Source organism: Mesoplodon mirus, assembly GCF_964341445.2.
Source record: "Mesoplodon mirus genome assembly, chromosome: 18".
Taxonomy (NCBI): Eukaryota; Metazoa; Chordata; class Mammalia; order Artiodactyla; family Ziphiidae; genus Mesoplodon; species Mesoplodon mirus.
Genome location: NC_138994.1, coordinates 7,322,784 through 7,466,962, shown reverse-complemented (window position 1 = coordinate 7,466,962; position 144,179 = coordinate 7,322,784). Strand labels below are relative to the sequence as shown.

General features: G+C 41.2%; 5 protein-coding genes and 1 pseudogene across 11 annotated transcripts in view; 3 read left to right on the top strand and 3 right to left on the bottom strand.

The window, feature by feature from the left end:
* Window positions 1-1,545, bottom strand: part of FZD2 (frizzled class receptor 2) — a 1,971-nt gene extending 426 nt beyond the window's left edge. Inside the window, exon 1 of the mRNA XM_082604149.1 lies at window positions 1-1,545. This exon is cut by the window's left edge and continues 426 nt beyond it. Coding sequence (XP_082460275.1) covers window positions 1-1,505 — 1,505 coding nt within the window. The 5' untranslated portion in view covers window positions 1,506-1,545.
* A 33,220-nt stretch (window positions 1,546-34,765) lies between these two features.
* Window positions 34,766-139,184, top strand: GPATCH8 (G-patch domain containing 8). 6 transcript variants are annotated; one of them, XM_082605076.1, is made up of 10 exons: window positions 34,766-35,047; window positions 59,842-59,916; window positions 60,891-60,925; window positions 68,393-68,465; window positions 88,659-88,703; window positions 90,974-91,041; window positions 91,676-91,762; window positions 115,622-115,765; window positions 128,847-128,977; window positions 133,129-139,184. In XM_082605076.1, exons 6-10 carry the CDS (start codon window positions 91,015-91,017, stop codon window positions 137,024-137,026), a joined length of 4,287 nt encoding a protein of 1,428 aa, XP_082461202.1. In that variant the 5' UTR covers window positions 34,766-35,047; window positions 59,842-59,916; window positions 60,891-60,925; window positions 68,393-68,465; window positions 88,659-88,703; window positions 90,974-91,014; the 3' UTR covers window positions 137,027-139,184. The 6 variants fall into 6 exon arrangements, with proteins under 6 accessions (XP_082461202.1, XP_082461201.1, XP_082461199.1 ...); XM_082605075.1 differs by lacking the exon at window positions 60,891-60,925; XM_082605073.1 differs by lacking the exons at window positions 60,891-60,925; window positions 88,659-88,703 and adding an exon at window positions 66,058-66,075 and having other exon boundaries at window positions 34,767-35,047.
* On the top strand, window positions 51,240-51,618 carry LOC309794208 (protein BEX3-like; annotated as a pseudogene). The gene has a single exon. The product of its transcript is annotated as a protein BEX3-like (transcript).
* On the bottom strand, window positions 97,442-100,193 carry LOC309794207 (small ribosomal subunit protein eS6-like; the record flags this gene model as incomplete). Its single annotated transcript, XM_082605419.1, has 3 exons — window positions 97,442-97,865; window positions 98,326-98,824; window positions 100,179-100,193. The coding sequence occupies 3 exons, from the start codon at window positions 100,191-100,193 to the stop codon at window positions 97,669-97,671; spliced, it is 711 nt and encodes a 236-aa protein (XP_082461545.1). The 3' UTR covers window positions 97,442-97,668.
* Window positions 102,244-104,152, bottom strand: LOC309793603 (UPF0690 protein C1orf52-like). The gene is given in 2 exon segments (XM_082604229.1): window positions 102,244-103,452; window positions 103,455-104,152. Coding segments are annotated over 2 exon segments (549 nt in total). The 5' UTR covers window positions 103,680-104,152; the 3' UTR covers window positions 102,244-103,128.
* A 4,803-nt stretch (window positions 139,185-143,987) lies between the features above and the next one.
* Window positions 143,988-144,179, top strand: part of ITGA2B (integrin subunit alpha 2b) — a 13,321-nt gene continuing 13,129 nt past the window's right edge. Inside the window, exon 1 of the mRNA XM_082603587.1 lies at window positions 143,988-144,179. This exon is cut by the window's right edge and continues 11 nt beyond it. Coding sequence (XP_082459713.1) covers window positions 144,003-144,179 — 177 coding nt within the window. The 5' untranslated portion in view covers window positions 143,988-144,002.

Sequence of the window (144,179 nt, the reverse complement as noted above, 5' to 3'; positions counted from 1 at the left end):
AGGCTCTTGCAGTGCTGGCTCACCCACGAGCGCTCCCAGTGCTCTCGGAAGGCCTGCTCGTAGAAATAGCAGGCGATGACGATGGTGGCGGGCACCGTGTACAGCACCGAGAAGACGCCGATGCGCACCATGAGCCGCTCCAGCTTCTCCGTCTTGGTGCCGTCGTGCTTCATGATGGTACGGATGCGGAAGAGTGACACGAAACCGGCCAGGAGGAAGGACGTGCCTATGAACAGGTACACGAAGAGCGGCGCCAGCACGAAGCCCCGCAGCGGGTCCAGGCTGTTGAGGCCCACGAAGCACACGCCGCTCAGCAGGTCGCCGTCAATCTGGCCCATGGCCAGGATTGTGATGGTCTTGACGGCGGGCACGGCCCATGCGGCCAGGTGGAAGTACTGCGAGTTGGCCTCGATGGCCTCGTGGCCCCACTTCATGCCCGCCGCCAGGAACCAGGTGAGCGACAGGATGACCCACCAGATGGAACTGGCCATGCTGAAGAAGTAGAGCATCATGAAGAGGATGGTGCAGCCCTCCTTCTTGGTGCCCTGCACCACCGTACGGTAGCCGTCCTCGGAGAAGCGCTCGTTACACACCACGCGCTCCTGGAGCACGAAGCCCGCGATGTAGGCCACCGACACCATAGTGTAGCAGCCTGACAGAAAGATGATGGGCCGCTCCGGGTAGCGGAAGCGCTGCATGTCCACCAGGTACGTGGTGACGGTGAAAAAGGTGGAGGCGCAGCACAACACGGACCAGGTGAGGATCCAGAGTCGCGCAAAGCGCGTCTCTTCCTGGGAGAAGAACATGGAGCCGTCGGGCCGCGCCGGCTCGCACGGAGCCGCGCAGTCGCGCTCGCCCAGAAACTTGTAGCTGAGATAGGACGGCACCTTGAGGACGCGCGGACAGTGGAACGGGTGCTCCAGCGTGGCATAGCGCGGGGGCGAGCCGCCGCCACCCGGGCCGCCCGGGGTGCCCCCCGCACCCGGCTGCAGGCCCGGCGGCGGCGCGGTGGTGAGCAACGCGGGCGCGCCATCCTCCGAGTGGTTCTGGCCCACGCAGATCTGCTCCGCGCCGTGGCGGGGGAAGTGCTCGCAGCGAAGGCGCTCCGGCCACTGGAAACCGAACTTGTTCATGAGCGCCTCGCAGCCCTGGCGCGCGCGCTCACAGATCGAGCGGCACGGCGGGATGGCCTGCTCCAGCACAGTGCACACGGGTGCATACATGGAGCAGAGGAAGAAGCGCAGTTCGGGCGAGCACTGCACCTTCACCAGTGGGTAGAACTGGTGCACCTCCAGTCCTGCGTCCTCCTGGTTCGTATGGCCCAGAAGGTTGGGCATGATGGTCTGGTTGTAGGCGATGTCCGTGCACAACGGGATGGAGATGGGCTGGCAGAAGCCGTGGTCCGGGATGGAGATGCCCTTCTCCCCGTGGAACTGGGCTGGCCCCGCAGCGGGCAGCAGCAGCAGCGGAAGCAGCAGGCGGGGCAGGGCGCTGCGGGGCCGCATGCTGGCCGCCGCCCCCCACCCGGCTCCCGGACACCCCCCCGCCCCCGCCCCCAGCCCCGAGACCGCGCGCCTTCCCCGCCGCCGCCTCGCCGCGGCCGCCGCCTCCCGCGTCTCTTTGCAAACTTTGCTCGCGGCTGCCGAGTTGGGGAGGCCGGGCGGGGGAGGGGGGCGGCGCACCCGCCCGCTGGCTCGCCGAGGTCGGACTGAGCCGCCGGAGACACCGCGCGCTGCTTGCCCTCTCTCTTCCTCGTCCTCCTCCTCTCGCCTCTCCCCTCCCTTCTCCGCCCAGCGACTCCTTTGTGCCTTCCTCCAGCCCTCACCTCGGCCTCTCCGATCCCAATTAGTCGGTTTCAAGGGGGCCCCCGCCGGCGGCCCCGCCCTCTCCTCAGCCCCCCAAAAAAGGGATCCTTGAAACCGCCCCGTCGAGCTCTAAGTACCGTCCCAAAATGTTCTCTCGGCCAATGAGATTTAAACCCGAGGATCAGCCCCGAGGGCTGGATTGGTCAACCACAACATAATGAGATCAGAAACCAGATGCCAACAAAACTTTCGCCCCCCCTCCTTTTGCTTTTTAAAGAGACAAGCTATTATTATATTAAGGGCTTTTTGCCCAGCACGGGATTTCTCTGGAGTCGCGGCGGCGAGATCCGGAGACACACGTTCCCCGAACTGCGGCGGACCCGAGTCACTCAACCCTGGATCACTCTTCTTCCGGGGGGCCACGGCGCTCTCCGGGGTAGGGTCTCTTTAAATCCTTGCCTCCTCCCCTGCTCCTCGAACCCCACCTATTCCAGTCCAATTTTTCAGATCAAGTAAAAAAAATATATAAGTTTGAGAAAAAATTGTTTAAGGGAGAGATTTTTTAAAAACTATCAGTTTACAAAGACTTTTCTCTCAGCTCCTTCCCATGGAATCTAGACAAAATTTCCTGTCGCCCTATATGTAGACCCCTAGGAGTTTGCCTCGCTCCTCCCCCTCATACACCCTTAAATAACCCTCTGGAAAACGAGAGCCTGTCTCTTTAAGAGGCTCTTAAAGGGGCCTGGACTCCGGGGCGTAATTGCCCCGTAGCGAGCACAAAGGAGCCCATTATGGTTCTTTGTGTTCGGTGGCACCTCAAAGTGAGAAAACTCAGGAACTCAGAGGCCCTGAGCTGGAGGGTTGGGGCGGGGGTGGGAGGGGGTGAGGTGAAGGAGAATGGACTAGAGCTGCGGCTTCTCCCTCCCCTTTCTTCCGAGGCAAATCTTAATTATGCAAAGTAAAGTTTAGTTGCCATAACGAGGAGGTCTTAATCGGAGGTTAATGGTGGGGAGTGGGGGATGACGAGGAGTTTTGAGCTGAAGAGATGACTCTTTTAGGACGTTTGGGGGAATTTTCCTCCTCTCTCTCCACCTCTGCCCCCACCCCCTAAAAGCTTCCAGATTTGGTCTCCTAGGAGAGAGGGGAGTTTTACCCAAATCTTAAGTGATTCCACACCAGAAACGGGTGGTGTGTGTGGCGAGGGAGGAGGCTGGGGGGTTGTGTGGATTAACCCCCCACACACACACACCCACACTTACCTGGCTGGGGGTGGATGGCGGTGGCCAGCAGGGTTCCGGCTAGCTTAGAAAGGTTTTCTTCTGTTTTCTCCCTCCTTGGATTTTAAGTTTGAGAGGGGGTTCTGGGGAGGAGAGGGGGAATTTGCATGTAAATCTCCTGGGCCTGGTACTGGATGATGGATCAATTATTTTTATTGTCTCTCAGAGGGAAGGGGGGACACGTAAAAAGAAGAAAGAAAATTGAGTTTAGAAAACCCCTTTGCTTCTCTGTCTGGGCCAAATCCTCCCAGCCTGGCGAGCTGTTTCCTGATCCAATCTAGAAAAGGACTGCTTTAAAAACAAAACAAAAAAACAAACAACAACAAAAAGAGAAACCTAAGAGAAAAAAAGAAGAAGAGAATAGGAAGAAGGAAAGAAAATTCTAAGTCATAGATAAAAACAATGGATCCAGGTTTGATAGGATTCAATTTTTTTTTTTCTTGATTGAATGAAATACAGATTTTCAGGTTCTTTACAACAGGAAAATTCTCCTTATCACTTCCTGGAGAGGTCGACTTTTCACTACTTTAGGCAGAAAGATTCCCTTCAAAATCAGGGGGCTATGCCTTAGCTCTCCATTTTATTTCCATTCCACCCACAAGTCCACCTTCACCCCAGAGCAGTCTAGGGATGGGAAAATTGTGCTGTCCTGCTCTGTGGGACCCAAACTAAGCCCAAGGTGCTGCTTCTTCAAATCTCCCCTCCTACTGTACCTCCAGGTCATCTCTAGAGCTGGTACCACCAAGCCTCTGAGCTGAGCGGTGAAAACAAAAAATGAGTAAGACAGGTTCCTCCACTCTACTCAGGAAGCTCTCACAGTCCGATAGGAAATTGAGAGTAAATCTCCAATAGAAATGCAGCATCTTCAATTTCCTTCCATGACAAACCTGTTTTCCTACCCTTGGGCCAGGCTTGAGTGACAAGTGACAGCTATCCCTTCCCCAGCCACCCCCAAGGCAAAGGGGGAGCTGAAGCTGGAAAAAAGAAATAAAAGACATCCTTTCATTCACTCAGTCAACCTTTCATTCTGCAACACATTTTTATTGAGTCTTCTGATTTTAGACCACTGTGGTAGGTGCTGTGGACAAAACAGAGAAAAATGGCAGCATCCCTGCCCCTTACAACTTTACGGTAATCCCAGAAGAAAAGTGATTCTATGAAGATCGTACATTTACCTAGCATTTTTACCTGAAATGGATACCTAGTGATTGTAATTACTAAGGTTTATCGAACACTTACTAAGCACTGTGCATACATTATGTGTATGCCTACAAAGTAGGTATTGCATTGTGTTTATGGATGAAGAATCTGACCTTGATGAGATTTGGCAACTTTCTCAAGGTCACGTAGTAAATGGCAGAGCTGAGATTTAAACCCAGGCCTGCTTGAATCTTAAAGCTGTGTTCTGTCTCCTACACCACACAGCCCCTAATGTCTATAAAAACTGTGTGCTTTTACACACTTAACAAATATATATTGACCATCAGACCCGACCCCTATTCCTGTGGAGCTTATATTATAGTGGGAGAGATTCACAGTCATCACGTAGTCACTTTTTTTTTTTTTTTTTTTGCGGTACGCGGACCTCTCACTGTTGTGGCCTCTCCCGTTGTGGAGCACAGGCTCCGGACGCACAGGCTCAGCGGCCATGGCTCACAGGCCCAGCCGCTCCGCGGCATGTGGGATCCTCCCAGACCGGGGCACGAACCCGTGTCCCCTGCATCGGCAGGCGGACTCTCAACTACTGCGCCACCAGGGAAGCCCACATAGTCACTTTAATGGATGTAAAATTGCCACAGGGTTGAGTGCTACGAAGGGAAAGTCCATGGTGCTATGAAAGCATAACTGGGGAGAGGATTTGATTGAGTTGGAGAGGGCAGAGGAGGCCTCTGAGGTTGGACTGAGGAGTAAAATAGGATGAGGTAAAGAGAGGCCAGCAGGTGTGACACCTGCAGGGCCTTGCAGACCATGTGTAAGGTGCTAGGTATACAAATGTGAACTTAGGGGCTTTCCCTGGTGGTGCAGTGGTTAAGAATCCACCTGCCAATGCAGGGGAAACAGGTTCGAGCCCTGGTCCGGGAAGATCCCACATGCCACGGAGCAACTAAGCCCACAAGCCACAACTACTGAAGCCTGCGCGCCTAGAGCCCGTGCTCCGCAACAAGAGAAGCCACCGCAATGAGAAGCTTGCGCACCACAACGAAGAGGAGGCCCCACTCGCCGCAACTAGAGAAAGACCGTGCACCGCAATGAATACCCAATGCAGCTATAAATAAATAAATAAATTTAAAAAAATATATGAACTTACAATCTCAAGGCAGGGATAGGTTTTCCAGACAGAGAGAACACCATGTGCAAGGGTGTAGTGCAGTGAAATGGATGGAAGGAGCAGGGGGCACAAGTATACAAGCACTTAGAGCCCCGTGAACATCTAGGAGAGTGATGGCAGAGGAGGTTTTATTTTTATTATTATTATTATTTTAATTAATTGATTGATTATTTATTTATTTGGCTGCGTCGGGTCTTAGTTGCGACACGCGGGATCGTTGTTGCAGTGTGAGGGCTCTTCGCTGCGGCGCACAGGCTTCTCTATAGCTGTGGCACGCGGGCTGCAGAGCCTGTGGGCTCAGTAGTTGTGGTGCTTGGGCTTAGTAGCCCCGCAGCATGTGGGATCTTAGTTCCCCGACCAGGGATCGAACCCTCGTCCCCCGCATTGGAAGGCGGATTCTTAACCACTGGACCACCAGGGAAGTCCCGGCAGAGGAGGTTTTAAATAAGTAGGGACCTGAGATACTGTGCACATAATCTGGACTCCTGGAGGTGGAGATGCACTGGACTGTTTAGGGAAGTGAAATGGTCACACTTAACTTTTATATATTTTTTTATTTTTCATTATTAAATTTTTGGTCGCGCCATGAGGCATGTGGGACGGCATGTGGGATCTTAGCTCCCCGACCAGAGATCGAACCCGTGCCCCCTGCATTGGAAAGGCAGAGTCTTAACCACTGGACTGCCAGGGAAGTCTCCACACGTAAGTTTTAGATGGTGCATTTGGACAGTTAGGAGGAGCATGACTTGAGTCAGCTGAGTCAGAGATACCAGTTAGGAATAGATTGCAGGAGACCAGGCAAGAGATGCTGAGGGCGTGAACTGAGCCAAGGCAGTGTAGAGAAGAGAGAGTAAGGGAGGAGGCCAACCAAGTTTTCTGATCTAGATGCCCTGATGTCATTAACCAGGCTAGGAAATGCAGGGACAGGCGGATAATGAGCACAGTCAAGCCAGGTCAAGCCTATAGTATGTCCAAGAGAAGATGTCCAGAAAACAGTTAGCTATTCTAACACAGGGCCAGGAAGGAACTCTGGGTAGATTTAGATCTGGTACCTTTAGCCTGTGGTTGAAGCCATGAGATTGGCTAAGATCACCTAGGGAAAGGGGATGGCTAAGATCACCGAGTGAAAGGGGATTGGGTGAGAAGACTAAGGTTTCGGGGATGTCAATATTTCAGGACCATGAACTGTGGAGGAGGAACACTGAGAAGGAGCGGTAAGGCCAGGAAAGATTCTAGGAGAATGTCTCAGACTTGTTTTTCCTGGATCTTGAGAGTCTCAAGTCAGAATTTTTATTTACCTTGTCTCAGTTGTGAGAATTAAATGAGATAGATTATGGCACTCACTTGACCTGATGCTAGGCTAAAAGCTTGGTAAATAATAGCTATTGTTTTAATCCAACAAATTATTGAACATCTACTATATGCAAAGCCGACAAAGTCTGCAGAGACCTAGGCTGCAGCTTCAGGGAGCTTACAGTCTAGCGGGTGATGGTCTGCGGTCCTGGTAATTGCATGTGTCCCTGTCTCCTTGCTCCTTTCGCATTAAAACCCCCTTCTTCCAGAGGAATCATCCTCCCTAGCAGTTACAGGTCCCCTCTTTGTTTCCTCAATCCTGGGTCAGTATTCTTTCCCTCCAGAAACACTGAGTTCCTCCACCCTAAAGGGCAGGGGTGTGTGTATCCGTTCAGGAAGGGGAGGACTGAGGATGAGAACGTGATTTCAGAAACTTTGAATCCTCAAAGGTTTGATTGAGCAAAAGTACTCGACTATCAATGGGGTAGGTTCTGGACACTAGGTGGAAAACAGGTTTGAGTCTTCAGAGACTCTAGTTGGTTACCCCCATTCCCAACCCACAAGGTATCCCTCTGCTGTTCGAGAAGCTTCCTTTTCCTCCTCTCTTCCTGAGCCTGGAATCCACCTTCAGGTGAGATACCAAATTCCCTCTCCCTGAACTCCATCCTCCATTTAGTTCTAAGGAAACCAGCCCTTCAGGCACAGAATAATCAGGAAGTCGAGGACTCCTGGAGCCCCAACTTGTAAGTCCCATTCACTGCACTTCACCCTCCTCCGCCTCAAGTTCCAGGGACAAGCTCTGGGGACAGAGGGAGTAGGGAATTGGCAGAGTACAGACGTTATCCCCTTGATCCCTCCAGCACCCTTTCCCAAGGTCTCTGGATGGCAAAATGGGCCACAAAAGGATTAAACATATATAACAGATGATCTATTAATTAAGCATTTTCATTAGCCCAGGCCTAGGCCGAGCAAAAGCAAGGTGTGGGCTTCTCAGAGCAGACTGGGGAAAACAAAGCTGAAAAAATCAGTGCTGAGTTTGGTTAGTGAGGTTCTTGGGGGTGATTGCCTTCTTGGCCCAGGAAATCAGCATCCCTGGGAATGAATGAGTCAGATAGTTTGTCTCTTGGAAACTTCTAGAACCTAATGCCAAGAGGAGAGGAATGGGGGAGCCTGAACCGTAGACTTGTAGATGTGGAGGGGTCCTGGGGGAGATAGGGATGGGGGTGCTCACTAGGGAAGGAGAGCCAAGACAAGTTTGCATCTGGGTTGGGGCTCCCCACCTGCTCCAGCAGAACACACACTTCCTTTCCTGGGGCTGCACCCCATCTCCTAACTTGCCCTTTTTTCCCCCCCTCTTTCTTTCTTCCTTTTTTCTTTCCACTCTCCCTTGTCCCCTTCCCTCCTCCCAGAACTTCTCTCCTTTTCCTCCAGGCTGGGCCACCTCACCCCCTCCCCTTTCTCTTTCCTGTAACTTAAGCTGTTGTTGGGAGTTGGAGGAGCTGGGCTGGTTTGAAAGGAGGCCCCACTGCTTTTCAGGGAGGAATTGAAACCCTGGAGCCGGGGGTGAGAGGAGGTAGAGGGGGAGGGGGGCAACTCGAGAAATCAAAGCGGCTGCAGCTCCATCTGGGAAACCAGCTTTGATTTACTAGCAAGGACCTGGCTCTCCAACCTGCACCCCCCAACCCAGCCCTGCCCACTCCCCCTCCTTCCCTGGACTTTGCTTTGTGGTGATAACTGGGGGGTGAGGGGGCCTGACTCCCTCCCCGAGCCTGAAAGCCTGTTCTTGTCCTGGCAGAAGAAGCCCAGAGGAGCAAGGCCCCGGGGACCCTGGCTAAGTGAGGCTGCAGATGCTTCTAAGGGAGCTGGGTATGGGAGGGGAACCCTGGGAAGGAGGAAAGCCCCTCCGTCCAGGCAGCCTGGCCCTCTAGACCCGGTCCTCTCTGGCTTGACTGGACCCCCTCCCCAGAGATGTGGGGCTGGGCTGGGGGTGCCGACAGGAGGAGGCCAGGGCTGCTTCATCTGTCTGTGGCCTTTCCCTCAGAAGTGGGAGGTTGGGGACGGGGTGGGGGGGTGGCGGTGGAGAGTAAGAACCAGAAAAAGAAAATGACTGAGAAAGAAAAGGAAAATCGGGGCTTCCCTGGTGGCGCAGTGGTTGAGAGTCTGCCTGCCAATGCAGGGGACACGGGTTCGAGCCCTGGTCTGGGAGGATCCCACATGCCGCGGAGCAACTGGGCCTGTGAGCCACAATTACTGAGCCTGCGCGTCTGGAGCCTGTGCTCCGCAACAAGAGAGGCGGCGATAGTGAGAGGCCCGCGCACCGCGATGAAGAGTGGCCCCCGCTTGCCACAATGAGAGAAAGCCCTCGCACAGAATCGAAGACCCAACACAGCCATAAATAAATAAAGCAAACTGTCAACAAGTAAAAAGTAAAACACTATTTAAAAAAAAAAAAAAGAAAAAAAAGAAAAGGAAAATCTATCTGAGCGGATTATTTTGTGTTGAAATTCAGTGTGGGCCGTGGACACCACTGGGCTCCAGTGGAGACTCAAGGCCATTCTGGAGGGCAGTGCCACCTGCCTGCTCCCTTCCTCTCCCATCCCGTTTTGTTTCTGTTTCACCTTGCCTCTCCTCTGTCAGATCCTTAAACTCCTTGAGGTGTAAGGTGCTCTCTAACGGAGCCTCTGCAACAGAAATAGGGTCCCAAGAGTCCTGGACCCCAGGGCCAAGGTGGGAATACAGAACAAAGTGAGTCACAATCCCAGGAGATGCTTGTGCAGCTCTTTGACTGACCACCTAGTCCTCCTCGGTGGGGTGGGGGAGTGTGGGTTTTTTTTGTTTTGTTTTTTTTTTGGCTGTGCCACATGGCTTGTGGGATCTTAGCTCCCCGACCAGGGGTCAAACCCAGGCCCCGGCAGTGGAAGCGCGGAGTCCTAACCACTGGACCGCCAGGGAATCCCCAAGGGGTGGGGGTTAGATAGACCCCTGGACTCCTGGGTTTTCGGCAGAGCCCCCTTCCCCTGCACCCTCACATCACTGGTATTTTTCAGGGTTCAAGCATCCAACCTTCAGGACTAACTCTCAGGAAGGAGAAGAAGAGGCTAATTCAGCATGTGCCTCCCACAATCAAACCTTTTCAGAGCTCACAACACTATGTGGGGCTGACCCATCCGAGCTCCTGCCCCAGGACAATGTTTCTGAAAGCCTAGAGTCCACATGTCTCAGAATCATGGGAGAAGGGGTACCAGGGCAGGATCTGCCTATTAGAAATACAGATTCCTGGGTCCTCCAAATGACAGGAATTTATAAACCCCAAGTGATGGTGGGATTTTAGTTCCCCGACCAGGGATTGAACCCGGGCCCTCGGCAGTGAGAGTGCTGAGTTCTGACCACTGGACCGCCGGCCGGGGAATTCCCCCCAAGTGATTCTTAAGCCCATGCCCCAGCTCTCTGCTTTCCAGACCACTCGATTAGCTTTCAGAGCCCTGGTTAATCTTGGCAGCCGCCCAGGCTTGCTCTGTCCCCCACTCCAAACCCATCCAACCGCCTTTCCAAATCTAACCCCGATGTGTCTTTCCAGCATTAATTTCTACCGCACTTGCCCTATTGTGGTGGACAAGATGGACTGGCCCTCAGCATCCATTCTCACCTCCTTCTAGGTACCTTCCTGCACTGCAGAGTTTGAAAAGCCAAAAACCTCACCTCTCAGCCTCCCTGGCGGCTAGAGTTCTGGATGCAAAATGCATTCATTCGAGACTTGGAAGGTGGAAGGGAGATGAGGCCATGTTCTTGCTGCTCTGGCTATTTCTGCTTGCAGGCAAGGTCCTGGAGATGGGGCTTTTCTGGAAGCAGCACCCAGTTCAGTCTCTGTGACAACAGTACCAGCCTGGCACTGATGCCTATGGGGCCAGGAGGCTATGGGGTTGCATCTGTGACCTAAGTTCCAGTGGCAGCCTCGCGGTTCTCCCTGCCTGATTTTGCAGAAGTGACAGCTCCTATCGGAGGCTCATTTCTATGGCTACATCAGGAGGTCTGCTCCTCCAGTCCATCTAACAATTTTGCAAGCTCTAATTCCTTGTTGTCTTAGTCTGCTTTGGCTGCCATAAGAAAGTACCATAGAGCAAGTGGTTTAAACAACAGGAATTTATTGTCTCGATGCTGAAGGCTGGAAGTCCAAGATCAGGGTGCCAGCACAGTTGGGTTTTGGTGGGGACTCTCCTCCTGGCTTGCAGATGACTGTCTTGCTGGGTGCTCACATGGCCTTTCCTTGGTGTGTACTTGCAGAAGAGAGAAAAATCTCTTTCCCTCTTCTTATAAAGCCACCAATCCTATTGGATTAGGACTCCACCTTTATGATCTCATTTAACCTTAATTACCTCCTAAAAGCCCTCTCTCCAAATATATTCACATTGGAGATTAGGGCTTAGCCATGTGAATTTCACAGGGACACAATTCAGTCCATATCACCTGTATTAAATACCCTTCTGCATAAAGCATCTAGAATGGTGCGTTTCTTGCACCGGATCCTCACTTTACCCATGAACTAGACAGAGCAGAACACTTGGTACTTTCACGATACACATCCTTGCTCCAATGGGCCTTTTCTAAAATGTCCTTCCACCACTGTAAATCTTTTAAGGCCTCTTCTCTGTTGCTTCCCTGATACTATTCCCACACTCCTTTCTCTGGGTTTGTGCATATCTTATGGCATTTAGCATTTGGTATGTGTTATTTATGTATGTGTAACTACCCTCCACTCTCAACAAGATCATCTCTTGAGGGCAGAGGCCGTGTCTTAGTTTTTGTACATGCCCTAGTGCTTATAATGGGTGGTATATTGTAGGTGCTCAGTAAATATTTGTTAAGTGAATCAATGCCCACTATAAGTAGGACAGAGCCTGAAGAACTCCCTGGGTTTAGTAATCTAGAGATTCAAGCATCTTGCCCTGGACGCCCAGCCCAACTCCCTTACCCTGACCACTTTGCCCCTTTCTGGAACCCACACTTCAGGAAGGGAGAAGCTAAGCTCTGAGGAAGAGAAATGAGCAAGCCATTTCTGGGTCTGGAGGCCATTTCAGTCTCCAGTTTTGACAAGATTATCCAGTTCCTTGAAGCCATATTTAATTGCAAATATGTTCTGGTGTCTCATCTTAGAAGAAGTAAAGGAAACAACAAATTTGACATAATAATGAGAACCCATGAAGTGGACCCAGGAGATCTAAGTGCTCAGGTCATGGCCTTGATAGGCCACTGCTGACCTACTTACTAGCTCTCTGACTTTCCGTGAATCACTTTGCTTCTGAGTATCAGTTTCTCTATCTGCAGAATGGGTACAATAAAATCTGTCTTATTCCCTTTGAACTGAGGATTGAATGAGAAAATGGATTTGGGGAATTCCCTGGAGGTCCAGTGGTTGGGATTCTGTGCTTCCATTGCAGGGGAAATGGGTTTGATCCCTGGTTGGGGAACTAAGATCCTGCAAACCACAGGGCGCAGACCAAAAAAAAGAAAAAAGAAAATGGATTTGTAGGGACAGTTGCTTTGGGAAGGGACACTGGGGCCGAGCACTGACCTGCACAGCGGAAGAAGTTTGAATCTCCGCTCCACTTCCTTGCTACATTCCCCAGGACAGGTCACTCATGCTCTCGGAAGCTCAGTCTCTTCATCTATAAGATGAGATATTAACCTTCTCTCTCTGAGGGTTGGGAGGCTCAGATGAAGGGGTAAGTGAGCAGCAACTTCACTTAGTGGACACTCAGTACAAGTCGTTAGGATTTATATTTCCTCCTCTCTCTAGGTCAGGTAGAGGCAGCTGGAGAGGAGGTTTTCCAGGGAAACTGGAACAGGTGTTAGACTTCTAAGACCGGAGGAGTTCAGGAGGCTTTGCTCCATGGCTGCGTCACTCCGATTAACCTTTGAGGAATTCTATGGCGTGAGAGCTGGCAGCATAGACCGACGAATACGTTAATGTTGAGTTAAAGTCAAAATCTACAAGGGAGGACTTCCCTGGTGGGGCAGTGGTTAAGAATCCGCCTGCAAATGCAGGGGACACAGGTTAGATCCCTGGTCCGGGAAGATCCCACATGTCGCGGAGCAACAAAGCCCATGCACCACAACTACTGAAGCCCTCGTGCCTAGAGCCCGCGCTCCACGACAAAAGAAGCCACCGCAGTGAGAAGCCCGCGTGCAGCAACGAAGACCCAATGCAGCCATCAATCAATCAATCAATCAATAATCTACAAGAGACTTCAGTTTGGGGGACAGGGTGACAAGGCTTCTTTGAAGCTGGGGCTGACCCAGTCACTCTCCAGGCGTCTTGACACCCTCCTCCACTCCTTCCAACATTCTAAGCATCCCAGAAGGAGAGAAGCTGACTCATTAGGAAGCAAAGAAAGAGATCAGGGACTTCAGCTGAGGCCTCTGCATATATCTCCGTTTTCTGGGAAGGGCCTTAAGGTTGAGGCGGCTACTGGGGAGGTGGGCAGCAAGGATAGAACTGGGAGAGGCAGGTCCTACCTAGAGGATGGGGGTCACTGGGAGGAGAAAACACACTTCCCTCCTCTCTCCGGGAAGCCTTCCTTCCCTGCAGCTGGTGCCCCAAGGATCCACCCCCCCATCCCAGGCGCTTCCCTTAGAGAGAGCCTGCTGAGCCTGGAATGAAAAGAATCTGAACTACAAACAGACCTCCCAGAGGCACCCCCAACTCTCCTCTAACCGCTCCAAGCCAGCTAAAGGCTGGCTTCCTGGAGCTGGAGACTGGCTGAGAGGCAGGGATGGGGTTTGGGCTACAGCTCCGGAGAAGGGGCCTCAGTGGGGGGACTTTTTCCCTGGAGAGGGAGGGGAGGAAAGGATTGAGGGCAGGGTAGGGACTAGGCCATACAAGAACCATATTTTCCAGACCCCAAATCAGAACTGGTAAGAGTATACTCGCAGGGACCATGAGATTGGGGTTTTGAAATCAAGCCTGTCCTCAGCTGTAAGGTCTCCACCCCAGGAGTACAAGCAGTCACCCAAATATAATCCAGGAGGAGAGGAAGAATCCAGTCTATCCCCCTCCCCCCCACCCCCAGCCTTCTCTCCCCCTCCGCTTGGCCCCTCTCTCTCTCTATGTATCTGAACACTTAGTCGTGGTGGGCCAGGGAGCATCTTGTTTTGTAACCTCTCCAGGAGCCAGGCGCTCCTGGATCTCAGTCTGGGCTGTACAACTGAGTCTGAGAAGGCTGTAAATGAGCTCTGAGGAGTTGGGGGCAGGGGCTGGAATCAGAGGAAAAATGGAGAGAACAGCCAAAAGGACCAAAGGCACAGTGCCAGAGAGGCCCCCTCCCGCCTGCCACACTTCCCCAGCCCCTGGCCTCCTGCCCGCTGTCCCCTTGGAATCCCTCTCCCCCTTCCCCCACCTGGATCCAGCCTGGGGCTTTGATGTGAGTTAGCCAGGGCTGTCAGTGTCCACGGATGCCCAGGCAGGGCATTAGAGGGGGAAACCCTGGGGAGGTGACCAGAGAGGACAGGCTGCTGGAGCTGGAAGCTGCCTTAGGCACGATGACCTCTTTGCAGGGGCCGCTCTCTCCAGCTTGTAGAACACAGCTCCTGCCAAGGGTGGTATAGAAAGGCACAGAGCCCACAGCGGGCTGGGGAAGGCCGCTGAAAAGGCAGCTTAAGGGCTTCCTGCTGGGTGAGATGGATTAGGGCCCTGTGGGGAGGGAGCCAGGCAGTGAGAAAGGCCCTGGCCCAAAGCCAGAGCCCCTTGGCCGAAGGCCCTCTGGGATCAGGAGCCCCTGGGTGTCTGGCAGGCGGGGGTTAGCACGCTCCACCTGGACAAGAGGCTGGGAGGATGCGGGCCCAGCCAGGGTTGAGGAGATACCATGGTGTCCCTAAAATAGAGGGGGCAAGGAAGGAAGGAGACACCCCTGGGTGAACTAGCCAACTTCTCGCGGGTAAAGGGAGAAGAGGAAGAGCTGAATGACCCCCTTATTTCTCCCTGTGTCTCCCCTCTACCTCCCAGAGGGAAGGTGTCCTCTCAGAGGCTCCCAGGGTGGGAGGGGAGCAGACAACCCTTCCTACCCATAACCCTCTGCTTCTCAGGGACCCTAATATGGAACAGAAGGGGACCCACATGGTCCTAAAGTTTCCACACAAGCACCGATTTAGGGGAAGAGCCCAGGTGACCACCAAGAAAAGTCGTATAACTGAGAAACCTGGCTGGTGCCTGGACTGTGCCATCAGCGCTGGTTTCACACTGGCCCTCAGCTCTGTTTTCTAATCTGTGAGATGACATCTCTGAGGCCACACTGTGGAGTGGGATGAGCAGTGGCGGAGGAGTCAGGAGATCTGACTGTCCCTCTGAATTTGGTTTCATCACCAATCAAATAAGGAGAAAAAAATTTGTTCCACTTAGTGTACTTCAAGAGCTGACACATGCATTCTGGAAAATTCAAATATGAGGTACCAAGACATCATTATCCCTGGAGTGTGTACACGTGTGTGTGTGTGTGTGTGTGTGTGTGTGTGTGTGTAAAAGGATGGATGTTCCCAGGAAGGGAAGGGAACACATCAAGAACCGAGGACTGCCACATGGATGCCTTGCATCTCTTTATATCTTCACGAGGACTTTAAGAGCATGGTATTATTGCCCCCATTTTATAGATGAGAAAACTGAGGCTCAATTAAGTTACGTAATTTCTTGTCCAAGCTTATAGAAGCTCATAAAATGGGGCATCAGAATTAGAAGGCAAGACTCTTGGGTCTTTAGAGGTTATATGGCCCCAGGGTCTGGAAGCATTATGCCTATGTTCCTGTTTAGAGGATTTCTCTAGAGGTTTGATTCCTTCTCCTTCCCAGTTGGGCTCAGGCAGGAAGCATGCTTGGATCCTCAAGACCCATTCCCCATAGTGCAAAAGGGTTGGAGGGTTGGCAAAGTGAATGACGAAGTCAGATAAGGTACCCGTGGCCACTGGGGCCATTCTCTGGGGGAGAAGGGGCTCCAGCGATGGGTATTTCAAGCTCAGGGCATCCCTGGATCAGAGCTGCCCTGTCTCTGGACTCAGCTGGGCCAGCCCCCTTCTTTGTGCTCAGATTTTTCCCACAGCCCTGCAAGGGGGGTGCTGGAATCCCAGGCCCACCCCCTCCCACTAGGCAGCACCCCATTAAGCCCCACCGTAAAAGTCTTGAGAGTGGAGGAGGAGGGGGGTGTCCTCATTCCAAGGAAGCCTCGGCACCCTTCTCCCTTTCTGGGGAACAAGAAGCTTGCTAACGGCTTGGGCCCCTTCCCCAGCCCCTGGCCCCAGCCCTGGCTCCCCCGGACAAAAAGCTGCTTTACATGAGAAGAGCAGGCTGGCCTGTCCTTACCCGGGCACTCAAAGAGGCGGTAGCCCCTGACAGCCGGGACACTGCCCCTTCCCCCAAACCGAGGCCTCATTTAGTTGCAATTAGCAATTCTTTGCAACCCACGGGGCTGAGAGGGACGAGCCCCCTTACCTCCCAAACCCAGCCTCCCAGCCAGGGTTCCCCTTCCCCCTCCTCTCTCCTCCCTCCCCACCCCTCCCCTCCTCCCTGCCCAACCCCCAGCTCTCCCCGCTAATCGGTTGACTTCCTCGGAGTTCTCCAAAGAAGGAAGCACCCAGAGGTGCCAAACCAGGGGCGGCTTGGGTGGGGGTGGGGTGGGGATGTGAATCTGGGGCTGCCCAGGCGGGGATGGAGGGGACTCCCTCCTCAACTCACGCTGCACCGCCCCTTCCCTCCTCTCTTCCCACTTGTCACCCCGTCTCCAAATCAGGCTTAGCTTTTGGATCAGTAGGACGGGAGAGATGGAAGGAAGTTTTTAGAAAGAGATCTGGGGAAGGGAAAGAAGGTGAGCGGGAGGGTGGCACCGGGTGATGAGGGAGGGGAGGTTCTGTCTCGGAAACCGGACGCTCGTTTCTTCTCCCCTGGTTGGCCTGCCCCCTAAATGCTGCAATTTGGGTTCCTCCTTCATTCAGCGGGCCTCAGTGTCGGGCTGGGGGCCAAGAGCCCTAATTCAGGCAGTGGTAGGGTGCTGACACTTGGAAAATGAAAAAGACGAGATAGAATCCCAGAGCCCCTTTTAGGCTCACACAAACCCACTCCTTGGCGTCTGGTCCCCACGGAGAGTGGATTGGGGGTACGAGTGAGGGAAGGGGAGTGGGAGAGTACTCCTTTGCTCCTTTATTTAACTTTTTTAGTTTTTTGGCCGCGCTGTGCGGCATGCGAGATCTTACTTCCCCGACCAGGGATCGAACCTGCGCTTCCTGCAGTGGGAGCGCGGAGTCTTAACCCCTGGACCGCCAGGGAAGTCCCCCCTTTACTCCTTTAGTAGTTTCCTCCACGGTCCTCTCCTCCCTTGCGTCCAAGTCTCTGGTAGGTTTTTTCTGTCGCCACCAGGGGGCGTCCTCGGTAGAGTGGGGGCTCCGGAGCCGGCAGGGAGTCTGCACACTACGGCTAGTCTCTCCCAGCACCCACCCGGCCTTCCCTTCCGCATGGACCGAGACTGAACATCCCTGAAAGAGAAGATCCCATCCTCTAAGGGAATTCGGCCCTGGCTTTAAAGGGTATGTGGGCGGTGGAACGAGATGTCCAGCACCATGGTTCGGCTGGCCCTCGAGGGACGTGACAAGATAAAGGGACTAAAGGCTCCCCTGGGGTCATCTCAGCCCGCCCACCTCACAGCTTTTTTGGAAGAGTTGGGGATTGCGGGTTGCTATTGGGGGGCACCCCCTTGGGGTCGTCAGGATTTACGAAGGGAATAGGACAGGGGTGACTTGGAAGCAGAGCAGGGGGTTCATGGTTGAGCTGAGCTGAGCTCGGCTGTTTTAGGTGTTCCTCTCCCTGTTTGTTAAGTATTGACATTATACTACCCATGCCAATGTCGGGGCAGGGCATGGTTTAGGCTTGGGAAGTAGGAAGGAAAGGTCTGGCCTCTTTATCAACCTTCAGTGGGCTCTCAGAACTCGCATCCTTGGAGCCTCACATCAGAACCAGGGAGGAAACTGCGAATCGAGGCCCCAGGTAGTTCTAGGGAAGGAATCACTTAGCACTATTTCCTGTGGAATTTGCATATACCCCTCCTTTCCCTTTACAAACCCTGATCCTCTGTTTGGGAAGAAAAAGTGCCCCATAAATGAAGAAGGGATGTGAGTTCCCACCCAGAGCTGAGGGGCCCAAAGGGGGCCAAAAGGAAGCAAAGTGAGATCTTCACCCCAGGGGAGAGAGGCAGGCTCGGCTCCTCCAAAAGCTGTCCTCGGGGAGTTTCAGTGCGAGGCCTGGATTCCAGGTCCTCGGAAGGGCCTGGGGAGGTTGGGCCTCTGGACACTTGGGATCCTACCTCCTTCAGCTGCTGAAGTGCTGGGGTCTCTGGACCTGCTGAAACCCATGAGGCCCTCATGGCCACCCACCTCCCCTGGGAGGAAGGGATTTAATGGGGGTCAAGTGTTTGGAGCTCTGAGCAGGAAGCAGTTGTGAGCCAAAGGCAGGGAATGCTCCTCAAGAGCCATCCTCCCACAGTGAAGCTCCTCCAAGGAGCTTGTTCACCGCAATCCCCTCCAGGAGCAGGAGGTGGGAGGATCTGGGCAGGGGAGAGAAAGTTGGGCCGGAGGAAGGAGGAGGCGAGGCCTGCCACTCACTGCCCCACCCTCTCTCCCTTTCTCCCACCCCTGCTGGAGCCTTGCGCTGACAATTTCCCCAGCCCCCCCACGCCTTCCCCAAATTTCAGTGTCTGGAGCTCTGTCCTGTCAAGAGCCTTTGGCCTCACAGTCAAAGCCCCCCGCAGTCTGAGGTCTTCTGGCCTTGGCACCCACTGTTTATCCCGGGAGCCCTAGATGCCTCAGCCTGCCTGCCTGACCTGCTGTTCCCTCTGCTTTGCTGTTTTGGCCTTATCTGTCCCCACCGCTCTTCTCTCCAGGACCTTTGGAAGTCTGACGCGAAGCTGCCTCCATGCTGAAAGCGTCCCTGCTTCCTTTCACACCACCTTGTTCTCACTTGTCAGAACACAAACCACATTTTCCCTTGTTTTAGAACTGAGAGCCTGTCTGTCTTTCCACCAGGGTGAGAGCTCCTGGAACTCTTTTGTTTCCCACAGAAATAAAAGGTGAGCCACCTATGCCATTTTTTTTTTTTTTTTTTTTTTTGCGGTATGCGGGCCTCTCACTGTTGTGGCCTCTCCCGTTCCGGAGCACAGGCTCCGGATGCGCAGGCTCAGCGGCCATGGCTCACGGGCCCAGCCGCTCCGCGGCATATGGGATCCTCCCGGACCGGGGCACGAACCCGTATCCCCTGCATCGGCAGGCGGACTCTCAACCACTGCGCCACCAGGGAGGCCCACCTATGCCATTTTAAAAGTTCTAGTAGCCACGTTGAAAAAAAGTAAAAAGAAACAGGTGAAATTAATTTTGATAATAGATTTTATTTAAGTCAAGAGATCCAAATTATGATCATTTCCACATGTAATCAATATTAAAATTATTAATACTGTATATTATATACATATGTATTTCAAACTAAGTCTTTGGAATTCAGTATGTATTTTACACTCACAGCACCTCTCAGTTTGGATTAGTTTTGTGCTCAGTAGTCACATGGCTTGTGGTTACCATATTGGATAGCGCAGTTCTAGAAGTCAGGGATGGATCCCCAGGTCTGTGCTAAAAGTTCAGATAGCATCTTGTTTAAGAAGCCCAGTTTTTGGAACAGATTGCCTAGCTTTGAATACTAGCTCAGCTATTAGCTGTATGATCTTAGACATGTCCCTGACTTAACTGTCTCATCTGTAAAATGGGTCTAATAAACCTCATAGGATCTTTGTGAGGATTATGTGAAGTGCGTAGAACAACATCTGGCACACAGTAGTAGGTGTTCTATAAAGATTGGAGTCTTCATCTCTGAAAGAGACTAACCTTGGCCCCGAACAATTGTAAGCTGAAAGACGGAATTAAAAAAAAAAAAAGTCTTTGCGCTGTAGCAGGCTGAGGCAGAAGCAAGCTGGGTGGGGTGAGTGAGTTTTTTCTGGAGGAGTTGGAATAGGATGAAGAGGAGAAGGCTGTGGGTGGCTGGCAGAAGGCTCCTTCGAGGGCCAGACCAAGGTTTACAGCTGTGCTGCCATGGAATTTGGAAACAGTAACCGGGATGCGATGATTCACTGCTGAAATGAAGCTTCTGGGATTCAGAGAATAGCGGTCTGCAGCGCTGGAGCGTTGAGAAAACGCTTCAAGGAGCAAAGCGAAGTTTGGAAAACCAGCTGGCAGTGGGTGACAGGACGTTTGCCGAGTTCGCGGTGAAAGGGACTAGTTAGGACAAAGGGTCTGACTGGGGTCAGGCCCACCCCCTTGCAGGTACCCTCCCTTCCTAGCTGCAGGCTTCCTGGGAGATGGAAGCGGATGCCGGCTGCATTTTGAGGCCGTAGCGCCCTCTGCTGGACCTGGGGCGGCAGCGGGCGAGGGAGGTGCTGGAGATTAGGGGAGGGGGTGACAAAATTCTGTGCAGGGAAAGTTCTGTGCCAAATGCAGTCCCTCCTGATCCCCCAGACACTCCTGAGGAGATGGCACAATCGGAATCCTTTGACAAGCATATAGGAAGCTTAAGTAAAACGAGCAACCCCTAAAGTGTAATTGTCTATTGGATCATCTTTATTTGCTCAATTGGTATAGATTCATGGGAACTATACTAATTTCACCTCATAATCCTTTGGAGTTGGAGGGCTATGCGTTAGAGGCAAATAGTAATAATAGCCACTAATGCTTATATAGCCCTAATTTGTGCCAGGTGCTATTCTTTTATTATTTTACAGACGAGGCACAGAAAGTTTTGTCACCTGCCTAATGTGACCCAGCTGACAGATTTCAGGACCAGGCTGACCTGGGCAGTCTGGCTCCAGAGTGTGTGCGCTAAACCCTCTCGCTACCTACTGAGTCTCTGAAATGATCAGAACCACTTTCCCCCTTATGTGAGATATGATAAGTCCAGGTGCTTCATGAATCTGGACCTTTCTAGTTCTCTCTGAGTCTCTGACCACTGCACATTGATTTTGAAAAAAATCAGGGCTAACGTTTATTGGTTTGTTGTGCACTAAATACATGCCAGACCCCATGCCAAGCACACTGTTGGATTATCTCATTGAAGCGCCATAATGGCCCAATGACTACTACCATCTCCCCCCTTTTACAGATGGGGAAGTGTATTAGTTTTCTTTTTCTTTACTTTAAAAAAAATAATAAATGTATTTATTTATTTTTGGCTGTGTTGGGTCTTCGTTGCTGCGTGCAGGCTTTCTCTAGTTGCGGCGAACGGGGGCTACTCTTCGTTGCGGTGCGCAGGCTTCTCATTGCAGTGGCTTCTCTTGTTGCAGAGCACAGGCCCTAGGCACGCGGCCTTCAGTAGTGTGGCACACAGGCTCAGTAGTTGTGCCTTGCAGGCTCTACAACGCAGGCTCAGTAGTTGTGGCATACGGGCTTAGTTGCTCCGCGGCATGTGGGATCTTCCCAGACCAGGGCTCGAACCTGTGTCCCCTGCATTGGCAGGTGGATTCTTAACCACTGCACCACCAGGGAGTTCCCCATGTATTAGTTTTCTATTGCTACATAACAAATTGCCACAAACCTCGTGGCTTCGAACAATACGTATTAGAAGTCCAGGCGTGGCTTAGCGGGCGGGCCCTCTGCTCAAGGTCTCACAAGGCTGCAATCAAGGTATCAGCTGGACAGTGTTCTCATCTGGAGGTTTGATTGGAGAAGACTCTGTTTCCAGATTCCATCAGGTTGTTGGCAAAATTCATTTCCTCTAGGGTATACTGACCATCCCAGCTTCCTGCTGGCTGTTGGTTGAGGACAGTTCCTTTCCCAATGTATCAGTCAGTGTCCTCCAGAGAAAGAGCACCAATAGGGTGTGTGTGTGTGTGTGTGTGTGTGTGTGTGTGTGTGTGTGTGTGTGTGTAAAAATATTTATTCCAAGGAATTGGCTTACATCCTCGTGGGGGCTGGCAAGCGTGAAGTCCTTAGGGCAGATCAGCGGCTGGAAAGAGTCAGGCGGGAGCTTATGCTGCAGTCTTAAGGCAGAATTTCTTCTTTCTTCCTCAGGGAAACTTCAGGTTTGTTCTTCTTTTTTTGGCCACACTGCACAGCTTGCAGGTTCCCCGACCAGGGATGGAACCCGCGCCCCCTGCATTGGAAGCTCCGAGTCTTAACCACTGGACCCCAGGGAAGTCCCCAGTTTTGTTCTTAAGGCCTTTCGACTGATTGGATGAGGCCCACCCACATTACCAGGAATAATCTCCTATACTTAGAATCTACTGACTGTAGATATTAACCACATCTACAAATTCCCTCCACAGCAGCACCTAGATAAGTGTGTGATTGAATAACTGGGTACTAGAGCCTGGCCAAGCTGACACAAAACACTTGCCATCGTGCCTCACGGGGCCACTTGCTTCCCCACGCCAGCAAGGAGCATCTCTAGAGTGAGCTGGCTAGCAAGAAGGAGCCATATAATCCATATAGAATCACGGGACATCCCATCCCCCTTGCCAGATTCTACAAAGTCAGAAGCAACTCGAGGGTTCCTCCCACAAGCAAGGGAGGGGAATCACAAAAGAACATAAACACCAGGAGGTGGGGACATCTTAGAGTCTGTCCACCACAGAAGCTAAGGCTCAGAGAGGTTAGGGAGAGGCCCGGGATCACACAGTGGTAAAGCTGGGGGTCTGCTAACAGCTCTGCTGGAAGCCCCCTGCTGGTTCCACATCCATGGGCTAGCCTAGCTGTGTGCCAAGCTTCCCATCTTTCCCTCATCCTCTTTCCCTGGAGAACTTGGCCTCTTGTAGGTTCAACCATCACACACAGGCTGAGGATGCCAAATCCAGGCTTCCTGGCTCCAGATTGTCTGGTTCTCATGGGCCTGTATTTCCACGTGGGTGTCAGCATGTCTCTGACGCAGTGTGGTGAAGAGACCCTGGTTCAGTCTCAGCCTTGGGTCAGCCACTAGCTCTCTGAGGAGCCTGGCAAGTCCCTGGACCTCTGCCTCCCAGTTTCCTGGACTCCTCTTCTCACCACCCTGCCCCCATCCGGTCCTCTCCCTTTACTCTCTCACATCCGCCCACCACGCTGCATCCCGAGCCATTCTGCACTCCAGCTGGAATGATCACGTCATCCACTCCTGAAAACTTCTCAGTGACTTTCTACTGCCCTTGGCATCAATGGTGAGCTCCTTGGTCTGAACTACCAGTCTCTGTGTGGCTGAGCTCTGGTTTGCAACCCCAGCTTCCTCTCCTGGACCTACAGTTCCACAAAAGATGAGCCCAGGGACCACTGCGGCCCCAGCACCTAGCACCATGCCTGGAACCTAGGATGAGTCACCACATACCTGATAAGTGACAGAAATGGTCATGTGAAGAGAGTGGGCTGAACCAGGCAACCCTTCAGGTGCTGCTTGTGATTCCCGTAATCTCTGTCTGCTCCATCCAGTAACGCTAGGCTCAGGCAGCCAGGTGTTATTGTGAATAGATGGATCCCCAATGGGCCACACCAGGCCTGATTGCCACTTCCATGCCTTTGTTTCTATTCTTTTTGTGATTATTGTATAAATTATATCCTATAATTATACACAGGGCATATTGTTTTGGCCTGTACCCTAAAAACTACAGTGTGCATCAAAGTCTAAAGTGAATTTATTCCTTTACTTACTTTCCTCCTGGACCAAAGAACATTTTAACTTCATTTATCATTTATGTTGTACATTTTATTTCTCTTCTTTAACTTTACAGGACATTATTATTATTTTTTATGAAGTCAATGCTTATTTAGATTTATGTACATATCTTAGTCTTCACTTCCTTAAAATATTTTTTTAATTGAGATATACTTCCTCATTTTAAGTGTACAATTCAGTGGCTTTTAATATATTCACAAGGTTGTACAACCATCACCACTATATAATTTTATAATATTTTCATCACCCCAAAAAGAAATCCTGTACTCATTAGCAGTCACCCCCCCATTCCTTCTTCCCTCTACCCCCTGGCAACCACTGATCTACCTTCTGTCTCTATGGATTTACCTATTCTAGACATTTCATATAAACAGAATCACACAGTATGTGGCCTTTTGTGTCTGGCTTCTTTCATTTAACATAATGTTTTAAAGATTCATCCATATCATAACATGTGTCGGCACTTCATTCCTTTTAATGAGTGAGTAATATTCCATTGATAGAGGTACCACTTCTGTTTATCCATTCATCTGTTTGGGTTGTTTCCACTTTCAGGCTATTATGAATAATGCTGCAGTGAACATTTGTGTACAAGTCTTCATTCCTTCTTGCATCTTAGACTTTCCATCTGGCATCACTCTCCTCTGCTTGAATTGCATCCTTTACAATTTCCTTCAGTGAGGTTCTGCTGGTAGCAAGCTTTCTTAATTTTACTAGTTTTGTTTGAAAATTCACTCTTGAACTCTAGGGCAGAAGTTATTTTCTTTTAGCTTGTTCAAGATATCATCCCACTGGCTTCCGGATTTCATTATTGTGTTGAGAAGGCTGCTCTTAAGATCCTCATTCCCGCTGCTTGTATATATTCTCCCTTCCCTGCTGACTCAAATTGGAGTCATTCTCCAAGGCCTGCCTCCACTTCCACCTCTTCCATCAGCCCTTCCTCTTCCTGTCCCCTTTGAGCTTTCCTACCCCAGACCTAGAACTGACTGTCCCCATTCAGTGGCAGTACCTTGGGACTTCTCTTGCATGATTTACTTATCAAATAATTTACGGATTGATTTATTACCTCCCCCACTAGATGATCAGCTTAGAGAAGGCAGGAATAGCCACGACCAGTGGCTCCAAATCCTGACGATCAGGAGGTGTGGTGGGGATGGGGGAGAGTCAGGTTCAGTAGGTTTGAAGCAGTTTCTGGGTCTGACCAGGTATCTGGGAGTGGAGGTTAAGAACTTACACACACACACACACACACACACACACACACACACACACACACACACCCGCTGCATTAAATCCCTACTGGCCCCAGCGAACCTCTTCCGCAGAGATGGAGGCTTCTGGGAGAGGTTGCTTCGGGTCTGGACCCCCCTGGTCTAATCTGAGATCTCCCTGAGTTGGGCGAGGAGGCTCGAAGGCGACTGCACTGCGTCTAGTCGACGGTAGGTGGCAGCACACACATTCTCATTGCAGCCCTGGCAGCTGCTCGCGGACTTCCGGGTGGGGCTGGGACCGAACAGGGCATGACGGAATGCGACTGCCCCAAGTCGGACCTCCTTTTAGTCCACAGTGCCCAAAACAGAATATGGTCAACAACTTCTCCTCCAACCCTCTCCCTGTCTCCTCTCCTCTTAGGCCCCGTGCTACGGCGATCCCCACCAAATTCCAGCTTCCTGTCCAGTGTTGTTTCTTGCCTACTTAAACTTTGCCCTTGCTGACCACCTTCACTCTGTCATACAGAGTGAAGTAAGTCAGAAAGAGAAAAACAAATATCGTATATTAACGCATATATGTGGAACCTAGAAAAATGGTACAGATGAACTGGTTTGCAGGGCAGAAATAGAGACACAGATGTACAGAACAAACGTATGGACACCAAGGGGGGAAAGCAGTGGGGGGTGAGGGTGGTGGTGGTGTGATGAATTGGGAGATTGGGATTGACACGTATACACTGATGTGTATAAAATGGATGACTAATAAGAACCTGCTGTATAAAAAAATAAACAAAATTCAAAAAAAAAGAAAAAGAAAAGCAAGATGCAGAAAAGTGTGAATAATATGACCCTGTTTTTGTAAAGTAACAACAATAAAAATATTTCATGTACATATATATATGTGTGCATATACAGTTATATGAGCAATTTTTAAAAATGACTGAATACATGGAATTCCCTGGCAGTCCAGTGGGTAGGACTGTGAGCTTTCATTGTCGCTGTGGGCCCAGGTTTGATCCCTGGTCAGGGAACTAATCTCCCACAAGCCACGTGGCGCGGCCAAAAAAAAAAAAAAAAAAAAAAGTGAGTGAATACAAACTGCATTGCAGATTTGGATTACCTGGTTGGGGAAGAAGGAGAGGGAAAATCAATTTATTTTTTGTTTAAAGACTGCTTTTAAAAATTTTTTGGAAGATTACACATATATTTAGGTTAAATTATTTATGCTGATATGTGGAAAAAACAAACATATTTGATGAGTATAAAATAGGAAAAAATGGGAATTCCCTGGTGGTCCAGTGGTTAGGACTCTGCACTTTCACTGCTGAGGGGGAGGGTTCAATCCCTGGTCAGGGAATTAAGATCCGGTAATCTACACAATGAAAAAAAAAAAAGGAAAAAAATCTATTTCAGACATTTATCATGTTCTATTATGTCTTTTGTCTTCCCCTATCAAAAAGAGTTGACCTCTTCTGACTCATACCTCTGAACCCACACCATGCCCCTTACAGACTCCTTCCTATCCCTACGCCTGACCCAGGGGCTTTAAGAATCGTACCTAAATCATGTCCATCTCCCCCAAAGTCTGGGTGCTCCTGGGGGTCATGGGCCATTATTAGTACACAGGTCAGCCATAGGATAAATATTCAGTAAATCTCCCTAGGTGACTGGTTCATTACTCAGCCTGAAGAATCTGCAGAAGGGAGGTGGAAGCTATGGCCCCTGGCCCTGTAGAATCTCTTTGAGAGATTCTCTAAGAGCCAACACTCTTAGAGCAGTTGGCCTCACATTTTCATGGTCATCAGAATCATGTTTTGGGGGTGGGGACGGTATTAAGATTCAACAGAACTGGGCAGAGGGAGCACCATAATCTACATTTTGTTAATTTAAAAAAGTATTTATTTATTTGGTTGCACTGGGTCTTAGCTGTGGCAGGCAGGCTCCTTAGTTGTGGCATATGAACTCTTAGTTGCGGCATGCACGTGGTATCTAGTTCCCCGACCAGGGATCATACCCGGGCCCCCCTGCGTTGGGAACGCAGAGTCTTAACTATTGTGCCACCAGGGAAGTCCCATAATCTGCATTTTAAACAGCACTCCCCTGTTATTCTGACCACATTTTGAGAATCTCCTCCAAACTCAAGATCCACATAGACAACATCTTTTCATCTCCACTTAAACTCTCAGAGATGTCTCAGGCTTAGTACATCCAAAATGCAGCTCTTGATACCCTCGAAACTTGTCCGCCACCCACCCAACCCTCCTAATCTCAGCAAATAACTCCCCATTCCACTTGGCTACTCACACTGGGAACCTGGAAGCCATTCTTGATTCCATCCTTTTCTTATCCCCAACATCTAATCCATTATCTTGCCAATCCTTCTTCAAAATGTACCTTAAATTGCTTTCTCTCCACCTCTACTGCCACCATCTTAGTCCAGGCCATAACGTCTATCACCTCTCATGGAATTTACTGCAGTAGCAGCATATCTTCTCCCCACTTCCATTCTTGCCCCCTTAAAATCCATACTCCATACAGTCAATGATGGATCTCTTGGAAACGTAAGTAGGGTCACATTACTCCTCTTCTCTAAGTCTGTCAAAGACCCCCCTCCTGTGTGGAATAAGCTCCAGCTCCTTGCCATGACTTCAAGGTCCTCCTAGGTAAGACGGTCCCTGCCTCCCTTTCTGTTAGGGAACTGTTGACCAAAACAACCAGCCTTGGCCAGGCATGATGATAACCACTTGCATGAGTTGCCTCACAACAGGAGGTTTCGACAAGGAACGTGGTGCTTCCACCAAAAACTAACCAGGAGAATTTGGGAGGGGCCAAAAGGAGGGAGGAGACGCCAGTCCATAATACTGTCCTACCAACCTCCCAGACTCCTTCACGCTGGCATCCATCTTGGCTGGGAGATGCGCATGCCACCGGGTCTGACCCTGAGTCAGACCAAATATGGGCCAAACAAGATGATTGGCCAGAGACAACCTGGAAACTAACCCCATTACCATAAAACCTGAGGCTGTGAGCCACATGGCAGAGCAGTTCTCCCAGGTTCCCTTACCCTATTGCTCTCTGCCCAGGCATGCCTTCCCTGTAAAGTCTTTTGCTTTGTCAGCATGTGTGTCTCCTCAGATAATTCATTTCTTTGTATATATATATATACACAAAGAAATGATAAATGAAATGATAATTCATTTCTATATATATATATTTTTTTTATTGGGGTATAGTTGTTTTACAACGTTGTGTTAGTGGAGTTCCCTGTGCTGTACAGCAGGTTCTCATTAGTTATCTATTTTATACATGTTAGTGTATATATGTGACAATTCATTTCGGAGCATTGGACAAGAGCCCACTCTCGGGCCCTGGGTCCCCCTTCCTGCAACATTTTCACTTCTTGCAATACCTCTAACCAGGACTGGCTATATAACATGCAGGGCCCAGTGAAAAATGAAAATATGGGGCCCTTGTTAAAAAATTATTAAGAATTTCAAGATGTCACAGCAGAGCATTAAACCAAGCCTAGAGCCCTTCTGATTACAGACCCTTGTGTGACTGGCCCTGCCTCTGTCTGGAACAGTCTGCCCCAGTTTATAACAGCCATCTCTCAGCTCGAATGTCACTTCACCAGAGGTGTCACCTGATTATCACTGAATTTAAAGTAGCCTCACCCAATTCCTCTCTATCACATCACTGGGTGCTATTTTCTTCCCAGCACCTGGCCATATCTGAAACGATCTCATTTTTTACTTGTGTATTGTCTGTCTCTCCCCACCTTCTCCCCTCGGCCAGAATATAAACACCATGAAGGATCTTTCCTGCTGTGCTCAGCTGGGTATCTCCAGCAGCTAGAGCAGGGTTGCTTCAGACTAGGTATAGGATAAATATTTGATGAATAAAGGAACGAGTATGCCTAAACCAGTGAAGGAAGCTGGTCTAGCATTGGCCACCTACCACAGGGGAATCCAATGGCCAGCAGCGTTTTCTTTTTTTTCTTTGGGCATTGTGAATACCATAGGCTCCTTTTCTCCCACTGCCTTAGTTCTATCCCAAGTCTCACACTTAAGTCCCTGTCTTTCCTCTGAGTGAGAAAGGATGAACAGACCATGTTTGAATCTGATTAGCTGTGTGACCAAGGGTAAATGATTTGACCTTTCGGAGCCCTACGTCTTCATCTACCCCATGAGGATAATCGTGTTATCAGCTCTTTAGATGATTTTGAAATTAAATGTGTGAAAATTAATAAAGGGAAACCTCACTAAAATGGAGTCGGGAGGACAGAAGGGGGAGCTCTCACTCACATATCACTCCATATTGTCGACGGAAAAAAATGCACAACCTAAAGTTGAGAATTATGTTTTATCTGGTGGACTTTCTGAGGACTTCAAGCCTGAGAGGCAGCCTCTCAGATAGCTCTGAGGGACTGCTTTGAAGAGGTAAGGGAGGAGCCAGGATATATAGGAGTTTTGCAACAAAGACCAGGTAGTCAGAACAGCAGAAGATTACTGTTAATTAAAGAAAACCCAGACATCTCAAGTTAATTAATTTAGCGCTTTTCTATGTATGGAAGATGCAAGAGTCTGGGCTCACTGAAATCGTTCCTTTGATGTGCACCTTAGCTATCTAGGGCCAGTATCCTGTTCTTTCCCATCCTGACTTCCCTCAGGGCTCATCACAGGGGGTGGCTGTAGTGGCTTGATGGCTGCAACATCCTTTGTTTACTGATATGGCAGAGAACATTTTTCATTCATGATATGAAAACAGATCCCAACAGGGAGAAATGTACCGTTCTTCTCTGGCAGGAAGTGACACTGCTTTGCTAGCACCAGCAGAAAGAAGGAAGATTTTCTCCTTGCCTGGCAACAGCACAGCCAATGAGAGACTGTCACAACTCAACCAGTGAAAAGCCATTATATTTTGAACTCCTATTTTCCTCCAGTGAACTTTTTGTTTATAACAGTCCCTCCCAACTTCCTCTTCTCCTCTATAAAAGGATTTACTTTGCTTTATGGGACTTGCATGGGGTTTGCTGTAGTTGCTTGACTTACAATTCTTTGCTGCTCCGAATAAACTCATTTCGCTAGTAAAAAAACAGAAACAAAAACAAAAAACGGACTGTTTTTCGATAACAGGAAGATTTAAATCTCTCAGGCTATCTTCCTTCTCCTTTCCCACATCCTCACAGTATACTTTTTTTACTTTTGACTTCATATATTTATTTTTTTAAACATCTTTATTGGAGTATACAATATACTTTTATAAGACATTTTTGTTAGATAGATCAATATTCAGTTTTTGTATTAGTGTGATTGTAAATATTTTCACAGTTAAACCATGTTGTATAGTAGGATTACTATGATTATATTTTTCCCTACAATTTTCCCCTAAAGTTAATTCCCTTTTTTTTCCATTTGCTTAGTTTTCTATATTCCTATCCTGATGATTCCCATCAAACACTTTAAAGAAGTGTAAATCTCTCTTTCAAACCAACTGTATACTCCATCAGATTTCTTTTTGCCAACAACATTCCTGGGGGCCTCTGTCCTCCTGTGTCCCACTGTTCTCATCTATAATGGGTGTTTTTAGGTCTGCTGCACAGGTGTCATCCTGGAATGTCTCTACACAGTCACGCTGGGAACTCTCTTTGCTTCTTTCTCAGGTTAGAGCTCTGCTTTCTGGATTTCAAGTCTCCCTCTTTCTTGTTTTACTCCTTTTTTTTTTTTTTTTTTTTGCTGTAGAACATCTTTAGTGGCTTCCAGAGAAAGAATACATGGGAAATAATTTTTTTTGGTAGCTTGCACGTCAAAAATGTCATTTTTCTCCCTCATAGTTGATTAATGATTTGACTGGATATAGATTTCTGGGTTGGAAACCATCCTCTCTTAGAATCTTCAGGGCATTGGTCCTCAGTCTCCTCCCCTCTGGTGTTTTGCAGAAGACCAAGATCATTCCAATTCTTGGTCCTTCATATACAACCTACTTTTCTTCTTTGGAAGCCTTAAGGAGCTTCTCTTTGTCTCATGTGTCCTGAAATTTCACAGTGCTGTACATGGCAGCAAGTTATTTTTCATCCATTGTGCTAAGCCCTCTCAATTTGGAAACTCAGGCCATTAAGAGCAGAAAGTGTTTACATGTTATTTCTTTAATATGCTCTTCCTTCCATGTTTTTCCCTGTTCTTCCTAGAAATCCTCCTATTCAGATGTTGGATTGATCCTCACACTTTCGCGTCTGTTCTTTCCTGTTTTCCATCTCATCCATTCAACAAATCTTTATTTAATGCTTACTATGTACCATTCATTATTCTAGATGCTGGGCATATAGAAGGGAACAAAACTGAGAAAAATTCCTGCTCACATGGAGTTTACATTACATATTAGAAAGTGATAAGCACAATAGAGAAAAGTAAAATTAGGGAAAGAGGCTAGGAAGTTCAGAATACAGGGCTCTGTAAATAGGGTGATCAGGGATCTTACTGAGAAACTAACATTTGAATAAAGATGAGGGGGCAAGCCATGTCAGTGGATATCTGGGAAAAAATAATAGGCAGAAAGAATAGTATATACATTAGTCCCTAAATGGGGGCAGAATAGTATATACATTAGCCCCTAAATGGGGCAGGCTGAGGCAGGAGCAAGCCCATGGGATCAAGGCTTAGCCAGGAGGCCAGTTGTTTCAGAGAGAAGGGAAGCAGAGGGCAGAGAGGAAACTGAGGTCTGAGAGGTGAAGTGGTGGTCAGTGGATTTTACTGTGAATGACAGGGAAAGCCACTGGAGGGTTGGACCAGGGGACTGATGTAACTGATTGCCTTTTTTAGCAGGATCACCATAGCTTGAACAGTGTAGGGCAGGGGTCCCCAACCCCGGGGCTGCAGACCAGTATCGGTCCGGGGCCTGTTAGGAACAGGGCCGCACAGCAAGATGTGAGTGGTGGGTGAGCCAGCAAAGCTTCATCTGCTGCTCCCATCACTTCCCATCGCTCGCATTACCGCCTGGACCATATCCGCCGCCCCCCACCCCCACCCCCCGGTCACGGAAAAATTGTCTTCCACGAAACCAGTCCCTGGTGCCAAAAAGGTTGGGGGCTGCTGGTGTAGGGGGTCAGGGTGGAAGCAGAATGTTTAGTAGCTATTGCAATAATTAAGGAGAAAGTGAAGGTGGCTTGGACCTGGGTGTCTTTTTATTCTGTTTTCTGGGAAATTTCCACAAGTTTATTTTCTAGCTCTTCTATTGGATTTTTAATTTCTGCTTAAGAAATTTTAACTTCCAACTTCTTTCTTTTTTTTTTTTTTTTTTTTTTTTTGCGGTACGCGGGCCTCTTCCTTTGTGGAGCACAGGCTCCGGACGCGCAGGCTCAGCGGCCATGGCTCATGGGCCTAGCTGCTCCATGGCATGTGGGATCTTCCTGGACCGGGGTACGAACACGTGTCCCCTGCATCGGCAGGTGGACTCTCAACCACTGCGCCACCAGGGAAGCCCCCAACTTATTTCTTAATTTCTGAACATTCTTTTTTCTTTTTTGGCATCCTATGCTCCCTGATGTGGACCCTTGTTCCCTGATGTGATCTTATGTCTCTGTAGATAGTGATTATAATTCTTTTTAGGTTTCTTTTGCTACCTCCATTATCTCTGACTCCTCTGAATCCCCTTTTTCTGTTGTTTTGTCTTGTTTTGGTTTTGGATGGGGTTGTCTCTGTCTCTCCTGTTACAAGTTTCCTTCAATGTCTGGTAATCCTTGGCTATCCATTCATACATCAGAGTTGAGTGGAAGTTCTGTGTGATGGGGCTACCTGAATGATGGACTTCTCTGTGGGCTATTTGGGCAGGAAGAAGACCTTTATGTTGAGGAGAACCCACCCCTCACTCCCATTTTTGGTTAAGTGTTGGGGTTTTTTCCACTAAGCCAGTCAATTTCCCGGAGCGGGATCTGTGAATGAAAAATATCACCTGCCATGTCAGTAAACAAAGGATGTTGCAGCCATCAAGCCATAACATTACAGCCTCCCTGACGGTGAGCCCTGAAGGAACTCTGGTTGGAAACAGAATGCCCATGCTGCAGCCGCCCCAATAGGGCACTCTGAGGAATCTCAGGATGAGAAAACACAGGATACTGGCCCCAGATAGCTGAGGTGCACATCAAAGGAGTGATTTCAGCGACCCCAGACTCTTGCATCTTCCCATATATAGATAAGTGCTAAATTCCTTAAATTGAGATATCTGGTTTTCTTTAATTAATAGTAATATTTGATGTTCTGACTACCTGGTCTTTGTGGCAAAAATTCCTATAGATCCTGGCTCCCCCCTTGCCTCTTCAGAGCAGTCCCTCAGAGGGATCTGAGAGTCCTATCTCCTGGGCTTGAAGTCCTCAGAATGTTTGCCGAACAAAACGTAACTCTCAACTTTTAGGTTGTGCATTTTTTTTCAGTCAATAGATCCTATAGTCTCTCACTGGGAGAAGCCTGACTCTCTGACCAGAATGTTGCCTTTTACCAAATCTTCCCATTTTCAGCATGATATCTCCCTCTTCAGTTGTCACAGATATGAAGTCTCTCTGGTTCAGCCTTTTCAGGGGAGAACCCTCCAGTTCGTTACCTGGGTGGGAAAGGGATTTAGAGTCTAACTGCTCCCTTAACTGCCTTGTAACCAGTCCTCTTGTTTTTAGCGCCATTTACACCTTCACCTTCAGTGGTACCTGGTGGTTCCAATTCTTGAGCCTTTCTATTACACCTTAGCATCAGTCAACTTGTTTCCTGGCTTCCCTACTCCAGGACTTCACTTTCTCCATTCTACTAAAGCCATTTCCATTTAGCTATGCTCTCCAGCTTCCGAATGATGTTGACATCTCTTGTCTGCTATTGTCCTCTCTTCAGGTCTTTTTGTCCATGTGAATTTATGCCCTTCTCATCTTTTTACTGTCATTTCAGTGGGGTTGGGAGAGGGAGAAGAGGTAAATGTGTCATGTGTATTCACGGGATTCAACCTGCCACCTTTACCCTCAAGTCTCTTCACCGTGTTTCAATTCTGTGCGTTCTGCCTCTACTTAAATAGGGAGCTCTATTCACTGCTTAGAACTGTATTCCGCTCGGACTGGGGGTTAGGTGCGGCAGAAGGTAACAAAGGAATAGAAGAGACACACACTTTCTCCAAAAAATTACATTCCATTTGACTCTCTCAGGGTAGGGTAAGAGCCCTTTTTCCATCATGCGATTTCTGTCAGCTACTCTTTTCAAAAGCAGGGAAGTCCTGCTCCCTCTCCTATGTATTTTATGTATTTTGGCTAAGGGAGCTGTAGGGCTAGGTGGGGTGCTCAGGAAGGTCAAAGGATGGAAAAATCTGATTCATAACCCACACAAAGACAGTGAGGGGAGGGAGACGCAAGAGGGAAGAGATATGGGAACATATGTATATGTATAACTGATTCACTTTGTTGTAAAGCAGAAACTAACACACCATTGTGAAGCAATTATACTCCAATAAAGATGTTTTTTAAAAAAGACAGTGAGGATCAGGGGCAGTATAAATGATCAATTTCCTTATTTTTAAAAAGGAAACTGAAGCCCAGAGAGCTGTAGTCGATTTGGATCAACTTTGGTCTCTTGGGAAATACTTCTCTCAAATGATCGCTTGAAAATGCCACATTATTAGCAGTCTTTGGCCCTTTGGGTCTAAGGTCCTCTGTCCCAAGGCTGCAGGCCCCTTGCTGTTCCTTGGGTCAAAGGTCGCTTCAGAAGTCGTTCCTTTCACCACCGCCCCTCAGTTTTGTTCTCTGTAGCACTGGTTAATTTTTAAAATTATGTTATTATATTATCTGATTATCCTCACTGGAATGTAAGCCCTATCAGAGACGGGATCTTTCCTGTCTCGTTCGCCGTTTAATCCTCAGGGTGAACCTGGGATTCGAAACTAAGTCTGACTCCAAAATCCGCGCTTTCAGCCACTACATCATGCTGCTATTTGGTAAAGAAAGCAGAGGATGGGCTTCTGCGTTTTCAGGCAAGCAAGAGGGCAAAAACAGGTACCCTACTGGGAGAAATGAGCAGGTGGAAAACATCCGGCTCTACGAGCGCAGCGCCCTCCCGCGACCTTTCTCTCCGGAAGCGTTTGCAGCCCTCTGGCGCGAGTGCGCACGCGCGACCGCCAGGGTCTCTCTCCGGGTCGCGCGCGAAGCGGGGACGTGAGGGAAGGTTCCGCCTCCAGGGTAGAAAGGCGCCTGCGCCGGTGGTGCTCCGGTCGGGACGCGCATATCTCGCTTCCTCCCTCCCTAACCTGTACGCGGGTGGGCGTGGGAGGAGGCGGGGAACACTGGAGGGGAGCGAGGGGGCGGGTGTCGCGGGAGGGAAGGAGCGAACCGGAGAGCGTCGTCCTGAGAGGAGTGAAGGCGGCAAAATGGCGGACCGCTTCTCCCGCTTCAACGAGGACCGAGACTTTCAGGTAAACACGGGCGTCGCCGAGGTCCGCGGAAGGCGCCGGCCGAGCCGGAACCTCCTCATCCCCCGCTCCCAGCTCGCTTTCTCTCCGGGGTCTGCTCCGGCTTCCGAACCGGCTCCCTTTTCTCCCTCCTCCGATTCCTCAAGGGGCCTCCCGGTTTGAGGCGAGGCCGCATCTCCTCTCACCCCGTATCCTCTTACCTCTTTACCTCAGGCCGCCGGGTTTACGGCCTCGGCCTGTTCGGGCTGCGGGTTTGGGAGCCCCAGCCTGGCTGCTGGGGGTGGGAGGAGGGCTGTGCTGCCCTCGGGTGTGCCCAGCGTGTTGCGGGCGCTGGGCTGTCTCCCAGGGGACACGGCGGTTGGGTTGGGGTGGGAGGGCTTGGGGCGAGTGTTGCTGAGACCGGGACTCCCGAACCCCTGGATTTTGCTCACACGGCTCGTCTTGGACTCCTTCCCCCTCTTTCCTCATTGTAACAGATAAATCCCTTTCATTGTCTATTTTTCCATATCCTCACCCGGAGAAAGAGGGCTTTAGTTATCAGACGCTTTCTTGGTTAGTCAGACATTGAGATTTCTCCGGGCGTAAATGTTGCTGTTGTCATTAGACCATTAAATGGGCTTGGAAAACAGTAAGTTACAGGATGATGGTCGATGTAAGCTTAGCCCCAAATCCTACCCCGAGAGATTTGTAAGAAGCGTCCAGATAATGGACTTTACAAGCAGGTGATGACTAGTACCAAAAGCTTGATTTTTCTTTCTTCAGTTGCAGACGTTGTATGGGAAAATGTCCTTGCCATGGCAAGCATTATTGAGGAAAAAATTAAGGCCAAATTAGAACAACACGTCTTTCGGCTGTTTCGAATACCTTCCATTTAAGCATTGTTACCGCAGCAGTCTCGGGTACTAAAAGGGATTTAGTAGAGGTGGACTATTTCTAGGGTAAAATACATCCTCAATCTCAAAGAAACCACTGCATTACTACCGCATATCCTGGCAACAGCAGTTTGGGTCGGGGGATGCCGAACTCAAATTATTAGCCCGCTACAGATCTTTCTCAGAGAAACACGGGAATACACGGGATAGGTTTCGGAAGGCAGTTTGAAGGCTTTGAATTCCCCGAGATGTTTGGGTTGGTAAATAAACAGGTAAAACAGTTAAGGCAACACTGTTACCAATCTAGTGCCTAGAACGCTTATGAGAAGTTTTGCAGCAGTGAGGGATCTGGGGCTGTTGAAAAGCCTTGTGATCATGCGCCTGCTGAGAGCTGCAGCACAATACAGGATCTCAGGGTGTTTAAGGCTATAATGCAGGTCCTGGGAAGTTGGAAGCAGTCAGTTCATGTTAGCCATTTGAACCCTGGGAAGGGTGGTTTTTTGTTTGTTTGTTTTAGGGAGCACCGTAAGACATGAGTAGGCTGCAAGATGTGTGGGATTTATTGGTAGTTTTTTAAGGAGACATGTTGGTAACTAAAATCCTCAAGAGGAGAGAATTTGAGGATCACTTAATAAAATTGAAAATAAATAATATGGACAACTAAGTTTTGAGGGGAAATGTTTGTCAACCACAGGATTTCAGCAGTCAAACAAACAGGATTTGCAGGGACTTGAAAGATTTTGAAAACTGGAGAGCAGAGTGTGAATGCCGTCACCTGAAAAACCCGAGAAAGCCTCTACTTTTTCAAGTAAGATGACTTTCTCTTCTGATGCTGTAGTTGAGTGTATATAAGATCTGCTTTTGGTGGCTTGGTAGTCCTTTGAAGATACTACATATATTTTATGTACTCCTTTTATATTGGAATACCCAATTCCTGCTGTATTGGGTCAGCCAGGTAAATATTGGGATTTAAAATTCAGATGTCCCAGCATTATGGATAAATAGGGCATTGGTAATGAAAAACTTTTAGACAATTACAGGATAATAAAACTTCTGTAAATTATTGTGCTAACATTAAAAAAATCATTCATTTAAAAATACTTAAAAGTACTGTTTTCTGGATGTTTTAATAAAAGGGAAAATACAGATTGATTTTCATTAATGATGTCATTTGATTTAGTTATTGGACAGAAGACATAATAGGATGCTCCTGCATATAGTATGTCTGAAACATTGTTCAAGGTCAGGTTATTCAAAATTAACTGTGGCCTTCTTTTAAGGCTTTAAGTGATAAATGAGGTGAAGCTAGTAAGTACACTTGAAAACAGATCCAAAGTAGGTTTCCAGACACAGTGCATAGATCCTGTTGCTTTAAACAGATCCTTTTCTAGCACTGGAAATTTTTCTGTGCCCCTTCTCTGGTAAGTTCTAGATGATTATCATTTTCTTTGCCTTTAATTTGGCAAGATAATTTAGAATTTCACTCTTTGCCAGTTTACCATCAAGTGCAAATTTTGGGGAGTTAGAATACTGTCTCTTGAATTTAGTATGGAGTCAGAGGTGGCTTCACTATTAGATTTTGTGAACACTTGAAGTTTCAAAGGTGTCTTGTATAATATAGTGAGGAGCTTAACTGGTATGCCACTTGAAGCACTTATGAATATAAAGAGTAATTATTATCAGGGACATATGTTTGAAAACATTTGATAACTTCATTTTAATAAACAGGTACTATTCTATGAGCTTTATGTGTGTTATCTCTTAATCTTCACAATAACTCTAGGAGGTAGGCACTCTTACTCTCATTTTCAAATGAGGCAGCTCAGGCACAGATAATTAAATAACTTGGCCAAGTATACGCAGCTGGTAAATGGCAGAACCTGGATTCAGACTCTGGCTTTTTGACTTTTGAACCTGTGCTCATGACCATTATCTCTACTGGCAATTATGTATTTTATATAACTGTAATCGAGTCATCAAATGTGTAGGATAAACTTACAGGTCAAAGAATAAATGAGCTTTTAGAGAGGTGATACAATTACAGTTTTTACTCTGTTCCGTTTTGTGCAGATCTGTTTCTCGTTGGTCTCCCAAGGCTTCTAGGGAGGCTCGTGACAGTGATAAGTTACACCTTGTCGTACAGGGTATATTGTTAACTTGTTTTAGTTCAGACATTCTTTTGTGTACCCCTTTTAAGTGGTATTTTATCTTTGGAAGTCTTTGTGGTATTTTATCTTTGGAAGTCTTTGTGATTTAGGCTGATGTATTTATTTTTTTAATGTTTTAAGAGTTTTAACTACTCCTTTAAGAATCTGACCTCAATTTCTGAATGAGACATGACTTCTGTCTACGTTTACCAGATTAAGGCATACTTGTTCACAGATTGAAATGTTACACAAACTAATGGAAAATAACATAGTATAATTTACAATATAGATGTGTTCAACACTTTGAACTACAAGTTCACTAAAGAAAGTATTATTTGTACAGTGATGTACAGCTATGAGGTGTACACACTGCTTAGCATTTAGTGGTTGCGCAGCTATTAATGATGATGCAGCTGAATGTTAGGAAATGTTCTTCAGCTTGTGTACCTGCAGAGGACTGGTGATTTAGAGTAGTCTCTCATTTCTTCTTGTTCTGAATGTACTCTGCATTTGATTTCTAATGAAAAGGAGCTACAATAATAGATCAGTGAGTGATAATGAGAGAAACAACTATCTTAAAGGTGATAATAAAAATGTAAAAATTACCCAAGAACTTCCTATAACCTATATAGTAATCATAATGGTACACAGCAATAAGCAAGTCATGTATTAGTTTTATGTGGTATGTTTGTAGGATTCCTTTTTGTGTTTCATATATGATACCAGGATGTGACCTTCAGATAATTCTTAATTGAGACCATTAAGTCGGGAGGTTTACAGTTTTAAAATATTTAGGTCATAAAATATATTAATATATTTTCTGTGTGGGTCTTTGTAATAGAGTTGGCATTCTAATGCAGGCATGCCAGAGATCACACATGGGCAAGTGTTCTAATCTCTGTTTCCTGTGTTTCCTATCATCTGAAAGATGCCACTAGCTATGAAAATCATTGTCACCTTTGCTTGGGAGACTGAAACTTATGCAAAATCATTACTGTTTCGTTTCCCATATACATTATGATAGGTGGAAAGGATTGGAACCAAGGCTGTACAAATTTCAAAATACTGATGATGAATTGGCATGATTATTATTAGCAAATGCAAAATTATTGGTTAGTATATTCTCAAGGGATCAAGAGTGACCAAAGAAAGGTCGGCATAGAGGAAAGCTCCCTGGTGGTGATTTGAAGGGTAGAGGGTATATATTTAAGGCAAAAGGCACTTAAAAACGTGGGGACATATTAAGGAATAACATCATAGAGACACTTATAATTTGCATTGAAGGGAGGATGGGGTTGGCGAGAAGTGTGATCATAGCGTTCCATGTGATGGTACCCTTATTTATTTGTTTTCAAAGTAGGCATGGAAGACCAAGAAGAAACAGATCTAGACAAGTATATCATTAGGCTGAGTGCCGTCAAAATTATAGAAAAATAGGTGTTCCTGTTGTATTCCTTCCTTTTAGTCTGTATGCGTCACAGAATTCTCATTAAAGTACTGCGAAGGATTCTTTTATCGCATTTTCTCAGGTCTTTAAGTTATATAACCACAACAAAAGTTTGTGACTTAATTTTTTTTTTAAACGTATATAATTAGCTCTCCTGATTGTGCTGCTTCATTGCTGAGATAATTTCCATATAAATTCAATCTATTTGGGTACATGATAAAATGAATAAAGGACAGTCTGTTTTCTTGATGTGGTCAAGATTACCATTTTTGGAAAAGTTGTAGCAGAAGTTCATGAAATCTTGAATTATGGATTTGAAACCCATGTAGAGGTTTCATTTTTGTTCTTGTGATTTAATAAGTTTCTAATATTTTATTAATGAAAATGGATTCCAGCTTGAGGTAGACATCCAGTTCTTGAATTCTATTCAAATTCCTTCCTGAAACAACTTGGTACTTTTGCTTGTATGCCTGGCATTCTCTTTTCATATTAGCATTGCCATTTAGTATTAAGTGAAAGCTGACTCATGGCAATTACCAAAGGAATTACAAATGACCACCACAAATCCTGAAAGAAGGCATTGATTTGATATTGCAGTGAATACCAGAAGATGTTGTAATGATTTTCCAGTTATAAAAAATGAATTGTCCATTTAACTTGGAAGTCTAACCAAATGTGCTTAATGCATACTGTATTAATCAGTGCAAAAAATTAAATACGCTCAGGCTGAATATACTGTGTTGTCATTCTTACACAAAATGATATCTTTGGGATTTAACATACACTTAGTATTTTATACTAATTTAGGAATGTATGGGGAAAAAAGTATAGCTAAAGTTGGTTTGGCATTGTACATAGGTTAATAGCACATAATTTTTAGTAAGTGCTATAGAAAGTAAGAAATTAAAGTTAGGACCCAAAACCACGAGTTTCCTGTTTCTTGCCTTAATTCTTCTTTTTACTGACAGTGTTAGGGTAAGATAAATCTTGTGTTTTGTGTCAGTCAAGCAACCAGAAAGTTATCTTTGTAATATTACATTTACTCTCATCTCATGAGGTTCCAATTTTTTGTCATCCTTGCCACTCCTTGGCAATTACATTGATTTCGAGAGGGAATTTCAATTTATTGCTGTGTTTTATAGAACTGAAATACAAAATAGCTCTCCAGGTTTAAAGTTGTAATAGAGAAAAGTCATTGATCATGGTGTTTTAAAAAATAAATAAATAAATTTATTTATATATTTTTGGCTGTGTTGGGTTTTTGTTGCTGCGCGGGGGCTTTCTCTAGCTTCGGCAAGCTGGGGCTACTCTTCGTTGCGGTGCGCGGGCTTCTCATTGTGGTGGCTTCTGTTGTGGTGGAGCACGGGCTCTAGGCGCGTGGGCTTCAGTAGTTGTGATGCTTGGGCTCAGTAGTTGTGGCGCGCAGGCTCAGCAGTTGTGGTGCACGGGCTTAGTTGCTCCGTGGCATGTGGGATCTTCCCATACTAGGGCTTGAACCCGTGTCCCCTGCATTGGCAGGTGGATTCTTAACCACTGCGCTGCCAGGGAAGTCCAATCATGTTTTGTATCTGACGTTTTAAATAATGATTTTTGGAAAAGTTGGTGTTCGTATCTCATGGTTCATGTAATAGTATTTTTCCAGAGTTGATGAGAGAAGAACAGCTTAATTTTTCACCCTCTTTATAGGCAGTACTGCTAAAAAATCAAGAAATTAATTTGATACTTTAGGTCTTGACTATAGAAGAAACTAAAGCTGATGCTTGTGGATTATACGCTGTAGTGTCAATAACTTCTCTTGTTGCTATGAGTAAAATTATGGAGTATTTTAAAAGGAGGGGCAAAAGTGGTTGAAAATTTAATTGGTTTAATACTACTTTAGGGTATCACCTGCACAAAAGATGCAAAGGAGTTTATTTACTTCAAGAATATTTTTTAGAATATAAGCTAATTTAAAAAATTGTTAAAACAGTATTTGAATAGGGGTTGTACTGAGAATAGTATGTATGATTATGTGGTGGAGTTGGTTAAGAAGTGGTGTTTTTCAAGGAGCTATTGTTTTAGCTGGAAAGATAACAAAAGTAATAATATTAAGTTTATTACACACAAGACTAGCATGATTATCAGATGAATAGTATTATAGTCAGTAAATGCAAAACCCTAAGGAAAAGAGAGAGCCCTTAAAATGGAATAACTAGGTGTGCCTTTATGAAGAAATTAGCATTTAAACTGGGTCTTGAAAGGTGGGTTTGCATCCTTGCAAAGGAAAAGACTGGGAGGCATTCAGTTGGAGAAAATAGGGTAAAAGTATAGAAGTGGAACTAGCAGAATTGGTTTTTTTAGGACAACGAATAAAAAAACATTGGGAGTAGGGGAAAAGTGAAAGCTGGGGATACAAAAGTAAGTTTATTTCAATGCTGTAGGCAGGCATGTACTGGCTATTTAAGGCGTTGTTTAAGCAAAGGGAGTAGACATAGGAAGATTGATTTAGACACAGTTGTGTTAGACGTGCTATACATGACAGTTAAAGCTGTGATAACCAGCCTCCGTTAACCAAAATTAATGTGAGTGGGGGCAAGGGAGTAGAGGGCGTATACAAGGGAGTGATTATAACAATGGGCGGTGTGGTTTTAAGCGTGGCAGAGAGATAAGTGAGGACTTTTGGGGTGGAGGGTAGAGGAAAAAAGTTGGATCAATGGATTGTAGGTTCTGATGGGGTTTAAGGCTTGTTGGAGTGGAGGTACTAGAGGGAATGAGCTGGAAGGACAGAAGGTTGTGGTGTTTGAAGTAGAGATTACGGAAGGGTTGAAATTGTTAGTAATGACCATGAGAGTGAAATGGCTAAGGTAGAATGGAGGTCAAGATCATTATAGGAAAGGAAGTTAGGGAACTGAGGCACCAGGGTGTTGCAAAATCATCTAACCTGGATATTAGAATGGTAATATTGTGTAGTTGCATACTGTCATGGTTTAATACGTGCCCTTGTATACATTCTTGTCTAATTCTCCCAGTAACTCAGCAAGATAAGTAGGATAGGTAGTAAGTCTTTCATAGATGAAGAAACTGAGGATAAATTAAGTATTTGCCTAGTACAGAGCTGAGTTTTGAACTTTAATCTTCTGATTTCTTTTGTACCATTCTTTCTGCTGTGGTACATAGTTTGGCCTCTTTTTGAGGAGATGAGTGTTGGTATTGTCTACATTATGCAAAGCATTGTTTCTTTTAATACATAGCAACATTTTCTACCAGTTAACTAACTGGTAGGAAATAGTTGGTATGCTTATCATTAAATATTTTTTTTCCCATAACATCTCAGCGTTACAAGCTTAATTGGTTCTTCATGACTTCTTGCTTGCCTTTCTTCTGTTTATAGGCCTACCAGAAATTCCATTCCATTTCCCGAACATTTATTGAGTGCCTGTTTGTTAGCACAGCATCATAAAAGGATAAGAAAAGAAGATTTTTAAAAAATTAGCCCATTTTGTTAATTTGTTCCAGTAAAAGAGTAGATGGCAGAGAAGAGTGGTACTTCTACTGGGTACTGTCAAATTAGGGTACCAAAAACTTATCCATGACCATTATGGCATGAAAAGTTGACTGCTGTGGAATCTAATGATGCTACTATCAGCTACTATTTTTTGAGTAGTTTTACATGCCAGGCCTTGTGCCAAGGCATTTTGGAGATATTTATCTAATCTAAGTAACCATCCAAACCAGGTGGTGGTATCCTTCATTTTACGGAAGAGAAAACTGAGAAATTGAGGCCACACGGTAAACTCAGTTTTGAACCTTGTTTTCTCCTAAAATATAACTTTTCCTGTCTTTCCTGATTGTTTCAAGTATAAGATACAAACGCACTAACTTGGTTTCTAAGACTCTTAAGCATCTGGTGCCATTGTAACAGGTGTATTTCTTTTCTTCCCCCTCATTGTCCTGTCCTGCCATCTTGTAGTTTATGTTATTATCTGGACATGCTAGGCTCTTTCATTGTTTTTTGTTTTTGCATATGCTCTTACCTGTCTGGAATTCCTACTACTTATTCTTTTTTAAAAAATATTTATTTATTTGGTTGCATCAGGTCTTAGTTTCGGCAGGCAGGCTCCTTAGTTGCGGCATGCGTGTGGGATCTAGTTCCCTGACCAGGGATTGAACCCAGGCCCCCTGCATTGGGAGCAGGGAGTCTTATCCACCGGCCCACCGGAGAAGTCCCCTTACCACTCATTCTTCAAGACTCAATTTGCTGTTGTCTCTGACGTCTTCCCTAGGCAGAGTTAGTTGCTTCATTTTCTGTGCTCCCGCAGCACTTTGGTCATATTTCAGTAACAACACTTTTGTTAGTAATAGTAGTAGCTAACAGTACAGAGTGCTCTCTGTTAGGAACTGTGGTATGCATTATTATCTCATGTAATCCCCTGGTAAGGTGGGTTTTATTTTTATCCCCATTTTACAAAAGAAAAACTTACCCACTTCATACAGCTAGTGAGTCGAAGAAGTAGGTTTCAAGTAGTTTGGACCAGTCTCAGCCTTTAACCACTGTGTTGTTTTATTTCTCCTATGGTATACTTTGTAATACTTATTATAATACTTATAATTTATCTCATCTCCCTGGACGTGGAACTCCTTGAATGCAGTCTTTCTTGTTTTATTCATTTTTCTAGTATTGAGTCAGGGTCTGGCACCTACAGGTTGCTCAGGTATTTGAATTAATGGTTAAGTAGAGGCATGTATGTAGGAAGGAAAGACTTCATAGAGTCTAAGAAGAATGTCCAGACTTGGTGGCTCAACTTCCTGCTGTGCTGTGGATTATCTAGGTTGAACTATTAGTTCTGTAACATCCTAAAGCCAGTTGAAGGATATTTCAAGTGTGGTGGTTGTCTTACGGAGAGTTATAAGCTCACTTTATTTTATATTGTATATAATTTCAGCAGTCTTTTAGTTGTGAGTTTCCTTTTGTGTAACACATTGTGCATACACATTGTTTTTCCTTGGACTAGTGCAGAATTTTTGTCAAACGTCTAAATAGATAGACATTTATCATACCAGCCAGTGGTGAAAAATAATAAGCATTGCTATGGGTCTCAGAGGACTTCTTTTTTTTTAATTAATTAATTTATTTTTTCTATCTATTTATCTGTCTATCTTTGGCTGCGTTGGGTGGGTCTTCGTTGCTGCTCATGGGCTTCAGTAGTTGTGCCACGCAGGCTCAGAAGTTGTGGCGCATGGGCTTAGTTGCTCCGAGGCACGTGGGATTTTCCTGGACCAGGGCTCGAACCCCTGTCCCCTGCATTGGCAGGTGGATTCTTAACCACTGTGCCACCAGGGAAGCCCCTCAGAGGACTTTTTAACTATTGTCTCCATATCTTTTTGAATGCCTCAAAAATTTACTGACTTTGCCTGCATTTCTGAAAAAGGTTGACTTCTCCTATGGGGTTTTAAAAAGTTCCTAATTTTTCAGTGTAATGAGTTTTTGGAAATGAGTCCTTTCTTGTTCTAGTAAAATTATCCAGAAAATTTGATATGTCAAACAGATGTACGTGTATTTTTATTTATTTATTTATTTACTTACTTTTTATTTATTTATTTTTTTTGCGTTACGTGGGCCTCTCACTGCTGTGGCCTCTCCCGTTGCGGAGCATAGGCTCTGGACGCGCAGGCTAAGCGGCCATGGCTCACGGGCCCAGCCGCTCCGCGGCACGTGGGATCTTCCCGGACCAGGGCACGAACCCGTGTCCCCTGCATCGGCAGGCGGACTCTCAACCACTGCGCCACCAGGGAAGCCCTGTACGTGTATTTTTAGACGAGTGTGTGATATGCTTATACCCTTGACTCAGTGTAATGTGTTTTCAAGTTCTTAGATATTTACTGAGATGGCTTAGCCAGTTATGTTTCCTACCAGATTACATAGAGTTAAGTTTAATAAGTGAATTTATTCTTCTGGGTTACTGACTGGCCTCAACAGTGCCTTAAAATAATAATTCATTATTTTGTAACTCTTTAAGTCTCAAAACCTATGCAGTAATACTGTAGTGTGATCATCTGGAATTTACAGCTGGGGAAACAGACCTAAGCCCAGAGAGTGGTTTGGTAATCTGCCCAAGGTTATACAGCTAGCAGATAGTAATGATTTGATTTCTGGTGTCTCTGACTTCAGAGATCTTTGGCTTTACAATAATGTACTGGAAGTCATTGGAAATCAGACTATATCATTAAGAAAACAGTAGTGAAGAACTGGGGTTTTTGAGGAATTGACCACAATGGTGTTTCTGTCTACTTTCTAAATAGAAATAAATTTTAAATATACTAATAAAATAACATCAATAATCCCCCAGAATGTCCTTTTCTTTTCTTTTTTCTTTTTTTTTTTTTTCTGGCCAAGTGGCTTGTGGGATCTTAGCTCCCCAACCAGTGATAGAACCTGGGCCCTTAGCAGTGAAAGCGTGGAGTCCTAACCACTGGACTGCCAGAGAAGTCCCAGAATGTCCATTTCTTTTTGGATAGGTTTTTCATCCTGAGACATTTTCTTTCTGAATTAAGGTAATACTAGAATTAGTTTATTTGGAATGAGTAGGGCAGAGGGAGACAGAGATGAATTCTCATATTGTTGACAGGAGGACTGTTTTTGTTCATAGATGAAATATGAAGCTGTTCTGTATGGCTCTGTCTGCTAAACAAAACTATTTTAGGTCCATGGCAGGTGGAATCAGCATCATTTATATGTTTTGTATTTAGAAAGTCCAGATTATAAACAAGTATGTTATTTGAGTTGTGATGTAGGGCTATGATTAATATATACACTTGGAGACATTAGACAATCTCTAAGGGGATAATGGTAAATACAGTACAAAAGATAAATTTTGGTTGGGGAGATTTGGAGCAGAGAGAGACAGGAACATCTACAGTATGCAGCTAAATAGCCAAAGCCAGGTGCTGAGATAGGGTTAGCATGAGTGGTACAATAAACTGCCAAAGGTAAAACTTTTAAACTTGGCTCATACCTAGTCTAGATGGGAAAAGCCAGACAGGATTTAAAATCTCAGTCTGTATAATCCTTGTGTTAATAATTGATTTGACTATTCAGATCAGAACTTTGGATCTGCTGACTTTGACTGTGAGTAATGTTTTTCATTATTTTTTTTTTTAAGAAATGGTATTAAATTTTAATAGTCATAGGAGGATGGAAGAGACTCACCTCTTTAGGGTCTTAAATATTGTGTTTTCCTATTTGAAATTATGGGCTGTTTTTTGTGATCCTTAAAGAATTGTCCCACACTTTTCTTTAGCTCTAATTTTCCCTATTAATTACCATATAGTTAATCACTGGAAAAGGTATAGCTGTGGGATTATGTGGATTCCGAAATTAGCACTGGTTAGCAAAAAACAAGATTATTTATATGGATAAATTTAGGGCAACTCCTGTCTCTATTTATATTTAAATGATCACTACAGCTAAATTTGTAATGAGAAGTTTCCACATTTGTCCTGTGCTTGGAAGCAGAATCCTTGACCTGTAAGGAACTAGAGCTACCGTGTACTTTAATGACATGCAGGTCAGTCAGGTTCTATTCATTTGTAGTTAGACCTACCACAAGTTGATACTTTTTTGAGAGAAGAAGCAGTTGAAGGAAAGTCAGCTGGGTGTATGTATACATGTATGTGCATTTAAAAATCTTTGACACATTTTTTGGTGTGTGCGTGTCTAATCTTTTTGAACTTACATTTCTGATCAGCATAAATGAAAAACTATATTTGAATTCTGAAAGCAGGTAATATTTAGAAAGGAAGAGTTGATTTAGACAATGGAATAAGTGTTCAAAGCAGTCATCATTGAAACCAAATTTTAAGAATGCTCTAACACAGGATCTGTGAATTTTCACTAGGATGACCCAGTGTTTGGTTTATGCTTCTTGTCCTGGCTAATTAATTACGATTAGCACTCCCTTTTACTCTCAGAGTGCCCTGGTTTGTATGATATGATCATTCTAGCTCTAACGGGATTTGAGAGATCTAAATGTGGTTTTGAAAGCAGGGTAAAGCAGAAAAAATTACTTCTCTTCAAATCCCTGTTGCTGTCTTCAGATAATCAGATGCCATACTGACTATTTTTGGAAAGAAGGATCTTACTAAGTTCATCTGAATGACTTGAAAAAACTTGTTGTGGGGGAGAGAGGCAAGAAATAAAATATCATCATCATCATCATCATCATCACTGCTACTACTATCATAGTTTGTGCCCTGGGAGTTTGAAATCACTTTTTATATCCCTTCCTTTCTTCTTCGTTTTGCTTTTCTAGTACGACATTCAGAAGGGACAAAAGGATTCAGAATGAAAAGTTAAACCACTTAACCTCAAAGACAACCACTATTTCCAATTATATGTGGGTTCTTTCAGAGTTACTTAATGTATACAAGCATTCTCCATTCTACCTTTCCAACGGTAGCATGCAAGCACATTTTTCAGCATTTTGATTGTTTTCTCATAATAATATGCTTTCAATAATAATAATAACTAAAAGATTTTTGTTTTTATTTTAAACTAATTTATTTTAAACTTACTTTAGACATATGGAATGGTCCCAAAAATAGTATGAAGGGTTTTGGTATATCACTCACCCAACTTCTCCTGCTACAGTATTTGTACAATAACCATAATATAATTATCAAAACTAGGAAATTAACGTTGGTAAAATAGTATTAACTAAACCATAGAGCTTATTTGAATTTTACCACTTTTTCTACTGATGTCCTTTTTCTGTTCCAGAATCCCATCCAGGATTCCACATTGATTACATTTAGCTATTCTTTGTCTCCTCTAATGTATAACACATCCTCAGTCTTTCCGTGTCTCTTGTGATAACTGGGTTTTTTGTTTTTAATTTTTATTTGGAGTATAGTTGATTTACAGTGTTGTGTTAGTTTCAGGTGTACAGCTATACATATACATATATCCACTTTTTTTTAAAAAAGATTCTTTTCCCATATAGGCCCTTACAGAGTATTAAGTAGAGTTCTCTGTGCTATACAGCAGGTTCTTATTAGTTATCTCTTTTATATATTGATAACTAGGTTTTGACTAACTCTGCTTTCTATAGGGAATATTATTTCAGAATTATGGAGGCAAGGTTATTTTTTTTTAATCTTTGGGCTTTGTATGGGAATACAGTGGAAGAATATGGGACTAAGAATCAGAAGCCTTTTTGAATTTGTGACAATCTCTGTATCCGTTTATGTATCAGTTCTCTTGTTTGTAAAATAGGGATGATAAAAAAAAAAATCCCCTAAATTCAGCTGATTCCCAAATCCTGTATTGAGTATCTCCTGAGCTTATCCTAATAACCTTAGGGTAAGGTTTCTAAAGGTATTTTATAAAGCTCAGAGAAGCTGTACATGTCTGTATGTATGGAGTTGTGTTGACCCTTCCCAAAACTTTTTTATTTTAAATAAACGTTTTATTTTAGTACAGTTTTAGATTTACAGAAAGATTGCTAAGATGGTACAGAGTTCATATATATACACATAACACCTCATATACTTTGTGCCCATTTTCCCCTGCTGTTAACATTTTACATTAGCGTGGCATATTTGTACCAATGAGCCAATGTTGATGTAGTCGTCGTCGTAGTCGTCGTCGTCGTCGTAGTCGTAGTAGTTAGTAGTTAGTAGTAGTGGTAGTGGTAGTAGTAATAGTAGTGGTAGTAGTACTAGTGGTAGTAGTACTAGTGGTAGTAGTACTAGTGGTAGTAGTGGTGGTGGTGGTGGTGGTAGTAGTAGTAGTAGTACTAGTGGTAGTAGTGGTGGTGGTGGTGGTGGTGGTGGTGGTGGTAGTAGTAGTAGCAGTAGTAGTACTAGTAGTAGTAGCAGTAGTAGTACTAGTACTAGTACTACTAGTAGCAGCAGCAGCAGCAGCAGCAGCGTTTGGCTGCACGGAGAAGCATGTGGGATCTTAGTTCCCCGACCAGGGAACGAACCCGCGCCCCCTGCATTGGAAGCGTGGAGTCTTAACCACGGGACGGCCAGGGAAGTCCCTTGATACATTATTATTAACTTTATTCAGATATCCTTAGTATTCCCCTAATGTCCTTTTTCTATTCCAGGATCCCATACAGGATATCACATTACATTTAGTTGTCATGGCTCCTTAGATTCTTCTTGACATTGAGCAAAATGAGTTAGTGTTGTAATTGTCATTAATTTTGAGTAATTAACAATAAGTATTTCAATTTATCTTAAGTACCTATATATATATTATGTTTATTGTATATTTAATCTTTTAAAGCAAACTGTTTGACTTGTACATTTGTGTTTGGGACATTGTTAGATAAATTTATGACTTACTTGATATAAAAGCCTTCATTAGGATCCAAAATTTAACATTGTTCCTATAGGTAAGAAAGATTTGCTTTAAATGATCTGTTTCGGGGGAAACAAGGGACTACTTGCTTCCTTTGCTAAAGAAAAAGGAAGAGTTTCATATATCTTCTTTGACCACCTTCATGCCCAACAAAAATATAGTCCTTCTTAACTCTTCTTTGAGGAAGGAGCCATCTAGTCTTCAAGGCAGTTCCCTCCAAATCTCCATTGTCTTTGATCTTTTCCAGCTCCCCCTTTGTTTTCTGTATATTTGGTCCTCCTCGCACCTCCCTAAAAAAAAATCATAATAAACAGTTTTCAAAAGCCAACCTTACTATACCACTCTCTTTCTTAAAGACCTCTACTAGCTGCATATAGCGTAAATCATAGATCAGAGAATAAATCCTGTGCTCTACAAAGCCAGCCTTATACTTTTCAGTGGAAGAGTCTCCACACTCCACCTGCACCTGGCTATGATCCAGCCCCCCTTCCACTTTGAAGTCTTGCTTGATACTCCTAGTCTATGCTCCCCCAGCTCTTCATTTACATCTCTGTTATGGCACTTAACCATATTGTAATTCACTGTTTAGCTATTTCCTTCTCCATAAGGCATATTCCTTAAGTCCAGGCACTCTTTCTTTATCTGTGTGTCCTGTGCCGGAACACTTCCTAGTAAATGACAAAAAATTAGTGAATATTATGTGTTGGGTTAGAATAACATGTCCTTTTATGTAAATAAAGAGAGAAGAGGCTTGTTTATACAAGGTGATTTTTTAACTGTTGTAAGGACTCAGTATTTCCACATCCTTGCCCTTGTCCCCTAATTTTTTCAGTCTTTTGAAGGTGATTTGTGGGATTCCCTGGTTGTCCAGTGGTTAGGACTCAGTGCTTTCATTGTGGTGGCCTGCGTTCAATCCCTGGTCGGGAAACTAAGATCCCACAAGCTGTGTGGTGTGGACGGAAAAAAAAGGTGATTTGCACTGTTCAAATTATGCCCTTAATGGGGTGTTTTTTGTAAAATACTTTTTCCCAGACATTCTGTTAACTCAACTTGTAGGTAGAACTTTAATCTTATACCTAGATATAGCATGTAGTCCAGTAGCCTCTTGTCACAGGTAAGGAATCTTTGTGCTAATAACGTCTTTAATTTTTTAGAACATTGTGCCCCTTTTATTAAAATGTATTATTAAAAACAGTAAACAGGGAGTTTTCTGTGTGTGTGCTTGAGGCAAGAGGGGTGCACTCCTGCTGCACTGGCTACAGGAGTTGGGGGGTGAGCTTGGCAGTGACGTGGTGCCCTCACATGACTGGGAGCGGCAGAGCAAAGCAGCCTTCATCCCTCCAGGGGAAGTGGAGCAGGTCTGTGGGTATAAGTGTTGTGGCAGTGCACTCGTGGCGAGAATCGGAGAAGCAAGAGACAGCAAGGATAGGCCTAGGAAAATGAAGAAATGGAGCAGCCCATGCAGAATGGAGAGGAAGACCCCCCTTTGGGAGGGGGCGAAGGCCACCAGCCAGCAGGAAATAATACACAGGGAAAGGCTCACCGAGTTGCCTGTAACTTCCAGTGGGCCATACCCAGTAGACAGGTCAGTGATGGGATGGGTGGAGATGGAAATGTTAATGGACGGGATGAGAGAAATCAGGAGAAAACTTGGGGAGCTGCAGTTGAGGAATTGTGTTTGTATACTTGTAGGGGAGCCCTCTAATCACCATGACCATCATGATGAATTTGCCTTATGCCTTGACTCCTGCCATTTCCCTTGAGATTAATACTGTGATTCCCAATGTTGTTTTCTTTTTCCTTGCATTTTCCTGATATGCCTTTACTGATCCCTTTGCCGTGAACCTTATGTGATTTCCATGTGTCAGGTGTTACCAGCTTCTAATTAGAGATTGCCTTGGCACCCAATCTTAAGTTTCTGTCAACAGTACAGTTTCACCCATTCGCCTGGAAAAATGTAAAGTTAATAAAGCAATTAAAAAGTTTTTAACAAGCAAAAAAAAAAAAAAAAAACCCAAAACGAAAACAGAACAAGTAGTACAAATGTGAAAGTGGATATTGTTTAAAAGTTCAGGCTACATTGTAACAAAGTAAAAAGTGAAAGAAAGTGCTGCATTCTCCATTTCATTTCTTAGAGGTAATCATTGTTATCAACTTAACAATTTTGTAGTCAGGTTTTTTTTTAAAATAAATTTATTTATTTATTATTTATTTTTGGCTGCGTTGGGTCCCCATTGCTGCATGCAGCTTTCTCTAGTTGCGGCGAGTGGGGGCCACTCTTCATTGCGGTGCGCAGGCTTCTCACTGCAGTGGCCTCTCGCTGCGGAGCTCGGGCTGTAGGCATGTGCGCTTCAGTAGTTGTGGCTCACAGGCTCTAGAGCGCAGGCTCAGCAGCTGTGGCGCATAGGCTTAGCTGCTCCGTGGCATGTGGAATCCTCCCGGACCAGGGCTCAAACCCGTGTCCCCTGCATTGGCAGGCGGACTCCCAACCACTGCGCCACCAGGGAAGCCCTGTAGTCAGGTTTTTAAATGGACATACTGTTTTGAAGAAATGCTTTAGAAATTTTGACTATGGGTTTACTCAAGTTATTAACTTTTTTGTTGCTACTTATAAAAAATATATAGACTTTATTTTTTAGAGCAGTTTTTTTTTTTGTTTGTTTGTTTGTTTTTTTTTGCGGTACGCCGGCCTCTCACTGTTGTGGCCTCTCCCATTGCGGAGCACAGGCTCCGGATGCGCAGGCTCAGCGGCCATGGCTCACGGGCCCAGCCGCTCCGCGGCATATGGGATCCTCCCGGACCGGGGCACGAACCCGTATCCCCTGCATCGGCAGGCGGACTCTCAACCACTGCGCCACCAGGGAGGCCCTTAGAGCAGTTTTAGATTCACAGCAAAGTTGAGCTCAAAGTTCAGAGTTCCCATATATCCATTCCCCCCTTCACATCAACTGTCATCAGCAATTCCCACCAGAGTGGTACATTTGTTACAAGAGGTGAACCAGCATTGACACACGATTATCAACCAAGGTTGTAGTTTACATTAGGGTTCACTCTTGGTGTAGTTCAGTGGTTTTAACAAATGTAGTGTAATGACCTGTATCCACCATTATAGTATCATACAAAACAGTTTCACTGTCCTAAAAATTTCCTATGCTCCATCTATTTATCCCTTCTTCCCCTTTAAGCCCCTGGCAACCACTGTTTTGTTTTGTTTTGTTTTGTTTTTAACTGTTTCCATAGTATTGCTTTTTCCAGAATGTTACATATTTGGAGTCATAACAGTTTATAACCTTTCAGGTTGGCGTCTCTCACTTAGTATTAATAATATGTGTTCAAGATACCTCTGTGTCTTTTTGTGGCTTGATAGTTCATTTCTTTTTTAGTGCTGAATAATATTCTATTGCATGGATGTACCACGGTTAATCTGTCCATCTATTCGACATCTTGGTTGTTTCCAAGTTATAGCAATTATGAATAAAACTACTATAACTGTCATGTGCAGGATTTTGTTTGATATAAGTTTTAAATGCATTTGGATAGATACCAAGGAATGCAATTGCTGGATCGTGTGGTAAGGCTATGTTTAGTTTTGTAAGAAACTGCCAAACTATCTTCCAGAGTATTATTTTGCTTTCCCACCAGCAGTGAATGAGAATTCCTGTTGCTCCCACATCCTTTCTAGCATTTGGTGTTTTCAGTGTCTTGGATGTTAGCTATTCTAATATGTAGTGGTATTTCATTTTAACTTGCAATTCCCTAACGAAATAAGATGTTGAGCACCTTCTCATATACTATTTGCTATATGTATATTTTTTTTGATGAGGTATCAGTTTAGATATTTTGCTCAGTTTTTAATTGAGTTGTTTTCTTATTGTTTGAGTTCTTTGTATATTTTGGATAATAGCCCTTTATCAGATGTGGGTTTTTTGCAGATATTTTTTCCTGATTTGTGCCTTGTCTTCTTATTCTCTTGACAGTGTCTTTCACAGAGCAGAAGTTACACATTTTAATAAAGTGCAAACTTATCAATTATTTCTTTCATGCATCATGCCTTTGGTGTAGTATGTAAAAAGTCAATACCAAACCCAGGGTCACCTAGATTATTGCTAGCTTTTACTTGATTTTCATGTCATCACGTTTATTTTGGTGGTAGATGAAAGATGTTTTATGCTTCACCACCAAGGATTATTGGCTTTGTGGTTAACATTTTGCTTTTGTGGAAATTGATGGTAATTATGTTTTTGTAGTAACAAATTTTAAATGTCAGCCTTTCTTTTCCTATAGGGTACATTTAATTCAGTTTAAATCTGCAAATTCATGGACTTTTAGACCAAGAAACAGCATAAAAGACTGTCTAGTTCAAATTCTTCATTTTAAAAATGAGTGCAGAATGGATGAGAACTATAACATGATTTGTATGAGATCAAACAGCAAATTAGTAATAAAAATAGGACTTAGGGCTTCCCTGGTGGTGCAGTGGTTGAGAGTCTGCCTGCCGATGCAGGGGACACGGGTTCGTACCCCGGTCCGGGAAGATCCCACATGCCGCGGAGCGGCTGGGCCCGTGAGCCATGGCCACTGAGCCTCCGCGTCCAGAGCCTGTGCTCCGCAACGGGAGAGGCCACAGCAGTGAGAGGCCCGCGTACCGCAAAAATAAATAAATAAATAAATAAATAAAATATAAAAGAAGTGTTACGGTGAATATCATCTGCAATTTAAATTTGTAATAGCTGTGGAAAATGTGATATTCTTCTCCCAGTGTTCCCCCTCTTACCTTTTCCTTCTGGGGAAAAAAGTCACAAAGTAACGCAGCATAATACATAACTATACTTATTTATTTATTGTTTAAACATTTTTTAAAATTATTTTTTATTGGAGTATAGTTGCTTTACAATGTTGTTAGTTTCTACCGTACAGCAAAATGAATCACCTATACGAATCCCCTATCCCCTCTTTCTCAGATTTCCCTCCCATGTAGGTCACCACCGAGCACTAAGTAGAGTTCCCTGCTCTACACAGGAGGCTCTCATCAGTTGTCTACTTTATACATAGTATCAGTAGTGTATATACGTCAGTCCCAATCTCCTAGTTCCTCCCACCACCCACTTCCCCCTTGGTATCCATAAGTTTGTTCTCTATGTCTGTGTTATAACTATATGTATTTTTGAATCGACACCATTTAAAATACATTTCTGGGGAAGTATTTTATTTATTTATTTATTTATTTATTTATTTTTGTGGTACGCGGGCCTCTCACTGTTGTGGCCTCTCCCGTTGCGGAGCACAGGCTCCGGACGCGCAGGCTCAGCGGCCACGGCTCACGGGCCCAGCCGCTCCGCGGCATGTGGGATCTTCCCGGACCGGGGCACGAACCTGTGTCCCCTGCATCGGCAGGCGGACTCCGAACCACTGCGCCACCAGGGAAGCCCCTGGGGAAGTATTTTAAAATCTATTTTAAAGTGGTATTGATTCAAAAATACATATAGCTTTCATTTTAAATATTGAGAGGTAAACACAAAATGATTATGATTTCTGTTAGGGTATGAGTATTAGAGTAGTTAAGTATAAAATTCAAAAGAAAAAACATGCAGTTAAAAACAGGGCCTCCATCTCATCTCTTGTCTCTTAGACACTTAGATTTCTGAGTTAACCTCTAGAATCAGCCTCGTATGTATTCTAGAGCTGTCTATGCATGTTTTTTTACTTTGTTTTATTTAATTTTAAAAACTATCATAGAGTAATATTGATTTTTATTTTAACACATGTATAGATGCAAGTAACTACCACTATAGTGTGTTTACAGAATAGGATTTAAGCTTTTTTAATGCTTAAAAATATTTTTTTTAAGGGTGGAAATGTAGAAATACTGGCTTTTCCCACCCTTTTTCAAAAAATCAAAGTATAATTAAGATATAGTGAAATTCACCCACTTTATTTATTTATTTATTTATTAAAAATGGAAGGATAGTTCATTTACAGTGTTGTTAGTTTCAGGTGTACAGCAAAGTGATTCAATTATACATATAAATATTCTTTTTCAGATTATTTTCCATTATAGGTGAAATTTACCCATTTTAAATGTGTATAGTTTGTGTTTTAACAAAATGTATCATAGGGGACTTCCCTGGTGGTCCAGTGGGTAAGACTTCACCTTCCAATGCAGGGGGCCCAGGTTCAATCCTTGGTTGGGGAACTAGATCCTACATGCATGCCACAACTAAGAGTTCATATTGCCGCATCTAAGAAGTCCTGTGTGGCAACTAAGACCCGGCGCAGCCAAAATAAATAAATAAATAGGTAAATAGATAAATAAATAAATAAATACTTTAAAAAAATGTATCATAATGTAGCCACCACCACAGTCAGTCTACAGCCCGTCAACCACCAGTCAGTTTTCTTTTCTCTAATTTTGCTTTTTCCACATGCTGTATAAACAGAATGACACAACTTCTTCAGTATGGTTTCTTTCACTTAGCATAATGTGTTTGAAATTCATACATGTTGTTGCTTATATGAATAGTTTGTTCCTTTATATTGCTGGAAAATAGTCCATTGTATGGGTGAACCATAGTTTTTAAATCCATTTCCCAGTTGAGGGACATTTAAGTAGTTTCCAGACATTCACAGGCAGGTATTGTGTGAATGTAGGTTTTTCCTTTTACTTGTGTAAATACCTAGGGACAGTATTGATGGGTTATTTGGTAAGTGTATGTTTAAGTTTATAAGAAACTGCCAAACTGTTTTCTAAAGTGGCTGTACCATTTTACATTCCCACCAACAATCTATGAGAGTTTCTGTGCAATTTCATCAGCACTTGACATTGTTGGGTTTTTTTTTAAGCTATTTTAATAGGTGCATAGTGGTATCACCTTGTGATTTTAGTTTGTATTCCCCTAATGATTAATGATGTTGAGTGCTTGCCATCTATATATATTCTTTGGTGAAATGTCTGTTTAAATCTTTGCTTACTTTAAAACTGAGTTTTCTTATCATTGTGTTTTGAGAGTTCTTTATGTATTTTGGATACAGGTCTTTTGAGATTTGTGAATATTTTCTCCCAGTCCAGGTTTTCAATTTTTTCTTTTATAGATTGTGCTTTTGGGGTTGTATCTTAAGAAATCTTTGTCTCGCCTGAGGTCACCAAGATTTTCTCCTGTATATTTCTTCTAGAAATTTTATAGTTTTAGGTTTTACATTTAGGTCTGTGATACATTTTGAGTTATATTTTTATTATGGTGTGCGGTATGGATTGAGGCTCATTTTCTTGCATATGAATACCTAGTTCTAGCACCATATATTGAAAATACTTATTTCTCTGTTTTTGAACCTTTGTCGATCAATTAATCATAAATATTGTAAATCTACTGTACTTCAAAAAAACATAAATGTATGGATCTTTTCCTGGACTCAAACTGTATTATTAATGCTCTTTTGTATTGTGTTAGATAGATGCAGAATGATTTGAAAACTTAGCTGTGTTTATAATCTGGTATTTATGGACAGTAATTTGTAGGGAATTCTCTGGTGGTCCAGTGCTTAAGACTTTGCGCTTTCACTGCCACCCCGGGTTCAATCCCTGGTCGGGGAACTAAGATCCCACATCCCGTGCGGTTCGGCCACCGAAAAAAAGATTTTGCTAATGATTCATGATCTATTTGGAAAAACTTGAGTTATTTATCGTGTACTAAGGATGAACTGGAATGGGTTTTCCCAGATGGCATTTTCTTTTTTGTAGAATTACTTGGTAGTTCACTAATAATATCTGTTTAAGTGTTTGTGCTTTTATTATATCATTTTTGATAGTGATAAATTTGGGAGCAGTTCTCTTTTGATTTGAAACACGGTTGTCCTAAGTTAAATACTCTAAAGATTTAATTATTTTAAAAATAGTACCCAATTATTGTTGGTAGTTGGAGATATTCTTTTTTTTTTTTGCGGTACGCGGGCCTCTCACTGCTGTGGCCTCTCCCGCCGCGGAGCACAGGCTCCGGACGCGCAGGCTCAGCGGCCATGTCTCACGGGCCCAGACGCTCCACGGCACGTGGGATCCTCCTGGATCGGGGTGCAAACCGGCGTCCCCTGCATTGGCAGGCGGACTCTCAACCACTGCGCCACCAAGGAAGCCCAAGATTATTCTTTTATAATTAGATCATATCAAGCTATAGAATGAAAGAGAATTATGAGATTTGGCTGGACATTGGTGTTCTATAATACTGTGAGGTTTGAGTTAATCTTATTATCTGGGTATTTATTATTTAGGAATTTAGCTGTACTTTGCAATTAACACCTTTTAAAGTAACTGTTAAACTTTTAAATGTTGGAATAGAAGTTAAAATGCCAAGAGGTAGGTGTTATTTTAAAGAGATCGTTGGACAAAATATTGAAGATTAAGACAGACTTTCAAGATTGATAGCTATTTTTTCACATTTTAGTATTTGTTGATGATTGCTTTTTCTTATTCTTGGAAGGAATACCTACTCTTAAATCCTATTCCATTTTTTTTTTTTTTTTTGCGGTACGTGGGCCTCTCACTGTTGTGGCCTCTCCCGTTGTGGAGCACAGGCTCCAGACGCGCAGGCTTAGCAGCCATGGCTCACGGGCCCAGCAGCTCCGCGGCATGTGGGATCTTCCCGGACCGGGGTACGAACCCGTGTCCCCTGCATCGGCAGGCGGACTCTCAACCACTGCGCCACCAGGGAAGCCCAATCCTATTCCATTTTTAAGATTAGCTTTTTGTCTTTGGAAACCCCACTCCTGTCCTATTACTCCTTTCTTTTTTTGGATAGACTCTAGCACACAGTTTTATTATTTTTAATGTGGTAAAATACACATAACAAAAATTTTCATTTTAATTATATTAAAGTGCACAGTTCAGTGGCATTAAATACATTAACAATGTTGTACGACCATTATCACCACCGTCTAGTTGCAGAACTTTTTCTTCACTACAAGACCACCATTCTTCTCCTTAGGGACTTCACATTCTGGTGAGGGAAACAAGTAACCTAATGTTTATGATACGGTGTGACAAACTATATGTTAGAGCTTGCTATCATTAAACTTTATTCTTTCAACTGCAATTTTACTTTGAAAAAGCAAAGTAATTTTTGGTTAGGTTAACATTCAAGTTGTCATACCACTCCACACCTGAATTAAATTTAGGCTAGACTGAAGTCTTTAGTCTTTTGACTTAGGTCAGTTCAGAACTCACAAATCCTCATGCCGTCTACTTTGTAACACGAAGGAAACCGGAAAATTGATACTCTGATTTAAAGCCAAATTATGGGCTCTTCATTTCTCATGGAGCAGAGAAAACCAGGATTAGAGAGAATTTCCTAGTTGTCTGCACCTATCCTCAATTGAGCTGTTTTGACTTATTCTAGTTGCAGTGACAGCTTGCTTGATTGTGGTCAAATATGGCATTATACAGGCATGCTTATCTCTTTTGGCAGATCATTAGCGGAATAGCTATATTTGGGATACTGTGTCAAGAGATTGTGTTTCTGAATTCCTTGAAACTTTGGAGTTAGAACTTGATGATTTAAAGTTGATTGTTTTAGCAGTTTTAGTTAAAAGCAATGTTGTCAACATTGAACAGTATTGTAATACAGATTTTATTTGCATTCTACTGTTAGGGTTTATTTTCTGTAGCACAAGATTGTTTAGGAAAAGTAAAACACAGTACAGCCCTTTGTTTTTAAGATTCTGCAGGCTTCCTAATATAGTCAGTCTACAAAAGAGTTGAGAGCCCAAATGGTTGATAATGTTTTAGTTAGCAGTTTCAATGTTCCTCATAGGAAGACGAGTTCACATTATTAGATCTAGACTTCTGATTGTTTTTATAAATTTAAGAAAGTCTGAATTTGTGGCATAGTTTGTTTACAGAAAAAGAATGAAAAGTTAAAATAACCCCTAGTTTGATTAGTTTTACTAATAATTTTGGCATTTATTGCTTTCGGAAAAAATAACTTGTCTTGTTTTTTCAGGGTAATCACTTTGATCAGTATGAAGAAGGACATTTGGAAATTGAACAAGCATCACTTGACAAGCCTATAGAATCGGTAAGATCAGTGCTTAATTTTGGGTCACAGATAGGTAGTGTTCGTGTGACACTTGATGTGAATGAAGTTAAACTTATTAATAACTTATAGTACAGTTTAGAGGTCTTGCATGCCCTACAGTAATCAAGTAGAGTTTGGGTTGTAATCTAATATTTAATATGTTGGGAAATCAGTGAAGAATCTAGAAACAATTTAGAATTTCGATGGAAAAATATCATTTTTGACCCATACTGATATCCTGTTAAAGATAGCAAGTTGAAGTTTAGTGTTTTTGTAAATTGAATAAAGGAGTAAAATGTATTTTGATCCTTTAAATAGCTTCACATTTCCTGGGCAACACAATCATGTGTGAAATGTTCCATTAGGAACAGTTAAGGACTAATGTGTTTTATTTACCAGACTCTTGTAAAACATGGTAATTTTGGTTTCTGTGGCTTGAGATGTCTGGTTTTTGTCAAAAGTTGATTGTATCTTTTCACACAACTTAATTTTAAATATTGATGCAAAGCAACAGAACAAGGAGATTTATTTTCCTGACTCTTAACTTTTGAACATTATTTTTATTTTGAAAAGCCCTTTATTTTCAGATTACACAGCCCATTGTTAAAATGTCTAAACTTGTCAGTATTGTCAGTATTTAATATTTGTGCTTAAGTTTACGTATTTAATAAGGGTTTCAGGAAGTTGTTGGTTAACTTGAATGAAAAATCATCAAAGAGAGAATCTCTATAGCAGTCAAGACATCCCCCTTCTCCCTTTAAGAAACACTAGCTTCTCCTCCTCCCTCAGGAAAATAAGGCAATTTAGAGAGCAGATATTTTAACTTTAGCTTTTATTTTCGTAACTGTACCATAGTAAAGGATCAACATATATTTATGTTCCTAATTAGGTTGGTGTTGTGTGTGTTTGTGTGTGTGTTTAGATGTTTATAGAAATTTACACAACTTGGGGTGTTCGACATTTTTCTTCCACAGCAGTTGGCCCATATTAGCTAAGCAGCCATGATCTGGTTTGTATTGCACGGTCTGCCTTTTTTTAATTTCTTCTCTAGGGTTTCTTTCTCCCCCACCTCCCCTTCTTATTTCTGTTCTTCTGGTCCAGTGAACACTGCATATAGTACCTCTGTCTTAATGTGCTGGCATGATGCTAGACTTAGGCATGGCAGTAATTGATGACGCATGTGATAATGCTGCAGAGGGAGAATTCACACGTGATGTGCTGAAAGCCCAGTCTTGTTTTGATTTAAGGATAAAATGCCAAGCCCACTTTGTTAAGTTAAAAATCACTGAAGTTGTTGCCTTGTTTTATATCATCTTGGGAATTATCACAAGGTAGAGTTTTACAATAAAATCTGTAGGCTAGCTAGGTCAATACCTTGTACTTGAAAAATAATTTAATTTTTCCATTTTATTTAAATGTTTCTTTGGGTAAGAGTTTAAGAACAGATAGCTGTCAGAAGAAAGGCCGAAGTACCATATTCTACAAGGTACATGGTTGGTTAATATTCTACAAGCTGTAATTCTGTGGGTACTCTGACTCAGCAGTAGCAGGAAATTTAGCTAGACTAAGTTTGCAGCCTAGTAGTCATTATTATTATACTAAAAAAAGTTTTTTTAAAAGCAGTAAATTAAATGATATTTAACATTTTTAAAGCCTTCTTTTAGGGCTACATTTAAAGATTTTTGGAAAAGTCATTCCTTTGGCATGTGGGACTAGTGCTCCTTTTCCTCTCACACTGACCAGGAATTTTTCCAGCACATGTCATAGGGAGAACACTATCAGAATTCAGTCTGACTGAGTAATCTCAACAAGTAGGAGTGGAATTGATATATGCCATATTTATTAAATGGTTATTATCTTCTCCACTAAAAATAGCAAATGGTATATAGTACTCAGACTGGATATTTATTTTTTTATGAATAATTATATGTTCAGAGATGTATATTAATAAGTTATACTTACAATGAAAATTTACTCCCGAAACACATTAAAATATGCTTTATTTGTGATGTGGTAGTTTAGGTAGTAGCGGGGAGGAGCTTCATAGCCGACATGGTGTTAGATGGAAGTGGGACAAAAAGAGAGGGATTTTATTTCTGTTACTAAATAATTTGGGGATAAATTTAAAGTTTTAAAAGGAAGTCCCCAAATGATTGGCATCAAAATAGTGTAGTAACCCCCAAGTGCCCTATCACCTTAGGAATGCTCACCAAATAAGTGTATATTAGTTATATGTCTGGCTGGCTGGCTATCTTGTTGAGCTATCTTGTTCTTAGGGGTAAATGGCGTTGTTTCTAACACACAGAAAGAGTCTCTGCTGAATTAAAATCTTTCTCTGCAGCAATATCTATTGAGAGGTGCTGACTGTTTTGCTACAGCATGCAACTCAAAAGTGGCTGGAAATATGCAGCTTTGGGAGTCTACAGATCATTGCAGGAGCTAAAGGTCTAGTCATTTTTTTTTTCTAACAAAGGTAATCTGCAGCAGCTGGTAACCGAGGAAGTCTCTGCACAGGTTTGTGCCAAGAATATGCCCTTGTGAAGGGTTATTGTGAGTATAGGATTAAGGTCCTTTTGTTTTGTAATAGGGTAAATTTGTTGCGAACCAGCAAGATGGGAAATGAGATACAAAGATGTGATAATGCATTATGCTTTTGGTAAACTTCTGAAGCTTAGCTTTGTTCCTGAGATGATTACAGGTGTTTGTTTCAATCAGGAAATGTTTAAAACACATGAAAATCCAGCATTTGTAAAGTATTTCATAATCTTTGTTATAAAGTTTTATTTTCCCTTCTTTACTTCAGCCAACCAGATATCTTTCAGTGAAATTTCTGGTCAAGAATAAAACACTGAAAAAAAAAGAATAAAACACTGTTCTAAGAAAATTTTTAAAGAATTGCCAGACAACTTGATTATCTGAATTAAAGGAACGTAGAAAGTATTAATATTTTACCCTCATTACAAAAAACTTTTAGAACTTATATTTTAAGTTATTGCTTTATGAGATTTTTAGGTCCCGGCTATAATTATGACCTCTATATACTTAAAGATAAAATATTTAGAAAACAAATAAAACTTAATCTAAAACCATAGCCCAGTCTAGGATTCTACCATAGATCCAAGAATTGGTTGATGTGATTTAGGATATATGGTCCTTTATGATCTTTATCATAGAAAGAAGATGAGAAATCAGATGGGAGAGTGATTATAAGCTATCCAAAAGTTAAAATGCCTGCACCATAGACATAAAATATGTTGTCATTGTTGCAGCTGGAAGTAAAACTACACATCAGCCATTAGTTGGCCTTTGTTCTACCTGACTGATTAAAATTCTGTCTGTATAGTTGTCAGGTTGACCGAGCAGGTTTTAAAAATTAATGTTAAGTTTTCAAATTCCAGTTGCTGATGTTTCCTTTGCATATCTAGGGATTTAGAAGTATATGTATAAGTGGGTTTTGTCTTGTTGCATATCTGTTTAGATCTGTGGACTCCACTAGTTCCAAACTGTAACTCCGTAAGACTGCTGATTTGACATTTAGCAGTGACCATATGTGGACTGCACTATAAATAATGTGCTTCTTGGAGCTGAATGGTGTAGCATTACTATATGGCTTTTCTCTCTAGTCTTCATTGTGTCATCTGTAGTGAGCTATAGATTTTTTTGTTTTGGGAATTTTTACAACTTGTTGTTTGCATGGGTTCACCTAGTAGCACTTGGTTTTTGCTTAGTCTTTAATACACAATCAGCAAAGCTTACAATCCACTCAAGAGACTTGCCATTTTTGTCACTGTTGAAAATGAGCTAAATGGTGTAAATTGAATGTGGCTGTCAACTAAAAGAAAATTCAGTGTGGAATTAGTATTCATCTAGTCACTGACATAATTGTAGTATAGTTTTCTCTTGAGACATGATATTCTATTCCCTATTAAAAACGTGGAATCAGCCCCACACGGTGAAGTAAATTTTAATCTGTATTTTGGCAGGCTCCCATTATACAGATTGGTGGTGTTGTTGCCAAAATGATCATTGTTACTCTGGTGGTGTACAGCTTCATGGAGCAAAGTTCCTGGGAAAGTTTTCTACTTGGTATTTAATTAATAAAAATGTCGAGGAATGGATGAAACAATGAGTTGGTTTTTTGTTTTTGTTATTTGGCTGGTATTGTGTTTTCAGCATATTGGTAGTTGTTTATAATACACATTTCTTGCTATCAATGATGTTCCCATTTAAAAATTATATTCTTGGGCTTCCCTGGTGGCGCAGTGGTTGGGAGTCCGCCTGCCGATGCAGGGGACATGGGTTCGTGCCCCGGTCCGGGAGGATCCCGCATGCTGCAGAGTGGCTGGGCCCGTGAGCCATGGCCGCTGAGCCTGCGCGTCCGGAGCCTGTGCTCCGCAATGGGAGAGGCCACAACAGTGAAAGGCCTGCGTACCGCAAAAAAAAAAAAAAAAAAATCTTTTTCACACATATAATACAGAGGAACAAAGGGTTAAAATATGGCACTTTAATTTACATTTAAGTTTAGAAATACAAAAAAATGTAAAGGCCAATTTAGGTAATGTAGGTGAAAAAAGTTTGCGTTTTTAGGTCAGCTTCATAGTTTAACCAAAATTAAGAAAAACTTCATGCCTAACCAAAGAAAATGCCGCACTGCCACCATTTTTGGAGTCTCAGGCACAGAGACTAACAAATAGGTTGTGGGAGGAATTCTCTGGCGGTCCAGTGATTAGGACTCTGCACTTTCACTGCCAAGGGCCTGGGTTCATTCCCTGGTCGGGGAACTAAGATCCCACAGGCTGTGCCACACGGCCTGAAACAAAAAAACAAATGGGTTGCGGGAACTCTATGAATCTTGTGGAAAACCAGCTTTTTGCCTACTTCCCTTGGGCAAAGTTCAGTTGCTTTATTAATTGTGTATTTCCCTGCATTTCTTCCATGTGCATTTAAATTATAAACAGCCTGTCACTGTACATGCCCCTTTGTTAGTCACAAACCAGGCTGTGTTAAAAAAGAAAAAATAAAATCTATTATTTATTTTTGCTTCTATGAGATTATAACTAAATCGCAAATTATATATTTTATTTAAAAATAAAAAACTGAAAGTTTTTTAGTCACTATTATAGTGACCAAAATAGTAAATTGTTACTATTTCAGAAGTTAAATAGTACTCATTGCCTATGTTAGGTCTAGATTACCTGTTTGGGCTACAAATTATTTACTGCAGCTTACTGTTATAACATTCACGGGAATAATTGGCAACCTAACCAGAGAGAGTAGATTAATGATTTTCACAGGCTGGCCATTGAATCCCTTGCTCTTTCACAGTGAAAGTTCAATGAACATTTTGATCACTTCAGATTAGACAAGTCTGCTTTGTTCTACTTTGTTATAAGGTATTTTGGTGTGCCTTTCTTGTGTTACCCATCATCCTTAAACCTGTTGGAGTTTTGACTAGTGTTTATAAAACTTTTTTCTTTTTCTGGTAAGAAAAAGGACCATAATGAATACTAGTCGTTTCTCCAGAGTCACAGAACTGCCTTTTTTCCTCCAAAAGCAGATAGGCTGAAATGATAGGAAAGGTTTAGATTTTCTGTATTAGTCATTCACTTAATCTAGGAGGTTGGTGAGGGGAAGACTTTCTGGGAGATATGCCTATTATTTTTGTTGCGTTTGTTATAACTGCAAGGACACAGAGTGGCATGTTAATAATTTTAATATAACCCCTGACAGTTCATTCCCTGTACATACTTGGGGAAGTAGATTTAATTCAAGAACAGTTTTCACCTAAAGCTTTAGAAGAGAAATGCCACTGCCATTTTGTATCAGTAGTTTTTTTTGAGAAGGTGACAGCCATCTTGAGTGGTTTTGTAAAAGTGGTGCTAATGTGTATAACCCTAAATTTTTCTTTTTCCTCCTTCTCCCTTTAACATTTGCTTTTCCTTTCACTGTTGTCAGTCACAACACGCTGCTCTTGAATCTCTCAGCTGGTCTTGACTCGTGAATTTACTTATGCTTTCACTCTTCTTTAATAAATACATTAATTGCAAGCAGTGAATTGAAAACAAGACAAAAAAAAAAAAAAGACCGTTAGTGATTGGACAGTTTCTTACTTTGTGTTACATTTAACTGTTCTTTTGACAGCCCAGTTTTTAAAGCCAGGTTCGTATGGAAATGCTTTCACTCCACTTGCACTGCTTTTGGAAATAGCATACTGCTTCATCTGTCTGTTTATTTTAGTGCATTCATAATATAACACAGTCAGCATAATGTCTCATCTCCACTTAGCCAAAAGATTGAGTTTTCTTAAATTAAAAAAAGGGACAACAATTTTTGTCAGCATGGTTTAATACCGTAAATCTGTGCCAAGTATAGTTACAAAATTAGTCTGTTAAAAAATTAAACAATACTTCAATCAGCTACAAAATCTTAGAGTCATTCTGCTATCCTTGTCCTTCCCATAGTTAATTCAGTTGTAGGAGTTAGAATGATGTAAAACAATGATTTTATGTACAGGTAAGTTTATTTCCACAGTAGTAGTATAAAGGCCTCTTTATCTTCCTTTTCTGCTAACATTACTTGTATTAAGACTTACAAAAATTTTTTTAACAATAAAGTTATTTATAAATAGTTAGGCATTCTGTACTGGGATTACACATAGCTGTAGCATTTTCTCATTCTCTCAGTTGCTAGCAAAAAATAATCTCTAAGTGACCTTCTGTGCACAGTAATGATTTTGTATATATACATTTAAAACAATTGCATGTTTCGGGGCTTCCCTGGTGGTGCAGTGGTTGAGAGTCCGCCTGCCGATGCAGGGGACACGGGTTCGTGCCCCGATCCGGGAGGATCCCACATGCCGTGGAGTGGCTGGGCCCGTGAGCCATGGCAGCTGAGCCTGCGCGTCCGGAGCCTGTGCTCCGCGGCGGGAGAGGCCCCAGCGGTGAGAGGCCCACGTACCGCAAAAAAAAAAAAACAATTGCATGTTTTGTTTTAGAAACAGACTTCTCATTATCATTTGCCACATTTTTGTTTTTTTTTTAAGTATCCTGATCTTTCTTCCTCTGATCAGTGAAATTCGGCCCAGTTTTCCAGTTGGCATCCTGTCATAAACTCATAGAAGGAAGTTGACCTTTTTTAAATTTTTAAACAGAGCATTGGGGAGGCTTAATCTTCCTTTTGTAACTTACTGTCAGAGAATATAATAGTGAAATAATTTTTTTCTTTCCTTTGTAACTCCGAAGAGCATTTTACCGTTGAATATGGAGCTGGAAGATAAAAAGCAATTTAATATGAGATTTGATTCTAATTCAGAGACTAATTGGTTTAGTTGACTTCATAATTTGATTTCAGGAAATATGAGATTATTTTCAAATGGTGATACCCAATTAATATTATAAATTACATTTTAATGCATACAGAACACTTCATGTTTAAAATTTTTAAATGTTTTCTTTTGAATGAGTAACATCATTTTATCTGATACAGTGTTAATGGTTATTTTAGCTTTGTCTCTGTACTTCGCAGTATTTGTAAAAAGCAAAGAATTGGACAAAGGTCTGCAGAATTTTCTAAGATCTTGAACCCTTACACAAAAGCTGACATTTAATTGTTGTTTCTGGTGTCTTTTTCATGTGGTTTACATTGAAAGATCTTTTCCACTGTGCTCCTAGGAAGATGAGACATTATGTATATTGGTTTTTTTCCCCTACATGCACTAATGGTTCTTTACTGTTAACTTACTGCTAGGCCTGTTTCATTCTAACATTTTAGTATTTTTGTTAGATTACATGTTGAAATGCATCACTCAGTCTGTGCTTGAGCTCATTTTATTTTTTTCTGTTTAATCAATTTAATTTCTTATTTTACTAACCTCACTTTTTTCAGTTTAATATTGGCTGCATGCTAGTTAAATATTTATATTTTTATATATATATTAAAAAACCAATCAAGTCTAGCCTGGATTTTGCTCTGATTGTGTTTTCATTTCTAGTGGTGGGGCAGTCTTACACTTACAACTTACTTTGTATCATGAAAGCCTGACACATAAGCAGAATAACTAAACACAATGTAGACTTTCTTTAAAAAACTTATAAAGTGGTGCTGTCTAGGTGGTGGATATGATTGTATAAGTACCTTGATTTTATGCTTTTTAATGTTAGTTTTAAACTTCATAAATGTATTCTTCCCCTTTTCCCCTTCCCTTTTTTCTCCTTTTAAAAGTGTTATGTACAAAAGTTGCCCAGCACACCATCAGAAAGGACCCTTACCCTGTATGTTCTTCCCATATAAAATACTAGCCAGTATTTCTTTTTACATTAATGCCCCCTTTATTGGGCACATTTACCCTATTATTAGCACCTTTTTGCATGCATATATGTAGAATTATCTCTTGTTCATCACCTGTTTAAATATCACTAGGAAGGGAAGAATATATTATTGGAATATTTTTGGTTTGTCTCTCTGTTCTGTCTGTCAGGATAATATTGGACATCGCTTACTCCAGAAACATGGGTGGAAGCTGGGCCAGGGATTGGGAAAATCTCTTCAGGGTAAGTTTTTTAAATATACCAAAAAAAAAAAGAAAGAAAGAAAAAGAAAATGTTTCTGATGGCAGATCTTATGCCTGAGTATATTTGTTGTCTTTCTGTAAAAAGTGTTTGGGTTTTCCCACTTGCCTTTTACTCCCTAGAATAGTCTATTTTTCCTATGACTGTATTTTAAATCACTATTAAGCTAATAATTTGCAAGAGTAAGCTGCTATGTCATGAATACTTTCAGATCAGACATACTGTGTGTGGCTCAACCTGTTTTAAGTTTCTTTTGGTGGAGGTGATGGGTGGGTGGAGGTGATGGGTGGGTGAAGTAAATGAAGTACATAGTATTGGAGTGTGCTTTCTTTGTATTATTTAGTGATGTTGTATCGTGGCTTCAGTATTATAAAGAAAACCATTCAACAGCAGAGTTTAATTTTTGCCCTCCCAAATTCTCCCTGAAGCTGGTGATTGCCCTGGTTCTTTTTCTGTAATCAGAATCCATGTAGTAGTAGAGAGAAAAATTAACCTATATGAAACATAAGATGGAAGCAGAGGCTTCTTAGGGTTCTCTGAGAGGCTGTTTCTCAAGTTCAGATCAGTCTCTGGGAAATGTATGGCTTAAAGTTTCCATTGCATTTATTTTTTCTTTTAATTATACTAATCATTTGGATAACAGAATACTAACATTTCTGCTTCTGAGTTCTTGCTAGTTGGAAACCAACCAACCAACTCCATTCACCTTTTAGCTCCCTCATATTCAAGGGCTACTGTTTGTTCTTTGCAGATGTGAACAGTACCTCAGAAATGATGGAAATCATTGCACTTCTACTTCTGGTCATGGAGGGTCTTGTTGTATAAAGGGATCTTTGGGGAGAGGGGCACTACTGTTGACTAATTCTTTGAATTTGGGAAATGAATTTCCACAATTTGAATGGGAAGTCTGATCAGTTCAAATGTGTATATTAAGGGGCACAAGAGGACAGGGCATGAAGCAGGATGTTTCAGTCTTTAAAACCTTTGCTTTTTATATTTTACATCCACAAATTCTATCCAGTGCTAACACAAAGGAAATGCTCAAAAAATATATTTCAAATTAATATTTATTACTAAGCATTCACCTATTCTTTTGGACAGATAGAAAGATTTGATCACCATTAAACTTGTTTTCCAGTGGCGCAAGAACTTATTGCACACGATATAAAGAATACTCTACAGTTGAGAGCAATTAGTATGGCATAGACCATAGATTTTGTAAGAGTCCAGAAGAGAGAAAGGGTAATCGGGACTAAAGTAGAAATGACTTCTTGATAGGATTAGTCCCAGTGGTTTGCATAGTTAAGTGTTGGGTTGAATTGAATGGAGGCGATAGTTCAGAATAAAGTCTGAAGATTGGATTCGATCTTTCCCTACTATTTGAAACCTCTCTTCCTTTTCAGAGATTCCCAGGAGCATTGCTGATTGTTACTCTCTTTGTTCAGGCACACAAGGGAGTAGAACTGGGGGGCATTTCATAGGGGCTAGCAAATCTGTTTGAATCCTAGAATTTTTCATTGTACGCATCAGAGACTTTAAAGTACAACTAGAACCTGCAGAGGGAAAGAGAGTGAGAGACATACAGACAGTGAGTTTAAGAAAGGTGAGGTAAATGGATACTCACCTATTTTGGGGTGATGGAAAATTATTATTATTGTTTCATTTTAAGAACACTTTTGAATTTGGTTCTCTTTAAACTTTGAGCTCCTTGAAAAGAGAAATTAGGTTTTATCCATATTTCACCTTCATCTCTATGGTGATAGGCATGTAATAAGCACTCAATAACTCATAAATCCATTATTTATTTAAAATAACAGGGAAATTTGAAGCCCATCTTTTTTTTTTCTTTTTAATTGTGGCAAAACCCACATAACATAAAATTGCCATCTTAACCATTTTTAAGTGTACAGTTCAGTAGTGTTTACTAAATTCACATTGTTGTGCAAAAACCCACCTGCCTTGAATGGCTAGTACAGTCTTTACCCTTCAAAAAGAATGGGACCTTATTCTTTTGCCAATATTAAGGGGTGATTTTAATTGTCTTGTAAATGGCTCTTTTATTTTTTAGTGTCACATTAAACATTGTGCAGGCATTGTGCTGGTTTCTCTTACATAGCTCTTTCTATAATACCCACATGATTTGACCTAGAATATAGCCACATTTATGGTATATTGAGGTAATTCATGACTGATTTTTTTCATTGTACCAAACCTTTTCTATAAATAACCACTGAAGAAAGCCCTGTTGCTCCACTGAAAATCATGCCTCCTTACTATTGTATAGAGTCACTGCAAATCATTTCTAGGCTCATGGCTTTGTAAGTTCTTTGCATTTAGTCGTTTATTGTCAACCTTTAGTTCCTTTTATTTGATTTTAAGGCTTTAACATTTTTAACATGCAACCATCCACTAAATTTAAACCTGATCTTTTTAGGATTTTTTTGTTGATGTTTAAAAATTATTTCAACCCATGCAAGATTTTCACAAAGGGTGCCAGTCCCTGGGGCTACAGTGTGTATAACTTGTCACTGGATAGGTTGGAGAATAGGGCATGCCAACTCAGAAGCAAAATTATCTGTGGTACAATAGAAAATTAAACTTTGTAAAGTGGGTTTAATTTTGTACTTGAATTTCCCTTATTATTCACCTTTTGCTCTCCCCTAGTATTTATTAAAATATTTCAAAAGTTAAAAAAAATAGGAACTTTTGTGTGTGGCAGGTAAGTGATTATTAGTGTTAAAAAAACAAAAGACCTGTAGAAAAGATATGTTGACAAGATGTCTGAAGGAAACAACATTAAGAAAGGCCTGGGCTTCCCTGGTAGCGCAGTGGTTGAGAGTCCGCCTGCCGATGCAGGGGACACGGGTTCGTGCCCCGGACCGGGAAGATCCCACATGCCGCGGAGCGCCTGGGCCCGTGAGCCATGGCCGCTGAGCCTGCGTGTCCGGAGCCTGTGCTCCGCAACGGGAAAGGCCACAACAGTGAGAGGCCTGTGTACCGCCAAAAAAAAAAAAAAAAAAAAAAAAAGGCCTGTTGATGAGAATTGTTATGGACAATTTTTTATTAGAGGCAGAGGATGTGTTTAATTTGGAATAAAGCAACAGCAAATGATAGTTGTATTTTGTGGCTGTTGAGCTGGATTTGATTCTTGAAATTGTTTTATAACCTTCCGGCAGCTTTGAAATGGAATGGAATGTAGCTCAGAATCTTTATTTTGCCATGAAATAGGTAAGTAGGTGTAGCCCAGAAGTGGTGCCTGAACTTCCTTTGTTATATTGTCTAAGCCGTTTGATGATTTGGCTGATTTTTTTGGTCACAAAGAAAAGTTTAGCACCTGAGAAAAATGAATGAGGTGTGGTTTTATTTCATATTTCACGCTGTCTAGAGGGTTCAGTCAGTAACAGACAACCAGCATTTACTGAGCTAATAACCTATTCTAGTTATACCAGTTGTAAATAGCATAAGCCATGGGCAAAGTAGATAAGACATCGTTCCTGCTCTTCAGGCTTATTTTCCAGTCCCCCAAGTCATGCTTTTTAAACTTACTGTACACCTTTGAAGGTTTTTTAAGGCCAGGGGCCATGTTTTATATTTTTTAGTATGTGATCAATTGAATATTTAATTGACAAATTGCTTCAAGTTCCTTGAGAGTAGGGATTCTCTTTTATTTTTGTTTAAAAGTACTTGGTGTAGGGTATGAGGCAGTGTGAGCAGCATTTGGAAACGTAAGATTTAGGTTAGAGTTTGGCTCTGCCACTTACTTTAAGGGACAAGTTGCCATAACTGAATTATTTTTCTCAGCAATAAATGGGATTAAAATCTCTACCTCTGTTCTCACAGAGTGATTATGAGGATAAAGTAAACTAAGTGAAGTCACTTTACACAAACTGTAAAACACTATATAAATGCTACTTGTTATTAACACCTCTGATGTATAGTGTATATTTAGATATTTTAACTGAATTTGAGATAATCCATCTTTAGGTCTTTATCAAAAACCTAAATATAATAAAAATCATAAATAGAGAAGCCTCTGTCTTGCTACTCTCTATTTCCCAGAATTTGTAACAGTAGTAGTTTAATATGATATACTAGATATCTGACTCCCAGATCTGTGCTTTTAATGCTGTATATGTTGTAGGGTCCTAAGCCCCTAATTTTGGTGTTTGTTTCAGTAATTCTGAGCTCTTAGTTAGAACATCTGAAAGAGCCTCAGTCACTGAGCAGTGGTGTTGGGACAACTGGATAGCAACCCAGAAAAAAGAAGTTGGATCCCCACTGTCATACCTTACCCAAAAATATATTCCAGATGAATAAAATATTTAAATGTAAAAAATGAAATCATGAAATCATTAAGATGAACAATGGGATAATTATTATTTTAAAAATAATCTTAGAATGAGGAAAACTTTTCTAAGTTAAACTCCAAACCCAGAAGACATTAAAAAAAGGATAAGGCTTCCCTCGTGGTGCAATGGTTGAGAGTCCACCTGCTGATGCAGGGGACATGGGTTCGTGCCCCGGTCCGGGAAGATCCCACATGCCACGGAGCTGCTGGGCCCGTGAGCCATGGCCGCTGAGCCTGCACGTCTGGAGCCTGTGCTCCGCAACGGGAGAGGCCACAACAGTGAGAAGCCCATGTACCGCAAAAAAAAGGGGGGGGGGTAAATTTGACTGTATTTCATCATAAATAAGGTAAAAAAACAGAACAACAAGAAAAAAACAAACTGGGGGAAGTATCTGTAATATTTCATTACAGACAAAGGACAGATTTCCTTATGTATTTATTATCATCAGTTTGTAAAAGACTTATAACCTAAATAGAAAGGGAGAAATAATATGAGCACTGTTTACAGAAAAGTAATGCAAATGACCTTTAGGTGTTTGAAAATATTCTCAATCCTTTTCATATTAGAGATAATGCATATTAAACTGTGAGATATCATTTTTCACTTGTTGGCTTGGAAAAGGCTTAAAAAAAAGATTAGCCTGGTCAGATTTTGGAGAAAAGGTTCTTACATTATAGCCAGTGAGACTATAAACTGATAAAACCACTGTGGAGAACAATTTGAATTACTTAAAGATTAAAATACATGTATCCTTAGATCCAGTAATTCTGTTTCTATCTATCTATCTATCTTTAACTTATTCATGAAATGCACAAAATAATGTATGATTGAAGTTATTCATTATATCACTGTGATAGATTGGAAATAGTCTACCATATTTCCTTGATTCTAAGACAGTTTTTCATATTTTAATAAAGATAAAATCAGATACACCTTATTAATGGCATTATAGTTATAATTGGCAGCTTTTTAAATTTCTTTCTTAGTGGCACATAAAACTGTTTTACGGTTAATGGCATTTAAATTTTTTAAATTAATTTATTTATTTTTGGCTGCATTGGGTCTTCGCTGCTGCGCACGGGCTTTCTCTAGTTGTGGCGAGTGGGGGCTATTCTGTGTTGCGGTGCGCAGGCTTCTCATCGCGGTGGCTTCTCTTGTTGCGGAGCATGGGCTCTAGGCCCATGGGCTTCAGTAGTTGTTGTGCGTGGGCTCAGTAGTTGTGGCTCACGGGCTCTAGAGCACAGGCTTAGTAGTTGTGGCACACGAGTCCAGTTGCATAGCGGCATGTAGGATCTTCCCAGACCAGGGCTCGAACCCATGTCCCCTGCACTGGTAGGTGGATTCTTAACCACTGCGCCACCAGGGGAGCCCTAATGGCATTTTAGATTTGAAGAAATAGGATACTAAAATGGGTAAAGGGAAACCATGCAGCTTTAATACTCAATATGTATAGAACAATTTCCAAGATACATTAAGTAAAGAAGCAAGGTGCAGAATAGTGTGTATTATAGTAAACTACCACTTGTGTTAAATGATATATATCATATACATGTATACGTGGGCAGATAGATATATACCTCCTGCTTAAAAATCACTATTTTGTTCCTGAAAATCAGACCTTCTGTATGAAAACCCTATTTGGGAACCTATTTACCATTATTTTAAATGGCTTACACATCAACCCAACCCCTAACCAATTTCTAAAACATAGCTGGCTGTTTTAGAAAATTAAGGTATAAAATACTTAAACGTTTCTTCCTGATTACCAAATAATTACTATGGTTGTTAACAGTTGCTTTCTATGTAGTAACATGTCCATACCTTTTGTTGATACTTAAGCAGCTTTCCCAAAGTCCTACAAGTTGTATGTGGATGTATCTCCAGATTTCTCACTTGTCTTTTCCTTAAAATGTTGAATTAGATTTTTGAGATTGAAAGATAAAAATTTTACTGTATGAAACCATTGGCTGGAAAATGTTGTGTCAAGAAAGATGAACTGAGGCATTTCACTGTGAAATATTAAAAGGGTACATTCTGTGGGGTCTGCCTATATATTTATTTTTTATTTGCTTGACTATGCAGAAAAAAATCTTTGTTAAGGCAGCCTGTGAAGGGAAAGTGGGTTGCTTTTTACTGTATTCTTTTAAAATTTGATATGATATACTTGTATTACTATTAAAAATATGGAAAATAATTATTTTGAAAAAGACTTAGAATAGGCAGAATCAAAGCAGAGTAGAGTTGGTTTCTTTGGTTTTATGCACGTGTCCCTACTCCCACTCTAGTTTCAGTTGGCGAACAAATGGTTAATATAGTTGGGTAAACCCTGCATTAGCTAAACCCCAACGGTGCTTCTACTACATTTTATGGCTGCAGAAAAACTAGATTTGAATTCAATACAATAGAAATATGTGGTGTTACAATTTAGACTTTATTGTTAAATTAGAACGTTGATCTTTAAAACCTAACTTCCTAAGAAAAGTCATTCTTTGGCTGAGGAGAAAATAGCTTTCCTTTAATATTTTGATGACATAGATAAATTTTCTGGATAGGGTCTTTGTAAAAGCTGAGTTGTCCTTCTACCTTAGTTTCCCTTTGAAATTGGTTTTTCTTTGGGAAAAGGAAATAGCACCTAACTCAGTATGTATTAGGTGCTAAATCTAGAATGTAAGCATTCTGCATGTCCTACTTAATGAAGTACATATTAGTATGCTCATTTTATAACTGAAGAAATCGTTTTGGAAAGGTCACACAACTGCTGAGTCTCTGCCGTTCCAGTGTAAGCCTAACGTTGACATCACTGTTCGTATTGGGTTTGCCAGAAGCTTCGTTCATTTGTTTCTGTAGGGGGGGCTCTAGTAGTGCTGGTTGTCTTTAACCTCATTTGCAGCAGTTTTGTTAGATTTTAGGTGACAGCTGTCATATCAGCGTGCGTTTAAAAAACACTTACCAAAATTGGTGAATGTTTGTGTAGCCATTTTACCGTTGAAGAGGGGGGGAAAGCAACATGTTTGGCATGTCATGCTTTATTATTTCAAGAAAAGTAGAAATGCAACTGAAACACAAAAAAAGATCTGTGCAGTGTATGGAGAAGGTGCTGTGGCTGATCAAACATGTCAGAAGTGGTTTGCGAAGTTGCGTGCTGGAGATTTCTCACTGGACGATGCTCCATGGTTGGGTAGACCAGTTGAAGTTGATACCGATCAAATCGAGACATTGATTGAGAACAATCAACATTATACCGTGCTGGAGATAGCCAACATACTCAAAATATCCACATCAAGCATTGAAAATCATTTGCAGCAGCTTGGTTTTGTTAATAGCTTTGATGTTTGGGTTCCACATAAGTTAAGTGAAAAAAACGTTATTGACCATATTTCCACATGCGATTCTCCACTGAAACGTAACGAAAATGTACCGTTTTTTAAACAAACTCTGACGGGCGATGAAAAGTGGATACTGTACAATAATGTGGAATGGAAGAGATCGTGGGGCAAGGGAAATGAACCACCACCAACCACACCATAGGCCGGTCTTCATCCAGAGAAGGTGATGTTGTGTATATGGTGGGATTGGAAGGGAGTCCTGTATTATGAGCTCTTTCCGCAAAACCACACAATTAATTCCAGCAACTACTGCTCCCAGTTAAACCAACTGAAAGTAGCACTCAACGAAAAGTGTCCAGCATTGGTCAACAGAAAACTCATCATCTTCCATCAGGATAACACAAGACCGCATATTTCTTTCATGACCAGGCAAAAACTGTTACAGCTTGGCTGGGAAGTTCTGATTCATCTGCCGTATTCACCAGACATTGCACCTTTGGATTTCCATTTATTTTGGTCTTTACACAATTCTCTTAGTGGAAAAAAATTGATTTCCCTGGCAAACTGTAAAAGACACCTGGAACAGTTCTTTGCTTAAAAAGATAAGACGTTTTGGGAAGGGCTTCCCTGGTGGTGCAGTGGTTGGGAATCCGCCTGCCTGTGCGGGGGACACGGGTTCGGGCCCTGGTCTGGGGAGATCCCACGTGCTGCGGAGTGGCTGGGCCCGTGCGCCGCGGCTACTGAGCCTGCACTCTGGAGCCCGTGACCCACAGCTACTGAGCCGCGTGCCACAACTGCTGAAGCCCGCAAGCTTAGAGCCTGTGCACTGCAACGAGGAGTGGCCCCTGTGCTCGCCACAGCTAGAGAGAGCCCGTGTGCAGCGGTGGAGACCCAATGCAGCCGAAGATAAATAAAAAAATAATTAATTAAAAAAATTTTTTGGGACAATGGAATTATGAAGTTGCCTGGAAAATGGCAGAAGGTAGTGGAACAAAAGGGTGAATACGTTGTTCAATATAGTTCTTGGTGAAAATGAAAAATTTGTCTTTTATTTTTACTTTAAAACCCAAGGAACTTTTTGGCCAACCCAATACATTTATATCTTTTCCCTTCTCAGAAAAAGCTGATAACTGAAAATAAGAGTAGGTTTGAGGGGGACAGCAGACATGTAGTTCCCCCAAATCAAAAGAGTATGGATTGTCAGAAAGGCTTAGTTATACTTGTTGCTGGTCTAGCTGAAGGAACCTGTAGCTGTAATGGCCTCTGTTCCCTGCTACTTAAATGAGCTATGCAGTCTTTACACATTGCCAAAGGTAAGCATAATTTTAATAATTCATGTATCAAATTCAGTAAGATACAGATTCTATACAACCTCTGACTATCTTAATGGAATTTAGTTAATATAAACAAAAGAGATGCACCCAGTTAGTAAACAAAATTAGTCAGAATTGTCAGTCTTTAGTAAGAAGTCTAGGTTTTAGGGCTAGACTAGAAAGGAAAAGGGATTGGGTGAGTGGAGGAGGGGAAATGGTGAATTCAGATGCCATATAGGCTACTTGTTTCTCAGTATAGGGATCGTCACATTTAAAGACAGACATTAACGGGCTTCCCTGGTGGCGCAGTGGTTGAGAGTCGCCTGCCGATGCAGGGGACACGGGTTCGTGCCCCGGTCCGGAAAGATCCCACATGCCGTGGAGCTGCTGGGCCCGTGAGCCATGGCTGCTGGACCTGCGCGTCCGGAGCCTGTTCTCCGCTGGACCTGCGCGTCCAGAGCCTGTGCTCCGCAACGGGAGAGGCCACAACAGTGAGAGGCCTGCGTACTGCAAAAAAAGAAAAAAAAAAGACATTAACTATATGTTAAGATGTTATTTAATCAGAAGACATTAAATATACGTTAAGTTCATAGCAAAATAACCAGAAAGGAAGTAGCAAATTTTACTAATGAAGATTTAGAACAGGTAAGTATAAAAGGCTATTTTATCATTCTAGTACTTTTTTTCTAAGAAAAGAGTGAACTAGTTATAGAAGCAGTTTGCACAGTATCAAGGTAGATTACTTTAAAAGAGGCAATCGCTGGTGAAGAATTACATGGAATTAGTTGCACTTTTATTAAGTACTGTGTTCAAGAGACCGTAATAAAGAATATACATGACATTATAAGATACCGCCCTTACTCTCAAAGAGTTTACCATTTATTTTAGGAGATAAGTGGAAGAAAGCTGAAGAATAAATTCTGTAAGGATGAATGACTAGGGAAGACTTCGCAATGAAGTCTTGAGGAGGGAGGAATAGGTATTACCGAAGAAAGGAGATACTGATGTATACACAGTGATTACGGTTGGCAAAGAGTAGGCCTGGCTGGCTGGAGCAGAGAATGCCCATAGGGCGGTGCATTTCATACATTTTAAAAGCAGAAGAACCTCTCAAATTACATATTTTTTAAATGTCGAACCTTAATGTATAAAAGAGAGGGTGGGAAAAAACCACAATTATTTGTTTGAAGCAGGGTTCTAGGTCTCCAGGAGCAGTCTGGAGACCATAACTAGAAGGCAGTAATGGGAAGTTGGTTCAAATAGGCACAAATCTAATATTACTGAGTGTTTCTGTCCTAGGCACTTAACAGATATCTCATTTAATTCTTAAAGCAAGTCTATGAGATAATTATTGTTATTCTCATTTTGCAGAGGAAGAAACTGAGGCTTAGAGAAGTTGAGCAAATTGCTCAAGAATAAGGTACCAGTAAACGACAGTATCAAAACACAAACCTTGGTCTTTCTGACTCCAAAACCCATGCTCCTAACTACCACACTGAATGTGGAAGGCTTTAATGCTGCTCCAATTTGGAACTTTATTTTGTAAGCCAAAGGCAGTTTTTGATCAGAAGAGAGGTATAGAGTTTTATAGCAAGAAGAAATATTAAAGCTAATTTAGTCTGAAATTCATTTTACAGATGAAGAAATTTAGGTTTAGGGTTCCAAAGTGCTGAAACCCAGTCCCCAATTCTCTGATTTGTGATCTATTGTTCTTTCCATTATAGCAATGAGGACATTGGTGGTAGAAGTTAAATACTGGTCTAGCCAAAGTATGTCTGAAGATGAAGATGTAAAACCATTTAGAAAGCTGTCTAGGTATGAGTTGATAAGGGCATAGAATAGAGTGATAGCAATGGAACTGGAAAGGAAAGTATAGTTATGAAGGATGATAAAACAAGTCAACTACGAAGCATAATGTACAGTCAGTTCATGCATGTGTCTTACTAGCAAGCCTTTGTTCACTGGGTTTAGTGTTAATCCTTTATAATAGCTAGCATTTATTAAGTGTTTACAGAGTGCTTGCACATGTACAGTCTAATTTAAATCCTCTCTGCGGTAGGTATTCCTGCTTTACAGATGAGGAAATTGACATTCTAAGGAATACTTTGCCCAGGATCTTACAGCATAAGTGGTAGAATCATGTTGCCAAAACCTATGCTTTTAATCAGTATGCTATCTATAATGTACTTCAGTGCTGTGTGGTGGGTTACTTCTGTCTCCTGGAGAAATGTGATGGTGGTGAGAAATAAAGTACTGCAGAATTGAAATATACAATAGTTATTCTGGCTGAAAAAATTGGAGATAGCTTTGAATGTGATATTTTTTCTTAGGACACTTGAAGTGGTCATATATGTTTATGATAAATATAAATCTGTATAAATTTGCTAGAAACTTGAGGCTAGGTTGAGTGGTAAGAACCTTGGCCACATTTTTAAGGATGGTTGGTAATTGATCTCCAGGGGAAAAGAAAATACTGTAATTTCTGTCTCATACTATAATTTCCTCATTTATTTTTTCTTATACTTTATATTTCTCTCCTGTGGCATTTTAAATATTCTACCTTGTATAATTTGTGTTTATGTATCTCTTAACTCTCATTAGACTATAAACTCCTAAATGATAATAATTGCTAGGCATTTATGTATTCTCTGTTGCTTTTCATATGTTTTTTATTCTGCACACAGTTATTGAATCTTTAGAATGTGCAGGTCTGTAGTAAGTCTTAAAGACTTACTTTAAGAGCCCACCTGCCGATGCAGGGGACATGGGTTCATGCCCTGGTCCGGGAAGATCCCACATGCCGCGGAGCGGCTGGGCCCATGAGCCATGGCCACTGAGCCTGCACGTCCGGAGCCTGTGCTCCGCAACAGGAGAGGCCACAACAGTGAGAGGCCTGCGTACCACAAAAAGAAAAAAAAGAGTTGAAGAATGAATAAGATATAGCCTCTGCCCTCCAGAGGCTCATGTCTAATATAGACACGAATGTAACAAATAAATGTAATGCAATGCAGTATAATATCATAATTGTGAAGTTAAAGGTACAGTGGGGGCTTAATAGAGAATTGAACAACCTAACTTAGAATTTCAACTTATTTCTTGAATGATTTAACAAGTGAAAAATCTCATATTGTGCGAATAAGGAAGCAAACAACTATATCAATATTTGCCCAACTATACTTGTTAGTTGATACATGGAATCTCCACATTCTTCCATAAGAAACACTGGTATTTAAAAGTAGGACCAAATGTAAACATGATAAGAACACAAAGTTAAAAGTATGTTTTCTGAGAAATATATTTTAATAAAGAAAAAAACTAAAAATTGTTTATTAAAAATGGCTACCAAAATTTGAAGTAATGGGATTGTACATTTAGAAAAGGGAAAAAAATAATATCATCTTTCATTTATAAATGTGGTTTATTAGTTTTAAATTCAATCTTTTCTTTCTCAGTCTTTCCAAACCTGTGAAGTAGATAGCTACCAAATGAGAGTTACAGAGAAAATCTAGTGGGAGCTCAGAAGGAAGGAACAAAGGACAGTCTCAGGAGTAGGAATTGCAAACTCTGATGCCTGCTGGGGCCAGGTGGTACCATACGCAATTGAAGCCCACTGAGGGTGAGACAGTAGGAAGTGGTGTGAGTTGTGCCATGTCTAGAGAGGAGTAACTGCCACTCAGCTAGCTCATGCTCGTTGTTACCGTGTACGAGTAGAGTCTCCGGTATTGCCAGACCTGAATTGTTTAAACAAGAAACCAGAAATCCAGATATTTTGGTGACATTTACTAATTGATAAACGTTGGCTCAAAGTTTAAAATAATCTGAGATAAACAAAACATGTTCCCATATTTGGGAACAAGGCCCATATTTGATTCACAGGTTACCACTTTATGACCTCATTTGAAATTTGACCTGGGTTTAAATTCAAGCTCTGCAACCAGTAAGTGGTGTGACCTTGTTATAACCTCAGTATACCCAAATTTTTCAAAGATTTGGGAGTTGTTTGGGGAAATTAAACATGATGGTATATAAGTTTTATACCTGTATCCTATCTCATTTTCCTCTCTAATACATGGAGTGGAGATAATGCCACTTAATAGATTGAGAAACTTAAGTGTTTATCCATAGTCAAACTTCTGAGGATAGTAGCTATGTTTATAAGTCTTCTGACCTCTACTCCAGTACTTTTTCCATTAGACTTATGATTCTCAAGCTTTAGTGTGTAGCAGAATCACCCTGGGTGCTTGTTAAAAATGTAGATTCCTAGGACTTCCCTGGTGGCTCAGTGGTTAAGAATCCGCCTGCCAGTGCAGGGGACATGGGTTCGATCCCTGATGTGGGAAGATCCCACATGCCGTGGAGCAATGAAGCCCATGTGCGATAACTACTGAACCTGCGCTCTAGAGCCCACAAGCCACAACTGCTGAGCTTGTGTGCCCTAGAGTCTGCATTCCACAACTACTGAGGCTATGTGCTGCAACTACTGAAGCCTGTGTGCCTAGAGCCCATGCTCCGCAACAAGAGAAGCCACCGCAAATGAGAAGCCCGCGCACTGCAACGAGGAGTAGTACCCGCTTGCTGCAACTAGAGAAAGCCTGCGTGCAGCAACGAAGGCCCAACACAGCCCACCCCAAAATATATATATATATATATTTAAAAAAAAATATATATATATATATATATATTTTTTTTTTTGGTAAATGTGGATTCCCAACCAGCACAACTCAGCAGGTCTGGGGTGGGGTTCAGGAAGTAGTATTTTAAACAAGCTCCCTAAATAATTTGCTTTGGACCATATGAATAAAATAAGCTTCTAAGAATGTTACCTTGACTGTAGTAAGTAGGGTAGACAGTTGGTTCTTTTGCTCATACAAAATATATTAGTAATTTTTAGTCTGAATTAGTATAATGCTATTTATTTTTCGTATAGTCTTATCTTAGCCTGATTTACACTGTTTCCTACATTATTATGGACTTCTTGCCCTAGGTTAATTTGCATGATTAAAATGAAATTGGTTTGTGTGGAAACTGGTTTCTTACTTTGGCAAGAAAGTGGAGTGTCCAAGAAACTTTTAAAATTAGAAATACAGAGTATAGAGTGACAGTGATTTCATTGTAATTAGAGTAGTCCAATCAGGTGGAAATAGTTGAAAATATAAACTTTCACTGGTTAAACCAATATTTGATAAGTAGGAGCTAAGAGGAGACAAAAATGCCCTCAAAGTTGTATGGAATCATAGACTTTAGAACTGGAAAAGAAAATTTCTGTGGATGACCTAGGATCTCTGGGTTTTTTAGCAGAGACTTCAGAGGAAATAAGGAGGATTTTTGAGTAATTTCAATCTACTTGACTTTCTGAATTTACTCCTACATTCCACGTGGACTTCATCTGTTACAAATTTGACATACTATGGATTAATAACTTGCTGTTCAGTACACATACATAGGTGCTATTGTCTTCCTCCAGATGACAGTAATAGTAAAATAGTAAGCATTTTAATTTATTCTGTTTTGCTTAGGCTTAATTAATTTTCTTAGACGATTTGTAGTATATGTTTAATTTGGAGAAGGTCTTGCTAAAGTATGCTTCATTCTTTTGGCTTGGATTTAACATTTGTATAACCTTGCTTTTCAAACTCAGTGGTCACTCTTTTGTTAATGGAATGATAACATGGGAAGGATTTGAGGGTAATACTTTGGTAATAATTTTCTCCATCTGTAAATAGGGTTGTTTCATTATCACCAAATTGTAGGTAGAACATTAAAATTTATCACAGCTTCTTAGAGTGTCTTTAATTTTAAGGTACTTATTGCCAGTTTTGGAAATGAAAGAACAAATTGATTTTTTAATTTTCTGAGGCCTTAAGAAGATGACAGTGTTAAGAGTTCAACAGCATCCTATATAGTGATTTATAGTGAAACGTTAGGGTTTACAAAGCGTCTTCTGTTTGTTGTTTCTTTTGATCTACATGCCAGTCCTGAAAGTGAGGATAATATCTCCATTTTACAGGAGAGGCTGCTGAGACTCATGTGCTGATTGTCAAAAGTCACACAAGTGTTTAGAAATTCTCTTATTGGAGAACTGAGTTTTTGTAGCCAGCGTTTTTAGGGACTCCCTAGAAAAATATAGAAAGAAAATAATTAAAGATGAGTTGAGGAGGGGGTTGATGTGTAGAGTAAAGGAAGAGCAATCTAAATGAAGCTGGAAGGTCTTTTGGGGTTATAGAGTGATCCTGGAATATTAAGAAATTCTCAATGTAGTTAATGGAAGTACTTAACCAATAGTAAGAGGATACAACTCTAAGAAGGCATTGGATTGTTGGATTATTACAATACCATAGGACTGGCTACTACCTACATAACTCCCCAAAATATTTTCTACTCTTCAAACTTAAGAATTGAAGTGAACCTTAGAGACCATTAAGTCTAACTCCTTAAACATTTGGTGCCTGCTTCTTCTTGTCTGCTAATGAGTGATGATAGATAAAAGAAACTGAACAAGGTTGTAATGAATAGTAATGCAAAACTCAACTATTTCTTTATATTAGCTTATATATTTTTTGAGATATGGAGACCTGTATAATATAGCATATATCTTCTGTTTGATAAAATAATTCCTTGATTACAAGACAGTTAAATCATCAGTATCTTGTGGCATCAAGCAGAAAGCACTGTGATGACTAAATATTTATTTATACCTGAACAAGGTGAGACCCACTATGAACATGTTCATTCTCTTGAGTCAACAAATGCTTTTTAATTTGTTATATCAAATTATGTCCCAGATACTGTGTCAGTTATTCAGGATATAAACATAAGTAAAACTCAGGGCACAAAAGTGTTCCCCCATTTTTAAAAAACTAAGGACCTAAAATTGTTTTGCCTTCTCCCCCTATGCCTCATATTTTAGATTATTTTACCCTGAAATTTATTTACTAAATTGGTTTTCTCATTTAAAAAATAAATTGATTTTATCTTACCAAATGCTTAGCATGAAGCAGGCAGTGTTCAGTGAGTTGATGTGATTTAAGATAAATTTGGAGTAAAAGTATGATTTCCTTTAGGTGACTTTTTTTTTTTTTTTTAATTTATGGTAACTCAGGCATTCCCTTTATTACCTCTCCTGAGGGCTTGAGTATCTCATGTCACCCCTGAATGAGATATCTTTTCCAGGCTTAACATTCTGATTCTTACACTTTATTTTAATTTATAATTTATTTTGCCCCTTCTCTGTCCCTGTTTATTAATATATTAGATTATATGATTAAAATTGAACTATTTTATCCTAGAAGGCAGCTCTGATACTTTGGGAAGATGGAAGGATCTTTTGGTCACAGTTAAACTTCTGTGCTCTTAAAAAAACACCTGTGTTTGAAAATCAAAATTACCTGGTTGTTGTATAGATCATTAAACAGGCTGTGACAAGAATATAGTTATTTTTTGTAGTGCTAGAGAATTTGGATTCTGTTTTGAGTAGGAAGCCTTTAAAAAAAAAAAAACCTTAGAAACTCTATAGGGAATAATTAATATGCTTGATGTTTCCTAAGGAAAAAATATCTAAATGATGCTGAAAGTAATCAGTGTTCTTATGCTACTGAAGTAGATTTTGTGACTTTCTGATGGCTTTTTGTTTTTTTTTTTTAAACCTGGTTCTTTTTTTTTTTTTTGATTTTAATGCTTGGCTTATTTATTTATTTATTTATTTATTGGCTGTGTTGGGTCTTCGTTTCTTTGCGAGGGCTTTCTCTAGTTGTGGCAAGCGGGGGCCACTCTTCATCGCGGTGCGCGGGCCTCACACTATCGCGGCCTCTCTTGTTGCGGAGCACAAGCTCCAGAAGCGCAGGCTCAGTAGTTGTGGCTCACGGGCCTAGTTGCTCCGCGGCATGTGGGATCTTCCCAGACCAGGGCTCGAACCCGTGTCCCCTGCATTGGCAGGCAGATTCTCAACCACTGCGCCACCAGGGAAGCCCTCTGATGGCTTTTTAAAAAAAATTTTTATTGAAGTATAGTTGCTTTACAATATGTTATTTTTGATGTCATTTATATTTACTTCTGCTTTATTGGGATCAGTCTTTAAAAACAGTTTTAGACATCTTTAAAAGACAACATTAGACATTTAAAAACTTTTTGAACCATATATGCATTGGCTCCACAAGTGTTCTTCCCGCCGCCCCCCATGCCAGAAGTTTATATTGGTAAGATTATTTTGCCTAATTATAGGTAATTCATGGGGTGTAGGACTTTGTTTTAGTCACTGCCATATGCCCAAAGCCTTCCAAGAGTACTTGGTATATAGTAGCAACTCAGTAAGTGTTGTTGAGTGAATCTCAGTAAAGGAAAGGTCAGCTGAGGTAAATTGGGTGTTCTTACCTCTGTTGATATCCAGCTAGTGTTTTAATCACTTCAGAAGCTTCTTAATTTCTAATTTATTTCTGTGGAGAAGTCACGTGTCTTCTGTTTCTGAAGTGTGCTGATTACCAGATTATGGTTGTACTTTAATATTTTCTTCCCAGTTGTTGTATTCCTGGAGTTAGTTTGTTTAAAAATAGTGTTTGTGGGCCTTCCCTGGCGGTCCAGTGGTTAAGATTTAACTTCCACTGCACAGGGTGCGGGTTTGATCCCTGGTGGGGGAGCTAAGATCCCACATGCCTCACGGCCAAAAAACATAAAACAGAAGCAATATTGTAACAAATTCAATAAAGACTTTAAAAATGGTCCACATCAAAAAAAATCTTTAAAAAAATTAAAAAATAGGGCTTCCCTGGTGGTGCAGTGGTTGAGAGTCTGCCTGCCCATGCAGGGGACATGGGTTCGAGCCCTGGTCTGGGAAGATCCCACATGCCGCAGAGCAGCTGGGCCCGTGAGCCACAACTACTGAGCCTGCGCATCTGGAGCCTGTGCCCCGCAACAGGAGAGGCCGCGACGGTGAAAGACCCGCGTACCGCGATGAAGAGTGGCCCCCGCTTGCCGCAACTAGAGAAAGCCCTCACACAGAAACGAAGATCCAACACAGCCAAAAATTAATCAATTAATTAAAAAAATAAAAAGTGTTTGTAAAAAAAAAATTATTTCTTCACAGTCCAGTTCTTTGGGCCAGTTTTGTAGATTGGTATATCCTTAAGTGTTTCAAAATCAAAACTGATGAATGTGAGGGATTATTCTCAGAAACAGTGTGGCTATAAGCAATCAGTGGATTTTGGTATTTAGCTTTATTCTCTCTTCAGTTATGATAAGTCATAATACCATCACATTTTAGCAAGAGATGAATATATGAACATTTTAGCATGTTTGTCATTGTAGAAGTAAGCCTACCTTCTAAAATATAGAATGTACAATACTGTTTGGTTAATGAAACATCATTTAAAGTTTTTTCATCTCTTTAAAAAATTTTTTTAAATTGATTTTTTGGGGGCTGCGTTGGGTCTTCATTGCTGTGCACGCGGGCTTTCTCTAGTTGTCGAGAGCAGGGGCTACTCTCCTTTGCAGTGCACAGGCTTCTCATTGAGGTGGCTTCTCTTGTTGCAGAGCACAGGCTCTAGGCACGTGGGCTTCAGTAGTTGTGGCTCGCAGGCTCTAGAGCACAGGCTCAGTAGTTGTGGTGCACGAGCTTGGTTGCTCTGCGGCATGTGGGATCTTCCCGGACCAGGGCTCGAACCCGTGTCCCCTGTGTTGGCAGGCGTATTAACCACTGTGCCACCAGAGAATCCCTTAAAAAAGTTTTTTAATTGAAGTATGAATGACATACAATATTATTTTAGTTTCAGGTGTACAACATAATGATTCGATATTTGTATATAGATTTATAGTTTTGATTTAGAAAATACGAATATCAATTTTATCCCCCATCACATGAATACATTGGTATTGGAACATTCTAGAGGTGGTGTGTTTTCTTTCCTTTTCCCCCCCCTTGTCCAGTTGGCTAGATCAGTCATAGTATCTATATATAGATCTTTGGCTGAAGAAGACAGTTTCTTTAAGGAAAGTATTTAGTGTTCTGGTTGAAGTTGCCTCCTTTGAAGTGAAATAAACAACAAAATGTTCTTATTTTAATGGATTTTAAGAAATATTTGCCCCTGTTAAGAGAAACCAAGAAATAGGGGACCTGGATTTCATTCAATTTGTTTTAAAAAGAAGTTGAGTTTTCTAGGGAATATTATATTAGCAAACATTCTGTTGCTACCTACCCTTTGAAAAGTCATAACTATAGGTTGTTATTCAGATGTTCCACAGTGATGTGCTCTATGATAGGATTTATCATTGATCACAAATGAATAAATTCAGGGGATTTTTTTCTTTTTTTTAATGCTGCAACCTCTTCCTGTATGTATTGTTCAGTGTCTTTTCCCAGTGAGATTTTTCCTTGGTCAGGAGCCTCTAATGAAAGAAATTACTATTTGGCCCAGGCAGTAATGTTGCCTTCAGATTGTTTTTAAAGCCAGACTGTTTTCTGTGAGTTACCTCTGAGTGAACTAATTGTAAATGTGACAGCCCTTTTGATGCCACTTTCTCTGGAATTACTGGTGTTCTTCAAAGCTTGGCTTTGTTGTGTGCAGAAAGAGAGATGTTGGCGGACTTGGGAAGACTTCATTAAAAGGAAACAAAAGTTCTAAGGAAAGCTCCTTCAGGAGTTGTATTTGTTCATAACAGAACTCAAATGCACATAAGTTTTCCAAGCACTGAAGATCTAAGGTTATTTTCCAGACCTTTTACTTATTATATATTTTCAGTAAGGTCTTGATGAACCCCTCCACCCCCCAAATCCTCTTAGAGTTATTTTAGTGTGGCAAATGACTTGATGATCACTGTCCAGTTGATCTGTCTTTGATGTTATTTCTTTAAGGAAAAAGTCCCACCTTGGGCCCTGAATACTGATTTACCAGAATGAGTAGTTAAATGAGAGATCGGAAGCTAGAGCTAGTTTTTTCACTTTCTCTCACCTCCCCCCCCCCTGCATTATTTTAGAGGAGGTTGTTCATGTTCTCAAGTAACAGTACAAAAATCTCACACCCTGACCCAACCAGTATGAAAACAACCGCTGTAGCACAAAGTGTCCTTCCTGTGTCCCCAGCTGAAATTGGGGGAGGGACAAAGCCCAATTGTTACTTTACCCCATCCTGTCTGCCTGCTAGAAGGCCTGTTTCCTACCCTAATGGTTTCTGCCTAACAAATGGTGTTTCTTTTTTACAGCATTATGATCCTGGACTTGTTGTGGTGATGGTAAACTTAGCAGTGGTAATTTTTTATTTTCAGACTGAATTACTCCTTTTGTCATCAGTGCACCAATATGTTAGGCTTACTTTCTCTGTTGTAGCCTTCATCCTTCTGCTTGGTCTTTTTCATTTTCCTTTCCTTTCCTTATGCAACTTGTCTGATCCTTGTTCATTAAAGGGTAATGTTAAGAAGGGATATATCTGTTTGTGTTAGAACTGCCAAAAAAAAAATCAGTTAAAACATTAAATTCTAATACTGTAAAAACTTGATTTCCCCACAATATACTGGGCACTAGCACTTGCTACTGCAATCTATAAATAAGACAAACTTTGACTGCCTTAGAAGGCAAAAGTACTAATGCAGAGTTTATAACAGGGGTTTACAGAGGTAATGAATTTATACCAAAATTGTCTTGATTCTTACAAAGCAAATTCTGACAAATCGAAAAAGATATCAAATCAAAAAAAAGTAAAATTACTTTGACATTTCTTTTCAATTCTTTCATTGGACCATTTCTTTTTACCAGTAAATCCCTGATTGAGACGTTATGAAAGTGATATTACACCTAGGAAGTCATTTTTATAACCTGTCTTTAATTTGGTCCTTTTGCTAAAGATTGCAGTCACTGCTTATTTATTATACCATTGGGCATAAGTTAATAATGCATTTTTATTTTGTTTAACTGGCAGTATTTGATAGTATCTAAAAGAAGGCTGTATTTCAGAACTTTGTTCTCTTTTCTTGCGTGAGATGTTCTTTATTAAACATTTTTTTTCACTGTTCCTAATTACCTTCTTATTGTTTACAAGCAATACTGGGATATTGGTGATAAGTAATTGAACTTCTGAATTTGTTTTTCATTACTTTTTGAAACACAGATTAATCCCATAAATACAGAGCAACTGGGTACAAGTGGTTGCTGGTCACTTTGGAAACAGTTTCTTTTTTTTCTTTTTTTTTTTTTTTTTGCGGTACGCGGGCCTCTCACTGTTGTGGCCTCTCCCGTTGCGGAGCACAGGCTCCGGACGCGCAGGCTCAGCGGCCATGGCTCACGGGCCTAGCCCCTCCGCTGCATGTGGGATCTTCCCGGACCGGGACACGAACCCACGTCCCCTGCATCGGCAGGTGGACTCTCAACTACTGGCGCCACCAGGGAAGCCCAACAGTTTCTTTCTTTTTTCCTCCTGGACTAATCCTAGTCATGATCATGGCTTTTATTGCTTTTTTTTTTTTTTCCAAATTTGTTTTTGGTAATATCTCAGATTTAGCCTGACAAAACTCAACTTTTAGCCCAAAGGTATAATATATATGTGTGTATAACAAAAAAACAAAAATAAAAAAACAGTTGTTTACACCAGCCTGAGTGAAATGATGAGGGAAGTAAACATTGTGTTTTTTCACTAAAGGTATACAACGGATAAGGTAAGTCCTCTTTTCAGTGGGCTTACATCACAATAAACAGCGCAAGTTGTGATGTAAAACAGCTGTGGTAGTAAAGTGCTTGTCTGCCCCATTTTGCTTTGTTTGGCTGGTTATGAGTGGATTAAATATACATTTTAAAAAATCTCCAGCATAGATCAATTAGTTTAAAGTCAATTTTCTTCGCAACTAGTCCTTTTCACAGCTTACTGATTGCCACAGCCAGTGTTAAATCCACTCTGGAAAATGGGACCTCAGAGCACCAGTTTAAAAGTGAAACTATTTTTTGTTCCTAAGGGCAACGAACTGTCGCTTTCTATTTAATTATTTTCACCACCTCATTTAATTGTAAAGCATCTTTTGAATACAAAAAAATATTAAACACGCTGAGTTGCTGTTACTGAATTTTCCTGTATCATGTTTGAAACTGTGCTCTTCCGATTTAAACATGTCAGTTGAGATATTTATTACCAGTTTTAAAAGTGTGTGTGGGAAGATGTCAGTGGACAGTAAGAGTGAAGTGATTTTTGGTGGAAAGTTATTTGGAGGTCTTTTTAAAAAGGAATTTCTAATGTTTTTGATTTTAAACTTCCTGGTGCCATTGCTTAGAAGTGCTTTTGCATTACTTATTTAATTTTGCCATAGTAATCTGGAATCATCCCCAACTGGAAGGTCAACCAAGGTGGTTAGTTGGGCTTAAACTGGGAGAGGTAGGTTTGGTTGTAAGCTGTGAGAATGGCTTGTGTTTGGTTCACTGTAGCTTTCTGGTCTCTGCACTCCAAGGCAAGATCTCTAACCACCCAAACCCAATGTGTAAAGTGAACTGTTGACTTAGCTTTGCATCTCACCTTGATTATATGTTCCTGTTACAGGGAGAACAGATCCCATTCCAATCGTTGTCAAGTATGATGTCATGGGCATGGGTCGCATGGAAATGGAGGTAAGTAGATCTCATCGGTTCACTTGTTTTATGGGATATTGAAAATTGATACTAATTCCAAATTCAGATGTGGTTTTAATGTTTTTGAGGGGAAATTTTAAAATGTATTTTACATTCTCATTTAGTGCTGCCTTTGAGGCAGGTAGGTGGCAAATAATGCCCCTGTTATAAAGAAGTTGAGTGTTTTCCCCAGGGTCATGCCACAAGGCAAGGTCAGATTTAAACCCAGACCCCGGTGCTCATTTCCATAGGCAGTGTTGCTCAACTCTTAAAATAATTGCTGTGGTAGAAGCTTTGCCTCTGTAGAGCTGTGTACAGCTGTCATCTGTGATATCTTCTTTTCATTGCCTGAAATATTTTTCTCCATTTACTCCTAATTCTTTGGCATTGAACATTGAAGTAAAGTCTGTTATCATCAACACTTGTGCCTGTTGGGAACCACCAGGATGAAAGGAGTAATGAACTGTTTTGCATGCTCTTTTCTCTGCGGGGTGACAATAAAGCAAGAGGTAGCTGAGCAAAAAGTTAGAAGTTTCTTATTTTCATACAATACTGTAGTTGTGTAAATGACTTTTTTTATGGCTACTTGGGGGTACTTAAGGAATTAAGACTAATTATATCTGTTTTTGTTAAGCTTGATTATGCCGAAGATGCTACCGAACGGCGCCGTGTCCTAGAAGTAGAAAAAGAAGACACGGAAGAACTGAGACAGAAGTACAAGGTACTTAAGTGAAGCCATTCTTGCATGTGGGGTGTTCACACTGAGATATTATTCATTTTGGTGAAAAGAATCTGTTGACAGCAACATTCATTTGACCTTTGGTGGTGATTAGTCTTAGACCTCGGGTTTCTGTTACTTTCTTATTTATTGCTTCTGTAAAAACTATAGAGATAGTAATAACCATTTTGTATTATTATCTGTTGGGGAGAGTGCATTAGTGTTTGAAAACGCAGTGCCTGGTGTACATTAGTTAGTAATAGCAGTAAAAATTGGTGAGTCCTTTGAGAGCTTGATACCTGTTGATAAGCCTTTTCTTTTTTAATGGATGAGGTGTTTGAAGAATGACAAACAATTGAGAACTTCAGTATCTTCCTTTTTAAGCAGGTAGTTATAGAAAACTGCAGCTTAGAACATGTTATAAGTTAGCTTTCAAAAAGACTGACAAGGGTACATGCCTTTCAAGGTGTTTTAGTAAGCCCAATCTCTACCATAAAATAGGTAAATTTGAAGATAAGAAACAGAATTAGTGAAGATTATCATATAGAAGCGGATTTTGGTCATGATACTTATGGTGAGAAGAGAGAAGAGGGATTCATTTTTAAAAATCTGTTCTACCGTAAAAAAATATATAAAGCAAAAAGTGACAGAACTACAAGGAGCAATGTTATACCTACCACAGTTGTTGGAGATTTTAATATACCTCTCAGTAATTGACAAAAGTAGAGGAAAGCAATCAGCAAGGATGTTTGGAAGACTGGAACATCTCATTTAACAAATTTCACCTCATGATTATATAGAACTATACACCCAATCACTTTGAAAGTAACAAATTTCAAATATATATGAAACATTTATTTAAACAAATTTTTTACCATGTTCTGTGTCATAAAGTATCAACAGATTTCAAAGAACTGAAATCAAGTTATCAAGCCATAAAACAATTTTTTAAAAAGATTTTTTAAAACCTCTGTTTCAAAATTAAGAAGCACATTTTTACATATAACCTATCAGTAAAAGAAGAAATCACAATGGTAATTGGAAAATATTTTGGACTGAAAGATAAAAATGCTACACATCAAAACTTGTAAGATAAGCTAAAGCAATATGATATATGATAGCAAATACATGTCCTTTTTTTTTAACATCTTTATTGTAGTGTAATTGCTTTACAATGGTGTGTTAGTTTCTGCTGTATAACAAAGTGAGTCAGCTATACATATACCTACATCCCCATATCTCCTCCCTCTTGCGTCTCCCTCCCACCCTCCCTATCCCACGCCTCTAGGTGGACACAAAGCACCGAGCTGATCTCCCTGTGCATTGTGGGTGCTTCTCACTAGCTATCTGTTTTACATCTGGTAGTGTATATATGTCCATGCCACTCTCCCACTTCGTCCCAGCTTACCCTTCCCCCTCCCCCTCCCCGTGTCCTCAAGTCCATTCTCTACATCTGCGTCTTTATTCCTGTCCTGCCCCTAGGTTCTTCAGAACCTTTTTTTTTTTTTTTTTTTTTAGATTCCATATATATGTGTTAGCATACAGTATTTGTTTTTCTCTTTCTGACTTACTTCACTGTGTATGACAGACTCTAGGTCCATCCACCTCCCTACAAATAACTCAATTTCATTTCTTTTTATGGCTGAGTAATAATATTCCATCATATATGTGTCCCATTATATATATGTGCCACATCTTCTTTATCCATTCATCTGTCGATGGACACTTAGGTTGCTTCCATGTCCTGGCTATTGTAAATAGAGCTGCAGTGAACATTGTGGTACATGGCTCTTTTTGAATTATGATTTTCTCAAGGTATATGCCCAGTAGTGGGATTGCTGGGTCGTATAGTAGTTCCATTTTTAGTTTTCTGAGGAACCTCCATACTGTTCTTCATAGTGGCTGTATTAGTGTACATTCCCACCAACAGTGCAAGAGGGTTCCCCTTTCTCCACACCCTCTCTGGCGTTTATTGTTTGTAGATTTTTTGACTCTGGCCGTTGTGACCGCGTGAGGTGATACCTCATTTTAGTTTTGATTTGCATTTCTCTAATGATTAGTGATGTTCAGCACCCTTTCATGTGTTTGTTGGCAATCTGTATATCTTCTTTGGAGAAATGTCTATTTAGGTCTTGATAGCAAATACATGTCCTTAGATGCTTATCTTAGGGAAAAAAAAGGCAGGAAATAAATGAAGTAAACGTTCCTCTTGGGAAGTTAGCAAAAGAATAGCAAAATAAACCCAAAGAAGGTTAAAGAAAAGAAATAATGAAGATAAGATAAAGATAAGAACAGAAGGGCTTCCCTGGTGGCGCAGTGGTTGAGAGTCCTCCTGCTGATGCAGGGGACGTGGGTTCATGCCCCAGTCCGGGAAGATCTCACATGCCACGGAGCGGCTGGGTCCGTGAGCCATGGCCGCTGAGCCTGCGCGTCTGGAGCCTGTGCTCCGCAACAGAAGAGGCCACAGCAGTGAGGGGCCCGCATACCGCAAAAAAAAAAAAAAAACAAAGAAAAGAAAAAAGATAAGAACACAAAAGAATGAAACAGAAAACAAACATACAACAAATCCAAAAGTTAGTTCTTTGACATACTTGTGATATTAAGAAAGAAAAGAACATAGAAAACCAATGTCAATATTAAAAAAAAGAGGATGTCATTGCAGATGCAGCAGGCACTAAAAGATAAAAATAGTATGGATAACTTTATGCTTTGAATGCAAAGATAGGTTTAAGTGGACAAATTCCTAAAAAATATAACTTGCTAAAATAGACTTGAAGAGAATAGAAAACCTTGGTAATCCTATAACATATATAAATTATATAAATTGAATCTGTGGTGAAAAATCTTTCCATACAGCCCAAATAATTTCATAGTGAGTTCTATCACAGTTCATAAAAGAAATAACTTCAGTCTTGACCAACAATTTCTGATCTTCCAGAGAACTGAAAATGAAGAAAAACTCCCAGCTCATTTAATTAGATACTAGATGGTAACTCCTGACAAGGACAGTATGATAAGAATAATTATATGACATTGATGTATAACACAGATGCAGATCTTAAAAGACCATAACCAATTTAGGATATACCATGACCAAGTTATCCCACGAATGCAAGATTGATTTAATGTTAAAATCAATTCATGTAGTCAACCATATTAAATGATTAAAGGGAAAAAATTATATGATCATCTCAATAGGTGCAAAAAAACCAAGAGCATTATATAAAATTCAGCATTCATTCATGATGAAAACTCTTTTCCAACTTGACAAAGAAAGGACCTTTTTTTTTTTTTTTTTTTTTTGCGGTATGCGGGCCTCTCACTGTTGTGGCCTCCCCCGTTGCGGAGCACAGGCTCCGGACGCGCAGGCCCAGCGGCCATGGCTCACGGGCCCAGCCGCTCCGCGGCATATGGGATCCTCCCAGACCGGGGCACGAACCCGTATCCCCTGCATCGGCAGGCGGACTCTCAACCACTGCGCCACCAGGGAGGCCCGAAAGGACCTTTTTTAACCAGGTGGAATGCCTACAAAAACTATATAGGAGACATCATACTTAATATTGAAAAGTCAAAAGCTTTCCTTTTGAGATGGGGAAACATAACAGGTTCGTATCTGTCATTGTTTGTATTAAATATTGTGCTGGAGGTCTTAAGCAGCACAGTAAGGCAGACAGGCAAAAACAAACAAAGATACAAGAGATGAAAGGGGAGACAGAACTGTTACTGTTTGCAGGTATGATTATGTTCATGATATCCAAGAAAATTTACAGATTAGTTACACAAATAGAGTTTAGCAGGATGCTAGATACAAAATCATACATTTAAATTTTCATATTACAAAATGGATATAACAAAAATGTCACCAACTGTAATAGCAAAAAAAATATATGAAGCACTTGGGTATAGATCTAATGAGATGCGGGAGACTTAAGGCAAAAATTCTGAAGCATTATTTAGAGGCATTAAAGAACAATGAATTTTAAAAATGAGATTTTTTTATGATCATGAATTAGAAGACTCAATATTGTAAAGGTATCTGTTTTCCCCCAATTTTTCTATATATTCAAATCAATCAGATAAAAATCCCAACAGGATTTTGTTTGGAATTTTGTGTGGAAGTATAAAGGGCCAAGAATAGTCAGAGGTTAAAGTATAAGATAGAAAGCTACAGTAATTAAGACATGTGATATTGGCACAAGGATAGACCAATGGAACAGAAAAGAGAGCCCAGTTGCAGACCCTTACATATTTGACCACTTGATAAGACAAAGATGGTATTGCAGATAAGTGGGGGAAAGAATGAATTTTTCAGTAAAAGGTTCTGAGACAGTTGGTTATCCATATGGGAAATAGTGAATTTGAACTTCTACCCCGTACCATACAATAATCAATTGCAGGTGGATTAAAGATTTAAATGTAAAAGGAAAAAACATAGAGCTTAGAAGATGCTATAGAGGATTTTTTCTTTTCACCGCACCTGACGTATTTACTTATTTTTTTTTTCAGTGATAGTTTATAATGAAAATTGTTGAGCATACAGAAAAACTGAAAGATCTATATAGTGAATACCTATATACCTACCACCTGTATTCTACAATTAACACTTATAAATATTGTTTTATTATATATCAATTACTTCTTTAAGTGCCTTTTTTTAGTTCCTAAAATATCTTTTTGATTCTTTTCCCCCAAATTTGCTATTTTTTTGTTTTTTAAACAAAAACAAAATTTTTTGCCTTTTGGTTACTATTTCTGCCTTTTTAAAAAAAACATTTTAAATGTTCTTATTTTATAATTTCTTTCAAATCTTCTATTATCTGTAGTACTTTGTAAGTGTTTCTGTAGTTTGCTGCTTCTGACTTTCTTGCAGTGGTTTGTTTCCTTGTGTGGTTTGCAGGTTTGATTGTCATCTCATTCTCTGGATGTTTTTCGTATCCTGGATTTTAGAGGGGTTCTTATGGGGCAGTTCCATATGTGCTTTTGCTAGAGACTCAAGTCTTTAACTGAAGACCTGAGAACTTTATATGGACTGGTTTTAAAATGTTAATACCTAAGCTAAGGGTTCCTGCTTTGGATGAAAGGTGTAAATTCTTTAGGTCCACCAATGACTGTGGTCTGAAATTCCAACCTTCTATGCATGACCTTTTCCATTTATACCTTGGTAGATGGTGAGTTTTTTGATGCGTTCAGGGGATAGCAGGTGATGATGTAGTGCCATTTTTCTAGTCCCTGTTTCAAGGATGGAGACAACCATTCATCTCTCTGAGCATTTCCCAGGGAGAGCTTAGTAGGCCTTCTACCATCAAGGTCCTGAGGCCTCATCTTTAGGTGCCTAGGGATTGCCCTGTCATGTTGAGCTCAGCTATATATTAAATTTTTTGTGTTTTATTTTATCCAGAGTTACAATATGGTGAAATCCCTCTCTTCCTTCTCTTCCTTTTTTTCTTTCCCTGTTCTCTTTTCCCTACCCCTTTCTTTATGCACTCTTCAACCCATTTAGACTGGCTTTAGCACTTTTCACTGAACCAGTTTATTCAAGGCTGCAAAATACCTTTATTTGCTAAATCCAGTAGACCTTTTAAAGTTCTTATTTTCTTCCACATCCTGCTTCTCTGCATCATTCAATACAATTGACCACTCTTTTCTCTTTAAAACAATTTCTTTTCTCTTGCTTTTGAAGATTTTATACTTTCCTAGATTCCTCCTCCTTATCTCTCTTGCTGCTTCTGTATAGATCCCTTTGTTGACTCCTTCTCTTCTGCCTGAACATTTTTTTGTCTCTTCTTATTTATTTGTTATGCTTAGAACATCTCATTTTTTATTGGACTCAGACTTAGAAGTAGAAGCTCTCAGAGAAGACAGCCTCCATCTCTTGGCAATCTGTTCCTGGCGTTTTTCTTTGGCCTTCTTTATTCTCTTGCCAGAAGTTTAGCATATTCTGCAGCCTCTTCCTTATTTTTCTTAGTACGCTGTTTCTTCAGAGCAATACGCTGACATTTGTGTTGCAGAACACATGGAGTAACAAGATGCTGAATCTTGGGTGCTTTGGTCCTAGGTTTCTTACCTTTGTTTTGGGGCTTTCTCACAACATACTGGCGGACATCATCTTTATTTTTTTATTTTTTATTTTTTTTAACATCTTTATCGGAGTATAATTGCTTTCCAATGGTGTGTTAGTTTCTGCTTTATAACAAAGTGAATCAGTTCTACATATACATATATCCCCATATCTCTTCCCTCTTTCGTCTCCCTCCCTCCCACCCTCCCTATCCCACCCCTCTAGGTGGTCACAAAGCACCGGGCTGATCACCCTGTGCTCTGCGGCTGCTTCCCAGCAGCTATCTGTTTTACATTTGGTAGTGTATATATGTCCATGCCACTCTCTCACTTTGTCCCGGCTTACCCTTCCCCCTCCCCGTATCCTCAAGTCCATTCTCTAGTAGGTCTGCGTCTTTATTCCTGTCTTGCCCTTAGGTTCTTCATGACCATTATTTTGTTTGTTTTTCAGATTCCATATATATGTATTAGCATACGGTGTTTGTTTTTCTTTTTCTGACTTATTTCACTCTGTCGGACATCATCTTTAGAGAGATTGAAAAGTTTGTGGATTCTGCTAGCTCTTTTGGCGACAAGGCACAGTAGTATCAGTGAGTCAGGAATATCCTTCTCCCCTTTTTTTACGATGACCAAATTGAGAACACTCAGATTTGCATTCACAATGCAACCCCGTACAGATTTATGCTTTCTTTCTCCAGTCCTCCTTGGTCTGTAGCAGGAATGCCCCTTACTCAATAGCAGGCGGACTCGGCCATGGGTCAAGACACCCTGCTTCATGGGGAAACCTTGTTTGTCGTTCCCACCACTGATTCGGACCACATAACCCTTCCATTCTTCACCCCGAGCGTCAGCAGCAACTTCTGTGGCCATACGCTTCTCATAAAAGGTACGAAGTTTTTGTTCATTGTTCACTTCAATGAGTTTCTGGCAGCCAGTAGCCGGGAAAGAGATGTTCTGCTTTATCCTGAAGTGGCTGATTGCCTCCGAGGTGCCACAAAAAAGAGCTGCCTAAGCTTTAGATGTTGGAGTTCTTCAGCTTAGGACCTGGGCTCTCTTTTTCTGTCTAACCACTGTCCTTAAGCATAGAATCGTCATGCCACTGTTTTGAAATTTTTCACGTGGTGTGCTTTTATCCTTTAGGTCTTAGCTTAAATATTACTTCACAAGAAATCTTTCCTAACCACCCAATTTAAATAAATCCTCTACTTTATTCTCTTGCAATACTCTCATATATAATTTATAATTATAAATTTTTGCTTGTAACCTTATTTATAGGCTGACTATGGTACTGGAAAGAAAGGGCCTTGAGGAGGGAAACTGTCTATTTGTCTGGCAATATGTATACTGCATCCAGTATAGTGCCTGGCACATAAGTACTCAATAAATACGAGTCGAACAAATAAATTCTTGGAAATGATGGGGAAAACCAGGTTTATTTGGTATACTATCAGAAATATAAACATTTTAGAGAATACATTTTTATTGTTTTTCAAGTAAAAGTTACACTGTCAAGTAAATAATAAATACATGAAGTAGCTGAGTAATTCACAACCTCATTAGCTTACACATTATATTTTGAGGCCCTTTCTCCCCTGACCAAGAAATTATTTCACTTTTGAACTCTGTGGTAGGTACAAGAATTACTTAACTCCCATTTTATTGATCAGACTGTTTACTCAGAAATCTTGTCAACTTTGAATTATACAGCTTGCGAAACCCTCTCCCCTTCTTGATGTCACTCCTTTATTTCATGTTTGTTCTTCACCTTCACATGACCTTGGAACCTTGACTTTAGTAACTTAGCCCCTCCTTAATTTATACTTCTTGAGCACCACAGATTGATTTTTTACTTCTCTCAACACTTTGATTCCAAATTCTTTTCTTCCTAATCCTTTTTTGTCATACCTACTCACCAAGAACCTATCCCCACTCAGTAGAAATATTTGCATTCTTCATTTCTACATCTTTACTGTAGTGCAGTGTGGGACTAGTGCCAACTCACTGGACTCCCAGAACTGCCAAGGAATCCTTTCACGCATCAACTCCCTCTTAGTCTCTTCAACTGTCATTCTCAAACATTGATCTTTAAGCCCTCATCTTCCCTCAGCCACCCTTGTCCTTCCTCCATCTTCCCTTACTCCTAGTAGAAAACAAAGAAAATTTGGACTATCAGATGGGTGTGCCTTCTTCTACTGTAATATCTGCCATCAAACTTGGGTCTACCTCTTCCCATCCTTAAATATTTCTCCCTTGTTTCATAATCTGTCAAATGAAAATTCCTACCTACATCTGAATTCTGGATCCTAATCCTCTCTGTATCATCAAGGACCTTACATCTTTTTTCCTATCTTGGCAAACTCACTTTGCACTCATTCATTTCCTATCACCAGTAAACATGCTCACACATTCTTTGGGGAAAAGAACCACTAAAACTACAAAAAAAAACCTTACTCTGTTGACTCTTACTCTCTGTAACTGCCATCTTTTCTTTTTACTTGTCTTTAGAACCAAAATTCTGAAAGAATAGTCTCTACACTCACTGCCTTCTATTCTTTTTTTTTAATTTTCATTTTAATGAAAGTTGTACGTAGTTTTGTTTTTTTTTTTTTGCGGTATGTGGGCCTCACTGTTGTGGCCTCTCCCGTTGCGGAGCACACGCTCCGGACGCGCAGGCTCAACGGCCATGGCTCACGGGCCCAGCCGCTCCGCAGCATGCGGGATCCTCCCGGACCGGGACATGAACCCGCGTCCCCTGCATCGGCAGACGGACTCCCAACCACTGCGCCACCAGGGAAGCCCTGTACATAGTTTTAAAGCCAAATAGCTTTACCATGCTTTTAACTGGAAAAAAAAGAAAAACAAAAATTGCAGTCCTGTTTTGATACCCTTAGTATCTTGTTAAATATTGATAAGATATTTTTAAAATATGTGTAAGATATGAAGAGTAACTACAGACGCTTGTGTGTCTTCTGCTCAGTTTAAGAAGAACATTATCAATAACTTTATGATCCCGTCCCATTTCTTCCTCCCTCAGAGGTAAGCACTGTCCTGGATTTTGTGTTTATCATTCACTTGCATTTTTTCAGGTAGATTTTTGCTGTTGTTGAGATAAAATTCACTGGTTTAACCATTGTATAATATACAGTTTAGTGACTTAGCATATCCACAATGTTGTACAACTGCCACCACTAATTCCAGAACATTTACATCATCCTAAGAAGAAACCTTGTACCCTTTAGCAGTCATTCCTCATTCCCCCTGTTCTCCCTCCCCTAGCAACCACTTCTGTCTCTATACATTTGCCTATTCTGGACATTTCATATAAATTAAATCATTCAGTATGTGGCCTATTGTATCTGACTTCTTTTACTTAGCATAATGTTTTCAAAGTTCATCCATATAAATAGCATATATCAGTACTTTACTCCTTTTTAGGGCTGAACAATATTGCATTGTATGAATATACTAGTTTGTTTAATTATTCATCAGTTAATGGACATATGAGTTGTTTCCACTTTTTGGTTATTATGAATAATGCTGCTTTGAATATCTTGTACAAGTTTTTGTGTGAATATATTTTTCAGTTCTCTTTTGTGTATACCTAGGAATGGCATTGCTAGTTATATGGTAACTCAGTGTTTAACTTTTAAGGAACCGCCAGACTCTTTTCCACAAATGGTTGCACCATTTTGTATTCTCACTCGTACTATATGAGAGTTACAATTTCTCTACATTGTCATCAACACTTACTGTTTTCTGTCTTTTCTATTATAGCCATCCTAGTAGGTGTGAAGTAGTAGTATCTTTTTTTTTTTTTATGACTTCTACAAACTTTAATCTACTTGATTCATGTTCTCAACAAATTTTATAGTTTTTCAAATGTTGGTTTCCAGTATGAGGAAAACAATCAGACTGGGGATTTTTAAAAACTGAATAATGTCCTGTAATTAACTCGTCTCTTAAAGGCATGTAAGAATCATGGAAAGACTGACGCAGTATATAACCTCTCTTTTTTATCTTTCAAAATGTTACACTGCATTTTGGACTGCAGAAGTCAAATCTAAGATTACAATCTTCCTTAATACCCCTTGTTGATTTTATTACTATATGCAAAGCATTAAAACAGGAGCTGGATAGAGAAAACACATAGGAGTAGGGTTGTCAGACAAAATATAAGATGCTCAGTTAAATTTGAATTTCAGATAAATAAATTTTTACTATAAGTATTTCTCAAATATCACATATACTAAAACATCATTTGTTGTTTATCTAAAATTCATATTTAACTGGATATTCCTTAAGTTCATTTGCTACGTCTAGCAACTCTTTGTAGAAGATCCTTATCTTTGGCAAGCTTACTGTTTAACAGGGAAATCAATGAACATAATATAAGGCATATATGATAAGTGCAGTAATATAATCAGGGGAGAAGATCTCTACTGATTACCACAGAAGAGTACCCGGAAGAGATGGCAACTACAGTTCCTAAAATATGACTTTTTTTTTTCAGTAATGTTTTTAATGGTCTTCAGGCCATATGGATCATTACAGAAATAAGGAGGGCAGAGGAGTTTCCTCCTGAGCGAAGATGACTAAATTCTGATTGGCAGATAGGTGGTTTAGTGTGATATTTTTGGAGTTCAAGTGTCCTGAGTTAAATCTCAAATCCATTGCTCACTAGCTGTGTAACCGTGGATAAACTAATCTCTATTATAAAATGAGGCTATTAATACCTGCTTTATTAGGCTGAGGATCAGATAATATGTGCACAAAGCACTTGGAACACAGGAGGCACTCCCTAAATGGTAATACCCACTATCAGAATGTCACATGGCAAAGAGGGTACTTGTCACAAATATTCAAATGTTAATGTTATGCAGTAACAGTAATATTGGTAATTTTATTTCCATGATCTATTTACACTGTACAAACACTGCTGAAAAGCACCCTACAAGTTCACAGTACAATATATTTACTTTAAAAATATACTCCTTTATAAAAGGTTCATAGAACATTGGCATGTCAACATGGGATGAAACTCAAAGCATGTCACCAATTCTGTGGTAGCAAGAATGCTTCCAAGTGTTGTCAATTTTACAATCACAAGTCACCATTTGAGTTTTAAATACATATAAGTTTTAAATAAAAAATGAATTCTACAGTGGAAGGTTCCTGAACCAATACTCATTAGTTAATTAACATATACTTTCATGGAGATGTTGTTTCATAATAATTTACAATATCAATTTAATCTGCCAAAAAACCTCATTTCAACAAAGTTTCACAGTCCATAAATTCTTGTCATTTGTTTTCTATTTTTTCTTCTTTGTTGGTTCTCCCGGTTCTATTTTGCGCTTTTTAGAAGTATGCTCTTCTTTTTCATCATCTGATTCCACTGTCTCCTCCCCTTCTGGGAGAAGCCTAGCTTTCTTAGCATTCTGTGGGGCATCATCACCATTGTCCTCATATATGTTAGACCATTTTATTGCCATATCCAGCTCTGGAGGGGGAGGTTTCTTCTCAGTAGAGTAGGTCTCCGGAGGTGGTACACAGTTTGACTTCCATATTTTGAATTCCTTCGGAGGCTCCTCTGGCGCCTTGACGACGTGCCTCTCCCAGTCGATCTGTTTGTTGAGCGCGGATTGTAGAGAAAGGCCGGGCGAGTCACGCTCCGGAACAGCTCGTCGGGTCCAGGCAGCCGCTTCTCTGCCTTGTTCCCACAGCCGCCCACCGACTTCGCCGGATCCGGGGCCTTACGACTTGTCTCCTCCGGCTCGCTGTTATCCTCCTCGTCCGAGGAGCCTGAGCTGCTGCTCCCGTAAGCCGCGAAATAGCTCAGGGGATCCTTCTCCTCCGCTGCCATGACGGTTGCGCGCGTCGACCGATGGCTCCGCCGGAAACCGGAAGCTGTCGAAGTAGTAGTATCTTCTTGCGGTTTTGGTTGAGCATCTTTTCATGTGCTTATTGGCCTTTTCTTTTTTTTTTTTTTTTTTTTTTTTTTTGCAGTACGCAGGCCTCTCACTGTTGTGGCCTCTCCCATTGCGGAACACAGGCTCTGGACGCGCAGGCTCATCGGCCATGGCTCATGGGCCTAGCTGCTCTGTGGCATGTGGGACCTTCCCGGACCGGGGCACGAACCCGCGTCCCCTGCATCGGCAGGCAGACTCTCAACCACTGCGCCACCAGGGAAGCCCCTTATTGGCCTTTTAACTATGTTCTTTGGAGAAATGTCTATTCAGATCTTCTGCCCATTTTTTAAATTGGGCTCTCCTTTTATTGTTGAGTTATGAGAATTCTATATGAATTCTGGAATGAGTCCCTTGTCAGGTGTATGACTTGCAAATATTTTCTTCCATTTTTTGTTGTCATTTCACTTGATAATGTCCTTTGGTGCTCAGAGTTTTAAAATTTGATGAAGTCGATTTTATCTTTGCTTCTTTTGTTGGCGTTGTTTTGATGTCATATTTAAGAACGCATTGCCTAATCCAAGGCCATGAAAAGTTACACCTATGCTTCCTTCTAAGAGTTCTACAGTTTTAGCTCTTAACATTTAGGTCATTGATATATTTTGAATTAATTTTTATATGTCATGTGGGCTTCCCTGTTGGCAGAGTGGTTAAGAATCTGCCTGCCAATGCAAGGGACACGGGTTCGAGCCCTGGTCTGGGGAGATCCCACATGTGGTGGAGCAACTAAGCCCGTGCGCCACAACTACTGAGCCTGAGCTCTAGAGCCTGCAAGCCACAACTGCTGAGCCCGCGTGCCACAACTACTGAAGCCTGTGCGCCTAGCGCCTGTGCTCTGCAACAAGAGAAGCCACGACAATGAGAAGCCTGCGCACCGCAACAAAGAGTAGCCCCCGCTCACCGCAACTAGAGAAAGCCCGCGCACAGCAGCGAAAACCCAACACAGCCATAATTTATTTATTTATTTATTTATCTATCTATCTATCTATCTATTTATTTATTTATTTAATTAATTTTAAAAAATTTTATGTGTCATGTTTGGTAGGGGGTCCAAATTCAGTCTTTTGCATGTGCCTACCCAGTTGTCCCAGCACTATTTGTTGAAAAGACTATTTTATCCCCATTGAATGGTCTTGGCCATTCAAAAATCAGTTGACCATAGATATATGGGTTTTTTTCTCTCAACTATTGGTATATTCCGTTGATCTTTATGTCTTTGCAGTAACACACTGCCTTGATTACTGTTGCTTTGCAGCAAGTGTTGCAATTGAGAAGTGTGAGCCCTTCTACTTTATTCATTTTCAGGATTGTTTTGGCTGTTCTTGGTCCCCTTGTAATCCTATGTGAATTTTAGAATCAGCTTGTCAGTTTCTACAAAGAAGTCAGCTGGGATTCTGATAAAGATTATGGTGAATCTGTAGATCAGTTCGGGGAGTATTGCCATCTTAACAATGTTAAGTCTTCCAGTCCATGAACATAGGATGTTTTTTCATTTATTTACATCTTCTTTATTTCTTTCAATAATGTTTTTTTTTAAGCTCTGTTTCTTTTGTTAAATTTAATCCTAAGAATTCTCATTTTTTATGCCACTGTGATTTTTTTATATTGATCTTGTATCCTACAACTTTGCTAAACTCATTTAGCAGCTCTAGTAGGTTTTTTTGTGAATTCTTTAGGGTTTATTACATATAATGCCATATCATCCATGAAAAAAGATAGTTTTACTTCTTCTTTTTCCCATCTGCTTTCCCATCTGGATGCCTTTTTTTTTTTTTTAACATGTCTAATCTCCCTGCTTAGAACCTCCAATATAATGTTGAGTAGAAATGACAAGAGCAGATAGCTCTGTCGTAGAGGGGAAGAGACATCTTTGTTCTGATTTTAATGGGCAAGCTTTCAGTCTTTAACTTTTAAGTATGATGTTAGCTGGGGGTTTTTCATAGATGCCCTTATCAGATTGAGGAAGTTCCCTTCTATTTGGAGTTTGTTGAGTGTTTTTCTCATGAAAGGGTGTTACATTTTGTCAAATGCTGTTTTTGCATCTATGAAAAAAATAACATGAGGTTCCCCCATCCCCATTAATGTGGTATATTATATAGATTTCATTTTTATATGTTGAACCAACTTTGCATTCCTGGGATAGATCCTACTTGGTCATGGTCATGGTGTATAATCTTTTTAATATGCTGCTGGATTTCGTTTGCTAGCAATTTGTTCAGGATTTTTGCATCTATATTTATAAGAGATGTTAGTCTGTAGTTTTCTTGTGATGTCTTTATATCAGGGTAATACTGGTCTCATGGAATGAATTAGAAAGTGTTACCAACTCTTTTATTTTCTCTTCCTTTTTAAAATGGTTTTACCATGTGTTTCATATCCCTAAATGTGTATTGTTTAATTTAACTGTTTTTGACTTTTATATAAATGGATTCATATATTTCCTGGTATACACGTATGAGAGTTTATCCAGGGTATGGCTTTTATTTGTTATTATTTGATTGCTTTAAAGTAGTTAAACCTGTGTGCTTTTCCTAAGCACTGCTTCACCTGTAGCCTGTGTATATTGATATATAATGTTGTCGTTATCATTTTTTCCCTAGATATTCTAGTTTCAGATTTGTAGAAAGGCCTTTTTAAAAATGTTAATTCCCAGTTTCATTGTACTGTGTTCATATATGTTGCTTATATTATTTCTTCTTTGGGGGATTTATTACGGTTTCCTCTGTAGCCTAGTAGGGTCTTTTGGGGTGAGTGTTCTATGAGTACTTTTATAAAAGATGTATGCCCTATTTTGAGGCACATAACCGTGTTAAAATATCCTTAAGATGTTCTGTATCCTTGTTTATTTTTTATCTCTTTGACCTGTCATGTAATGAGATGATTTGAGTCTCCTTACTTTAGTATGTTCATGTGTTTCCCTTGAATCTCCTCTAATTTCTGCTTTATGGATGTTGCTGCTAGATTATGATAGTTAGATATTAAGATTTTTAGATACCATGAGTTGACCTCATTGACATTATAAGTACCTTTATCTTGTTTAAAGCTTTTAATGTAAATTCTACCTTGATTGAAAGTAAAAACCCTGACTCCTGCTTTCATTTTTTTGTATATGTATTGCTTAGTATGTCTCCATCCTTTTGAGTCTTTCTCAATCACCCTGTTTTGAATGTGCCTCTTATGATCATCATGGAGTTGGGTTTTGCTTTGTGGTACAGTACGAAAAAATTTTTTGAGTTAATTTTTTATATTTTATGTGACAGATATGTTTAGTTCATATTTATCTTTTTATGTTGCTGACTCTGTGCTCTGTTTTTCTTCTCTGAGTGTAAGGTAGATAAAGCTATAGATAGATGGATAAATATAGATAAGTGGATATGGGTTGGATTATATTTTTGTTGTAATTACCTTTATAACTTAATAAAATTACCTTTTGTTCTTTATTTCTTTTAGAGAGTATCCATCATTTTCATACTGTAAGCAGGGGAAAGTTTCCTTGTTTCCTCTTTTTCCTCCCTTTCATTTCGTCTACCACCTAATAGCAGTAAACTTAGTGTGTATGTAGCATACAATTAAGTGTGGTTGTATAATACTTACATTACTTAATTTTCCGTTTTAAATGGAGTTCTTTTTTACATCTATTATAGTTGTAACGAAAGGCAAATTGTAATTCCCATTTACTTATCTCTACCCCTTCCCCATCTTATATTAGTTATACCATTTCTTTCTTGTGAGGGCATATAACATGTACATTGTAATCTGACACTCTAGTAGCCCCACTTCTTTTAACCTCAATTCTACATGTAAATGTATTCAAAGCAGCCTTCCAGTCCTTCTGTTGAGTTTTTCCTCATCACTTCTGCTGTTTATTTCCTAGTAACTTCTTTAAAGGGGGTTGTACAAACAATATTTCCTGAATTATTTATATATATATAAAACATATATAATATATGAGATTATATTTTATATTATACATTTATCTATAATATAAGCATTATATAATCTCATATGTTATATGAACCTATAAAAATAATTCAATCACATATGTAAATATATGTACATTATAAAATCCTTGGTTAATAACTTTCTTTCCCTAGATATCTTGTAGTGTTGTACCACTGGCTCCTGGAATTGAATATAATCCTGAAGAAATTGAAGGCTGGGCTGATTTCTCCCTTTGATGGTTTTACCTAGCTGCTCAGAGGAGTCTTTCTTTACCTTTAAGATTCAATAACTTTACTGCAGTGTTGATTATGACCACTCTTTTGGGACTGTTTTCATTGGCACAAAATGTGCCGCTTCAACATATAGATCAAGGCATGTGGTGGGGGTTTTTTGTTTTGGTTTTGGGTTTTTGGCCTGTATATTTGAAGGAATGTCTCCCATTGCTCCAATCCAAGTTCTTCCCTCTGCTTTTTCTAGATCTCAGAAATTCTTGATGAGTGCAAGAGATGTAGGTGTATCACTTCAAGTGAGCCCTTTATCATACTTGAAGTATGTTTTTGCTGTCATTTTCTGAAATCTGCTACTGCTGGCCTTTTTTCACTGCTCACTTGGCCTTGAATGGCTTCTACTTCATTTCTCTTCACATACTTCTCTTATGCCTTTTTCTCTTATGCATTTTTTCATTCTCCAGATCGTATCACCGTTTTGCTTTTGTGTGGTATTCAAGAGAAAAAGAAAGTTGTTTTCCTGTGTTGCCACATTCATACCAGAAATCCTGGTATTGTTGTTTTCTGTTAGTTTGTTTTTTATGTATCCAACAACCTTCCATTACTAGTGTTTGGTAAGAGTTTATTACCTGAAGAGTTTGTTGGATTTTGTACATACTGTCTGCAAATAGTGACATTTCAGCATCATCCTTTCCAGTTTTTACACCTTCCTTGCCTCCCTCCTTCCCTTCCTTCCTCCTCCCCTTCCCCCTCCCCTCCCATTTCACTCCAGTGTTACCATTTCAGCTACATCTTAGGAGTTGAGGTGTGTCGTTTTTATCTCTCAGTTTGAAATATTTTCTACTTGATTATGATTTCTTCTTAGTTATTTAAAAGTGTTTCTTAATTTCCAAATATGTGACTGTTTTTTCCCCTGATTATTGTATTACTGACTGCTAATTTAATTGTAATACAGAGAATAATACCAGTTGTTTGAAATGTGTTAAAGTGGTCAGTTTCCTTAAATGCTCTGTGTTTACTTGAAAAGAATATGTATCCTCTAGTTGTTGGCTGCAGTTTTACACATATCCTATTTGTTTGAGACTGTTAATTGTATTCCTTGAATCAGCTATACTCTTACTAAATTTTTTTGCTTGCTTGAACTATCATTTACTGAGAGAGGAATGTTAATCTCCCACTGATGGTGGATTTTTCCATTTCTTCTTATAACTTTGGCATTTTTTGCTTATATATTTTGAAGCTGCATACAACTTTATAATTGTTAATAGATTGAGCCTATTATTATAAAGTGATATTTTTGCCTTAAAGTTTCTTTTGTCTGATATCAATTTTGATAGCTTTATTTTGGTTAGTGTATTTTCTGATGTCTTTTTCCACCCTTTTTCTTTTAGCTTTTATAATCAACATTTAGTTGGATTATTTGTAGGTGTTTTATCTAGTCTTCCAATATCTTTCCCCCCCGCCCCAGTCTCTCTTAATTGGAGTATTTAATCTAAATATAGGTAATGTCATTTCCAGTATATTTGGATTAAAATCCGCCATCTCATTTTGTCCTTTCTCTTTTTTCCACCTCCCTTTTCCCCACTTCTTTTCCTCTTTATTTCTGCATTCTTTTGTTGGTCTCAGCAAGCAATATTGGACTGGGAGATGTCTAGCATATTGATGAAGTCACGGAAATGGATTAAATCACCCAGGGAGAAAGGAAAAACACAGTATCAGAGTTGAAGAATTCTTTCCATGAGCTTATCAGCAGACTAGACACAGCAGAAGATAGAATCAGTAAATTTGAAGACAAGTCAATATAAATTATCCAAACTGAAATTGAAAGAAAAAGTAAAAAAACAGAACAGACTATCCAAGATCAATGGGGTAGTATCCAGACAGTTTAATACAATATTACTGAAGTCCCAATAGGAGAGAGAAATGGGATAGATTCCAAGAGATGATGGCTGAGAAGTTTTTTCTTTTCTTTTTTTAGTGGGACATAAAATAATGACATTTTAAGAGTAAATGAAATATATGGTAAAGTGGTCTCAGGCCCTTGGGAAGAAGAAAATTCAAACTTCTTTAGAACAACTTAGGCTTCAAAAAAACTCCTAGATAGGGATTTCCCTGGTGGTCCAGTGGTTAGGACTCAGCACTTTCACTGGCGTGGCCTGGGTTCACACCCTGGTTGGGGAACTAAGCCATGCAGCCAAAAAAAAAAAAAAAAAACCAAACTCCTAGATAAAGCTCCCCAAAACAGAAGATCATAGTCATATCACAAATCCAACTGAGAAACTAGACACTATGGGCTAGAGTTAATGGAGGAAAAAAAAGAGCATAGTCAGACCCCTTAAGACTTAAGATATTGGAATTGTCAGCTCAGATTACAGTGTGTAAAACAAGCATATTTAATATGTTTAAGAATAAAAAGGGATTGAGATCATGAGTAAAGGGCAAGAGACCATATAAAAACTCATTGGGAGGATTTAATAGCGTTTTGCACAGAGTTGAATATTAAATTGTAACACATCTGAAGAAGTATCAGGATGCAGGAAAAAATGGAGAGAGGGAGGGCAAGAAAGAAAGAGAGAGAAATGGAAAATACATGAAGAGATTAAGAGTTAGATGATAAAGAATGAGAAGCTCTAATGTGTCTAGACAGAGTTCCAGAACGAAAGAAAGAAAAAGAATAGGGCAGAGGCAGTATTCAAAGAGGAGATCCCAGAATTTGATGAAAGACACAACTCACAGATTCAGGAAGCCTAGTGAATCTCGAGCAAGATAAAAAAGAAGTCTACATGTAGACACATCCTGGTAAAACTGTACAATACCATAGAAAAATACACAATCTTTCAAGAACTGTTGTAGTAAATGGAAGTCAGAATACAGTGTCAATTCTGTTATAATCTAATGGAATGTTGAATGCACTCAGAGCAAACAACCATCAACCTAGAATTGTACACCCAGCAAAAATATCTTTAAGAGTAGAGATTAGGGCTTCCCTGGTGGCGCAGTGGTTGAGAGTCCACCTGCCGATGCAGGGGACATGGGTTCATGCCCCAGTCCGGGAAGATCCCACATGCCGTGGAGCAGCTGGGCCCATGAGCCATGGCCGCTGAGCCTGCGCGTCTGGAGCCTGTGCTCCGCAACGGGAGAGACCACAACAGTGAGAGGCCCACGTACCGCAAAAAAAAAAAGAGTAGAGATTAAAAATAGATAAATTTTTGGATAAAAAAATCAATTTGCCACCAGAAGACTCTTCTAAAAGAAATTGCACAGAAAGTACTTAAGAAAGAAGGAATGTGATTCCTTTAGAAAGACTTGAGATGCAATAAGAAATCTCTTATAATCAATATTTAATTGGATTGTATGTGGTTTTTTTTGTTTGTTTGTTTTTCTTTTTCTTTTTTTTTTTTTTTTTTGCGGTACGTGGGCTTCTCACTGTTGTGGCCTCTCCCGTTGCGGAGCACAGGCTCCAGACACGCAGGCTCAGTGCCCATGGCTCACGGGCCCCAACGCACTGCGGCATGTGGGATCTCCCCGGACCGGGGCACGAACCCACGTCCCCTGCATTGGCAGGCGGACTCTCAACCACTGCGCCACCAGGGAAGCCCTTGTTTGTTTGTTTTTTAATATCCAGTCTTCTGATCTCTTTTTTGGAAGAGTAAATCTTCCAAATCTATATAAACATTATAAAAAACCAATGTCATGGAATTAAAAATAAAAACCAAAATAGAATTAAAACATGCTTCTGCAGCCACTGTTGCTAGAAGATATATTCCACTTGGCACCTGCTGCTGCTGCCTTTTTTTTTTTTTTTTTTTAATATTTATTTATTTGGCTGAGCCGGGTCTTAGCTGCAGCATGTGGGATCTTTGTTACTGCGTGCGGGATCTTTAGTTGAGGCATGCAAACTCTTTAGTCGTGGCATGTGAGATCTAGTTCCCTGACCAGGGATCGAACCCCAGGCCCCCTCCATTGGGAGCACAGAGTCTTAGCCACTGGACCACCAGGGAGGTCCCAGCACCTGCTTCTTTATACTGCTCACTTTTGAAAGAAAGTCTTGTGCAGGTGCATTTCACAGGAAAAGAGGGTAGACCGTATGTCTGCACCCTAGTTTTAAGGGAAGTTGGGAAGGTGAGCTTTCTGACTTCTCTCTGGGAAACTAGCACTGATACGGAAGAATATCCACAAGTTGCTTAATAGCCAGACAACATGAAATTGCCCAGGATGCTGAGAGAAAACTATTGAGAAGGATCGAATAGGGAAAAAAATCATAATGTGCTATATATTCACTTTTCACTTTTAACTAATGTATCCAAATGAGTTCAATACTGGCATTCCACAAAATACATCAGCCTTCTCTTGCATACTAATTAAATAGCTCATGTGAGAAATAGTGGAGAGATGTTAGATGATAGAGGTGCCTTGAAAGTGTATCCAAAAGATGCTAAACTGAATAAAAGAAAGGCTGATTGTAGTGCCTTTGAAATGAGATTTATCTTTAGGTCTGTTAACTAGAAGGAGCTACTCATCTACCCTGCTGTAGAAGGCTAGCAAGCAATCATTTATCATTCCTTTCCCCTTCTCATTCTTCTGTGCTGCTTTATAGCAAATGAATATACTCAGCTTGCTTTGAGATGTCTTTTGATGTCTAGTTTTTAAGTGGAACTGCTGAGGCAAATTGGACCACCTCTTTGGGTCAGTCCCACAGTTTTGAGCCAAAACCTCATTAAGACTAGTGGATAACCAACATATCTGTGTTGGCTTTTCAAAATTAGCAGTGCAGCTTATTTGGAGAATAATCTTGTAATGTTTAACCCCATAGCTGGCCACAGTCTCAAGTAATGCTTTTTGCTATAAAGTCTAAAAGCTGAACGTTAATAGTTACTCCAGCTTCTTTTGGTTAGTAACTTGCCTGGCATATCTTTTTCTGTCCTTTAACTTTCAGCTTTCTAAGTCCTCATGTTTTAGGGATATCTCTTATAATCAGCATGTACTTGGATTTGTTTTTCTGATAGTTTTTTATTTTAATACATTTACATTTCTTGTGATTACTTATAAATATGTTTCTTACATCTTTTTACTTTCTATTTTCCTGTTTTTTGTTGTCTGTCTTACCTTTATAAAATTGAAGTTTTCTTAGTTTTTCCCCCTTTACTACTCCTATTCTTCTGATAACAACCCTTGGAATTCTAATACAAATTATGATTAATTTAACAAAGTCTAAAGTTAACTACATCTCAATCAGTAGAAGGACTCTAGAACGCTTTAATTTCAAACACCGTCTCCTATTATATATGGCTGTGTCTGCTAGCATTTTTTTTAACCCTTTTCCATCCTGCAAGCTAGGTGGTGGTGTTACTGTTGTGATTATTAATCTATATATTTATTAATTTCATTTCTTACTACTTTTAGTATTTCAGACCTTTTGTCTGACATCATTTTCTTTCCTTAAAACAGTGACTTTCAAGTCCTCAGTAATATTACATTAATAATATAAAGTAATACTACATTAATAGTAAATTAATTGTTAATTTATTTGTATTAATTATATTATATTAACTATATAATTAATGTATATATTAATATATAATTATATTAATTATAGATAAATTAATTATATTAATTATATTAATCTAAGAATTCATGCTGTATCTTCTGTATCTAAGAATAATTAATAATTATTAATTAAACTAATACATTAATTAATATTAAATTAATTATATTACATTAATATAAAGTAATATTACAAGTCCTCATGTAATATTAATATTACAACCACACAAACACAACTGAAACAAAAGTTTTACAAGACAGTATTTACCTTTATTATGTGAAATATCCTCTATATTTTTCTATTCTTTTTTTTTTTTTTTTTTTTCCTTTTTTTCTGCCTGTTACAATCTACAAAATCAATGTCATGACCCACTAGTGGGTCACAATCTATGATTTCAGAAATACTGCTTTAGGAAGTTCCTTTTTAATGAGTCTGTAGGTGGTAAATTCTCTTTTCATCTGGAGAAAAAATTCTCTTTTTATCATTTGGTGTACAAATGAAAATGTTTTCTCTCACACACCAAAGCATACTCTCTTCCATCTTTTGATGTTGCTTTTGAATCTTCTGTCAATCTGATTGTGGGTGATCCTTAATTTTTTTCTGGGTAGTACTATGATTTCATTGTCTTTGGTCCCATAGTTATGGAACTCAGTTTCACTAGAGTGATTCTAGGTGCTTATTTTTATTTAGCCTGTGTGGTATACCTGGGCTTCCTGTACCTGCGGAGTCATGTCTTTCATCAGTTCTGAAGAATTCTCAGCCATTATATCAATAGAAATATAATTCACTTACCATAAAACTCACCCTTTTAAAGTGTACAGTTCAGTGGTTTTTAGTATATTCCACAAGGTCATGCAACCATTGTTACAATCTAATTCCAGAACGTTTTCACCACCCTGCTACATTTTTTTGAGCTCTATCTTGACTGTCTTTTAACCCATCCCCTAGATAGTTGGTGAATTTTTTTGTTTATTTTTTACAGTTAGGTTTTTCAATTGTAAAAATCTCATTCGGTTCTTTCTGCAATCTGCCTATTTTTTTGGTTTTGATTTTTTAGAGTGTTTTATGTTTGCTAATTTTTTTTTTTTTTTTTTTTTTTTTTTTTTTTTTTTTGCTGTACGCGGGCCTCTCACTGCTGTGGCCTCTCCCGTTGCGGAGCACAGGCTCCGGACACACAGGCTCCGCGGCCATGGCTCGCGGGCCCAGCCGCTCCGCGGCATGTGGGATCTTCCGGGATCGGGGCACGAACCCGTGTCCCCTGCATCGGCAGGCGGACTCTCAACCACTGCGCCACCAGGGAAGCCCTATGTTTGCTAATTTTTGTAATTCCATTTTATATTTTAAACATTTTATAGTTCTAAAATCTGAGTTCTTGGGGACTAAATCTATTGCTTATTTTTTGTGACTCTTGCCTCTGATAGATGTATTTCCTTTTGTGTGTGTAGTAATCTTTGATTGTAACTCATATTTTATTGATCCTAATCTAGGAAAAAATTTGGGACCAAAATTGAGGATGCTTTCTGAGAATATATTTTATTCCCACTGCCAAGACCCAGAGATCCTGGGATTTCCAGCCTACTTCCAGGTTCTTTTCCTTACTAGTGAGGCTTCTCAAGTTTACTTCCTCCACCTTGCTCAAACCTCAAGCTCCAGTGTCACCCACATGTCCTAAGGAGAGCCCTTGCCCATCACAGCTCTGATTTCAGTTTCAGGTCATAGCTGATTTTTAAATTTTGTTTTGTTTTTTCTTCTCCGATTGCCCTTCTTGGGGATTTACTTTTCTCTCTGTGGTTCCTGCAGTGCAGTGAAAATTGTGTTTTATATATCTGGTTGGTTGAGGGGTTTTTAGCCAGGGATAGGAGTAGGGAATGCCACAGTATCTAGTCCACCACACTGCCAAAAGAGAAAGTAAAATTAAACTCTGAACTTTGTTTGAAGACAACCGTTAGTATAACCACACGCTAATTACCCCACCATATTGCTACTTCTGCTCTATCTGACTTTAACTGGTACCATTAAATGTTATGAAAAGCCCTTTTTCCCTCTTCAGGGAAGACTACTTTTTTATAACACTCACTTAAAACTCTACCAAGTCATTTTTTGTTTTATTTTGTGGTTCTTACAGGATTATGTTGATAAAGAGAAGGCAATTGCCAAAGCGTTGGAAGACCTCAGAGCCAACTTTTACTGTGAACTCTGTGATAAGCAATATCAGAAACATCAGGAATTTGACAACCATATCAACTCCTATGATCATGCACACAAGCAGGTGAGGAACAGTTAATTTCTAACAAAGAAAAAGATACTTTATTTGTTAGAACTATTGAATTTTATAAGTGTACCCCAAAAAACTTGTTGACTGTGGTTTCTTGTATCTGCCTGTCTTTATCTGAGGTCATCTGACTGACTTGACTTTTCTCCAGTGACAGAGTCCTGACATTGACCTCATCCTTCCAAGATTGTATGTAGAGTGAAGAATTGTGAGCTTCATAAATCGTGCATAAAATTTTTGGCTTTGAGTGCTTTCTAAATTTGTATTTTTCAACTAAGGATCACTGGGAGCTTTGTTTCCCTTTCTTCCCCTTTCTGAACTTGTTAAACTTTGAACAGTTATCTCAGACTGTGGTCATTTCATCTTCTGTATCTAAGAATTCATGCTGTATTGGTCATTTCCTATCAGTAAGTCATTTTGTTACTTGGTACACCTTTGAGGATAGATAAATTTTGAGAAGGAAAATAAAGTTAGATGCTATTTTAACTTCAACAGAAAATTCTGATGCTGCATGTTGAAGAGCTTGCTGAAAAATGAATTACACCTTCTTTATGGTCTTTTTCTTTTCTTTTCTTTTCTTTCTTTTTTTTTTTCTTTCTTTCTTTCACTGATTTAGAAAAGAAACTTATTCCTAACTAGTACTGGCATAAAGAAGGTGGCAATACTTCCTTTGGGGGATTTTAGAAGGAGGAAATGAATCTTTACATCTATAGAACAATTCTAACTTATTAAAGAATTTTGAGCCATTTGATCTTAGGTGACTTTAGCAGAACTTGCTAAGTCTTTGGGGGTACAATGGTTGTAGCTGTAAATTTGTAAGATTTATGAGCATTACTGGAATGCTCTCATAAGCTGGACCTGTCGACCCAACTTTTATTTTTTTAACCTTTGTTTCATCTTCCAACCAACCATAAGATTTTAGTGCACATAAAAGGCGAGCTTTGGGGCTTCCTTGGTGCCTCAGTGGTTGAGAGTCCGCCTGCCGATGCAGGGGACACAGGTTCGTGCCCTGGTCCGCAAGGATCCCACATGCCACGGAGCGGCTGGGCCCGTGAGCCATGGCTGCTGGGCCTGTGCGTCCAGAGCCTGTGTTCCACAACAGGAGAGGCCACAACAGTGAGAGGCCTGCTTACCGCAAAAAAAAAAAAAAAAAAAAAAAAGCGAGCTTTGACTAAGTTTTCTCTTACTGGCACAGGAATAGTTTGTAAGCTGGTTGTGGTCTTATGCTTTTTCCACATGTAACCACACCTAACCAGTTTAAGATTCTTCCACTGATAGAGTTATATTGAAGACAGCTTTTCAACTTTTTATACAACTTTGGACATTGTTTTAATATATTGTCAGCTCTACTTGATTTGAGGAAGAGAAATCTAGAGAGCATATATATGGACAAGATATATTAGCAATTACCTTACTACTTCAAAGAATCATATGTCAAGAAAGACAAATGCAACAGTGAATATTGCTTATCCAGTAACTTTTCCAGCGTTTTGGTGTGTGTGTAGTTCAAATTTGGGGTTTTGTTTTTGTTTTGTTTGTTTTGGGGAATTAACAAAGATATTTAGCATCTAAATACATATCTACCATTTTGGGCTCTTGAGAATTTCTTCAGTTAAGAATTGTGTATGATAAATTAAAAGAATTGATATATTTATATGTATAACTAAATCACTTTGCTGTACACCTGAAACTAACACATTCTAAATCAACTATACTCCAATATAAAATAAAAATTTTTTTTTTAATGAAAAGACTCGGGCTTCCCTGGTGGTGCAGTGGTTGAGAGTCCACCTGCCAATGCAGGGGACACGGGTTTGTGCCCCGGTCCGGGAAGATCCCACATGCCGCGGAGCGGCTGGGCCCGTGAGCCATGGCTGCTGAGCCTGCGAGTCCGGAGCCCGTGCTCCACAACGGGAGAGGCTACAACAGTGAGAAAAAGAAAAGAAAAGACTCCAGAGGAAACTTCAGGCACCAAAAAAGAACAATTAGAAAGGTTACATTTTTAGTTGAAAGAAGTTTCTTAACTTCCCTTTCTTTCAATTAGAAAAAAATGAACCAGGAAAAGTGTGATTCAAACTTGAATCATGTATAGACTTGCTTTTTAAGGGGAAAAAATTCTATCAGAGCAAAACAGATTTACAAATTAAATCTGAGCAAAAATATGGAACTAATAAAATTCGCATTGACAGCATTAATGTGATGGATGGTAATGTTTTAGTGATGTTGCTCTCAGTTTGAGAGTAGTAGAAATTATTACAACTGATTCATTTGAATTTGACATGTTTATTCTCCTGTGCACCTTGTGTTGCCTCTGTTCTCTCATCACTTTTCTCTTTTGCAGTGATTCTCCATCTGGGGAGATTTTGTCCCCCAGGGGACACTTGGCAATGTCTGGAGACATTTTTGATTATCACAACTGGGGAGATGGTAATACTGGCACCTAGTGGGTAGAGACTAAGTGTGCCGCTAAACATCCTACAATTCACAGGAAAGCTGCTTGCAACAAAGAATTACCTGGCTCAAAATGTTGATCAGTAGTGCTGGGGTTGAGAAACTCTCTTCTCTTAAGACTACTGAAAAACTTTCAAATACATATGATATTGTGATATTGTTTGGCCTTTGTTTGGTACAAACCAATTTCATTTTAAGTCCCCAGTTATGTTATAAACATTTCTAATGTTCTCATCTAAATGATCTCAAATATTTATTATTATTACTCTTTTTTAGATTATCATCAAAATGAAAATACAAAATTAAGGATTTCTTATATTGAACTACCGTATCCATTAATATAGAATATATCTGTGATCCCTGGTCTGGGAAGAAAGTCTTTAGTTGGTGTGATTAATGAATGCATGTAAGCTTATTTGTTCACCTTGATCAAAAGCCCATCTTAGGTGTTAAACAAAGAATAGATGTGGTGTAAGTTTGTTATTTTGTTTGTTTTTTGGTAGTGTTCTCTATTTGGTTAAAATGTAGGCTTTTCATCCTTCTTTATACTGTTCTCAATGGAAGTGGTAGAATCTTGAAATAGAATGCTATAAATATATAAACAAAAAAATGCACAGTACTGAATTTTTTATAGTTACTTTTCCCTGCCCTTAGAATTTCTAAGGAGACTTTAACTGACCTTGGTACAACACAGCTAAATAATCCCTAAGAGGAGGAGGTAGGTCCTATTTTTCATTCCTCTTTGATGGACATGAACTTACCATACAAATGGACCTACCATTTTCCAAATTTATGCTCTAAAATCATAAAGACACCCTGTCTTGTCTTCCAGGAAGGCACACAGGATTATTATGAATCTGAGATAATAGGTAAGTACATTCAACCCTATATTAGTAATCCCTAGTTTGCATCTTTCATCAAATTTTCACCATTAAAATTTTCCAGAGAAATAATCTATTATGTTAGTGGTAAACTTACTAGTGTAGGCAGGATCCTGAACATGCCCTTATCTTTATTAAGCACAAGTAATCTCTCAAAAAGGAGCTATGTGGTCACCCTCATTTGTGGTGATTTTTTTATCCCCCTGCCCTTTGGTGCTATGTACATCTCACTATTCACTAGTTTTTCTCAAATTTTCTAAGATATTTTGTGAAGAGAGTCATTAATACACAGATACTAAGACCCAGCTTGATTTTCAGAGTTGAAAAACCTAATTAGACATTTTGGCTCTTTTTAACAGTTTAATCCTCTTTAAAAGTGATAATTTCATACATTTTGAAATCTTCAAGGGTAAGCCTTCCATTCCTCAAGGGATAACCCAATGTATGATTCATTTTTATATACATTAGTTCTGATATGCCTGAGTGCTCAATAAACATTAGTATTCATCTTCTACCTTTGTTGGCTTAGTTATAAGTTAAAGTTGACTTTGAAACTAAACATTTTTCCATCTCTACCTCTGTGCCTCTTTTTTTTGCATATCTTTTTAAAAAACGTACCTGCTAATGGATATAGCAATGGAAACCATTTCTTTAGCCTTGCAAGGTTTAAATTTCAAACTCCAAAGAATATTCTCTTTCCCAGAGGTAAATTTGTAGCAGCACAGTAGTCGGTGCCTTATTTTAATGCTGGTGTGTTTTGATTTTGCTTTTGCTTTTGCTTTCTTGGTGCCTTATTACCCGCTCAGGATTCTTCCAGTCTTACTCTCTTTTATTTGTGCCACTAAGGGGCTCTCCTCACTAGCCTCCAGTACATAAACTAGAGATGACAAATTGTCCCACAGATGTACAATTGACCCTTGAACACACGGGGGTTAGTGGTACCAACCCTTCCATTCAGTCAAAAATCTGTGTATGATTTATAGTTGGCCCTCCATATCTGAGGTTCCTCCCTATCTGTGGTTCCATATCTGTGGATTCAACCAACCCCAGATCATATAGTACTATAGTATTTACTATTGAAAAAAATCCACATATCAGTGGATCTGCACAATTCAAACTCATGTTATTCAGGGGTCAGCTGTATTTTGCCTGGTCTTTGTGGTGTCAGTTTTTTTCTCCTTTAATTTCAGTTGGTTCCCAACTTTTTAAAATGAGATATTATATCATTCAGGCTTTGGCTTATCTTGAAATATTGAAACATCTGAGAACATTAGGCCTGCATATCAACATAACAGTTGGGTAAAGCTGATTAGTTGCCTTCTCTTTAGAAAGGCATGTTCTCATTCTCCAATTAGATATGGTTTCCACTTCATCTTTCTCTTACATCAGCCTGTGAGACTCATTACATTACCTACCAAATCCCTCTAAACATTTGAATTTGTGACCCAGGACTGTACCTTTCCTTCTTTTCCACACAGGCTCCCACAGGTTCTCATTGACACTAGGGAAGTAGCACATTGAAAAGATGCCTTCTTATTCCTCCTTAGTGTTGGGTACAACTTCCTTGCAATTTCAAAACCATCTGTGGTAGTCCAATCCAATATCAAAATCTGGTACTGTAAAGCAGCTTTGAGAAATTCCTTCAACTTGTACAGAGAATCAGTATCTCCATCAGAGGAAAGAATGCTTTCAGCCTGCCTCTTCTTTTTGCTAAGATGGCTTCAGTATGAAAACCCCCGTACTTCAGTACATTTTTAAAAAAAAGAAATACGAAGGTCTGTTTTAGCTGTAAAAGTAGTGGTTTCCTGAGCTTTATAAATGACTGAACTAAAACAAATCAAGCCTGTAGCACCCATTAGTGATTTCTCTATTCTGAATTGTACAGAATAGAATCTATAACTACTACATGGTTTAGTTAACTTTGTCTAAACTTTGTCTAATACTTCTAAATTGAAGTATTTTCTGAGAAATTCTTTGGTGATAGAAGGAATGATCATTTTTGGACTTCACATGAACTTCATTCAAGTTTGGACTACTTTGCACTTGAAGTTTCACTATTGACTGGTCAGATTTTTTTGCCTCTCGATGCATTTGATCCTCTGTATGCTTGGCACATGTAACATCAGGACAGTAAGCACACCAAAGCCAATTGAACCTCTGGGAAGCCACTGCAGATCTGATGAAATGTAACTGTATTCCTTTTTCAGTGCAACTTTGATATTCAGTGCAGGTGTTGTGGGGGGGCAGTGCAGAAGTAAAAACAAAATTAAAAAGGCAAGGGGAGAAAAGATAATTCTAGGGCTAAAATAAAAAGAAAAGGACCTTTCTAAGAAGTGAAATCACTAAGATCAGATACCAGTGAAGGTATTTCATAGGTGCTGTATATTTTGGGTGCTTATAGAATATTTATACTTAGAAAACCATAAATTGATTATTGTAAAGATGTGAAATAGGTTAGGAAAATCATAAAGTATTTATGAATCCCAAAGCTTCATAAATGTTGACTTAAATAGCACAGTTCACTTCTGAAGAGATTATTCTTTGAGAAGCAAAAGCAAGTGTGAAGAGAGGAATGTATCTCAGAATTAAAGCATATTGTAGTTGTATTTTAATAACCTGTATCAGAGAGGTGAAAATTTTAGGTTCAGTGATACTTTGTACCACTGTGTATGCCATTTTCTTTGGGACTGTTTTGTCTAATAAGAGAATTGACATCATTTGGCCAGTCTTCCAACAACTGAGCATGATTCGAGCCTTTTCACCTGTTAAATCTTATAACTCACCACCTCTGCTTTTGTTGAGAATAGATTCCTTACACCCTGCTATCACAACCTAGTTAACCTTGGAAAACTCTGCATCTGTTTAGGGAAGCTGTCTGCTTTTTGAGCCGAGGTCACCCTAAACAGACCCTTTGGGAGGTAAGGTTGCTGGTAAACCCTGTATTCTCATACTATGTATTTCTAACTCTGTTCTTTATCTTGGCACACAATTCCAAAGTGAATAAAAATGATTCTACCTTATTTATGTTTTGTAGCTTTCAACTGGTTTTCTGCTTCTGTACACATGCATTCATCACAGTGATGCACTGTGGCAGAGATTCTGGGATGAGGCTGTATGTTCTATTGTAGTCTGAAAAGTTAAAGCAACTTAAGGAATAATGATAAGTTTGTGAGCGACAGTACTGAAAAGAGAACTCTGAATTGGATGCTGCTGTTCCATTTGCTTTGGACCTAAGCAACTCTTAGGAATTATGCTCCTTCAGATTTTACCTAGAGGGCAAATCTTTGCCTCCAGATATGATCTCTAGAGGATTATGTAGATATACTTAAAACTTGTTATCCACAAACCCACAGTGGTATACCATTTCACACCTACTCCGATGGCTAAAATGAAAAAGACACAGTAAGTGCCGGAGAAGATATGGAGAAATTGGAACTCTCCTACACTGCTGGGGTTGTAAAGTGGCGCAGCCCCTCTGGAAAACAGTTTGACAGTTCCTTAAAATGTTAAATATAGAGCTACCACATGACCAACACATACTTAAGAGAAATGAAAATATGTCCACACAAAAACTTGTACAAGATTGTTCACAGCAGCACTATTCATCATAGCCAAAAAGTGGAAACAACCGAAATATCCATCAACTGATGGATAGATATACAAAATGTGGTACAGCTATACAATGGAATGTTATTCAGCAGTAAAATAGAATGACTTACTGATAAATACAATATGCACGAATCTTGAAAATATTACGCTAAGTGGAAGAAGCCAGTCACAAAAGACCCTTATGTTGTATGATTTTATTTATATGAAAAGTTTAGAATGAGCAAATCTATGGATAATATAGTTCAGGTTTCCAGGGACTGGGTAGAAAGGGGCAATGAGGAATGAATGCTAATGGATGGGTTTTCCTTGGGGGATAATGGAAATATTCTAAAATCAGATAGTGCTGGTGGTTGCACAACTCTGAGAATATGCTAAACCCACTAAATTTTACACTTTAAATGGGTGAATTTTATGATATATGAATTACATATCAATAAAATTATTTTTAAAAACTTCATTATCAAACTTAAATTTTGGTAGTGATGATGGTGACTTCATATGTTGAATACAGGGTGTGTGTGTGTGTGTATGTGAAAAATACCTTAAGCAGTATACACCTGGTGCTATTAAAGAATATAACATACTTTTAAGGCTTTTTGCTGTATTTCTGAACCTAAAGCAAATATAAGAGTGATTTTATGACATTAATTTGATATTAACCAAATGATATTAAGTCATTGTGTTTCAGAGTAATTGGGCACAAATGGTATGGCCATAAATGACTGTTAGAACTACTGTTACCTAGCCAAAAGAATGTATACTTCTCTTTTTCCCCTCTGATTTTTTTCAGTATCTATAATCATCATTAGTGTTTAGTTTTCTCTGTTACCAAACATTTGGTTTTCTCTGTTACTGAATAAAACGGATTTTCATCACTTACTGATATGCATGTGCTAAAAGAAGAATTTACACCTCAATGCCCAGTAACTTGGATTTCCTTAACCTTTCAACTATAATCTTTTTTCTGTGAGTAGTTTAACGCTGAGGCTTTCTGTGTTCTCTACTGGTCTTTTCCCTCCCTCATCACATGGCGATGTTCTGGCTGGTCTCATCCAGAGGCATCAAACACTGAGACTTGAAGTGGGTAACCTGGCCAAGCAACTACAGCATGACTACTCCAGTTTTGGAGGGGAAAGGAATTCCTCATTAACGTTATGTCATTGGAGAGAGGCAGGAAACAGTGGGAAGAAGAGGCTGTGGATTTTGGGTTATGTGGGGTTGTTGACATAATGGAAAGGGAGTAGTTGAGTTCAGAAAGGGCTGGATCATGTTCAGGCAGAAAAACAGATTGAGTTGCAAGCAACCACTGCTTCTTTGGTCACCATTTTCCATGTCTGTTCGTAACCAACAAATAATACATAAAAGTATGTATGGAACCCCTTTCCCAATAACTGATTTTAAAACTGAAACCAGTTTGATAAATGTTTATTGAACATCTCTTTTGTGCCATAGACAATGGTGTGTGCATTGCAGGGTTAGTTGTAAAGGAAAACTGAGAACAATCTCTGGGAGAGTGAGATTGCTATCTGGTGAGAAAAACAAATCACAGATAATCTGACCCTGAAGAGACAGAATTAGGTTTCTCTTTAGAATTGAGTAAATATTAGAACATAGGATTTTTAGTGGCAATAGAAAATACCCTCTGCCTATTTTCTGGTGCCTGAAATTCCCTTCACATGGAAACAATGTTTTTATTCTTTAAATTGCAATAATAGATTTAAAATACTTGAGAAAGATAATAGATTTATTCCTAGTAAAGTATACTCAATCAAATATAAGCTTCTAACATCAAATTTTATTGTGATTCAAGAGAGGAGAGTAGCATCAAAAGATATAAAAGTATTTTATTAGACTGAGATCCTTGTTATCTTTCGTTGATAGGGAAAACGGTCTCATTCATTCCCAGCTCAAACACAGTGCCACTTCTTGCTCTTGACACTCCACATTATTGATAATGTGGACAAATATATCACCTGCACTGAAAACCTGGTAAGATTTACCAGATTCTCCTTTCTCTGGTTTAATTTGTTTGCAGATGGGTAGTGGAGCAGGATTTTGTGTCTGGAGTAGACATTTTTCTGCCAACACAGTGCTGTTTAGCTGGTTTTAAGAACTAGAATGTCATTTACATTTGAAGTGGTCTTTAGCCCAACTGTGGATGGGTATTTCAAGTGCTGGGTTATTTGTTAAGTTCTTCGCTCTACTGGTCGTCTGGGAAATTTAATAGAAACCCCAGCTACCATGTGAGTGCAAATCAGTGAGAAATTATGTTCTCTGCCACAAATGTATACTTTTTTGGAAATATGCTATTCGTTTTTTCAGGAAAACAAGATCTTCAAACCCTTTCATTATGAATGGGGTTTGGTCTCCTTTCCCTTGAATCAAATATTTTTCAGCTAAAAATGTGTTATGTGGCTTAAATTTATATTAATAAATAAGCAAATTTATTAGTAACTCTTCAGAAAGCATACTTTATAATTTTCAGAGATAAGGACATAGTAGCTTTGGAGTCACCTTAAATGATTAATTAGATCCATTCAGATTAGACTGTGTGCTAGTTTGGAGTCTAACTTGAATTTGTGTGTACAGTATGGAATTTGCTCAGCCTTTGAAAGTAGTTTTTGGATTGCTGACTCATCTGTACTTTTTGGTCTCCTTACTTGAACTCTGTCTCTTCTCTGACAGTCAGTTATGTTGCTCCTCTATTCTTGCCTTGAAAAAGCTATCTAAAGTTGAGTTCCTCTTCAGAATTTAAGTGGAAAGTAAAAAGTACAGGTCACACACAGAGAGAATTTCATACGGGTGTTCAGTGGCATATGAGCCAAGCTTGGTAGCCTTTTGGAATAAAATAGGCAACTGGAAAATCTGATTCTGAATTGAGGGCCTTGTACCTTTATGAAAATTACTTTTGAGATGGGAAATTGAGAATTTTCTGGTCAGTATCTTTTTTGCCATTGGCCCAATTCTGTTCAGGAGTAAGGGGTTTAAATTTTTAGGCTTTTTGGTTCTCTAAGGAATGAGACTTCCGGGAATTCCCTCATGATCCAGTGGCTAGGACTTGATGTTTTCACTACCAGTGCCTGGGTTCAGTCCCTGGTTGGGGAACTAAGATCCTGAATGCCACGCAGCGTGGCCCAAAAAAAAAAAAAAAAGAGAGACTTCCTTACTGTATGAGAGTAATAACTAGGAAAAACATTATTTAGCTTGAATATGTCCCTAGTAAATATTGATACATGAAAATATTTCATATCAAACTTTCCTACAGGTGGTAACGAGGACTTGTCAAAAATCAAGGATCCAGTGTTTAAGCCAAATTATTCACCAGCCATTTACCAGATGAGTTCTGTAGCCTTGGCGCTGTAAGGGTTGATTATAAAGATAAGCCATAGTCCCTGCCCCAAATAAAAGGGAAGGGGCAGTATTGAACAGTTTGGACATACTAAATGCTTTACTTGTATTTATTTTGACACTTAGTCTCGTAAATCTATTGCTAGATAGCCCTGTTTTTCTAATGAGGAAATTGCAGCTCAGAGAGGTGAAACCACTTGGCCAGTAATTAATGGATTTGAACCCAAGTCTTTCTCACTCTGAAATTTTACACAAACTGCCCTTCTGAAAGACAGGAATAAGTATAGTCAGGCTAAATATGATGATTGCTAGATCACTGCTATAACAAAGTGTTATTAATAAGACAGTTCACAAAGAAGAAAAATCCTATCTTATGTGAGGGATCAGTAGAGACTTTGTGAGGGGAATTTAGTTTGACCCTGAGAAGAAAAGAGAGACTTGGAGTTAAGAATCCATTTTTATCATCAGAACACCCTTATCTGAGAGAGACCCCAAATATACATTTTGGGTTTGGGAGAGTTGCCAAGCCCTGTCTTTAAGGTTTGGGTTAGAATTCTAGGGTTCCCAATTCTATTTTTAAGACCTCAGTCTTAACTATAAAGTTTGTAAAGGTGATACAGGAGTGTTTGCTACACCCTATATAGGACCACGATTTGAACTTGTTTTATTGACATCATCCCATTTTCTTCCCTCCCTACCTTTAATTATATTGTGGTGGGAATTTGAGATAGGGTGTCTTCAGGCTGATGTGGAAATAGTTCTATCCCTTCAACTTCAAGTTTGTACCAGGTGGCTGCTGAATGATTGGAAATCATTGACTTAGCTTGGAGACTCCAGACTTTGATAAAATGCTCATTCTTTTAGGCAGTGTCCTGTAGTTTGGGGAATAACTCCTAAAAGTATAAGAGGGAAGGGAATGACTGGGCATGGAGAGATTTTCCAGGCTTATGAGGTGGCTAGAGAAAAGACAGCAGAAATGAGAAGAACATATTCTATTTAAATCTTGGCTAGAGAGCCTGTTAAGTGTTTGGGGCAGGAAAAAACTAGGTTTGTGGCCTAAAATAATCATACAATAGTCCTGATAGGCTCTTCCTCTCTGCCCCATTCTCCTTGGAAGGAGGAAATTGGAGTTCATATTTATTTAAAATAGTTGCTCCTCCATCTTGAAGTGATTTTTATAAAAATCTTAATTCTGAGCAGCCAGCCTCAGTAAAACAATTTTGCCATCTCTTGGTTACTTGAACGCCCCCAAAATAAAGGTAAATGAAAATAAGACTAACTGCTTTTAGACCACAGTGGTCTTTCCTAAAGTTCTGTAACCATTTTTCCTAAAGGAATGGAGATGGTTCCATTTATCTAGAAGGGATTATTACTGTGTCATTCTGTGTGTATGTACACATACATGTTTTGTATAGGTGCTTCCCTTCTCCCCAACCATTTTAGAGTTGATGGCTTTATCCCTGATTGTTCAGTATAATAGTTTGCACATTCACTAAGAGAGCTTGTGTAGTAATGCTTGCTTTATTTTTTTTTTCTCTTCCATTCTTGTTTTATTTTTTACTTTTCTTTCTCTTTGTGATGTGACATTTTCAGCTGATGTATTGAAAGCAAATCCTTCTAATTTGGGAGCCCAGATCACAAGAGTGAGTTTTTCTACTAGTGTCTTTAGCTGTGTATCTTTTTTTGTGTGTGTCTTTCTACCCTTTTCCCCTCCCAATTCAAAAAGATTCAAAACACATTTCATAAATATTAGATAAGAAAATTCCTCTGTCTGTTGAACATCATGCCTTTCAAACAAAGCAATGTCCACTTTATGTTGGGTCAGATTCCTTTTCCCAATGCTATTGTAAAGGCATAGGTTAATATATGTGTTTTGGTTTGTTTGCTTTTATATTATCTAGTATGTTGAAAATAATTTTAGTTATGTCTTCATTGCAGATAGATATGTCTGGAGTCTGTCATCAGTGTGTCATAACATTGTTGTTTTTGTTTTGTTTTAAGGAAAATTATATATAATAGCTTCTGAGAATAAAAGACCCATTCTTTTATCAGGATTTTAAGTAATACTTTGACTTGTCTCTACTCTCCCATCTCATTCCCTGGATGTTCCTCTCAGGGCCATGAAGGAATGAAAAGCCACACATATTAGTCTCTAATTTCAGCAGACTGACCAGATGAAAGTGGTCAGACTGGTGAGCTCTGAACATGCAAGCATTGGAAGATGGTTGGTTTGATTAGTTAGCAAGAAAACGGTTCATGATGAAAAGAATAGCACCTTTTTACGGTGAAATAAAAGTATGCTTTCTATTAGTCTGAATGATTCAGATAACCTCCCCATGTAAGCTGTACATTGCTTTTTAAGATCTTACACCTGGGTAATTTTCTATACTAGCTTAACCCCTTTCTGTTCTCTTTGGCTTGTGTTATTACAATTTAACTCATGTTCTATTTGTCTAGTTTTGCATCCTGGAAGAGCAGGTGATTAAATAGTCCCTTTTCTTTTCTCCTAGTGTTCTTTTCTCCTAATGTTGCTCGTTGCTTCTGAAATTATTTAATTTTGCCCAATAAAGCAAATGGTATGCTGTCCTAATTATGAATGCAGATACTCCAAGTGCTTTACCCAAAGTAATCAGCCATTGTGTTTTCAATTACCATAAGAGAGGATAACAGTGTATTCTACACTAGCGCTATAACCATTGATTATGGGTAAATATTCTGAAAGCCTTGCTTTCAGGATCCCCAAGTTATTCTAAATCACCCACTCCCTGTTCCTTTCTTTTGTTACCCAGAGATTGAAAGATCTCAAGCAGAGAGAGTTTGCTCGAAATGTCTCTTCAAGATCCCGCAAAGATGAGAAGAAGCAAGAGAAAGCCCTACGGCGGCTCCACGAGTTGGCAGAGCAAAGAAAACAAGCTGAATGGTGAGGACATTTTCTCTCCGAGGATTCTACCAATAATTATAATCCTTAAGATTTAAGAATTATAATCCTTTTTTTAAAAATTGAGGTATAATTGACATATCCTTCAGTTTTTAATAGATCCTTCTTTCAAACTAAAAGCATATCTATACTTGGAGTAGAACATATTGATTAAGAATATGCACTCCTGAGGCCGTATCCTATGATCTTTGTGACCTTAGTTATCTGAGCTCTTTGCCTCAGTTTCCTTATCTGTAAGATGAAATGATAACAAGTTATTTCTTGTAGTTGTTGTGAGAAGTCATTAAGTTGTTAGATCAAAGTGCTTATAAAAGAGTTCCTAGCACGTAGAAGATGGTCAGTAAATCAGTAAATTATGCAACAATTATTATTCCCATTCTCCAACTTTTTTTTTCTTTTCTTTTTTTTTTTTTTTTTGACTGCCCTGCACGGCTTGTGGGATGTCAGTTCCCTGACCAGGGATTGAACCCTGGGCCACGGCAGTCAAAGCGCCAAATCTTAACCACTAGACCAGGGAATTCCCCTCCAGTATTATTCTTTTTTTTTTTTTTTTTTTTTTTGCTGTACGCGGGCCTCTCACTGCTGTGGCCTCTCCCGTTGCGGAGCACAGGCTCCGGACACACAGGCTCCGCGGCCATGGCTCGCGGGCCCAGCCGCTCCGCAGCATGTGGGATCTTCCGGGATCGGGGCACGAACCCGTGTCCCCTGCATCGGCAGGCGGACTCTCAACCACTGCGCCACCAGGGAAGCCCTCCAGTATTATTCTTATGTAGAAAAGCATATACATCACAATATTCTACTGGGGCACAGATTCAAGTGTTGTAACTGCCTTTTAAGTACTATAGAGTAGAGTTAGTACTAAACATTAAAACCTAGGAAATTCTATCCATTTATTTCTCTGCAGATTCCTGCCTTCTTGAGTGTTGGTTTTAATGTTCCTTCATGGTTCTTGATGATAAATTTGGGGCTGGTGTTTAGCCTTAGGTGGAATTTATCCCACCTAGGGCTGAATTTCCAAGCGACTAGACTTTGGGGACCCAGTCTTTGAGCATCTGAGAATTCATGAGGTATGTGCCTCAATCCGAAGGACTTACGTCCCTATGTTTGTTTTTAATGGCTGGCCAGTAACAAAGGAGGAACTGGTTACAGTGGAAGGGGAAACTGTGATTGTGGCTTTTAAAACTTTACAGCCAAGTTGGGGCCAGAGTTTCCAAGATCATAGACTTTCTGGATTTTTGTCTCTGGATCCTTTTACTTATTTAATTCTCTTGTGTTTTGGAGGAAGGAGGAAGGGAAAGAACACATATAGTGTAAGTTTTAAAACAGAATTAACCCATGAGCTCTAATGTTGAGTTAAAATGCCTATTAAACTGGTTCTGATTCCTTCTTTGGCAGCTCTTTATGTAATAAACACATTCCTCTTGGACTTCTAGCAAGGGTACCTCCTTAAAAATATATATACTACCTCAGACTTCCCTGGTGGCACAGTGGTTTAGAATCCTCCTGCCAATGCAGGGGACACGGGTTCGAGCCCTGGTCCAGGAGGATCCCACAAGCCGTGGAGCAACGAAGCCCGTGTGCCACAACTACTGAAGCCCATGTGCCACAACTACTGAGCCTGCGCTCTAGAGCCCATGAACCACAACTACTGAAGCCCGCCCACCTAGAGCCTGTGCTCCGCAACAAGAGAAGCCACCGCAGTGAGAAGCCTGCGCACCACAACGAAGAGTAGCCCCCCCTCGCCGCAACCAGAGGAAAGCCCTTGCACTGCAATGAAGACCCAATGCAGCCAAAAATAAATAAATAAATTTATTTATTTAAACAATAAAATATTAAAAAAATATATACCAGACGACTTTCTAGTTCTGGACATATTTTATTTTATTTTTATTTGTTTATTATAAATTTATTTTATTTTTGGCTGCATTGGGTCTTCATTGCTGCGCGTGGGCTTTCTCTAGTTGCGGCGAGTGGGGGCTACTCTTCATTCGGTGTGCGGGCTTCTCACTGCAGTGGCTTCTCTTGTTGCAGAGCATGGGCTCTAGGCACGCGGGCTTCAGTAGCTGTGGTGCGAGGGCTCAGTAGTTGTGGCTTGCAGGCTCTAGAGTGCAGGCTCAGTAGTTGTGGCGCACGGGCTTAGTTGTTCCGCAGCATGTGGGATCTTCCCGGACCAGGGCTGCTCGAACCATGTCCCCTGCATTGGCAGGTGGATTCTTAACCACTGCACCACCAGGGAAGCCCTGGGACATATTCTAATACGTGTTTGTCTTCAGTAGTGAATGTTTTATTATTTATTTATTTATTTTTGGCCGCGCTGTGCAGCATTAGTTCTGTTTTAGAAATAAACAGTTAAAAGATGACCAAGTAATCTCTTGGGAGAATAAAAGAAGGCTTTGACCCATCATCAGGTCTTTCATTGTCCTAGGAGTAATGCATGACCCCACAGTGTTATTGAAGTAGCGTGGCAAAGACTAAGCAAAAGGTCAAAATAAATTTTTTTAAATTCAATTTGAGGGTTTCTTTGCCATGGGATAGGTTTTGTGACACTGAGAGTATCTCTTGCTACCCAAATCTTGTGGGTTCCATCCTGCAATAACAAGAGTTCAGATAGCAAAGGGGATACCATATTATCCAAATATATTTGGTCCCTGAGTTTAGGGCAGCTAGTAGCTAGGGTTTAGATTAAAAAGACTTCATCCAAATAATTCTCTTCAGTTCTTGAGTTTGGCTTGAGAGATAGCTGTATAATCCACACACTGTAAAAATTTCAGACGTGACAGGAGTTTAAAACACTGGCTTTGAGGTTCCTTCGTGCTCCTGTTTTCAAAGCTGAGAAGGTCCTTGGTAGAATTATGATCATTGTATGGAATGCCCAGAAAGTATCACAAAACCAAAGCTAATGCTTGGGCATGGTGCCAGGAGATAGGCATAGGCTCTTAGTTTCTATAACAGACATACTAACCTAACCACAAACCATCATAGTGTAGCACAGTGGAGGTTTCTGACTGTGTTCAACTCAGGGAATAGGCACATTTTTGTTGTTGTTGTTTGTTTGTTTGTTTGCGGTACACGGGCCTCTCACTGTTGTGGCCTCTCCTGTTGCGGAGCACAGGCTCTGGACGCACAGGCTCAGCGCCCATGGGTCACGGGCCTAGCCGCTCTGCGGCATGTGGGATCTTCCCAGACCGGCGCACGAACCCGTGTCCCCTGCATCGGCAGGCGGACTCTCAACCACTGCACCACCAGGGAAGCCCTAGGCACGTTTTTAAAAATTGAAATTTGAAAGCACAGAAGAAATTGAGGGGTTTGTTTTGTTTTGTTTTGCTTTGTTTTTTAGCTGTATGAAATACAGTTGATCCTTGAACAACGTGGAGGTTAGGGGTGCCAATGACCCCCAGCCCCCACACACATTCACACATCCACACAGTCAAAAATCTGTGTATAACTTTGTAGTCAACCCTCCGTACTTCCACATCCATGGATTCAACCAACCGCAGATTGTGTGATATGTATTTATTGAAAAAAAATCTGTGCATAAATGGACCCTCGCAGTTTAAACCTGCAAACCTGTATTCAAGGGTGAACTGTGCACCCTTTGTGAATAGTTGTTCAGCCATATGTTTGATAACGTACTAATGGGTAGGATGATACAGTAAGAATTGAGAATGGATACAGGACAGGTGGGCTGTACCAGACGGTAATGATAGTGTATTTGAATTGAGAGGTAAACCTCAGTTTTTATATTTTAGACAGCTAAGGAAGAAACAGCAGTAACTGGCTATCCTTGCGAATGTCGCTTGGTAGATTAGCAGTGTGAGACTTTGTCTAACCTCACTGAGGAAGTTCCTTTTGTTAGCACAGGGCTGGGGAATGACCACCACTCAGTGTCTTTAAGATCTGCCTGTGATGAATGGTGAAGCATAGGGATTAGTATCATATAAGAAGTATGAGGGACTTCCCTGGTGGTCCAGTGGTTAAGACTCCATGCTTCCTCTGCAGTGGGTGCAGATTTGATCCCTGGTTGGGGAACTAAGATCCTACATGCTGCGTGGGGAGGCCAAAAAAAAAAAAAAGTATGAAATGTTCCCTAAACCTCTTTTTTTTGTTTTTCATTTTTCTAAACCATTGTGTAGTGCACCTGGAAGTGGTCCCATGTTCAGACCAACCACAGTGGCTGTAGATGAAGAAGGTGGAGATGATGACAAAGAAGAATCAGCGACAAACAGTGGCACAAGTGCCACTGCCACTTGTGGCCTGGGATCTGAATTCTCCACAGATAAAGGAGGCCCTTTCACTGCAGTACAAATCACTAATACCACTGGACTGGCACAGTCTCCTGGGCTAGCCTCTCAAGGCGTCAGCTTTGGCATTAAGAATAATCTGGGGACCCCATTGCAAAAATTGGGAGTGTCATTTTCCTTTGCCAAGAAGGCTCCTGTCAAACTCGAATCAATAGCATCAGTTTTCAAGGACCATGCAGAAGAAGGGACCTCTGAAGATGGAACAAAAGCTGATGAGAAGGGTACAGACCAAGGACTGCAGAAGGTGGGAGACTCCGATGGTAGCAGTAATCTCGATGGTAAAAAAGAGGATGAAGACCCTCAGGATGGAGGGTCCCTTGCCTCAACATTATCTAAGTTAAAAAGAATGAAGCGAGAAGAAGGAGCTGGGGCTACAGAGCCAGAGTATTACCACTACATCCCCCCAGCACACTGCAAAGTAAAACCTAATTTTCCTTTCCTACTCTTTATGAGAGCCAGTGAACAAATGGAAGGTGATAATAGTACACACCCAAAGAATGCCCTAGACAGCAAAAAAAGTAGTTCTCCCAAGCCTAAAGGCTGCATCAAGGTGGCAGCAAGCCAAGGAGCAGAAAAGACAGTTGGTGAAGTCTCTGAACAGCAGATGGAAAGCAGTGTGGCTGAGCCCTCAGAGCCTGAAAGCAAAGCTGAGACAAAGAAGGCCTCAGGAGGGGATGTAAGTGAGCATAGTTTAGAGAGTCAGAAGGATTCAGAGATCCAAATGTGTGAGTCTAATCCTCCTAAAGAAATCGCTCAGGCCACTCCAGCAGGGAAAGAAAGCCAGGAGGGACCCAAACATCCTACTGGTCCCTTCTTTCCAGTTTTAAGCAAAGATGAAAGCACTGCCCTCCAGTGGCCATCAGAACTATTAATTTTCACGAAGGCAGAACCCTCCATTTCTTACAGTTGTAATCCTTTGTACTTTGACTTCAAGCTTTCAAGGAACAAAGATGCCAGAACTAAAGGGACAGAAAAACCAAAGGATATAGGAGGCTCCTCAAAGGACCATCTCCAAAGCCTTGATCCTAGTGAGCCAAATAAAAGCAAAGAGGAGGGAGAGAATGTAGAACATTCTTCAGGAGGCAGAATAGATGCACCTGCTTCAGGGTCTGCCTGTAGCAGCCTGAATAAGCAGGAGCCTGGGGGTAGCCATGGGTCAGAGACAGAAGACACAGGGAGAAGCCTTCCTAGCAAGAAAGAACGATCTGGGAAGTCCCACCGACACAAAAAGAAGAAGAAACATAAAAAATCCAGCAAACACAAACGGAAACACAAGCCTGACCCAGAAGAGAAAAGCTCTAAGGCAGAGTCTGGGGAGAAGTCTAAGAAGCGCAAGAAGCGAAAACGAAAGAAGAATAAGTCATCAGCCCCAGCAGATTCTGAACGGGGGCCCAAACCAGAACCCCCTGGTAGTGGTAGCCCTGCACCACCAAGAAGACGGCGGCGAGCCCAAGATGATTCCCAGCGGAGATCCATTCCAGCTGAAGAAGGGAGCAGTGGCAGGAAGGATGAAGGTGGAGGCAGCGGCAGCTCCCAAGATCATGGTGGGAGGAAACACAGAGGTGAACCTCCAGCTTCATCCTGCCAGCAGAGAGCCAGCAGCAAACGGAGCAGCCGATCTAGCCATCGAAGTCGACCCAGCAGTGGAGATGAGGATAGTGATGATGCTTCATCACGCCGGCTGCACCAGAAGTCTCCATCCCAGTACAGTGAGGAGGAGGAGGAGGAAGAGGAGGAAGAAGAGTCGGGCAGTGAGCATTCCCGTAGCCGCTCACGCTCTGGCCGGCACCATTCCTCTCGCCGTTCCTCCCGGCGTTCTTACTCAAGTAGCTCAGATGCTTCTTCAGACCAGAGCTGCTATAGTAGACAACGCAGTTACTCTGATGACAGCTATAGTGATTATAGTGACCGATCACGAAGGCACTCCAAGCGCTCCCACGACTCTGATGACTCAGACTATACCAGTTCCAAGCACCGGTCCAAGCGGCACAAATATTCATCTTCTGATGACGACTATAGCCTCAGTTGCAGCCAGTCCCGAAGCCGATCTCGGAGTCACACTAGGGAGCGCTCAAGATCCAGGGGCCGCAGCCGCAGCAGCAGTTGTAGTCGCAGCCGGAGCAAACGGAGAAGCCGCAGCACCACAGCCCACAGCTGGCAGCGGAGTCGGAGCTATAGCCGGGACCGCAGCTGCAGCACCCGGAGCCCTTCTCAGAGATCAGGCTCCAGGAAGGGATCGTGGGGCCACGAGAGCCCTGAGGAGAGGCGTTCTGGTCGTCGAGACTTCATTCGCTCTAAAATCTACCGCTCCCAGTCTCCCCACTATTTCCGATCAGGCCGGGGAGAAGGTTCCGGGGAGAAGAAGAAAGAAGATGGCAGAGGAGATGATGGTAAAGGGATAGGCCCACCCTCCCAGAACAGCAACACTGGCCCAGGAAGAGGGTCAGAAGGTGACTGCAGCCCTGAAGACAAGAACTCTGTCACTGCCAAACTGCTCCTGGAGAAGATCCAGTCAAGGAAAGTGGAGAGGAAACCCAGTGTGAGTGAGGAGGTGCTGGCCACCCCTAATAAAGCCGGGCTCAAGCTCAAGGACCCTCCACAAGGTTATTTTGGGCCCAAGCTCCCCCCTTCTCTTGGCAATAAGCCTGTCCTTCCACTGATAGGGAAGCTCCCAGCTACCCGCAAGCCCAACACCAAGAAATGTGAAGAGTCTGGCTTAGAAAGGGGGGAAGAGCAAGAGCAGTCAGAGACAGAAGAAGGGCCTCCAGGGAATAGTGATGCCCCATTTGGACATCAGTTCTCCTCAGAGGAAACAGCTGGCCCCTTATCAGACCCACCCCCAGAAGAGCCAAAGTCTGAAGAAGCTACTGCTGATCACCCTGTGGCTCCGTTAGGCACCCCAGTGCACTCTGACTGCTATCCTGGGGACCCATCCATCTCCCATAACTACCTCCCTGACCCCAGTGATGGGGACACCCTCGAGTCCCTGGATAGTGGCAGTCAGCCAGGCCCTGTGGAATCCAGCTTGCTGCCTATAGCGTCAGACCTTGAGCACTTCCCCAGTTATGCACCTCCCAGTGGGGAGCCTAGTATTGAGTCAGCTGATGGGGTTGAGGATGCTTCCCTAGCCCCACTGGAAAGCCAGCCCATCACCTTCACTCCCGAGGAGATGGAGAAGTACAGCAAGCTCCAGCAGGCCGCACAGCAACACATCCAGCAGCAGCTTCTGGCCAAGCAAGTAAAGGCCTTTCCCGCCTCAGCTGCCCTAGCCCCAGCCACGCCAGCCTTGCAGCCCATCCACATTCAGCAGCCGGCCACAGCCTCTGCCACCTCCATCACAACTGTTCAGCATGCCATCCTACAACATCATGCCGCAGCAGCTGCTGCTGCCATTGGCATTCACCCCCACCCTCATCCCCAGCCCCTTGCCCAAGTACATCACATTCCCCAGCCCCACCTGACCCCCATTTCCTTGTCCCACCTCACTCACTCAATCATCCCTGGCCATCCTGCCACCTTTCTAGCTAGCCATCCCATCCATATCATTCCCGCCTCAGCCATCCATCCTGGGCCCTTTACCTTCCACCCTGTTCCACATGCTGCCCTCTACCCTACCCTCCTTGCCCCCCGGCCTGCTGCAGCAGCTGCCACCGCCCTCCACCTTCACCCACTACTTCACCCCATCTTCTCAGGTCAGGACCTGCAGCACCCCCCCAGCCATGGAACATGAGTTGGGGGATAGGAGCCCAGGTAGGGCCAGGGAAGGTGACCCATAAATCTTCCCTTGGGGTGTTGAGCCATTAATACCAGCAAGTAGAAGCTGGAATGGGCAGTGTCTGACAGCCAAAGAATTGAGTTTTGGCTTGCAGGGGTGGTTTTAGATTTGAGGTTTGCTTTGGGTTTACTATCAGGGATTTTCTTCCCTTTTCCCCTTTCTGTTTGTCCCTCCCTCTCCTGTGTTTCTAAGCTTGGGAACACCAGTAAGTGCTACCCACCCCTCTTTGGCAACATTTCCAAACCGTTGAGTTTAGATACTCCCCTCCTCTCTCTATTTTCTATCCTCTGCACTTGTCTATAAATTTTAAAACATTTTCTTCCTCTCTGGCTGGCGGGTTTTCCATCTGGTCCTGCCTTATCAGTGTCTTTGACCTTGGTGACCTTATTTATCCCGGGTGAAGTGGAAAGGGAGTCTGACCTGGAACCAGGTGCCACTCAGGCTGTCATTCGATCCACTTCCCACACAAACAGCCACACATTTGGCACTGTTGTCCTCGTGTCCCTCATCCCAGAAGAGACATCTGCATATCCCAGAAAAGAAGATCCTATCATGAATAGAAGCTATACGGAACAGAGAGTCACCCATGTGCTTCCCCAGAGAGGAGCTCCTGTGTCTGAAGGGTGTATTTTCTTCTGTCATGTTGATGTTTCCTTCTTAATTTATAGGATTTTTTAATGTAAAAAATTGCACTGAACTCTATAAACGTAAATGCTGCTTTTTGTAGCTCATATAAAAAAGGTTCCATATTTGTAGTATACTGCAATAATATTTTTTACATCCAGCTCTTTAAGTGATCCTTGTTCTGGTGGCTTTGTGTAAATATGTTTGCCCTAGTTGAATTAAGAAACTTTAAAGGTTATAAAATGAAAACAAAAAAATAAAGTATTTGTTTTCTGCTAGATGCAAAAATGACTAAGCATGTATATTTTATCAAGCTCATGTATTTTTTGAAATTATGAACTATAAAATTGTTAAAACAGAAAGAGGAACATTGTTTAACATTCTTTGCAGAGACAAAATTTGCAGTAAGTGGTGCCCCCAGCACTAGAATTTTTGAACTAATGGGCAGCAGTCAGCTGGGGGTGCCAGAGGGATACTCAGTTACGACAGAGTCTCCCTTACTTGCTTTGCTGTTTTATACAGAGAAACAGGTGTACCCCACAGAGGAGGAGAGAGATTCAAGAGCTTTATTCTCTGGAAGCAGTGAGATTCAGTATGATTGTCCTGGGGGATTCCTGGGTTTCAGGGGTGCCTGTCCCAGGCAGTCCATTTGCCTTCCTAGTACTTAGCCCCCTCTGACAAAATTTTTTAATGTGCCTTTTGGGATGGCTAGAAACTGAAGTAGAAGTAGACTGGAGGATGATAGAGTTGGGACAGTTTTTCCTCCTCCACTTACTGGGAGGTGAGCACATTTATAGATTCTGCAGATTGTTTTGCTTCATAGTTTCCATGCCTTCTACCCAGCTTAGTTTAAGCAGTAAAGATACCTTTTTTCTTTTCTCCCATGACACTTACCAGGGAAAGTACCACCTCAATTCCTCTTCCTCCTCTTCTTGTGTTTCACCCGGCTCTCAGACCTAGTTAATACACTGACCCAAAGGTGTTTATATTTTAGGTCTCATCTTCTTTGGTGTAGTTAGTACTTCCCTGCTTGGCATATCCCTACCTATTCCTGTGGCTAGAATTGGTTGGATGGTCACCTGACAGGAAAAACAAGCCCTTCTTAGGTGGGCCAGGGCTCTGTTCTGCCTTTCTTCTTCAATTTCCAAAAGAGAAAGGCTTTGAGTTTATGACAAGCAAGTGCTGGGCAAACAAGACTCTTGACTGAGCCTTCTGCCTGTTCAGTGCTCCTCATCTGATTCAGAAGCATCGCTTTTTTGATAACTAGCACTGGAAAATGAAATCATCTGTTTGAAGTGAAGGGACTCATTTTTCTTTGCTTTCAGCCCATGTAAATATTTAAATAATACAGTATTAACATTTTTGTGCTGCTTCCCATTAGCTTGTAGATTGAGCCATACTCTGGCTGCCTCTCTGCCTTCCTGGAGGCAGTTTCCTTTAATTTACAGAATAGTGATTTTAAAACTAAAAAAGAAAAAAAAAAAAAGAAGTAACCTATCCTTACTTACAAGCATAACAGATTGTATTTAACTTTATCACATATGATAGAGATATATATGCTGTAAAATTAGGGAAAGGAACTTTCTAATAAACCAATGATTTGTGGAAACTTAGAGTCTGTCGTGATTGCTGCCCCATCCACTCAAGCGGGGAAGGGATGGAGGGAGTTACGGTTTACAAATAACATCTTGTTTGAAGTGATCATAGATTCTTATGAACCATATGTTTAGACTGTGCTTCTCAAAGCTCAGCCTGCCCAAGTAGAGGGGAAAGCTTATGCTGTGGGAGGAAGTAATGGTTAAGTTTCTCTCAGTCTTATGTAGGTGTCTTGGAATGTGCACCTCCTTTCCACCCTTCCCCAGATTCTTTTTTTTTTTTTTTTTGCCTTGCTGAGCGGCACGCGGAGTCTTAGTTCCCGGACCGAGGATTGAACCCGTGCCCCCTGCAGTGGCAGCGAGGAGTCATAACCACTGGACCACCAGGGAAGTCCCCCAGATTCTCTTCTATTTCTATCCTTTTGCTCATTTTAGATGTACAATCTGTGTGTAGTAGAATGTATGGCAAATAGGTGCTCACTAAATGTGTTTGGAATTTCTAGCTTTGATTTTTAGGATTTTGGATGGAATTCAGGGCAATGAGATGAGTCACCTGCCTGGCCTTTGCCCTCCAGATGGAGTTTTGTATACCAGAACCAGTCCTGAATTATTCTCCTCAACTGTTTAATACCACTACAGTGCTTGAGAGCTACCTGGTAAAAGGAAGTATGTCCTAATTGTTACTGAGCAGATAAAAGCCTCTGTCTACTCTTCTGTATGGAAAAGTCTCAAAAGACAGGGAAAGTTCAGCATCAAAAGCTAACCATAGATCTGTAGTGATAAATTAGTTTCCTCTCTTCCTCATCCTTTCAGGAAGGAACAGTACACGGTCTATTTCTTTCCTACTCTCATACAGCTGTGTTCTCCCCTTGACAAAAGAGAAGCTATTCAACTTGAACCTTGGGTTGGATGCTCAGATCTACTTCTCTAAAATAGAAAAATCCCTGCCCCAAAATAAAAGATGAAAATGAAAAGTGGGAATTCCCGGGAGGTCTAGTGTTTAGGACTCGGCGCTTTCACTGTGGTGGCCCAGGTTCAGTCCCTGGTCAGGGAACTAAAATCCCGCAAGCCACGTGGCACGGCCAAAATAAAGAAAATAAAAAGTGATCTTGTGAGCAGGCAAGGTGTCAGCGAAAGATGCAGACACGTGTAGAGAGTATGCTGTGTGACGGTATGTGCAGCTGCCTGATTCCAGTAGGGGTTCTTCTATCTGCCTCAGCTGCCTGGGCTTGCAACATGGAAGTACTCCCTCTTCAACACCCTCAGTGACTAATTCAGGCCTTGTGAACCCCTTTCCATTCTTGTTTGCCAGGGATACCTTCACCTCCCCCTTATCTCGTGTCTGAATTATTGCAGCATTTTCCTGGCTGGCCTCCCTGACTCTAGGATCTAAGTCCCTGTCCCATGTAAGCTTACTGGCTTTTCAGAATCAGAGTGCAGCTCATTTTGTACTCATTGCTTCCCAGTAAAATTGTAAGCTCTGAGAGGGAGGGACTGATTCTTATACTTCCTTTTTTCCCTTAATCCCTTAGAGTGTTTTATATAGAGTTGAACACAAACATTTTGATTATGTGTTCAAGAAAGATAAAAGCAAAGTAAAATACCATTAGTGACAGGATTATGCATCAGGATTTAGCAAGGAAACATCAAAGATGAAGATTTTTCTGTATATCCTCCACACTGCCAAGCTCAGTGCCAGGCACATAATAGAAGTTCAATAATTTTTGACTTTATGAAGCCATAGCGTTCATTGAGAAAATTCTAGGACTCAGGCTGATGGAAAGTGACAGCAATGTGTCAGCACTCCTCTGCCTACTATCAACCCAGCTCTGACCCCAAAGGAACACCCAACAAGGAATAGAATCTTTATTAAATACCAAACTCTCCCTTCCCAAATCTGATCCTACCTGTTTCCAATTTCAGGTAATGATACTACTGTCCTACCAGCCAGCCACCAAAGCTTTGAATCACTTTTGACACCTCCCTACTACACAAAGGAGAGAGCAGAGATTACACATCCAGTTACATCAGTAACTGGATGTGTAATCTCTGCTCTCTCCTTTGTTCCTGCCACCAGTACCCTGGTTCAGGCCTCATCACCTTTAACTGAGAGGATGGTAGATGCCACCTATCTGATCTTCCCACTAAGTCCTGCCTTTTCCAGTTCCTTCTATCCATAGGCAGCTACTGTAATCCAGACTGGTGCACAATTGACCATGTATCTTATTCCCTGACTTCAAAAGTCTTTATGATTCTCCATCTCCTATGTATTAAAGTTCAAATTCCTTAAGATATTCAAGGACCTCCGGTGATTAGACCCCAGCCTTCCATTCCACTCTCATGCCCCAGTCCTCCCCTTTAGACACCCGATGTTGACTACTTGCCTTTCTCTATAACTAACCTCTATGTCCTTCTGCTGCTCTCTTTGCTTATGTTATTTCCTATGTCTAAAACCCCCTTCATTTTCTTATTTCTTTATTGGCTGAGTTGGGTCTTAGTTGCGACACTCCGGATCTTTCCTTGCGTCACTCGGGCTTCTCTCTAGCTGTGGTGTGTGGGCTCCAGAGCGTGTGGACTCTGTAGTTGTGGCCCACGTGGGCTCAGTAGTTGCGGCACTTGGGCTTAGTTGCCCCGCAGCATGTAGGATCTTAGTTCCCCAAGCAGGGATTGAGCCGGCGTCCCCTGCATTGCAAGACGGATTCTTAACCACTGGACCACCAGGGAAGTCCCCCTCTTCATTCTCTGACAAAAGGCAACGTAGTGCAATGGTTAAGAACATGAATTCAGGCACGAATGTCTTTGACTCCTAGTTTTGCCACACATTGGCTGTGTAAACTTGGGCTATTTACCTAAAACTCTGTGCCACAGTTTTTGCATTTATAAAATGGGCATAATAGTACTTATTTCATAGGGTTGTTATGATGGAGCAAATAAATGACTTCAGCTAGGCATCATCTCTACCTTTTTCAAGGCATCCTTTACTATCCCTCTGCTGTAGTTATATGTGTTCATGTCTAAACTCCCTCTGGACTAAGTTTTTTAAGGATCCTTGACAGTTATCTTTGTATCTCTTACCACTCAATGCCTTGAACAGAATGAGAATTTATTTAAAATGTTAGTGAAATGTGAGTTAATTTTGGGCTACACAGTATACACCAGTAATACAATACCACTCAGATGAGGACAGTAGGAGGGTGGAAGGTAAGTATATGACTGAGTTGAGTATTATGTGCCCACCATGAGCTTGGCACTGGGAATTCAGCAGTGAAGAAGGCCCAGACTAAAGTTCAAGGAGCTCCTAACCTCGAAAGGGATAAGATTTTGTGCTGTGTGCTAAGGTGGTGAATTATGGGGGCAAGGGAGGTGCTGAAGGGATTCCAGAATGGCCCGGGTAGTTGGGCAGGGTAAGATGCTGGTTAAGTTTGATCAGAAAATATAGAGCAAAAGGAAATGTGACTGTGTTCTTTACCCCTAGCAGATCTCTTGAAGTTCCTTCCTGACAACATGCTTTTTGGGGAAGACATGAGATGCCAGTAAGACTTGGCACTCCTCCTCCTCTGAGCATCCATAGAAAATGACCTTTCTGCTCAAAATTACTTCTTTTCTTTCCATTATGTGAGCCTGCGTTTGCTTCTTCCATCCTCAGTGCCTGCTTCTATTCAGTCTGTCTGTCAGCAACGCCTACAACATGTTGGGCTCTTGGCTAGGCCCTGGGGCTGCAGAAAGGAACCTCACTCTCAAGGGATTCATGGACAAAATCCAGTGAACAGACCATGACTAAACGGTGTGATCGGTGCTGTGCCCATGTGTGTTAACCACAGAGTACCAGCCTGAGGAGTTGGGGGAGGCATCCCCTAGGCAATGACCCCACTAGAATCAAGTCTTAATGATTGGACAAAAGCTCTTGTCACCCAAGAAAGAGTGAGGCCTGCCTTCAATTGAACAGCTGGTGCAAATCTCAGAGCTTGTGAGCCAGAACACCCTGGAATGACTCCACTTTATCCCCATCTCCTTTCCCCTTCAGCCAAGATCCATTTGCCACCCCTCCCCCAGCACTGGCTGCATTGCTGTGGCCACATTAAGACTTGGCCCCAGATCGAGGATGAGTGAGGAAGCTGTTGTACCAATATGGCTGAGTGAAGCTGCCGAAGGCCCTAGAAGGAGGAAGTGGATAAGTGCCTTATCCAAAAGGATACAGCAGCCTCAGGTCTTATCAGGGGGCAGGAGCTTCCTCACTCCTTCCCCCATCTCTGACCAAGTCACAATGTGCCTCGGCAGTGCAGGCAGCTGTGTGGGGGGAGAAGGAACTATAGAACTGGGGGCTAGAGTGGAGGTGTACAGACCAGCTGGTTCATGACTGCACTATCCCAAGCAGAAGCAATGGTGGCTTAGACTAGCATGGTGGTAGTGGAAATGGGGTGAAGATTCAAGAGACATAGTTGAAAGGCAGAACCAACAGGACTTGATGATAAAATACTCTCAAGAAAAGGGAGGAGTCGACTTTCAGCCATAAGCATCCACCGCCCAGAGTGGCCTCACCCTCTTCCTGGCAATCCTAGAAACCGTATGGGTCCAGGACCTAGAGCCCTTTACTCTGCCTACTACTCAGCAAGTGGGTTTCAGTTTGATAAGAAAAGACTTCCTGTGGTGGAACTGAAAGGAAGAGGAAGGAGCTAACCCATTCCTGCCTAGGAGGTTGTGGGAGAAGGAAGATGGCCAGAGCTTTGTGTCCACTTCATGCCCTCTGGCTTCTGGAGTGGGTGCAGCTGCTCTTGGGACCCGGTGCTGCACCTCCAACCTGGGCCTTGAACCTGGACCCAGTGAGACTCACCGTCTACACAGGCCCCAATGGCAGCTACTTTGGGTTTTCATTGGACTTCTACAAGGAC

Bases quoted from the DNA above. Each gene is read 5' to 3' on its own strand.
- GPATCH8 (XM_082605072.1), top strand. From the start codon at position 35,003: ATGGCGGACCGCTTCTCCCGCTTCAACGAGGACCGAGACTTTCAG. The intron at 68,466-90,973 runs GTAAGTTTTTTA...TTCCTGTTACAG, and splicing joins ATTGGGAAAATCTCTTCAGG to GGAGAACAGATCCCATTCCA. The intron at 128,978-133,128 runs GTGAGGACATTT...ACCATTGTGTAG, and splicing joins CAAAGAAAACAAGCTGAATG to TGCACCTGGAAGTGGTCCCA.